This window comes from Vicia villosa, unplaced genomic scaffold (assembly GCF_029867415.1).
Source record: "Vicia villosa cultivar HV-30 ecotype Madison, WI unplaced genomic scaffold, Vvil1.0 ctg.001210F_1_1, whole genome shotgun sequence".
NCBI classification, from domain to species: Eukaryota; Viridiplantae; Streptophyta; class Magnoliopsida; order Fabales; family Fabaceae; genus Vicia; species Vicia villosa.
The window spans coordinates 75,429-219,607 of NW_026705536.1; the positions used below are offsets into that span (position 1 = coordinate 75,429).

The 144,179-nt window shown below is 36.8% G+C and overlaps 5 protein-coding genes, 1 long non-coding RNA gene and 2 other non-coding genes across 20 annotated transcripts; 4 read left to right on the forward strand and 4 right to left on the reverse strand.

Annotated features, from left to right (window-relative positions):
• The first annotated feature begins 2,641 nt into the window (after positions 1 to 2,641).
• Positions 2,642 to 3,086, forward strand: LOC131634022 (uncharacterized). The gene is made up of 3 exons (XR_009293458.1): positions 2,642 to 2,753; positions 2,844 to 2,925; positions 3,014 to 3,086. It is a non-coding gene; the product is annotated as an uncharacterized LOC131634022 (long non-coding RNA).
• Positions 3,087 to 18,769: 15,683 nt separating this feature from the next.
• On the reverse strand, positions 18,770 to 20,722 carry LOC131634029 (uncharacterized). Its single transcript, XM_058904713.1, has 2 exons — positions 19,316 to 20,722; positions 18,770 to 19,270 (listed from the first exon to the last, which is right to left on the reverse strand). Exons 1-2 carry the CDS (start codon positions 20,720 to 20,722, stop codon positions 18,770 to 18,772), a joined length of 1,908 nt encoding a protein of 635 aa, XP_058760696.1.
• Positions 20,723 to 63,555: 42,833 nt separating this feature from the next.
• LOC131634019 (uncharacterized) lies at positions 63,556 to 67,805 on the forward strand. 2 transcript variants are annotated; one of them, XM_058904686.1, is made up of 4 exons: positions 63,556 to 63,810; positions 64,340 to 64,595; positions 64,677 to 64,778; positions 66,086 to 67,804. In XM_058904686.1, the coding sequence occupies exons 2-4, from the start codon at positions 64,365 to 64,367 to the stop codon at positions 66,179 to 66,181; spliced, it is 429 nt and encodes a 142-aa protein (XP_058760669.1). In that variant the 5' UTR covers positions 63,556 to 63,810; positions 64,340 to 64,364; the 3' UTR covers positions 66,182 to 67,804. The 2 variants fall into 2 exon arrangements, with proteins under 2 accessions (XP_058760669.1, XP_058760670.1); XM_058904687.1 differs by lacking the exon at positions 63,556 to 63,810 and having other exon boundaries at positions 63,820 to 64,595; positions 66,086 to 67,805.
• A 1,093-nt stretch (positions 67,806 to 68,898) lies between these two features.
• Positions 68,899 to 97,429, forward strand: LOC131634025 (uncharacterized). 12 transcript variants are annotated; one of them, XM_058904703.1, is made up of 16 exons: positions 68,899 to 69,118; positions 69,271 to 69,707; positions 73,586 to 73,706; positions 73,794 to 73,851; positions 85,345 to 85,696; positions 94,274 to 94,582; positions 94,667 to 94,783; positions 94,884 to 95,192; positions 95,269 to 95,526; positions 95,613 to 95,687; positions 95,767 to 96,053; positions 96,157 to 96,348; positions 96,435 to 96,545; positions 96,641 to 96,722; positions 96,812 to 96,907; positions 96,993 to 97,429. In XM_058904703.1, exons 5-14 carry the CDS (start codon positions 85,637 to 85,639, stop codon positions 96,648 to 96,650), a joined length of 1,728 nt encoding a protein of 575 aa, XP_058760686.1. In that variant the 5' UTR covers positions 68,899 to 69,118; positions 69,271 to 69,707; positions 73,586 to 73,706; positions 73,794 to 73,851; positions 85,345 to 85,636; the 3' UTR covers positions 96,651 to 96,722; positions 96,812 to 96,907; positions 96,993 to 97,429. The 12 variants fall into 12 exon arrangements, with proteins under 12 accessions (XP_058760686.1, XP_058760681.1, XP_058760685.1 ...); XM_058904698.1 differs by having other exon boundaries at positions 69,271 to 69,375; positions 69,595 to 69,707; positions 73,586 to 73,851; XM_058904702.1 differs by having other exon boundaries at positions 69,271 to 73,721.
• On the reverse strand, positions 72,203 to 75,025 carry LOC131634027 (DAG protein, chloroplastic-like). The gene is made up of 3 exons (XM_058904711.1): positions 74,646 to 75,025; positions 74,407 to 74,475; positions 72,203 to 74,317 (listed from the first exon to the last, which is right to left on the reverse strand). Exons 1-3 carry the CDS (start codon positions 74,765 to 74,767, stop codon positions 74,281 to 74,283), a joined length of 228 nt encoding a protein of 75 aa, XP_058760694.1. The 5' UTR covers positions 74,768 to 75,025; the 3' UTR covers positions 72,203 to 74,280.
• A 2,331-nt stretch (positions 97,430 to 99,760) lies between the features above and the next one.
• Positions 99,761 to 99,867, reverse strand: LOC131634040 (small nucleolar RNA R71). Its single transcript, XR_009293464.1, has one exon. It is a non-coding gene; the product is annotated as a small nucleolar RNA R71 (small nucleolar RNA).
• Positions 99,868 to 128,042: 28,175 nt separating this feature from the next.
• On the forward strand, positions 128,043 to 128,149 carry LOC131634038 (small nucleolar RNA R71). The gene has a single exon (XR_009293462.1). It is a non-coding gene; the product is annotated as a small nucleolar RNA R71 (small nucleolar RNA).
• A 5,254-nt stretch (positions 128,150 to 133,403) lies between these two features.
• LOC131634030 (uncharacterized) lies at positions 133,404 to 134,507 on the reverse strand. Its single transcript, XM_058904714.1, has one exon. The coding sequence runs from the start codon at positions 134,505 to 134,507 to the stop codon at positions 133,404 to 133,406; it is 1,104 nt and encodes a 367-aa protein (XP_058760697.1).
• Between the last annotated feature and the right edge of the window lie 9,672 nt (positions 134,508 to 144,179).

Here is a 144,179-nt window from a genome sequence, read left to right on the forward strand (position 1 = left end):
AATAATATTCTAATGTGTGTTTAGGGCTATAAATAAGTGCTTCTACAATGGGAAGAGGCAAGTTGTAGAAAACAACCCTTTGTGTAAGTTTCTCTTTAGAAACATATGCTAATCCTTTAGGATTTAGCTTGGCACCTTTTGTGTGCAACGTTGTAACATAAACTTATATCAATAAAACCATGTTTCTACTTATTCAAGAATAATTCAATTAAATTACACAACATATATATCTATTAATTAACTATCTCACATAAACTTACGCAAGCAGCGGTGGACCAAAATTTCAGAAGAAATCATGATCAGGTATAATTTCTTTATTTACTTACTTTTATTAAGTGTTATAATTTTCTTACATGTCTAGCATAACGAAAATGGAAAAATAAATAGTAAATGATATAGAACATTTACATATTACTGAAGAAGATGGAAATTACGAAGGAAGTATTTTAGTAGATCCAACCTTATTTCAAAAAATACAAAAGGAAGACTTAGATTTAACTAAGGATGTAAATATGAAGGGAAAATATAGAATTGGAGGAATAATGAAAAGATTTAACCAAAAGGATAATATTATATATTATGGTAAAATAATTAATGAAACACCAACTGATATAGCATATGCCCAAGGACATACCTATATACAATTATTAAATAAAAAGAAACTCATGGAACTCAAGAAAAATATAAAGAAAGATGAACATAGAAATAAAATAGGATATATTCATATAGGAGCAGTGCAAGTATTAATCAAAGCAACTTTTTAAGAAGAAATAAATTCTCCAGTAGAACTAATATTAAAAGATGATAGAATTACAGACCCAGTAGATAAAATACTTGGATTAGTATAAGAAAATTTAGCTTATGGTAAACTAAAATTTGAAATAGATCATAATATTGGAATATCTTTAAATACTCAAAGACTAGACCAAACTTTAACTCTTGAACACAAATTCCTTAGAGGAAATTTAATGAGACCAGGAGATAAAATATTCACAATAACCTATTGTGTCAATTATGCACTAACTAATTCTCATCACAGTATTACCTTTATAAATAACCAAAGAATTGATATTCCAAGTCTTTTTGAAGATATAGGAAAAATTTACTATCCAAATAAAAATGAAATAACTGAGCTTGGAACTTTTATGAGTAAATCAAAATTCTTAGAACTGGAAAAAAAATCAAATACCAAATCCACTTAAATATTATGATACTGAAAAAATTAAAGAAAGTGATATTGATAAATTATCAAACCAAGTAAAGGACTTAACAACCTATTTAAAGAACCGGTTATAATTTTAAAATAAAATGAATATTGCTGAATTTAGTATAAAGGAAAAAGAAAAGGAAATAATTATTAAAATAAAAAATATGGTTATAATTTATTTTGATAATATTGACAATAAAGAAAGATATTTTTATGAAAAAATAAGAAGTATTTGAAAATTTAATTTACCAAATGACATAAAAACAAAAATATGTAAAGAATATGGAAAATTATGTGGACAAGCTATACTTTTGTAAAATGAAATAGATAATGCTATAGAGTGTGATTTAAGAGATATAGATTATATTTTATTAGCTGAAAGTATGTATGATAATGAATTTATAATAGATTTAGATTTAATAAAAAATGATGAAATTTGGGACTATTTAGATGATGATTAAATTAATAAAATTAAAATTATTTCACAAAATAATAAGGGTATCAACATTTTTGGTATCAGAGCACTAAGATTCAAATTATTTAATTTTTTTTATAAAAAACGTGAAAAACAAAAATTTATTTTAAAACTAGATAATGAGTATAGTTAATGAAAGATTGCGAATTATATAACTAAATAGTTTAATTAAAAGAACAACAGGTCACGTAAATATATTATATGATAGACTAGATTATTATTTAATAATAGGAGTTGATTTTGAAATTCAAAGAATTACAAAACACCTTTTTAGAATATGAAAATAAATTAGATTTTTACAAAGCAAGGTTAAAAGAATTAAATGAATATAAAAATATCCGTCACTGAGATTTGCGACTAAAGAATTAGAGACCAAAGTTAAAATTCGGTCAGTAAAAACAGTCACTATCATGACTTATTTTAGCTGTGTTAGTGGTGTTCTTGCACTCTTGGCTTTATTTCATGACCATTGTTGAGGCACAATAAATATGGCTGTTGCCTAGCTAAGTCAGTGGCCGAGTCTCTTGTTCCTGTAGTTGCTGTCCAACTGTGGTAGTGGTTATCCAACAATAATTATGAACTTCCTAAAGAACTTTAAACATAATTGGATCATAACTTTCATGTTTGAAGAAATTTGAATTGACATAGTTGTATGTGTTATTTGTACATGAGTGGTCCTTGAGTGAGTTGTTTAGAGTTATGAATACAAGTTTAATTAACGTAATGTATGAAAAATTGATGCACGAGAATCAATTGTCAAACAGATTCCATTTCGTGTTAAGGATCGAGATTCAGTAAGATATCACTTAGTGGGAGATTCATGGCCAACAATACAAAAAGCTTGTATCTTTTACCGTATAATACTATTCCTGTAGGGTTAGTACTTCACTCTAAGTTCATTCTAATCTTTGTATCTTTTGTGTTGAAAATTTCAATCTAAATTTTTGTTTTAATTTATAGATGTCACTGATTGTTGGTTGTTATTGATCCTTTCAAAGAAGTGGTGTATTATCTGAATTCGGTAGATGGTGATTGGACAAATTATCCAGATATGAAGTTAATGATTAATACGTAAGTGAGATTGTTCTAAATATTCGTGTGTATTTGTATATTTAATTATTTTTGTGAGATTGTTCTAAATATTTGTTTTTATTTTGTTAGATCAATACAAGTATTCGGCCCTCAAAGAGAAACTCGAGTATCACGGTTTAGATCAAGCAACATTATATGGATCAAAGTGGAGGTACATTAATTTTCACAATTTTGCTAATAATAGTGAAGCTACTTGATAAAACAAGACAACTATGCATTCTTATTTTTTTTCTATGCAGTGTGCTCGTCAGCGTAACAGTAAAGATTGCGGATACTTTGTTATGAGGTATATGAAAGAAATCCTTCATTTTAATCGAATAGAGATTCCAATCACAATATGAATTTATAACTTAGGATTTATTTTAATATTTATCGGATATTTCATATAATTTATTACTTTGAACTAAATCATGCATATTATGTTTTCTTATGTAGTACTTTGATGAATACAAGTGTGCTCATTACACGAAAAATTAATTGGAAGAAATCAAGGAGGAATTGTATGAATACTTTATTGAGAAAATAATCATATAAGGTATTGTAAGTTGTAAAGTGTTATGAAAAATTTGGTTTAATTGTGTAGGAGCCAAGTTAGTTTAATTGACCGTGTTGTTCTGTTCATACCTTGCAGGACCTTTAATTTTGTTGGAGCCAAGTTAGTTTAATTGACTGTGTTGTTCTGTTTATACCTTGCAAGACCAGGACCGTCCGCTCTTCGAATTTTGACAATTTCAGACTGATTTTGCTAGGGCTGATTTAGTTATTGTTAGGGTTGATTTAGTTATTGTTAGGGATGACTTTGTTATTGTTAGGGCTGATTTTGGTTCTGTTGCAAACATGTGAATTGATTTATAATGGTGTATATATTTTGGTATATAATGGTATATAATTCCTTTTTTGTATATAATGGCTTCTTTGTTGAAATAAAAGCTCGTTGAAATGTAAGGCTTAAATTACATAAAAACTGCTTAAAATGTCATTTTTTACGAGAAGCAAAGAAAATTTTTTTTTTAGGAAAAGCGCTGCCTATAGTACACAAAAGAAAGCGCTTTTTCCTGGAAAAGCGCTGCCTAAAGATGCCAACAGAAAGCATAAAAGGCTAGACAAAGCGTTGTTAAAGGCCTACTTTAGAAAGCACTTTTTCAGGAAAAAGCGCAGCTACAGACCTACTTTAGAAAGCGCTTTTCAAGGAAAAGCGTTGCCTAAACTATACATAAGGCAGCGCCTTTGCATTAAAAAAATGTTGTTTATACCTACAGTAGCGCCACCATAGGCAGCACTTTTAAGCGCTGTTAAAGGCCAAAAAAGCGCCTTCTTTTCCCTTTTTTGGCATAGTGGTTTATTTGAACTATGGCTGGTAGATTGATTATATATGCAAACTTATAGCATGAGATGTTTGTACTGATTATTATCTTGTGTTGTACAAGAAGATTATGTGAATCGTTTGACACAGTATGGAGTGTCTTACTTGATACAAGTGATTGTTTCAAACCCGAATAAAGAAGCAGATAATCAAGCCATTGAGGCGGCTAGAGTTGAGGCTTCTAGAGCACGTGAAGAGGTTGCATTTGCTAATGCACATGCACACAAAGCTATAGTTGAGACTATAGATTTGAAAATACAATTTGAAGAATTTCATAAACAGACGTGGGCTTTGCAGTCGGGTCCGGCAGGTCCTTCCATTACTCATTCTAGTGTCGATCCTAATACTTATGGCCATTATGATGATGACTCTAATAATGAGTTAGTGGATCTAGAGGAAACGAGTGATGAATGTTGAGTCATATGCATTGTCTTTTTCCTATTTTTAGAACTTGTTCAAATATGGTGGATTTTCACAAGTTTGATATTTTGTGTTGGTATTTTAATGTAACTTTGATATATTTATATAGCAATATTGTGGATGGACACAAGTTTGGTGTATTGTGTCAATATTTTGATGTAACTTTGGCGTCTAAATTAATGTAGCAATATTGTGGATTTACACAGGTTTGTTATCTTGTGTTGAAATTTTGATGCGATAATAATACATTAATGAATAGTTTGAAATTATAAACAGGTTTTGAAAATTTTCATGTACCAAATAAATTTGGGTTTAAACAGGTTTAAATAAAAAAAGTAATAAAAAAAGAAACTAGTGTCGGCTATTAGTGACGCTACAACATATAGTTATAGGTTATAACGATTATAAAAATTGACGCTAAAATGAAAAATAGAAAATTTATGAAATCATTAGCGTCGGTTATTTGCATCGCTACAATACACAGTTGTAGATATGTAGCATTTAACAAAGCTGACGCTACCTCAATAAAGCCAACATTAGTGTCTCTCATAACCGTTACTAACTGGCCATAGCTATACTAGACTGTTGCTCTTCACCGACGCTAACACATTGAAGAGAATGTCTAAATGTTGCTTTTAACGCAAGTATATAAATGTTATCGTCGATAACAGCCGATGCTACATTGAAAAAGTATAATATAACGTCAGTTTTGTATTTTAGCATTGCTCTAGCATTTACCAGACCGACACTAACTGTAACAACGACCCGTATTTATGCTTTGCTTCCACCTTTAGGGTGTCTGCCACTAAACTGATGCTAAGTTTCCGCTAACACTGTGTAGTGTCGGAATTTGGCCTTTTAGCGAAGGCTTTTGGCCGACCCTAAAACACAATTTTCTTGTAATGACTTCATTTGTTTACGTTATGACACTCTGAGATCCTCATTGGTTGAAAGTTCATACTATTTTTTTTGTTTTTCCCATGAAATTGCTAATCATTTAATGCATTACAACCTATATCCATTTCTTTTGCATTTTCCAAACGACTACCACCATTTTATAGTATTATTTCATCATATTTCCAACCAGACATGTCTACTCAAGTCATATATTGTGAGTTGTTAAGGACCAAAATTGTTCATTTGGGTTAGAGTCAACAAACACAACTTTTTCCATAGCACAACCGTCTTCCTTTTTTACTCCTTTAAACTCAAACTTCATCTGTCTTTTAAACCACAGGCTCGGTGGTTTAATCATGTTGTAGCTAGTGTCGGGCTTGGAGGGTTATGCATGATCGGATATAGTACCAACAGCCACGACATGCAAGGGGCAATTGCTGAAAGGTGGCACAAATTGACTTTGTCTTTCCACATTCCTGTTGGGGAGTTGACGATCACCCTACATGACGTGGTCTATCTTATCCACATGCCGATCAGAGGGAGGTTATCGGACCATTCTCAGATACAGAGGGTTAAGGCCATAAAGTGGATGGTGGACTATCTGGGTATGGACCCAAACATGGAAGATTATGAGTGAAGAGCAACGAGTTGGGCGCATATCTGGTTCTCCAGCTTGAAAGAGCTTTATGAGAACTAGTTGGTGGCGGCAGCGGAGTTCGAGGAGGAGGGTGACATGCTTTTTGTTGAGTATCATCATAGTTGTGCTCTGTGGTGTTTGTTCCTGTTCTTGGTAGGCATTGCACTCTTTGTGGACAAAAGTGCAACCTACGTCGACATGACTTATCTCCGGTACTTTATTAATCTGACTACAGTTCATGAGTGGAGCTGGGGGGCCGCCATTCTGGTATACCTATACCAGAAGCTGAATGAAGCCTCCAATTGGAAGACCAGACAGTTAACTGGCTCTTCCACACTCCTTACGGTACGTTTCTTTTTAATTATTTCACATTTAATTATGGTTCATATTTATTTTTAACATATTATCGTATTTGCGTTTTAGAGCTGGATCATCTCTTATTTCCATTGCATCCACGCCCATTGATGCCATGCCCAAGGCTGCGTGATATGTCCTCTAGAGGGGGAATCATAAAGTGGGGCCATATCATGTATACCATACTGCTCACGACGACATCTAGTGGACGCCCTTCACTAATTACGGTAATATTGTCCCATTTGAACGAATCACATTATATTCTGGATGATTGGCATATGGGACCAACACCATAGCCAGGTATCTATTAGAGTGATGCATGAGACAGTTTAGACGTGTGCAGATGATACTGAGGTCTCCATTTGAGGTTGCTTCTGACACTGTTACCCGCTGCGACCTCACTGCTATATTTGAGGATTGGGCGCATCATTTCACTACGCCAAATTTGGCTTTTAGCAGCACCCCTACGAAAGCGCTTTTAGGAAAAGCGCTGGCATAGGCTTCGCTAAAGACAAAATTAAAAAACACGCTAAAAAAGCGCTCTAATAGTGGGGGGGTATGAAAGCGCTTTTAAGAAGCGCTCTGGTAGGGGGGGGGGGGTTATGAGAGCGCTTTTCAAAAGCGCTCTGGTAGGGGGGGGGGGGGGTACGAAAGCGCTTTACGAAAGCGCTCTGGTAGGTGGGGGGAACGTGGGGGGAACGAAAGCGCTTTTCAAAAGCGCTCTGGTAGGGGTGTTTAATGAGAGCGCTTTTTGTCAAAAGCGCTGGTATAGCCCAGGCTATGAGAGCGCTTTCCAGAAGCGCTTTAGTAGCCTTATTACTAAAATTAAAACCAAAAACACGCTTCTACTGTTTCTCACTTTCTCTCTTTCTTTTTCTCTCTGCACGCGAACCAGAAACCCCAGTACCCCTCACCGTCGTCGGTCCTCCGTCAACCACCATCGCGCGAACTTCTTCTCCTCCGTCCACCACCATCGTTTCGTCTCCGTCTCTTCTCCTCTGGTAGCAACTTGCTTTGCGCCACCCAGGTATCACACTTCTCATAGCTTTTAACAAAACCCTAGATGTATCAATGTATCCTTGTGATTCTGAATTTGATGGAATGCTCTTTTCTTAAGGCCTTTGATAGGGTTTTGAGTTCTGTTGAACTGTGAAATGGTGGCTGTTGGATTGTTTGGGGTCTGCTTGTATGGTTTTCACAAAATATAAATTTAACCTCTTCTTATCTTTTGAGTTCTGTTCCATAGAGAGGCTCTTATTCTTAATTTGTGGTCTCCATTTATGTCCTTAGCCTCTTCTTATCTTAGTACAATTGAAATTGTGAGTCTCTTGTTATCTTAGTAGAATTGAAATTGTGAGTAAAGTTTCTTGACTGTTGTATAAGATAGTGGAGGAGGTGCAATATTTCTCTACCAATGATGATATATGTAGTGGATTTTGAGGCATGTCGGTATATACATACGTGTAAAGGTATATAACTAGCTAGTGGCATAACCGATGCCCATCATATATTTGGGCATAAAACTGAATATAAATTATATAATAACAACAACAATAACCCTAGCTAGTACATACATAGCTATATAGATTTTGGAATTTGATAAAATATATATTATATACTTTTATTTATATATAATAACTCTATGATATATATGTTGTGTGTGTATGAGATTGAGAGTGATGGTATATATATATTGTACAATAAATTGGCTTGTTCAAGGATGCCAAGTACTGTAAAGTATGAGAATGACAGCACATAGAGAAAATTAAATAATAAATAATATATAATAATAGTAATAATATATACCTTATGAGAGTTGAATTAATGAGGAAGAGAGAAGGTAAAGAATGAAACAAGAGTGAGTTAATGTATATAGACAAGGATGATTCATAAGGTTTGCTTTTGAGCAAAAAGTTTTATAGCTTCGTGTTAGTAGTGGTGTATTTAATTAACTGCATCGTGTGTCTTGTGTTAGTAGTGTTAGTAGTGGTGTATTTAATTAACTGCATCATGAGCTATTCACCCATTCTTATTATAATCATACATTGAATTGAATTTCTTGTATAGGTCTGACTGGATTGATAACTTTGGATCTCTTTGGAGCTCGTATCATTGACTCTGGTACTACATATTTAGGAGTATGTACACACATCAAACTATTGTTGATTTCCTTTGTTCAATCGATTTTGTCTTGGTGGTTACTAACTTTGTGAATTTGCTATAGGGGTAACTTGTGTATAGTGAAAGTTTGATCGTTTCCCAGCCTAGTTCGACGTTTGGCGTTTTCTTGAGTTCGGTAACATCCGAGGTAAATTTCTTTCTCAAATTACTGGTATTATGATGAATTTGTCTGAAATTGTGTGATTATATATGTTACGTTTTATTGCTTCGGATTCATTCCGTTTATACTTTGCGTTTTGACAGAAACACATTAGTTTTATGTGTTTAGAGAGTTAATATAGGAGGTACTTACTAACTTTGTGAATTGAATTCGCCATAGGGGTTACTTGTGAAGAGTGGAAGTTTGACCGTTGTTGTTTAGCTTAATTAAGACATGGATAAGACATGGATGAATTCAAACCGATTGTCGAAAGAGTACGAGAAAGGGGTATGGGAATTTGTTGAGTTTGCGGTTGCGAACTCCAAAGACCCGCTTCGAATGCCGTGTCCTTGCTTGGGTTGCTGTTATGCCGGGGGTAAGGTTGACGGGAATCAGTTGGGATCTCATTTACTACGGTTTGGAATTGATAGAAGTTATACATGTTGGACAATGCATGGTGAGAAAAGTACCGGGAATGCTGGGTCGAGGTGTAATAGGAAGTATGCTTCAAACGACGATTGCACAGACACATACGATTGTGATCGAGTCGAAGAGATTGCAGAAGCGCTGGAAGAAGATCTAGCGGATTGTCCCAAAATGTTTGAGAGGTTGGTAAGCGATGCAGAGAAACCGTTGTATGATGGTTGTTCAAAATTCACAAGATTGTCTGCGGTGTTAAAGTTGTACAACTTAAAGGCGGACAATGGATGGTCGGATAAAAGTTTCACAGAGTTATTAGCCCTTATGAAAGATATGCTACCAGAGGATAATGTTCTTCCCAATCGAACGTATGAAGCCAAAAAAATGTTGTCTTCTATTGGAATGAGCTATGATAAGATACACGCATGTCCAAACGATTGCGTTTTGTTTCGAAACGAGTATGCAGCGTTGAATGAGTGTCCTAAATGTGGTGCCCCTCGATATAAGAAAAAGTTGTCTCCTGCTAAAGTCTTATGGTATTTTCCTATAATTCCGAGATTTAGACGCATGTATCGTAGTGAGACCGATTCAAGACACTTGACTTGGCATGCAGATGAAAGAATTATTGATGGAAAGTTGCGACATCCGGCAGACTCACCACAATGGAGTAAAGTTGATACTGAATATCCTGAATTTGGAAAAGAAGCAAGAAACCTTCGGTTGTCATTGTCTACTGATGGAATGAACCCGCATGGTATTCAAAGTATCTCGCATAGCACATGGCCTGTGATTCTTATGATTTATAACTTACCTCCGTGGCTATGTATGAAGCGTAAGTACATGATGTTATCTATGCTAATTTCTGGGCCTAAACAACCAGGGAATGACATAGACGTATACTTGGCACCCTTAATCGAAGATTTAAAGTTTTTGTGGGAGAGAGGTGTGGAGGTTTACGATGGGTATAGGAAAGAAAGTTTCAACTTGAGGGCGATGTTGTTTGGAACAATTAATGATTTTCCAGCATACGGAAATCTATCCGGGTACAGCAACAAGGGTCAAAAGGCGTGTCCTGTTTGTGAAGATGAAACCGATACGACACGATTGGCGCTTTGTCAGAAGAATGTCTTTCTCGGCCATCGTAGATTCTTAAATTCTAATCATCACTACCGTGGGTGGAGAAAAGCATTCAATGGAGAGGCCGAACATCGTACAGCCCCGCCTTTTTTGTCAGGTGATCAAATTTTTGAAAAGGTGAAAGATGTGAGCACTCAGTTTGGCAAGCCTTTTGCATATTCAATTGTCAAGGGTGGGTGGAAGAAGAAGTCAATTTTCTTTGAACTTCCATATTGGAAGTCGTTGTACGTAAGACATTTCCTGGATGTTATGCATATTGAAAAAAATGTATTTGACAGCGTTATAGGTACGCTACTCAATATACAAGGAAAGTCTAAGGATGGCGTTAACATAAGGAATGACATGGTAAACATGGGGATGAGAACTGAATTGGGGCCCGTGACGAAAGGAAGACGAACATATCTGCCACCTGCTGTTTACACTCTATCTAGAAAGGAGAAGAAAATATTGTGTAAGTTCCTCAGTGAAGTAAAAGTTCCAGAAGGCTACTCTTCAGATATTAGAAGACTTGTGTCCATGAAAGACCTCAAGTTAAAGAGTTTGAAGACGCATGATTGCCATGTTATAATGGAACATTTTTTACCAATAGGTATACGTTCTATTCTGCCAGAAAAAGTAAGAAGCGCAATAACTAAGCTGTGTTTCTTCTTCAGGTCTATTTGCAGTAAGGTGGTCGATCCCGCGATCTTACCAACATTGCAAAATGAGATAGTTGTTACTTTATGTGATCTTGAAATGTATTTTCCTCCCTCGTTTTTTGACATAATGGTTCATCTAGTCGTTCATCTTGTGAAAGAGACACAACTGTGCGGACCAGCTTATATGAGATGGATGTACCCTGCTGAACGTTATATGAAAATATTAAAAGGGTACGTGAAAAACAGAAGTCGACCGGAGGGTTGTATTGCCGAGCGATACGTTGCTGAAGAAGCGGTTGAGTTTTGTACTGAATATCTGTCAAATGTTCAATCAATTGGACTCCCCAAATCTCATATTGTCGAAAAAAAAGAAGGAAAAAGGCTAATTGGAAATAAAGTTGTGACAGTATCAATGGTCGAACGGGATCAAGTGCACTTGTATGTTCTGCACAATGAGATTGAGGTTGAGCCGTTTGTTGAAATGCACAAAGTTGTTCTCCGAGATTTAAATCCAAATAGAAATGAGAACTGGATAGTACGAGAGCACAATCGAAGTTTCATACCGTGGTTTAGAGATCATATTTATTCAAAGTATCGTTCAGATCCTGCTTCAGTAACAGAAAGGTTGAGATGTTTAGCCTATGGTCCATCTGTAATTGTACTTTCTTATAGCGCATACGCAATTAATGGATACACATTTTATACCAAAGAACAGGATGATAAAAGTACTATGCAAAATAGTGGTGTTACCTTGGTAGCTGAAGCTATGCACATATCAAGTGCGAATGACTTAAATCCGAAATTTGCAAATTTGTCATATTTTGGGGTTATCGAGCGCATTTTGGTGTTTGATTACGCGAAGTTTCAGATTCCTGTATTTGGTTGCAAGTGGGTTGAAAATAATAGTGGCGTACGAATGGATAAGTCAGGATTTTTGCAAGTGGATCTCAATAGGGTAGGGTACAAAGATGAGCCTTTCATTCTAGCCTCTCAAGCTAAACAAGTGTTCTATGTCAATGATCCGACAAGTACGAAATGGTCTATAGTGCTTTTATCTAACAAAATAGTTGATGAAAAAATTGAAGATCAAGGTGATATTGGTGTTGGCATTGAATCTTGTACAAGAAACGATCAAAATGAGAATGAATCTTGTATTAGAAATGATCATAATGAGGGTATTTGGATCAATCCAACCGTCCGCATTGTTAAGAGACGCGTAGTACACAAACCTACCAAGAAAAGAAAGAGACGTTAGTGATAAAGGTAATAGTATACATAGTCCGACTAATTTGTTTTATTCAATTTGGTGCATATTCTCGTTTTGTACATAACTTTTGAACCATGTATCCGCTTGTTGACTTCTTTACATGTAACTATACTATTTTGACGATTCCGGAGCTGCTCATGCACTTATCTTTACATTTCGGGACTATTTTTTTATCAGTTTTGCTTCTGCCCGTAATAAAAAGTCGGGCTTAGGGTCTGAATTTCGGAAAACCGACTTTGTTTTTGAGTCCGTGGCGACGTTTTACCATAGCCATGTAAATTTCGTTCAATTCCGATAACTTTCTTTTTTACGCTTATTTTGATTTGTACCGATTTCGTTTCCGATTTACTTGTACATGCATGGTTTGACTTCCATTTGACTTGTATAGATTGTTAGCTTATTAATAGTGTACTAATGTGCTTTAGTTTGTTTGATACAGGTTCAATGGCTTCAGATAGAGATGCTCCACCTGAAAACCCACCTGAAAACTTACAAGAAAACTCACAAGAAAGAGTTGCTTCGGATACAAATGCTCCACCTGATACTGAAGCAAAAGAGGTTGCACGAGGCATCACTATTATGAGGAGTATCATACGACATAGAGACCAAGGATTAGTATACCGATTGGAATGGAATTCTGATAAACAACCAATTGGTCCTAATTCTGCAAAGTTGACAAGTTATATTGGTACACTTGTCCGTATGCATATTCCGGTCTCCATAGCTACCTGGAAATCGAAAACGAAAAATTTAGAATTGGAGGAGAAAAAACAAGCGATTTGGGAAGAGCTTCAGGTATATATCATATATGGTTAATTGTTGTTATTATCTTGACGATAAATTGTTTAAATTATTTATACTAACACACTATGCGTACGTTTTTTTGCAGAGGACTTTTGAGATACCAGATGAACGTAAAAGCTACATACTTAGTTTGGCCGGCAAGAGATATAGAGGGTGGAAAAGTTTTTTGACAAACACCTATCTTAAGGATAAAGATGGAAAATTTCTTGAAGATGCACCGGGACGGCCAACAAAGTATGCGACCTTCATTGATGAAGCAGATTGGGCTGAGTTTGTAAAGCAAAGAGATGAAGCTTTTCAGAAAAAGAGTGCCACGAATAGGGAGAGAGCATCCAAACCCGCGTATCCATACAAAAAAGGGCGTTTGGGATATGCACGCTTAGAGGATAAAATTGTAAGTAAATAGAAATTCGATTTAATTAATTGTCTACATGTGCATGTTTTAATTGACGATTTTATCGTTTGTGTCAATGCATAGTTGGAGGAGACTAAAAGTGAGGAAGCTTCACTTCCTGTACATGTGTTGTGGAAGGAAGCTCGTGTGGGCAAGAATCACGCTGTCGATCCCGATGTTCAGAGAGTTTATACTGAATGTGTAAGTATAATACTGTGTCTTTAATTAAATCAAATGTTTTTTAATATATAAATGACTTTTTATCTCCACTAATAATTATTTAAATGTAAATGAATTACAGGAGACCTTGTCGCAATCGGCATCCACCGGTGAGGAGAGCGTACTTAGTAGAGTACTAGATGCTCCCGAGTATCCCGGTCGGGTGAGGGGTAAGGGTCATGGTGTGACTCCAACCTCTTTTTACAAGAGTCCTAGGAGAAGAAATCCTTCAAATGAAGAAGTGTTGCAAAAGTTGGCGGAATTGCAAGCACAAGTCTCTGAATTGCAAAGAGATAAAGAAGTGTATATGAGAGAAAAGTGCAACACTTCATCGGTGAAAGAAACTAGTGATAAGGCTAGTATCAACTATCAAAGGAAATTTCCCGAGGTAATTATAATTTTTTTTCCTTTTAAATTGTTCTATTTTATTAATGATAATGACTTTATATTTACTTTTGGTTTAGGGCATTTCATCTTGCCAACTATACTTATCGGAACCGAATTATCGACTAGTTGGCAAGGGAAAAGTGCACAACACTTCGGGAGATTTACTTCACCACAGACCGCTCCCGGATGGACACCTGAAAGTATCGGTGGATGTTGTATTAGATCGTGATGCGATTCTACCGGTACCTGACATGGTCTCAGAGACGACATTGCTGCGAGATGCAATAGGATCGTTTGTTGCATGGCCCTCGGAGCTCATTACCATTAGTGATGAGGTAAATTGAAAACGATTATGAATCATTTAGTTTTCGAATGTCAATTCTAAACCGTTTATTAATTATGTTTTACATTTTATTTTTAGACTGCTCCTATAAAACCCGCAATTAAGGGTAAAGGGATTTTACAGGAGGAGGAGTCTGTTGCATCGCTAAAAGAGGTACATTTAAAGTGTTAATATATAATCTGAATCAAAATATGCATGATTTTATATTTTACCTAACTTATATGATTTTTAGGCATCCGCTCGGGAGTCACAACAAGTGACGCAGCAGGTTCGTAGTGTACCACCCAGTGGTCCTCCGAAGCAAGCGGCAAGAAAAGGCGGTGCTTTTGTGCCTCGATACCGGGCGACACTCGCAACAATGGTTGATATGTCCGATATGAAGGATGGTGCTTTACGGGAAATCGATATGGATGAAAGTGTCTTCGGTATTGAGTTCAAGTCACATATTACAATTGATGACTTGCAAGAGATTTTTAACCAAGATCAACTAGGCGTCAGTAATATGCATTCATACATCCGGTAATATTCACTCATCCGATATATTATTTAATTAGTCCCACAATATAATTTATTTACACTTTTCAATGAAAAGAATCTAATGTTTATTATGTTTTTATTTAAGGTTGTTGTATGACAGAGTGTTGCGCGGGACTGCATTGTCTAACAGATTCCGGTTCGTGTCTTCCGCCCATTGCAGCGGAATGGAAATTGTTTCGGATCCGGAATCTGTTAGACAGCGCTTAGTCGATAGATTCATGTCCACCGGCAATACAGAATGTCTGCATCTTTGGGCGTATAATACCCGGCCAGTAGGGTTAGTTTCTCATTCTTTATTCATCTAATCTCTGTTTCTTTAGTGTATAGCAATATTTTCATATAACCTATTGTTTTAATTTATAGAGCACACTGGTTGCTGCTTGCTATCAACCCGATAAGGGAAGTCGTGTATTATCTGAATTCGGTAAAGGGTGAATGGACCAATTATCCGGCCATGAAGGAAATCGTTGATTTGTAAGTGGGATCGTTCTAAATATATATTCGTGTATATTTATATATTTACTTATTTGTGGGATTGATCTAAACATATGCTTTTATATATTTGTTAATTAGATCAATACAAGTATTCCGTAGTCAACGGGACGCACAGGTATCCCGGACTAAATCAAACAACATCACCTGGATCGAAGTGCAGGTACATTACTTTTCACAAATTTGCTTATAATATTTATGCTACTTGGTAAAACAAGACAACTTATATAGAATCTTATTTGTTTTTCTATGTAGTGTCCGCTACAGCGTAACAGTTCAGACTGCGGATACTTTGTATTGAGGTTTATGAAAGAAATCATTCAGGCGAATCAATTAGAGATTCCTCCCACGGTATAAAGTTATAACTTAAGATAATTTCATATAATTTATTACATTTACCTAAATATATTATTCATATTATGTTTTTGTTTTATAGTACCTTGACGAATTCCGTGCTGCTGGGTACTCGAAGCTAAAGTTAGAAGAAATCAAAGAGGAATTGTGTCAATTTTATATTAAGCTATTTTTCATGCAGATTTGAACTATAATATTGTTGATTTTGTAATGATGTATATATATAATTTTGTAATGATGTATATATATAATTTTGGATATTATAATGGTATATATTAGTATATATATTGTCTTACTGATGGCTGAAATAATATAGTCGAAAATATATTACAGGTCGAAAATATATTACAGGTCGAAAATATTACAGGTCGAAAACATTACAGGTCGACTGGGAGGATTAAATTATAGGCTGCACATAAAAATACCTCATTTAGCAACTACAGCGCTTCTAAAAAGCGCTCTTAAAGGTCCACATACTAGAGCGCTTCTTAGTAAAAGCGCTGGCAAAGACCAGTAAAAAAGCAAAAAAAATTAAAAAATTACGCAGCATACAAAAGCGCTTTTGGAAAAGCGCTCTGGTAGGCCCCCCTATGAGAGCGCTTTTTCTGGAAAAAGCGCTCTCATAGGGGGGCCTACCAGAGCGCTTTTCCAAAAGCGCTTTTGTATGCTGCGTAATTTTTTAATTTTTTTTGCTTTTTTACTGGTCTTTGCCAGCGCTTTTACTAAGAAGCGCTCTTAAAGGGGGGTCTACCAGAGCGCTTTTTCCAGGAAAGCGCTCTTATAGGGGGTCCTACAAGAGCGCTTTTTCCAGGAAAGCGCTCTTAAAGGGGGGGTCTACCAGAGCGCTTTTAAAAGCGCTTTCGTAGCCTACGCCAGCGCTGGCTTTGGCAGCGCTTTAAAGCGCTGTTAAAGGCCAAAAAAAGCGCTGTGAAAGCCCTTGTACGGCGTAGTGTTTGGTGCTTGAGGATTATCGGCTTATGGTGGCCACCCAGAGCTGGCACTCTCTAGAGGTAGTTGCCATTGTGGAGAGGATGGTCAGTGACGCAGCCGGTGCAACGGCATATAGAAGGCAGAGGAGGTCCTAGAGAGTTAGGATTAGGCATACTCAGTAGTAGTTGCGTATTTATGTTTTATCCATGACATTTTGTTGGGTTTTAATATTTTTACATTTTTGACTTATCTGAACAACTACCATTGATTAATATAGCCGTGTTTATTCTAGTTCACGTGTTATTTGATTCTGTTTTGCAATTTTGTTGAATAATGTAAAATATGGAATTTATAATTCAGATATGCGTATCTGAAACTGGTCCTCGGGTGTTGTTGGATATGCATTTCTGAAATATTAAAAAATATTTTAAAAGGGATTATTTCGGAGATGCATCTCCAAGGGGCATTTTGGAGTTTTCGATAGGGTTTTCACCTTATATGGATGTACACAGAAATTTTCTTATTGTTTTTTTTGTGTAAGCAAGGATATATTAATATAGAGAACTAAGGTTCTCAAAACCTGTTTACACAAGAATGGGAAAGACCGGCAAAAAGAGAAATTACAAATCAATTTGACTTATGAAAGATATAACAAATGATCTTTGTTAAATTCATAAAAACTACAAATGGAATGAGTAATTTCTCCTCTAAAACTCCATTTCCAAATCAAAGCTTTTATACTCCAAACCGTATTATTCACATTCCAAACTTCATTTCTGAAAATTCTAGTAACTCACACGCGATATCGTACTGGATGTTATGACATCCACAATTACACAGAACAAAATGATAAAACAGAAGTGCATAAAAACAGTAAAGAACACATCAAATTGTTCACCCAGTTCGGTATACAACAATACCTATTCTGGGGGCTACCAAGCCAGGGAGGGAATCCAATATAAGCAGAATTATTTCGGAGTTAAACTCCCCCGTTTACAACTCCTCACTTAAGACCTACCCAATTAATTCCAATCTATTCCTAGACCTGAGTATCTCCACTCACTCCCCCTCAATCACAGGAGTGATTACAAACAAATATTAAACAAATTAGAGAGAAGACACACTTCAAAAACACACCTTGATCTGCTTAAAAGCTTCAATCAAGAGACACACACTCGTGCTTAAAAGCTTAGAGTGAGAAAGTACATAAACCTCAAATACACCCTACTCCAGAGCAATCATCTACGTGATAATTGGTTGGATCACAAGTAACAATAAAAACACACACGGTGGAAACACAAAGAGTATTGTGATCTTCACGCTTAAAAACTCTGCCTCTGAAAGTAGGATTTGCAGTCTTCTTATAGTCAGCAGGAAGGAGGACTTGGGCCATGGGCCTTCCACACATAAATTAGGTTTAACCAAGTTAACCTAATTTCCACATCATCAGGGTGTTCTCATAAGCTGTAATCCGAGATATTTTAGCAAAAATCATACAACACACAATATATAGTTTCCTAAATAGTAACCTGAGATAAATAAAGAAACATCATAACTAAAAGGTAACAGCTACTGCTGTCAGACAAAGATGTCATGACATCGAGCATGACATTCAACAAAAACATGTTAACTAGAGCACACATCATATAACTAGAGTGGTCTGGGGTGACATAACACTTCATACTTGCAGGACATCACACTTGCAGGAGTAGCTAATACAACTTACCATATTATACCATCACACATATCAACTACAAGCATAAACTCCCTCCAGAATAAAACCAAAACAAATTTTTGGCTAAAACAAAAACAAAAACAAATTAGGTGACCTGTCTGGGGTGACATAACACTTACTCCCCCTTTTTAACAGAAATGTTGCCAAAGCATCCTTGAAATAGAACAAAACAGAACAAAACAACAAACTAGAACAAATTACCATACACAGCTGCTTCAGCCTTCAGACTCAGAGCTGCTGAGTACAACATCGTCATCAGTGCCATCATCAGGACTGGCTTCTTTTTCAATCTCGCTATCTAATTCATCATCCTCTTCACCCTGTTCAGCCATATCACTTTCAGCAGTCTAAGCTCCTTCATCCGTCTCAAGGGAGCTGATCAATTTTTCAAGAGCCAGTTTTCTGGACTCTAGCTCCTTACATGTTTCTCTGAGTATTGCAATCATAGCAGCTTTACTTGTAGTTATGTTGTCTTTGGATGTTCCAGCTGATGTTGTGACAACGTCAGGAATATGTGTTCCTTGAAAGAGCTTATGATGAAAGAGTAAAGGACTTGCTCTTTTGCACACAGAATCTTTGTCATTCAGGATATTAGGAAATTGATTTAAGATGATTCCACAAATAAGGGAAGGGAAGGCAATGGGGCCTTTAACACTATAGCTACCAGCATGCTTTAAAGTTTGCTCAAAAATATAAGTTCCATAGTCAACTTTGGTCTTAGTACCAATAGCAAAGATGAATTTACCTAGGATATCAGAAATTGTAGACTTGTGTTGAGTTGGCACCCAGTTCGCAGCTCCAATCCCGTGAAGTATAGCATACTTCACACTTAGCTTGCTAGCATTCAGCTTACCTTTGACAGGCCATGTCTTTACTTGTCAAGCAGTAATTACTTTGCACATTTGATTATCAGACACTTCTAGCTCCGGTTGAGCTTCATTAGATCTTTCCAAAAATTTGTTGATCACAGAGGGGGAGAAATTAACACATTTTCCCCTGACAAACACTTTTAAGTAATCCTTAACTTTCTTATTGCCACAATCTTCATGTAAGTTCACAATGAACTCCTTCACAAGGACTTCATAACACTTAGAGAATTGAGTCACAGTTTTTATCAGTCCAGCTTCATGAATGAGATTCACAATCTCTTCACACTCAAGAGCATTTTGAGCAAGCTCCCTTTCTAAGGCCAATCTTTTCTGATAAACAAATTTCCATCTGAGTAAACTGGATGGATAGTGAAAAGAAATATTATCAATAGGTACTTCAGGTACACTAGTAGCAAGTTTAGTAGTATTGACCTTCTTCTTAGGATGGATGTCATTGACATTCACAGCACCATCAGAATCTGACTCATTCTCAGCAATGATTCTAGCCTTTCTCTTCTTAGGCACCACTTTGCTCCATGATTTTTTGGGTCCAACAGAAGTGGGCTTAACCACAGCCTTTTTCTTCAGAGAGTCCTCAGCCACGGCTTGCTTCCCTTTCCTCCTTATAAGCCTTTTGGCTATGCTTGGATTGATAGAAGCAACCAAGTCATCATCAGAGAGATCATCAAGGTTGATGACTTTATCAGCCTGGGTTTTCTCAGGTTCTTTTTCTTTAGTTTGACCATCTTCAGTGTGGATATCATCCTTATCACAAGACACATTACTAGGTACCTTTTCATTGTACACAGCATCAACAGGGACCTCAGTGTGATCATTATCATTAATAGCATCGTCCTTACCAACAGTCTCTTCCACGTCATCATTCTTATTATTTTCATCCACATGCACATCCATATTCACAACGTCATTTCTATTGACAGCATCATCAACATCTTTATCAACAATGTTTTCTTCATTAACATTCGTATTCCTATCATCATATGCTTGGACAGAGTTACCAGCATTGTTAATAACATGCGTATTGTCATGTGACTCAGGAAGCACATAATTTAACGGAACAGAGATCCCAGGTATAACATTATTCTCATTTAGGATATGGGTAACAATTTTAGCAATGGCGTTGTGACCATACCTAGAGCCTTCTTTAGATAATTCTTCCCTAGAGGGAGGAACAGACGATTGAGAAGTTTGATTAGAATTTGGCTTTTTAGGTCTCCTTGCTGTCTCTTTGGTTTTTCGTGCATGCGATGTCCTTGGCCTTTTTGCCACAAGATCGTATGGAATCACCATCTGTAAAGGGGTGACCTCAAGAATCACATTAGGGTTAATGGGGACATCCGTAGCGTCTTGAGCATGAGTAGAGGAAGCGGACACTTTCGACGGAGATTGAGGGTTTGGCTGTTGAGACATTGAGGAAGACTTTGGAGGCGATAGAGAGATCTTGTTGTTTTTGTTGTTGGAGGCGAGATGTGAGAAGTGCAAGAGACTAAACAAGTAATTATGTTAGTGAGTTGAGAAGTTTAAAGGAAATGATTGCACTAGGAGAGGGAAATTTAAATTTTTACCAATCCTAAAATCTGAACTATTTTTCTTGTTCAAAAAGTAATTCCCAACGAACTGTAATTGCTATAATTCCTCATAGAGGTAAATACCCAATCTGTTTTTCAAGATTTCAAATTGAGTAGCATTTAGTGCTTTAGTAAAGATATCAGCAATTTGTAGTTCAGTGGCCCCATGCTCCAGAGTAACTACTTTGTTATTCACAAGGTCTCTTAGGAGGTGGTGTATAGTGTCCATATGCTTGGTTCTGATGAGATGAGTAGGATTCTTTAACATATTAATACCACTTAGATTGTAATAGTGCAATGTCATGACATCCCGAGTGACATTGTACTCAGACAACATTTGTTTTTCTGACATCTCACTAAGAACTGTATCATCCACAAATATCCGAGTAATCATGAGTTTTTCACCTTCATTCTTCACAAAGAAGGTTTTGACTATCTCTCCTTCCTTGTAACCATTTCTAGCCATCCTTTCGTACCAAGTTCTAGATGCTTGATATGGTCTTCTTCTTTTAACACTTCTTATTTTGCCTCTAGAGATCTTTGTATTTGAGACAGAACTTGAATACTCAATCTTATCACTTAGTTCGAGGTGAGATGGCTCTGCTTTAGAAATATTTCTTTGTTGATAGATCATCCTTTTGGTAAGTGCATGGGCTTCAGGACATGTGGACTTCAAATGACCTATCCTGCCACATTGATAGCATCTCTTATATGAGAGACATGTGCTCCTTTCTTGATATTTTCTTTTATGTTGGATCTTTTGATTAGGCATCATCTGCTCCATCAAGTAAGTCTAGTTTCTTACTTCTAAATTTCTGTTATGTGATATATTCAGCAACTTTCGTTCCAAAGCCTCAATGTTTGAACGGAGACTTGCGTTTTCCTCTTGTAGGAGAGTATAGGTATTTCTATACTCCAACACTCTTGCACATAGTCTTTCATTCCTTAGATAGGTTTCAGAGAGAGTAGTAGCAAGTTCACTGGCATTGAGTTTGCTATCAAAATGTCTCTTTATCAGATTCATCCATATCTTCAACAACATTCTTTATCACTGTTTTGACTGATCTTTCTTGATTATTGTCCTCAATCTCTACTTTGGTCATAAAGGGGTCAGAGGAGTATTTAGAGATTCTAGGCTCCCATAAGTAATAGTTTCCTTTAGACCTAGAGCCCTTCATGACTTCCTTATGTTCTTCATTTGTGACGATACATTCCTTCTTGGTGAATTTGACATTGAAGCCTTGGTCACATAGTTGACTGATGCTGGTTAGATTTACAGTCAGTCCTTTTACAAGAAGAACATTGTCCAGATTAGGAGCTTCAGGATATTCCAGTGTTTCAATCCCTTGGATTTCTCCTTTTTCTCCATCACCAAACGTCACATAGTTAGAGGGATGAGGAATGACATCTACCAATAGATTCCTTGTACCAGTTATGTGCTTTGAGCAGCCACTATCAAAGTACCAGTCTTCTTTTGATGACACCCGCATGGGAGTGTGGGCTATTAAGGCAGTACCTTTTGCAACCCATTGTTGTTTCTTGACTAGGGTGTTCTTCTTAGGTCCTTTTTGAAGTGTCTGATTAGGATAACCATACAGTCTGAAGCAGAAATGTTTTATGTGACCAAATTTTCCACAGTAGTGGCATCTCCATTTATGAATTTTCCTCCTAGTATGGTTTATCCCCCTGATCTCATGATGTTGTGACATTGGTCTTGACATCCAAACTGACATGTGGACTTCAGGTTTTGGCCTCTTGAGTCCTAAGATGGATTCTGATCTGCCCACATATCCTATTCCAAACATGTCTCCTGATCTTTGTCCAGCTTACAAGATTTCTTCTAGGGAGTCAGTTCCAGAATTCAGCATTCTGATAGATTTTGACATTTGATCAAGCTTGGAGTTCAACATGTTAATTTCACCATTGAGTGAGTCTATGGTTACAAGATATTCTTTCTTTTCAGTTTCCAATTCCTTTATGAGCTTCTTTTACTTCTCCAATTGTTTACACACTTCAGCACTCTTGACATATAGCTCTTTGTATGAGGCCGCAAGCTCATCAAAGGTCAGTTCATCTTCACTGGAATCATCATTAGATGCACAAACACTCGTTAGTGCTATGATGTGTTGTGCTGTTTCTTCTTCTATCTCACTCTCAGAATCTCCATCAGACCAAGTGATAGTTAGCCCTTTTCTTTTGCTCTTTAAGATAGGTGGAACATTCGGCTCTAATGTGACCATAGCCTTCACATCCATGGCACTGAATCCCTTTGCCTTCATGAGTTATTTTGAGAATATCCCACACATCTTTGGCCAGATCACAGTGCTGCACAAGTCTGAGTATATTGTTGTCTATTCTATTGAACAACGCATTTATAGTCTTGGAGTTTCCCAAAGCCAGTTCTTCCTCATTCTTGTCCACAGTACCAGAATTTATTTTCCCTAGATCTCACCCAGATGTAAACAGGAAGGGTGCCTGCTCTGATGTCAATTGAAAATTCTAGTAACTCACACGCGATGTCGTACTGGATGTAATGACATCCATAACTTCACAGAACAAAATGATAAAACAAAAGTGCATAAAAACAGTAAAGAACACAACAAATTATTCACCCAGTTTGGTATACAACAATACCTACTCTGGGGGCTACCAAGCCAGAGAGGGAGTCCAATATAAGCAGAATAAATTTGAAGTTAAACACCCCCATTTACAACTCCTCACTTAAGACCTACCCAATGTAATTCCAATCTATTCCTAGACCTGAGTATCTCCACTCACTCCCCCTCAATCACAACAGTGATTACAAACAAACATTAAACAAATTAAAGAGAAGACACACTTTAAAAATACACCTTGACCTGCTTAAAAGCTTCAATGAAGAGACACAACTCGTGCTTAAAAGCTTAGAGTGAGAAAGTACATAAACCTCAAATATACCCTACTCCAGAGCAATCATCTACGTGATAATTGCTTAGATCACAAGTAACAATAAAAACACACACGGTGGAAACACACAGAGTATTATGATCTTCACGCTTAAAAACTCTGCCTCTGAAAGTAGGATTTGCAGTCTTCTTATAGTCAGCAGGCAGCAGGACTTGGGCCATGGGCCTTCCACACATAAATTAGGGTTAACCAAGTTAACCTAATTTCCACATCATCAGGGTGTTCTCATAAGCTGTAATCCGAGATATTTTAGCACAAATCATACAGCACACAATATATAGTTTCCTAAATAGTAGCCTGAGATAAATAAGGAAACATTATAACTAAAAAGTAACAACTACTGCTGTCAGATACAGATGTCATGACATCGAGCATGACATCCAACGAAAACCTGTACTAGCTCAACCATATGATCCTGCACAATTCCACACTCATACAAAAGGAATGTTTTACCATAAAATGCAGCCAATTTCAAAACATCTACAATTTCTAAAGTATATACTATTCCTAGTTAACTAAAGGAACCAAATAGTAGCTAACCAAATCACTCATATTATTCCTCCTTTCACCTTCTTTTTTTTACAAAATAGGGACCAACCCATGAAGCTTGAAAAACAATCTTCTTCCATCTCACACTCCTCCTTACCTATCCAAACCGCCACCTCCCTCCACACCAACTCCACCATATTACACTTGAAGAAAGAATGTTCCCTACTATCTGGATCAATACCGCAAAAAATACATTTGGTATTTTCCAAGGACAAAGCTATATTCCTATGTACTAATATATCCTTGGTTGGTAGCCTAATCACAAAAAGCCTCCAACCAAATGCTTTAATTTTGAAAGGGACTTCCATCTTTCAAATCAAGGCTAAAGCATTATCATTTTTATTTGGAGGGCCATACGGAATATTCCTATCCGCATAATGTCTATAACAAGAAGCAACCAAGAAAGACCCATCCTTCGTAAGGTCCCAAAAAATGCCATCCTTTACATCTAAAACCATCATGCACCCACCAACGAAATTACTAAAAGAATCAAAAGTCGATCTAAGTAATGGATCGGTTAGATGAAATAAATTTATACCGCAATTTCCCCACTTCCAAACACCATTCTCCCATCCTCCCATTCCCGCCACCGACACATTTTTCAAACAAGAAACCAAATATAAGTCCGGATATTTCTCTTTCAAAGAAACCTCGTCGCTCCATCTCGCTTCCCAAAACGGAGTCGTATAACCATTACCAACCTTAAAACGGCAATTTGAAACCAAACGGTCGCTATTCACATTCTTCCCAATCAACAAAAGATCCTTCCACCATATAGAAGAAGAAGAAGTAGATTAAGAGGATATAGAATTAATAGGAAACATACCTTCACAAAAGCTCTTTGTAACAACGTCACCATATCGAGCTTTCAACATATTGTACCAAACCGAATCACTACCTTCTAAGATCCTTCACCTCCACTTGTTAAGGAGGGCCGAATTAAAATTCAAGATATTCTTGATACCGAGTCCTCCTTTTTCAAGAGGAAGGCACACATCCTTCCAACTCACCCAATGAATCCTTCTCTTATTTTCCTCCACCCCACATCCGCAAAGGAAGTTACTTTGCATTCTTATTGTATTGAACTGCACATTTTCATCCACTTGAAGATATTATTGTTGGCCCGTGAAGACATGTATGTGGTATGCTATGCCAAATAAGAATATAAATATAACTATCACTTATATTTTTTCTTATCACTTCCGAATAGCAACCATTTCAATACCAATAACAAAACATTTTTCCTTATCTTCTTGCAACCACTCTCGCAATTAAAAAATTAAAGTGACTGAAATTCTTCTTCACACTCCCATGATTTATTCCTATAACAAAGACCAAGATCATCCACTTATAATTAGTGGATGGAAAGATGTTGAGGCGTTCTACAATTTACCAGCTAATGTTGTTGTGTAGTCGGATATTATGGTAACAACAATTTCAGAATCAATAGTTTTAAACAATTGTTCAATCTCGAACAATTATCCCGTTATCACATTAGATTTCTCTACCACAAAGACAATTTTTCATTTGAAATTGCTCTGACACCTATTAGTGTGGGACTACCAAAATTAGTTGAGTTTCTCTATCTTTTCTCCTTTAGATTAAATCTATTGTATATTTTTCTACCAAAATATATAAAGTTAATTATTTCTAATTTCTCATTGTAATACTAGTAATAATAAATTTCTTTAATGGATCTTCGTTATCATTATCATTTTTTCCGGCTAATCACTACAACATCGCAAGACGTAAAATATATCTCAACAAATTAAATTCCAATGTAATTTTATTATCGAATAACAACTTTACTATTGAAACCAATAATTTTTATATCATTATTATTTGATAATGTATTTAGCATTCTTTTATAAAATATCCTTTTAATTGTCAATTATTATTTTAAATGCATTTAATTATAACTAATTTTTGGTTTTCGTTATTTCTATTTTTTAAAACTTTATGTTTAGCACACTTCTTTTGTTTTTTTACCTCTATTAATTAATACGAGAATATAAATTTTTCCGTATTCATTTGTTTTCTTTACAAAAACTTTTAATTTAATTATTCATTTTATTTTTTTAATTTGCAAATAATTGATCACAATTCAACATACCACACCAGTACTCGTGAAAACGCATAAGTATCTCACTAGTTTCATTCATAACTATTTCGTGAAAACTGTTATATAATATGATTGAGGAGTTCTTTTCAATGCTAAAAAAACATTTTGCTAAAAGCAATAAAGTAATTTGCTAGTCAAAGGAGAGGAACATGCAAGTTTAAAAGTTTGAATGCTACAGTGACATTTCAACCAACTCATTACAAGCATTTGGTGATGCACATTTAATGTGAATGAAGTGGTTTAAGGGGTTATAGTTGTGACTATTAACCTATATAGTCCAAAAAAATTGTGACTATTAATTATGATGTTATTTCTATCAGTTCAAATTCATATAGGTTTTATATCTAACAAGCCAATGTATGAATTATAAAATTTTAGTTACTTATAACTCACTTGCTCATTTGCATGTGCAGAATAATTACAAACTATATGTAATGGAAGAATATTAAATGCAGAGGAATAAGGTACTGTTTTATTAATATCAAGATTCAACTTCCAGTGTATAACTTAGAAGGAATCAAATGATTACAAGCAATGGAATGATAAGGAGAGAAATCTCAGTGTGAGGAAGAAGAGAGAAGAATATTCTCAGACAAATCATTCACACCCTCAGTCTCAATCCCAATACTATAAATACTAGGGTTAATGGGTGAACCCTTGCAGCTTGCAAGAAGGACGACGCGTCCTCATTCCTCTCCCCACTTCCGGATTTTGTGGCTGCCTAGCAGCATTTGTCTTATTCTCATTCTTTTCCACCTGTCCTTTCTGCTGAGGTGGATTTCTCATTACAATACCTTCCCCTTTAAAATCAACCTTGTCCTCAAGGTTGAAGTTAGGATATTGTTCCGCCATCTCATGAACATCTTCCCATGTTGCCTCGTCCATGCTCAAACCATCCCATTTATCAGCACTTGCGAAACGGTTTGATCATGTCGCATGATGGTCCTCTGTTGAATTACTGCGGCAGGCTGTAAGATAGGTCCCAATTCATGTGTTGTCAAAGGCAAAGGAAGGTATGGCTCAGTATGCAATCCTTTGAACGGTTTCAATTGAGATACGTGGAACACCGGATGAATACGCGCCTCAGAAGGTAGCAACAGTTTGTAAGCCACTTGTCCTATTTTCTCACTAATAGTAAAAGGGCCAAAATAACGCATTCCCAATTTCTGATTTTTTCTCAAGGCCACAGAATTTTGCCGATAGGGTTGTAACTTCACCAATACTTGCTCCCCCGCTGCAAATTGCACATCTCGTCGGTGTTTATCAGCTTGAGTCTTCATAACTTGTTGGGCACGTTTCAGATTGAGTTTCAATTGTGCGAGCAATCGATCTCTGTCCATTAATTGTTGTTGAACACTCACAGCATCAGTTGGGGAATGACAGTAACGGCTTATAGTAGGAGGTGGTCTGCCATATAATGCTTGGAAGGGAGTCATGCCCAAGCTAGTGTGAAAAGCTGTATTGTACCAATATTCTGTCCAATCAAGCGCTCTAAACCAGGACTTAGGATTTTGAAATGTGAAACATCGCAAATACATCTCAACACATTTGTTGAGAGCCTCGGATTGGCCATCCGTTTGCGGGTGATATGCGGAAGACATTGCCAATGTAGTGCCTTGTAATTGAAACAGATCCTTCCAAAATTTGCTCATAAACACTTTATCCCTATCTGAAACAATTGATTTCGATATCCCATGTAACTTAACTACGATGCGCATAAAAGCTTCAGCTACCGTCTTGCTATTGTAATCAGTTTTCAGAGGGCTGAAATGACTGTACTTCGTCAGCCTGTCAATGACAACCATGATGACTGTGTATCCATGTGAAGGGGGTAACCCGGTGATAAAGTCCATTGCCACATCTTCCCACACTTGATTTGGTATGGGCAATGGTTGCAGCAAACCCGCGGGAGCTCTAGTATCGTGTTTGGCCTGCTGACAAATGAGGCAGTTTTGGACAAAATTTTTGATATCCTGTTGCATATTCTTCCAAAAGAATTGAGCTGAAATTCGAGCCATAGTGCGTGCAATTCCTGCATGTCCACCCACAGGAGAAGAGTGAAACTCAAGTAACAATTTGGAACGCAATTGAGGATCATCCGGAACCACGACTCTGTCTTGCCAATACATCAAACCATCTTTCATGTTGAATTTGTGTCCCTGTATAGTGTCAGAATTGTGAAGTTGAGCCTGCAATTTACTGTCATGTGTTGTACTGCTGCGTAATTCAGCCAAGAGTGCTACTTCAGGTTTGGACCATGCCATCAAGCAAACTCTGGACAGTGCATCCGCTGCTACATTTTCTTTGCCAGGCTTGTATTCAATTGTGAAATCATAGCCAATGAATTTGTGTAACCAAGCTTGTTGTTCAGGAGTTTGTAGTGATTGGTCCATCAAACTCTTCAAACTCTTTTGATTCGTACGTATGATGAATTTATGCCCCAATAAATAGTGTCGAAATTTGGCAATTGCCTCTGTGATAGCAAATAATTCCCTTGTATAAGCTGATTGTTTCTGCATCCGTGGTACCATCTTTTTCGAGAAAAACGCAATTGGATGCCCAAGCTGGCTTAACACAGCGCTGTTTACGGTGATTTCCGGAAAACAACCGCTAGTCTTCCAAACTATAATAAATATGATTTGGTTACTCGCAGGATCGACTAGATTGATCCTAGGACACATAGTCAAGAAGATTGTTATCAATGTTCATTCGAACCATATTCATGATTTGTCTTCTTCAATAAGCGTTGTTCGATTAAAGAACAAATAGTCTTGATAATCACTTTGTTATATATAAATGTGACTTCAACGAAAAAATAAGTAACATAACATATGAAATTAAAAGGACTATTAAAACATAAAGAATCTTAAACTGCAGAAACGTTAAAGACTTTGAAAGTAAATAACATGAATGTAATTCGAAAGTAAATGACATTAAAGTAAAGATACAGAAATGTAAATGGCAAGAAGTAAACGAAATGCAGTAATTCTGGAAGATATTTGAAAACAAAAGATAATACACATGTATTAAAGTGGTGGTGTCATACGTACATTTTCTCAGCGAACTCTTTCTCTTAACGCTTGATACTTGAGTAAATATGTGAGTGATTTGTACAAAATGAACACACAGAATCCTAACATTAAGACTCCTATTTATACTAGTTTCGACCTTAACGGTCCTACACTAATCTGCTGCCACGTTTCTCATAAGAACTTCTAGCGACGCCATCTGTTACTTGGACAGTTACGAAACCGTCTTCGAATTTCAAATCTTCCCGCCTGAGTCCGTCTTCGACGCGTGGCAGTGTATTAAAACACTACGAAAACACGCTAAGTAGTAATACTTGAATATATTTATAAATTTTGTCTAAGTCCCCGAAGATACATACTTTTCACTAGCTTTCAATATTCATTATCTTCATAGCGAACTTAGAAATCTTTATTCTCGAAGCATGACCATCAGTAGCCATTCTTTTATTTTTAAGGGATGGCTATCAGTAACCATCTTTCCTTCGATTTTCTACTTCTTCGAAGGACAAATACTACAAAACGAAATCTTCAGCTAACAAATTGCCCCCAATAAATGCCTGTTTCGAGAGTCAACAGAAATAGGTGTTTCTTGTCATTATAAGATTTCGTTCTTTATTGATCTTTGAGAGTTCCAAGACTGCTGACTAACGTCATAATCATTGATGACCCTGTTTCCGAAACGTCTTGTCATTTTCAAAGATGTCTTCTCATAACTTACATTCCCACGTTTTAACCTTACTTCTTGATCATTACTCCTACATACTAGGAGTGAAGCTAACTTATTCGACCGCCGTTGGATTAAATCACCAGCCGCCACGTGTTCTTTGGATTTTACCCAAAAGATTTAAAAAGGGTTTCCGTTAAACCTTTAAATACTTGGTCTTGTACTTCTACACAACCTTTCATTCCTATTTCTTCATCTTCTTCAACAACCAAACATCTTCAATCTCTTCAAAATCTCGCTCTCTTAATCAGAAATTTCTCTATGGCTTCATCTTCAAATGTTCTTCAGCCTGCTCTGAAGCTCCAATCAACAACACGGTCTGGGGAACAAGAGCACGTTCAAAACCCTAACACCGAAGAAATACGCGCTATTTACGCTTCCCAGGTAATCATTCCCTTTGAACTTTCTGGAAAATCTCTCGCTTTTATGGGTCCATTACCAGGTGAAAATATCCCATCTCTGAATAAATTCTTCCCTGCTTATTACAAGACTAGACCATTAGTTAGCAAAATTAGGATAGATGAAGATGGCTGTTCTCCCTCAGGAAAATCTGCTAACATGGAAGAAACTCCAACTGTAACTCCTTTAGTTTTAGCGAAAATTAGGTTAAACTATATGACCAACTCTGTAAAAGTGTTTAGGTCAATTCCTTTAGCCAAAGATCCTGATTTGTACTATGCCTGGTTAGAAAAAATAGAGAAACAGAAAGAATCCTTCTGGAAATCGTTAGGAATATACTATTTGATTCAACTGTCAAAGACAGGTTTAGAATACAACCAACCCATGTTAGTAGCAGCGGTTCACTTTTGGGATGCTTCTCACAACACTTTCCATCTCCCCTGTGGGATGGTTACGCCTACTCTTTTCGATGTGGCTGCGATTACAGGACTTCGACCAACTGGAGAAACCTTCGATCCCAACGAAATGGATAATGATACTATTGGTTTTAATGACTCGCAAGTCACTTATACTGCATTCATCCAGAAGCATCATATTACCACCGAAACGGCAGTATCCGATGAAGAGCATATTGCTTTCCTAGCGCTATGGCTTTCACGATGTGCCTTCTGCTCAAGATCTATTCAAGTTGCAAAGAGGTACCTTTGCATGGCTAATCAGTTGCATGCTGGAAAAAAGCTCAACCTCAGCCAACTGCTTTTAGGGTCTCTTTATGAAAACCTCAGCGAAGCTGCAACCCTTACCAAGAATTTCAAATCCGGTAGTTTACTTTATGCTGGCCCTTTCTGGCTATTACAACTGTGGCTTAATGCTACATTCGAAACTCATCTTCCCTTTCGAGGAAACGTCAATGAGGAGGATAGCAAAATCAAAAATCGAACTATAGAAGGGACCAGGTTAGCTTACCTAACTCCAAAAGAAGAAATTGGAAAGCTTCGTGAACACTTCCTGGCATATTCAATGATGTTTGCCCGGCGTAACCAGTTCGATTCTTCTATGGCCCCATTTGTACACAGAACAATAGGTCCCGAATGGTTTACTCGAAAATTCCCATCAACATCTCAGGATCAACAAACTGAGTCTATGGAAATTTGGGAAGCCTTTCTGACTCCAAGGTTATTTTCCCATCGCCTTCGACCATCAAAAGGTCAATGTATTCTCATGTGCTATCAACCAAATTTGGTCTCGAGACAGTTTGGGTTGGTTCAAATCAAACCCAAGTGTTTATATGAGAAAAGGAACCATATGTGCTTCCATACCTTGTACTTGACTGAAGAAGAATGTAAAACAAAAATCAACAAATACGTTGGCACCACCAATCTTTCTCCTGTCCCTTTCGAACCTGCTTTTTATTCTACACCAGACTTTCATCAATGGTGGACGGATTATTATAGCTCCCAAATCTTTGATGCTGATAGCCTTGCTCAAGAACTAACTGCAGCTTTTACTGATGTGCAGGAGAATTTTCAAAAAGGTACTTCAACTCATATTAAAGAAATCCAAGCTTTTCAAAAATTCTTTGAAACTATCTACAGGCCTGATGATCTTAGTCGGACCGTTCGTGAGGCTGCAGTCGTTTTGCGCGAAAAGTTTTCCGCCAAACTGGATAAGTTGAAATTGCCCTCGTATGTTCGACCAGAACTACGTTATGAAGTGGCTTTCAAACTTAATCCTCCAAAATTCCCTCCACTACCAAGTGTTGATTTTGGTGTGGCTCTAAGTCCTCCTTTCCCAGACTGGTTCGTGTGTGGGAATGCTCTCAAAATTCTTCGAGAGAGTACCAAAAAACGCGCTGAACGAGTGGTTCCGACTAAGCATACCTTGGATACTTTCAAAGGACATCTTCATATAGATCTTAAACATGTTCGTGTCCTGACCCCAATACCTGAAGGTTTGGATTAAGACAATCTTTTCGACTGACTTTTCTTTTCTTTGCTGATATACTGATTTCAGTTTCAACTACAGCTGTTGCACGAAGGAGGAAGATCAAGGAAGCTTCTGCCCAAAAAGATTCTGGGACATCTAAGAGCAACAAACCAAGTGAAAGTGATTCCATCGTCACTGGCAAGAAGCCCACGGTACATACTCATCTCATATTCTTGATTTTGTACAATCTGTGAGTAGTATCCATCTTACTTATCGTCTATTTGCCAGAGCTCGAAACCCCCAACAGGTTCGAAGCGGAAAGCTTCCTCGACAGCTGCCTCAGATGGTGAAGATAAATCCCCTCCCCAAACTAGACAAGGACACAAGAAGAGACAAAAAGCTGTTACCCCTTCAAGAAAAGGGAAAAGGATAAGTCCCTCTAAAGCTGCTTCTCCTGGCGATAAGGCATCCTCTGAAGAGTCTCCTTTGAAAACTGCTAGTAATGCTTTCGTTATGGAAAGTCATAATTCAAGTCCAGACAATATCCCAACCAAGGTATTTGGGTTCCACCCCACATATTATTTTGTGATTTTAACCAAATAATTGAACTGACATTTACCTTGTTATTGCAGGATGACGCTGGCACTGCCACTTCAGGTTTCAAGGACCATGGCTTTACCATTAATGTTGACAAACTTTACGGTAATTGTCAAACTTTAACTTTCGTCAACTAAACCCCTCAAAGGCTTATCTTTATGACTAACTTTGCTTCGTTTAATATAGGTACCTCTCAAAACCAAACTCATGTTCTCTCGCCAGTCTTCGAAGATGTTAGGCCAATTGCTACCATATTGCCTAATGAACCAGTCGAAGAAAGTCACTCCACTGACGAATCCCCACCTACTCATCAAGACAAAAATTTGGAAGAAGATCATCCATTCTCAGGCAGCGACAATGTGAACCCCCAAACACATGACAGCGAAGATACTGCGTCGGAGCAAGATGCTATGGAAGAGATTTCTCAACCAGAAAAACAAGATCCTCAAGGGACTTCGACCCTTGATACAAAAACCATTCCTGAGACAACTTCGACGCTTGCCCCTGCGAAGCCTACTCCTTCGGAGCTGGAACAACTTAAGCAAACTGATCCTCTTAGTTTCTTAAAGGCTATCATGAATGCAAATACTTCTTCGCCTTCGGAACTTGATGTCTCTCCAGCTGTAACTGTAGCATCTAGTGATAAAGAAGATATCCCTAGCCTCCTCCGACAAATAAAAGAGAGATTCTTTGGGGTCAATCTTGTGGATGTTCTCAACCGGGAACCTATTAAGAGTCACAACTTAAATCAACTTCTAAAGAAGGTAAATTTGCTTCAAGTTTCCACAGAAGTTTCAGAGGTAATTGTTCTGCTAGGCTCTCTACTTGAGCAACTCCAGGCCAACATTCTTCGAAAGCAAAATGTCGAAAAAGAGCTATCTGAGACAATGGCCTCTCATGACTCTTCATGGAATTCTGCTGTGGACGCAACGAAACAAGGTGAGGCCCTCAAGCTTAAACATTCAGAAAATCAGAAGGACTTTGATGATTATGAGAAGAACATCAACTCCTGGAAACAAGAGATAAAGGCACTCGAGGACAAGATAAAAGAAGCTGAACGTTGTCAGGCAGCCATACAAAAATCTAACCAACAAGATTAGCTCGAAGTGGTGCAGTCGGGAATTAAACATTTCGAGACTGCACAGAAATTAGTGCCAGAGATCGAAAGATTGAAGAAACAACGGGCACTAATTGAGCTTCGTATGTCTTCGTGGGAGACTCAATACTTGAAGATCAAAACGGATCTCCCTGAGGATTTTAACTAGATGTTTTCAGTCCTGTTACTTGTTGCACCTTTGTTTTGTAATCGAAACTATTGTAGACCCATAATATTTGTATGCTTGACTCCCATTTATATCTATAATGTTTGCCAGCATTACTTTAGCGAATCTAAACATTTCTGCCAAAATATATCTTTAGATTTTCTACAGTGCTTTTATTTAATGCAACGTGTAGAACCTGAACATCTTTCGCAGCATCCTTGCCTCTAGACTTGACGTTTCCCCTTCTCTAGCCATAATCATTATTAAACAGTGACGTCACTTTCTCCAAAACGTCGGTTTAAGACGTGCGTGCATCAGTTTCATGATTACTTCTCAACTTCCAAGGGCGGGAAACGGCGGAAGCCATAACTTCTTTCTTTGGAAAACCAACCGCAGTCCAATCACTCATTAACAATTTAAAACCACCCTTCAGTATTCCTAGTCTATATAAAGGGTCTAATATTGCCTTTATTTCTTCATTCATGCGCTTTCTCTCCAAACCAAACACAGAAAAAGAAAACACACAACTTCTTTCTCAAAACACCTTTCTTACCTTGCAATGGCTGAAACTCTCTCCTTTAACAACATCAAAGCCCTCATCAAAGGTGAGTTCAGACTCTCTGAGGATGAACTTACTCGTAACTTCATCAATATCGAAACCCTTTTTGTCAACCAAGAACTAAACTTCTATTTTGAAGAAGTCCTGGAGGGTGCTATCTGTTAGAACAAGATTTGTTCTGATCAATTATCTTAGTTTTGATGATAACAATAATATGAATTTTGCTTAAGATAATATGGTACTCTAATCCAATGCAATTTCCCTTTCAGGAAATATATAAAGAGTACGCATAATTCAGCGCTCAGAAGCTTTGTCTCAAAGGGTTCAGCATGCAACATCAGAACATGGTCTGGCAAGACATCAGAAGATGGTCGAAGCAGAATCAGAACATGGGTCTATGGAAGCATCAGAAGAACAAGAGATCAGAAGCACTGAAGCTCAGAAGATGGTATCACGCTCAGAAGCACTTCACGGTCAGAAGATCAGAAGATGCTATGCACCAAGCTGTTTGACTCTGATGATATTCAAACGTTGTATTCACAAACATCAGATCAGAAGAAAGTACAAGTGGCAAGCTACGCTGACTGACAAAAGGAACGTTAAAAGCTATTAAAGGCTACGTCAGTAGACACAGCGTGAACAAGGCTCGAGGTAGTTGACAAAAGCGTATAACATTAAATGCGATGCTGTACGGAACACGCAAAGCATTAAATGCATTCAACGGTCATCTTCTCCAACGCCTATAAATATGAAGTTCTGATGAGAAGCAAGGTTAACGATCCTGAACAAGATTATTCAAAAACACTTGCTGAAACGCTGTTCAAATCTAAACTCAGAATCTTCATCTTCATCAAAGCTCACTACATTGCTGTTGTAATATTTTAGTGAGATTAAGCTTAAACGATTAAGAGAAATATCACAGTTGTGATTATCGCTTTTAAGAAGCAATTGTAATACTCTTAGAATTACATTAAGTTGTAAGGAACTAGAGTGATCGGTTGATCAGAATACTCTAGGAAGTCTTAGGAGTGAACTAAGCAGTTGTTACTAGAGTGATCGTGTTGATCAGTAGACTCTAGAAAAGTCTTAGAGGGTATCTAAGCAGTGTTCCTGGAGTGATCAGTGTGTGATCAGAAGACTCTGGAAGACTTAGTTGCTGACTAAGTGGAAAACCATTGTAATCCGTGCGATTAGTGGATTAAATCCTCAGTTGAGGTAAATCATCTCTGCGGGGGTGGACTGGAGTAGTTTAGTTAACAACGAACCAGGATAAAAATAACTGTGCAATTTATTTTTATCTGTCAAGTTTTTTAAAGCTACACTTATTCAAACCCCCCCTTTCTAAGTGTTTTTCTATCCTTCAATTGGCATCAGAGCGCCGGTTCTAAGGTGCAAGCACTTAACCGTGTTTAGAAAAGATTCAGGAAGAGAAAAACGCTTCAGTAAAAGATGGTTGATGAAAGTGAAAAGACTACACCTACACCTGCATCTACATCTGGCTCTGCTGAGCAATACAACGGTAACAATGGTTATACTAGACCGCCGGTATTTGATGGTGAAAACTTTGAATACTGGAAAGATAAACTGGAAAGTTACTTTCTGGGTCTAGATGGTGATCTATGGGATCTTCTGATGGATGGTTACAAACATCCTGTAAATGCCAGAGGCGTAAAGCTAACAAGGCAAGAAATGGATGATGATCAGAAAAAGCTTTTCAGGAATCATCATAAATGCAGAACTGTTTTGCTGAATGCTATCTCTCATGCTGAGTATGAGAAGATATCTAACAGGGAAACGGCCTATGACATATATGAGTCCTTGAAAATGACTCATGAAGGAAATGCTCAAGTCAAGGAGACTAAAGCTCTAGCTTTAATCCAGAAGTATGAAGCCTTCAAGATGGAGGATGATGAAGACATTGAAAAGATGTTTTCAAGATTTCAAACTCTTACTGCTGGATTGAGAGTTCTTGACAAGGGATACACCAAGGCTGATCATGTAAAGAAGATCATCAGAAGCTTACCCAGAAGATGGGGTCCTATGGTGACTGCATTCAAGATTGCAAAGAATCTGAATGAAGTTTCTCTGGAAGAACTTATCAGTGCCTTGAGAAGTCATGAAATAGAGCTGGACGCAAATGAGCCTCAAAAGAAAGGTAAGTCTATTGCATTAAAATCCAATATCAAGAAATGCACTAACGCTTTTCAGGCCAGAGAAGAAGATCCTGAAGAATCAGAATCTGAAGAAGAAGATGAACTGTCCCTGATCTCCAGAAGGCTAAATCAACTCTGGAAGACCAAGCAAAGGAAGTTCAGAGGCTTCAGAAGTTCAAAGAAATTTGAACGTGGAGAATCTTCTGATGACAGAAGATTTGACAAGAAGAAGGTCATGTGCTATGAATGCAATGAGCCTGGACACTACAAGAATGAATGTCCAAATCTTCAGAAGGAAAATCCCAAGAAGAAGTTTCATAAGAAGAAAAGTCTTATGGCAACCTGGGATGAGTCAGAAGATGATTCAGACTCTGAAGATGAGCAGGCCAACTGTGCGCTGATGGCGACAGAAGATGACGGATCAGAATCTACATCAGAATCAGATTCTGAAGAGGTATTTTCTGAACTTACTAGAGATGAGTTAGTTTCCGGTCTAACTGAACTTCTGGAACTCAAGTCTCAGATTAGTCTCAAATACAAAAAGCTGAAAAAGCAATTTGAATTTGAAACAAAGAAGCTTGAGTTGGAGAATTCTGAATTAAAAGAAAAACTTTTAAATTTATCCAATAATGTTGGATCTCCTTCTGATTCAGAAAAATCCATTCCCAGTCTAAACCATATTCTGAAAGAATATGATTTAAGTTTCAGGAAGTTCTTATCTAGAAGTATTGGCAGAAGTCAGCTAGCTTCTATGATATATGCTGTGTCTGGAAACAAAAGAGTTGGCATTGGTTTTGAGGGTGAAACCCCATACAAACTTGAACCTGTTGATGAAATGAAAATCACATACAAGCCATTGTATGATCAGTTCAAGTATGGCCACTCCCATGATATTAGGCACACTTCACATGCTCAAAGTTTTCACATAACACACACCAAAAAGCATGTGACACAACCTAGGAAATATCATGAAACTCACATTAAGAATTATCATGCTGTTCCTCCTATTGCTTACAATGTTAAAACCAAGTTCAATCAGAACTTGAGAAAAACTAACAAGAAAGGACCCAAGAAAATGTGGGTACCAAAGAAAAAGGCTATTTCTTTTGCAGATTCTCTTGGTGACAAAGAAGATAAAAGTCAACATGACATGTCTCCTGGACTCAAGTTGATCTCAACACTTGAAGGGAAGAAAGATTATCTTCCAAGTTCTGGTTCTTAAATCTGTTGAAGAAACTATGTTTGTAGGAATTCAGAAAAGAAGCTTATTAGTCTTGGAACCATCTGTGTTGTTCGTCTCTAAAGCTTTGATATTTCATTCTTGATTATTCTGAATGCTCTAAATGCTACAGAATATACAACATTGAAACATTGATTGTGGACGAATCAATAAACATCTGTTTTGATGATAAACTTGTTTCTGATGAAACAAAGAGCTTAAGAATTTCTGCAGATACAGTTTTGTCTTATCAGAAGCTGCAGAACAAAGAAGTGAATCTCCAGAAGCTGTGTATATCAGAAGTAATGGATCAGAAGATTATTCAGATCTATATCAACACACTTCAGAAGGAGTGTTTCCAAAAGAGAAACTTGATCAGATCAGAAGCAGTAATCAGAATCTGAAGGCGTAAAGTCTATTCTGAAATGTACAGCTGTCATCTATTATCTGATGGTGAACACGTGTCTGTACGGTTAGTACAAAGCGTGCAGTTGAAAAGACGCCGACCTAGGTAACTGTTTCAAATCATTTCATTTACCACGTTCTCTCTCCTCACGTCACTCATCATTTAATAAAATTGATTTCCTTTGATTCTGAAACTGTTCAATTTATATTTCTCATTATTTTTTTTTAAATCCGTCTCTATATATTCTTTTCAAATCATATCGTACATCTTTTTCGCTCCTTTGTCTCTCTCTCTCTTCTTGCATTCTCTCGTTTGAAAAGTTCTTAGCCGTTTTCTAAAAACCCTAATCGAAAACCCAGTTCGCTTCTCTTGCTCGTTTTTTGGTCATTCTGCATCAATGGCTGCACTCTCATCCCAAAATGCTGAGTCATCTGTTCCTCATCATCTCCAAGAAGAAACGTTGCAACTTACTCCTGTTGTTGCATGCTCTATTCCCAAGAACAAATTAGAAGTTCTATGTGAACTTATTGTTGACTTTGACAACCTTGAAGAACATGGATTTAATCTTAAAGAAGACATCATCTTTCAAGGATGGACCTCGTTGTTTGCTGAGTTCGTTGGCCCAGTTTATCCAGATCTTGTCAAGGAGTTCTGGGCACATGCTGTGGTTGCTCCAAAATCAATACTTTCTTTCGTCCATGGAAAGTTTGTTGTTATTACTGAAAACATCCTTAGAGTGATGTTTGATTTGAAGAACGCGGAAGGAGCTTTTGAAATCGATAAAAGGGAAGATTGGGAAGAGGTTCTATCCACTCTCTATTCAAATGTCAAGAAAATAAAACACGTCAAGGAGTTGAGAGATATCTACAAAATCTGGACAAAGATCATTCTTGGGTGCTTCTATCATAGGAAAGGGACACATGCCGCTGACTTCATAAACAATGAGCAAAAATATATTCTTTATTGCATTGCCACTCAGAAGAAGGTTGATGTGGTTTACATTATCTTCAACCATATGTGGAAAGCAGTAAAGGATTCCAGAAACGCTTTCAGAAAAGAAAATGGTGGAACAATCATTCCTTTTGGTAGAATCATTACAAACCTTCTGGTGCATTCCAAGATTGTTGAGAATCTGGAATCTGAAGGTATTGTGAAAGACCTTGCTGTCACATCTGGGGCTTGTCTGAACGCATTCACTTTAAAGAGGATGAATGTGATTAAGGCTATCATTAAGACTCCTCAACCTCTTGCTGGAACAACAATCATAAGAGAGCCAGTTCTAGCTGAATTCAAAACCTTCTTCAATAGTGAGGTACCACAAGTCAGAACTAAGTATCTGAAATCACAAAAAGAGGATAAGAGTCTTAAAGATCAAGACAAAGGTGCTCCTATTAAAGTGAATCGTAAGAAGGAGGAAAGGACCAAAAGAAAGTTTGATCATCCTGCTGCTACCACCAATAAAGAAGTGATCTCAGAAGAAGTCATTGCAAAGGTTGCTAAGGCTGTCTCTGCTGATTTTGAGAAGAAAAAGAAGGAAGCTGAGAAAAAGAAGAAGAAGTCAAATAACGATGCTGAGATTGTTGAAGTTGTTGAGAAGAAGAAAATCAGAAAAAGGAAGATGATTATTCAAAGCTCAGATGAAGAAAATGCTGCTCAAGAGGCTGAGAATCAACCAGAAGTTCTGGCTTATGTTAGAAGGAAAGAAATCGCTAGCGGCAAAGCAAAGGTTATTGAAGAGCCGAAGAGTAAGAAGCAGAAAAAGACTGAGGATGTGGCCAAAGCCTTTCTGAGAAGTTCCAAAGGTATATGCATTTCTGAACCTAATTCTGTTCCTGCTGTTTGTTCAGAAGCTGCACCAATAGAGATTGTCCCTACACCTGAACCAGAAAAAGCCACATCAGAATCACCTGTTTTTGTCCATGTTCTTACACCTCCATCTTCTCCTTTAACTATTCCTCCCTCTCCACCTACCATAAATCCTGTTCTGGACATACCACCCCTTCAAACTCTCCTTCCATCTCAACCTTCTCTCAACGCCACTCTTGAACATACTCCCTCCACCTCTCAAAACAATCCTTGTGATTCTCCTTTTCCAACCTCTGCATCACATGAGCAGCTGCTCCGTGATTGCAACTACACTCCCAAGCCTCGCCCTGAAGCTGAAGTGGTAGTGTTAGATTCTGATACTGAAGCAGAATCCTCTTATAGGTTGGATAGAGAACCTCATCCGTACTTCACTTCCAAACCTGCCTTTTCAAAAACCCAAATAAAATCCCGCCCCGTATATCCTATTGGTGTAGTTTTTGAAAACATAAAGAGGAATCTCAGAAGTACCTTTGATACTCTCAGACTCGCTGAAAGTTCTGGATTGAATGATGTTGCTATGCGGAACTTCTGGAGGATCTTTCGCAGAGAATCAGATGCTCTGTTTTTAGAACTTCAGGAAGCCTGTGTAGCTGCTGCCCCACGGCCTCGTGGAATTCTGAGGAATTATGAAGACTTCTGGTTTGCTCGTCTCAAAGGAAGATATCTTTTGGAAGAGAAGCCCTTCTTGGATGAGATGAAACTATTAAGACTGGCTGCTGAAATGGAAGCAAATCCATGCAGGGATATGGTTATCTTTATTCCTGACCATCCTGTTCTGCTAGGAGACTTCAAGACTCTCTTTGACTATCTGAGGGAAAACCCGTCTGAGAAAGATCCAAACTTGGTCATTCCAGAAGTTGTTGACCCACCAGTAGTTGAAGGTCCTTCTGCTCCCAGGAATCTAGCTGCCATTCTTCAGGCACTTGAGAATGAAGACTTGGAAATTCCTGCTGCAGAATATGGAGATGCTTCTATGCAAGAAGCGGATGCTGAAGATCATGTTGTCAAAACTGTTCCTGTTGAGGAAATTCCTGCAAATGATCTATCTATGGAAGCTGCAGATCAACATGCCATTCCTGTGGTTGAAAGCGGTGAAGCTTCTTCTGGTGAATCTTCTCGTCTTGCAAGGACTCTAGAAGAAATTCAGAAGAGACAGGATGAGCAAAGCTCACTCAATGATCAGTATAGCGCTTTCATGGTGAGGCAAGAAGGACACAACAATATGGTTCAAGAGATGCTGACCAAGATCTTGTCAAGACTAGGGCCATCTTAGATTGAGTCTGTGTTGTTTCTTTCCTTTCGTTGCATCTGTCTTTGTGCATCTGATCTTTCTTATCTTCATGTACTTCTGTACCTGCTATTTGCACTTCAATGAAATCATCTTCTTCCTTCGTGTGTTTCGTTTTGTTTGTCTCTGAATCCTTTTTGCTTTTTGATGATATGACAAAAAGGGGGAGAAAGATAAATGATAAATGATTTGATTAATCTATCAGTTGCCGGGTAAAGCTCCCACACATTTACTAACAAGAACTGCAAGTTCTATATGGTTTAAGTGTTTTGCAGGTATAAAGAAGTGAAGAGAATCTTCAAAGCAAACACAAGAAGCAAAACCATGGAAACTGAAGCAAGCTGAGTGCTGTCAAGCTTCAGAGATCAGAAGCAAGAAAGAAGAATGAATCAGAAGCACTGATAATAGAATTTGATCCATATTTGTCTATTTGTTCTGACAAAATTCTATTTGCTCTGATACATATAATGTTATGGCTCTGATACATTATTTGCTCTGATATTTTATTTCAGCCTATATGGCTCTGATTCATATAATGTGTTCAAACATACATTTTATGTTCTAACTCGTTCATGCTGACTTTTGTCGTTTAGTTTTTGTTCTGTAACATTTCAGGATGTAGAGATGCTCAGATGATGCTCTGGTACATTCAACAATGTTCTGATACAAATCTAGCATGAAGTGATGTTGGCGGAAAGTCAAAGCTCTGAAGCTATCCGAGGGAAGCAGAAATCAGAAGCTGCGAATGTTCTAAAGATCCAGAAAACTCAAGTTCTGAGGCTGTCCTGAATGGAAGCAGAAATCAGAAGCTGTGAATGTTCAGAAGATCAAAGAAATTCAAGTTCTGAAGCTGTCCTGAATGGAAGCAGAAATCAGAAGCTGTGAATGTTCAGAAGATCAAAGAAATTCAAGTTCTGAAGCTGTCCTAGATGGAAGCAGGAATCAGAAGCTGTGAGTGTTCTAAGGATCTAAAGAAATTCTAGTTCTGAAGCTGTCCAATGGAAGCAGAAGTCAGAAGCTATGAATTCTCTGAAGACAAAAGCTTATATGATCGTCTCTACCGAAATAATCAGGGAAGTCTTTTATTAAAGTTCTTCGAGTATTTATTTCAGGGGGAGATTATTTATCTCAGGGGGAGATTGTTAATCTCAGGGGGAGACATATTCATATGCTTATGCTATAACTGTGTAATTTGTCTTTTGCCGTCTGTTCTTTCTGATCGCAAATTCATATCATTTATATATGTTTTTGTCATCATCAAAAAGGGGGAGATTGTTAGAACAAGATTTGTTCTGATCAATTATCTTAGTTTTGATGATAACAATAATATGAATTTTGCTTAAGATAATATGGTACTCTAATCCAATGCAATTTCCCTTTCAGGAAATATATAAAGAGTACGCATAATTCAGCGCTCAGAAGCTTTGTCTCAAAGGGTTCAGCATGCAACATCAGAACATGGTCTGGCAAGACATCAGAAGATGGTCGAAGCAGAATCAGAACATGGGTCTATGGAAGCATCAGAAGAACAAGAGATCAGAAGCACTGAAGCTCAGAAGATGGTATCACGCTCAGAAGCACTTCACGGTCAGAAGATCAGAAGATGCTATGCACCAAGCTGTTTGACTCTGATGATATTCAAACGTTGTATTCACAAACATCAGATCAGAAGAAAGTACAAGTGGCAAGCTACGCTGACTGACAAAAGGAACGTTAAAAGCTATTAAAGGCTACGTCAGTAGACACAGCGTGAACAAGGCTCGAGGTAGTTGACAAAAGCGTATAACATTAAATGCGATGCTGTACGGAACACGCAAAGCATTAAATGCATTCAACGGTCATCTTCTCCAACGCCTATAAATATGAAGTTCTGATGAGAAGCAAGGTTAACGATCCTGAACAAGATTATTCAAAAACACTTGCTGAAACGCTGTTCAAATCTAAACTCAGAATCTTCATCTTCATCAAAGCTCACTACATTGCTGTTGTAATATTTTAGTGAGATTAAGCTTAAACGATTAAGAGAAATATCACAGTTGTGATTATCGCTTTTAAGAAGCAATTGTAATACTCTTAGAATTACATTAAGTTGTAAGGAACTAGAGTGATCGGTTGATCAGAATACTCTAGGAAGTCTTAGGAGTGAACTAAGCAGTTGTTACTAGAGTGATCGTGTTGATCAGTAGACTCTAGAAAAGTCTTAGAGGGTATCTAAGCAGTGTTCCTGGAGTGATCAGTGTGTGATCAGAAGACTCTGGAAGACTTAGTTGCTGACTAAGTGGAAAACCATTGTAATCCGTGCGATTAGTGGATTAAATCCTCAGTTGAGGTAAATCATCTCTGCGGGGGTGGACTGGAGTAGTTTAGTTAACAACGAACCAGGATAAAAATAACTGTGCAATTTATTTTTATCTGTCAAGTTTTTTAAAGCTACACTTATTCAAACCCCCCCTTTCTAAGTGTTTTTCTATCCTTCACTATCTACCCCAACATGGTGGCAGAATTTTGGATGAATGCGTCTTTACGCATAGATCCTGAAGGTAGGGCCACCATTGATTCAGCAATTCGACATGCTCACCTTAGCATCACTCCCACCACCATTGCCAACCTAATAAGATGCAATAATTCTGGGGCAACTTTTGATGACAACAGTTTCAGCATGACTACTCATCTCATGTTGAGAACTCTTATGGACAACGATCGCTTCAGCGCTAAAGTCATCAGGATCTGGCACCAGATGCTCGTGGGGAACTTCCAACCTCGGCGGATCGATGAAAACAACATCATGGTTGAAGACTTGGAGTTTATCCTCTGTGGTCTTCGAGGGAGGAAAATTAACATTCCTTTAATGATCTTTAAAGGACTTGTTAAAGCTGTCTCTATCGGTGTTGACCGTCAAGAGAGTGTGACCTGTCTTCCATACGGGAGACTCCTCAGTTACATTTTCCTTAAGAAAGGTGTAGTGAGGAGGATGCGTGATTCTGGAGCCAGGGATATGTTCGAAGCTGAACCCTCGCCTGTGCTGTCCTTGGAAGGTTTAGACCAAAGGATCAACTAGCTAGTTTTTACCTTAGGTTTTTTATGCCTTCTTTTTTTTTTGTAATCTCAGATCCTGTTCTTTGGATCTTTTTGTAATGCATGTACTTCTATGCTTTAAATGAAAAATATTTTGGTGTCTCCTTAGACTCTTTCCCTTCCATTTAAAATTTATTCTGATCGCAAAGCCATTTTGATCAATGTGGCGTATATGTTTTGGCACATGCCTGACCATTTTGGCTTTTCGTAGTACCCTGCGTATCTACGTTTTTCCAATCTTTACTTCGTACATACTTGGTTTATATCTCTTCAAATAATTCCCGTTTACTCTTAAGATCCTACGATCTTCTGCTAATTCTTCAATTTCGTAAGCATTGTTCGAGAATACTTTCAAGATTCGAAAGGGTCCTTCCCAATGTGGGGACCATTTACCAAGTGCCTGATTCTTTCGATCTACAGGTAAAATAACTTTCCAGACTAAGTCATTATTAACAAAAGTTTTACCTTTCACCTTTTTATTATATGCTCTAGACACTCTTTCCTTTTGCCTTTTTATCATTTCCAGTGCTCGAAGTCTGTCTTCGTCCAAATCTACTAACTCATTCATCATTAACTCCCAGTATACGTTGGGAGGAATGTCTGCTTGTCTTTGTATTCTTACCGATTGCAAACATATCTCAATTGGGAGTACTGCATCATGTCCAAACGTCAACTGGAAAGGAGTTGTATTTGTAGCTTCTTTTGGAGATGTCCGACAAGCCCAGAGTGCTTGATCTAAAGTCTTATGCCAGCTCTTAGGTTTCTTTCCCACATGTTTCTTAATAAGGCCAATTATTATTTTGTTTGCTGCTTCAACCTGTCCATTTGCTTGAGCGTAGTAAGGTGTAGAAGTAAATAACTTGAAACCTATTTCTCTGGCAAAGTCTTGCATTTTTCGTCCAGTAAAGACTGATCCCTGATCAGTTGTTATACTTTCTGGGATTCCAAACCTATATATAATGTGTTTCTGAATAAACTCAATCACAGCCTCTTGATCCACATTTGCCAGTGGTATTGCTTCAACCCATTTTGTAAAATAGTCTATTCCTACCAAAATGTACCTTTGACCTTTAGATGACTTGGGGTGAATTTCTCCAATCAAATCTAATGCCCATCCCCTGAAAGGCCATGGTTTTACTATCGTACTTAATTCGTTTGCTGGAGCGTGTTGGATACCTGCATGTTCTTGGCACTCTTGGCACCCTTTCGCAAACTCTATGCAATCCTTTAACATCGAAGGCCAATACATCCCATAACGAAACAAGAGCCATTTCATTTTGTGCCCTGCTTGATGTGCACCACATGCCCCACTATGTACGTTCGACAGAGCCAAATATGCTTCTGCTTCACCCAAGCATTTCAACAATACCCCTTCAGGAGTTTTCTTGAACAATTCATTTCCCATCAGAAAATATGACAATGCTCTATACTTGATTTTCCTGTCTGTATCCGTCGAAGGGTTTTTTAGGTAGTTAATAATTGGACTCCTCCAATCTGTGTCTGCCAACGAGTCTATATTTAGTACTTCGAATTGTTCTTTGTTGGCATAACCCAATTGTGAGTTCTCTAGATCACTTGGCGAAAGTTTAGTAAACATTGCTCTTCCTCTTACTTCAATCAATTCTTCCAACTTTTCTTTTGATACTTTATATCCTGAAGCTAATTGTGCCAAGTCGTTTGCTTCCTGGTTATTCACCCTTGATATGTGTTTTAATTCCACATATTCGAATTTCTTGAGTAGCCTATTTGCGATGACAAAATACATGATCAAATTCTCTTTGATACACTTGTACTCCTTTGTCAATTGTTTGATGACCAATTCGGAGTCTCCTTTAATTTCGACTCTGGTTGCCTCCAATTCTAACAAAGCCTCAAGTCCAGCAATTAATGCTTCGTATTCAGCTTCATTGTTGGAGCATAATGGACCTTCGATTTTAAACTTGAGCTTTGTTGGAATTCCATCAGGAGAAATTATCAACATTCCAACCCCAGTACCCTCTCTATGCGTTGAACCATCGAAGTATAACTTCCAAGGTTTTAAGTCCACATAATGCTGATGATTCTCAACCACCGCATGGTCGACAATGAAGTCTGACACAATCTGACCTTTCATTGCCTTGAGAGGCTGAAATATTAATGAATATTCAGTAAGGGCTAAAGCCCACTTGCCAATTCGACTATGTAGTATTGGCTTAGATAACATATGTTTAATAACATCACAATGAGATGAAACGTAAACATCAACTGGCTTTATATAATACTTAAGTTTGATACAGGAGAAATACAAACAAAGGCAGAGTTTTTCTATATCAGTATATCTAGTCTCTGCATCATTGAGTACTCTACTTAAGTAATAAATGGCTCTTTCGATGCCATTCTCATCTTCCTGGGCCAGCATGCTGCCTATTGTTTTATCTGACGCTGAAATGTATAGGCGCATGTGCTTCTTCCCATTTGGGGGAGACAGAATTGGTGGACAAGTCAAGTATTGCTTTATCTGATCGAAAGCTTCTTGATGTTCAGCACGCCATTCGAATTTTTCTTGCTTAAGCCGAAGTAGAGGGGAGAAAGCCTGCGTGCGTCCACTCAAGTTAGAGATAAATCTCCTTAAGAAATTTATCTTACCCAATAATGATTGTAGTTCTTTCTTCGTGGATGGGGACTTGGTTTCCCTAATGGCTTTCGTCTTGTTCTGGTTAATTTCTATCCCTTTTTTGTGGACTACGAAACCCAAGAAATCACCTGCCTGCACAAAGAAAGCACATTTAAGAGGGTTCATCTTCAAGCCATATTTCCTCATTCTTTCGAATGATTGGCTCAGATGATCGAGATGACTCATACCCGAGGTAGATTTTACCACAATGTCATCTATATACACTTGCATGAATGTTTCTATAAAGTCATGAAATATAGAATTCATTGCTCTTTGATAAGTTGCCCCAGCGTTTTTCAAACCAAAAGGCATCACAACCCATTCGTAAGTGCCTATTGCCCCTGGGCAACGAAATGCTGTTTTGGATACATCATCTTCTGCTATAAAAATTTGATTGTATCCCGAATATCCATCCAACATGCTCAAATACTCAAAACCTGCGGCTGAGTCTACTAGCATTTCTGCTACAGGCATGGGATACTCGTCTTTAGGAGTAGCTGCATTAAGGTCACGAAAGTCTATGCATACTCTTAATGAGCCATTCTTTTTAATTACAGGTACTATATTAGCAATCCACTCAACATACCTTGTAGTTTGGATAAATTTGCAACGTAAGAGTCTTTCGACCTCTGCTTTAATCTTCGAGTGAATCTCTGGCGCGAATCTTCTGGGAGTTTGCTTTATGGGCTTCTTCCCTTCTTTTATTGGTAATTTTAGTTCGACTAAATCCCTTCCTAGACCAGGCATCTCATCATAGTCCCAAGCAAAACAATCTCTGTTTTCTTTCAGCATTTTGATGACCGTTGCTTTCAATTCTGGTTCTAGTTTCGCGCTGATATATGTTATCCTTTTTTGATCATTGTCTCCAAGATTTACTTCTTCAAGTGGATCTTGGGCCAACATCTTTATGTTCGACGCCATTGGGTCTTTTTCGAATCCCAAAGGTTCCTCGTCGTATATTGCATCCAACCTTTGGTTTGGTTCTTCTCTTATGATCTCTTCGTCTGGAGCCGTGTGTTCAGGGAGTTCGAAACTCGTACGTATATCCAATTCTGTTATTCCTTCTTTGGTTAGAACTGCATCTATCTTTGTATTTGATAGTTCGGCTTCGAGAGCCGCCTTCCTTTTGTTCTCGGCCACATAGGCCGAAATCTTTTCGAAGAACGAAGACTCAGACATGATTAATGTCATCGTCCCAGCCTGTTGGCCGTACTGTCGGATAATTCTCCAATGGTGCTGTATCTGGTGGACCATCCATGATCTCTCTATCCCATTGGAATCCATTTGGGTGTAAAGTTAAATAGTACAATGCATTTTTATTTGGGGTATACATCTCTTCTGCAGCATGACAAGGGCCTATGTTTGCCAGGTTCCTATCGAAGTTGGTTTTGTTCACTTGGTTGACTTCAGCCATGTAGTAACTCTGATCACCTTCGATATTCTCCACTATACCATCTTCTCTCCAAATTGTCACCCTCTGAGGCATTGTTGAGGGCACAGCTGCTACCCCATGAATCCATTCCCTACCAAGCAAAAGGTTGTAGTTTGCTTTTGCTGGTATAACCATGAACATAGTTGGCCTGGTAACTGAGCCTACTGTCAAATTGACCTGAACGACTCCCAGTGTTTGTCCTATTTTGCCTTCGTAGTTAGATAAAACCATGTTATGTGGCCTTATATCCGTATCGAACATACCAATTCTTTTTAGCATGTATTGAGGCATTAGGTTTACTGCTGCTCCCCCATCAACTAGGACTTTATTAATGCCAACGTTCTCAATCTTAGCCCTGATATAGAGTGGCTTCAAATGATTTCGCATACCCTCATCAGGCCTTTCGAAGAAAGCATTCTGTTCTTCTACTGCACCATTATTCAGCACATAGTAACACACAGGTCTGTGTTTTGTCATTTCTTCGATATCAGCCTCTTCACAGTCTTCCACTTCAGTTTCCTGATTAAACTCGTGAGGGAGTACGGAAACAACATTGCAATTCAAGTTTATAGATGACACTCCATCAGAATCAAAATCATTTGTCATTCTATCCTCTTCTTTCCAGGAATTTGAACGCATCTTTTCTTCTTCATCCAAGAGTTTTTCAGCTTCGAATAATCTGCGTTCCACCGGAGGTTTGTTTGACTTTGCCCCCTGGTATGGGACTTGGTTGCTACTAGATTCTCCAGCTTCTCTTGGCCTGTATTCCTTCTGAGCCTTTTTTATTCTCTGATGCCTTCTCCACTAGGACCGAGACATAGGATTTTTTCCTTTATAATTCTCCAATCGATACGCCTCTCGATTTGGTCTTTGAAATTGTTTCCTATATGCCATTGCAGTTCTACCACCTTGGTCCCAACTTCGCCATTTGTTGGTTCTTGCATCAGCTTGCACCCACCTATCCCTTGGCGCATCTGCAGGGATTTTGAAAGTTACCCTTCGAGCTCTGGGGTGTGGGCTATCAGGCCTCTTTGTTGGAGTCCATATGTCGAAACCGTACATGTTAGGACGCAACCCCTGAGTTTCTCGACTCATGTAGCAGTACACACGTTCGAATGATCGTGCTAGCATTTCATCATAGACTGCCCCACATCTTGGGCACAGAGCAACTTCAGTGTTTTCTTTATGGCATCTGACCAAAAATCCTACCAAGCTTTCCTCCATCTTTGGGTACAGTTGTAGTAGGGGATTTGGCTCTCTTCCTGGGTGTTCCCATCTTTCGCGTCGAACCCTTTCGAAGTTGGCTTCGACCCTTCGATTTAGCATGATCGAACACCTTGGACACATCCATTGCTTACCACCATTTCTCTCGTGGCAATTCCAGAGATATTCTTTGAGGCTTTCGGTTCTTGGAGGAACTTCGATGCCCCCATTTTGCCTCGTCAGCCATGTCTCTAGTTCGCCAAATTCAGACACTGGTCGTCTGGCGCTGACCATGTTAACCGCTGCTGGAGGAACTTCAGAGATCTGGATTTTCTGGAGTTTCATCCTGAGGTCTTCAGTGGCCTCACTGTTTTCTTCCTTCGATGCTTCAGTTATTTCTGTCTTGGAAGATCTTTCAACAACAGTGTTGGAGACTATGTCACCTTTTAGGCTTTCAATAGCCTGCTTTCCATTGAACATTGCTTTAGTTTCCACAACTTCAACTTCAGATGCCTCCACCATGTTGATATCTTCTACCTCACAGAGGCTAGCGTCAGCAATGTTCAGGGGATTGGTATCGACCCTCATATGACTCTTGGTCTTGTCAGCAAACTTCAACCTTCCATCATTGAGAGCATTTTGAATTAGATCCCTGAAAAGAAAACATTGAGAAGTTTTATGGCCTAAAAACCCATGATATTTACAAAAACCTCTTTTCTTCCATTGTTCCAACGGAGGAATTTTTGAATTTGGAGGTAGTATCATTTGGCCATCCTTTACCAATAAATCAAATATTTCATCACACTTGGTAATGTCAAATGTATAAGTTTTCTTAGGAAACCTATCATTCTTATCGTTTTCTACTGGGTTTTTTCCATTTGCAGGATTTAGCAATTTGCAAGCGTAAGGTGGCGCTTCTTTCAATTCAGCCAAGTCTATTTCGACTTCTTCAGGGCTATATGAGTCATTGAAAGACTCATCATCAGCGTCCTCGGCTTCGACGTACGCTACTCTTTCTTTCTTATAACTTTTATTCGCCCTAACTTTTTCTGCCTTCAGGCGTTCGACTTGTCGAACCCTGTCTGCTAATTGGGCCATGTCTCTAAGGTATTGGGTATCTAGTTTCTTTCTTATTGAATAATCTAGACCACCTGCAGCCATTTCGACAAGTTCATGCTCTGGGACTGTTGTAAAACACCTTGATTTCAACAGACGGAACCTATTCAAATAATCATCAATTGTTTCTGTGAATTTTCTTTTAACACTGGCCAATTCTTTCAAACTTATCTTAGTTTGACCCATGTAGAATTGCTCATGGAAAAGCCTTTCCAAGTATGCCCATGCATCTATCGAATTTGGTGGCAAAGTAGTAAACCAAATGAAGGCATTCTTTGTCAGCGAACTAGGGAAATATTTGATCCTTAAATCCTCGTTTCCCGCTAAGTCTCCTGCTTCTGTCAAATATCTAGCAATATGTTCCACCGTTGACTCATTAGTTTCGCCTGAAAATTTTGTAAATTTGGGTACCTTAGTGCCCCTAGGCAATTCTGTCTGCATGATATAATCTGATATAGGGGATGTATAATTTGGACGTCTAAGTCCAGTACTAAGGCCATTATTGGCCATAACCCTTTCTATCATGGCAGTTAAGTTATTTTCTGTAGCCAGATTTTCTCTTCTGACTCTTTGAACAACCTCATCTGGGTGTTCGTTCCTACCCACAATCCTTAATCTGGGTCGCTCCTCCTCCGTTTCCTGTCGAACGGGGACGGCTCTTTGATTTGAAGCTTCTAAGTTAATTACTGGAGTTCCTTCGAACATCTCTGTTCTTCGTGAGGGGCCTACATCCCTAGTGGCTGTCCTAGATGACGGAACTATATCTTGTACACGTTCCAAAATGGGCCTCTCTTCTTGATTCGAAGGCTGTTTGTCTTTCCTTTTAGGTGGTGTTACTCCCATGAATTCCGCAATTCGATTCATTTGAGATGATATCTTTTGGAAAGTCTCCATGTTTTCTCTATTTGTAGTAGTAACATTTGCCATTAGTGGGCTTAAAACTGAAGTCAATTCTCTGGCCAAAACCCCTACCATATCATGGTTGCTTGCATCCATTTCTTGTCGAAATGCTGCTTGGTTATTTGTGGTAAAGTGGGGCACCTGGGTAGAAAAACTAGTGTTATGTGCACTTCGACCCACTGAACTAACATTCGGTGAAAATATCGCATTGTTAGTTGGGGCATATATAGATCCTGCCCCTCGTATGCCTGTTCCATATGGGTATGGCATTCCATATGAACTATTTGGTCTCCATTCGAAAGCAGAATTCGTGCCTTGACCAGACAAATTATTTGCAGCATTTGTCGAGGAAAACAATACGTCCTCTGCGCTTGTGGATGAGGGTGCGGTTGTCGACACTGAAACTGGAATAGTCCCTGAAGGCCCTGTATTATTTTCAGGCAAAGCCTGGGAATTATCTGCAGGTCTCGATCCATTTGGACCCGTTGCATCTCGTGTTCCTTGAGTAGAAGTCGAATTTGCCGCTCCTGATCCTGAACCTTGTGGGGGATCTCGATCACCCCCTGCACTGGCCGTAACGAATCTTAAACATAAAGAATCTTAAACTGCAGAAACGTTAAAGACTTTGAAAGTAAATAACATGAAAGTAATTCGAAAGTAAATGACATTAAAGTAAAGATACAGAAATGTAAATGGCAAGAAGTAAACGAAATGCAGTAATTCTGGAAGATATTTGAAAACAAAAGATAATACACATGTATTAAAGTGGTGGTGTCATACGTACATTTTCTCAGCGAACTCTTTCTCTTAACGCTTGATACTTGAGTAAATATGTGAGTGATTTGTACAAAATGAACACACAGAATCCTAACATTAAGACTCCTATTTATACTAGTTTCGACCTTAACGGTCCTACACTAATCTGCTGCCACGTTTCTCATAAGAACTTCTAGCGACGCCATCTGTTACTTGGACAGTTACGAAACCGTCTTCGAATTTCAAATCTTCCCGCCTGAGTCCGTCTTCGACGCGTGGCAGTGTATTAAAACACTACGAAAACACGCTAAGTAGTAATACTTGAATATATTTATAAATTTTGTCTAAGTCCTCGAAGATACATACTTTTCACTAGCTTTTAATATTCATTATCTTCATAGCGAACTTAGAAATCTTTATTCTCGAAGCATGACCATCAGTAGCCATTCTTTTATTTTTAAGGGATGGCTATCAGTAACCATCTTTCCTTCGATTTTCTACTTCTTCGAAGGACAAATACTACAAAACGAAATCTTCAGCTAACAAGCGCCCACTCCCGTACCCGATGCATCGGTCTCAATGGTGAAAGGTATGGAAAATTGCGGTAGAGCCAGAACAGGCGCAGTAGTAATAGCAAGTTTTAATTTATCAAAAGCCTCAGTAGCCACTGTCGTCCACTTGAAACCCTCTTTCTTCAGCAAGTCCGTAAGAGGAGAAGCAATTATGGCATAACCCTTAATGAATCTGCGATAATATCCAGTCAATCCAAGGAACCCTCTGAGTTGTTTGACGTTACTAGGTTGTGGCCACTGTAAAACCGTGTGGATCTTGTCTTTGTCCATAGCCACGCCTATGCCAGAAACTGTGTGGCCTAAATAATCCACTTCCATCATGCCAAAGGAACATTTGGAGAGTTTAACAAACAAACAATTTTGTTGTAAAATCTGCAAAACTGTTTCTAAATGTTGGATGTGAGCAGCAAATGAAGGGCTATACACCAGTATATCATCAAAAAAAACCAATACCGACTTTCTCAAGAATGGCTGAAATATTTGATTCATGAGACATTGAAAGGAGGCAGGGGCATTAGTTCAGCCAAAAGGCATAACTAGCCATTCATAATGTCCCTGATGTGTTCTAAAAGCGGTTTTGTGTCGACCACTAGGCTCAACCAAGATTTGATGATAACCTGATCGCAAATCGAGTTTTGAAAACCACTTAGCGCCAAATAACTCATCCAAAAGTTCATCCACAGTGGGCATAGGAAAAGAGTCTTTCACAGTAATTGCATTGAGAGCTCTATAATCTGTACAAAACCTCCAAGTCCCTTCTTTCTTTTTAACCAAAACAATTGGTGAAGAAAATGGACTGCTACTTGGTTGGATAATACCTTCGGTGAGCATCTCTTGTATCATGGATTCAATCTGTTCTTTCTGGCTCTGTGGGTACCTGTAAGGTCGCACTTTGACTGGACCGTTGCCTGGCATCAATGGAATCGTATGGTTCTAAGCTCATGGAGGTGGTAACCCTGTAGGTTTCTGAATAACCTCTTTGAACCTGTTCAGGAAAATTACTAGATCTGGTTCCATGGTTTGGGGTAGCTCTAACCAACAGTCTGTTTCATTGAAATGATCCGTTTGCTGAATTGAAAAACAAGCTTCAATCGCATCAGTATGGTATAATCTCCTCATGTGATGTAACTGTGCTTGTTGTGGGCTCTGACTTTTTTCTCCTTGTAATGTCACAAACTCACCTTTATCAAAAAATTTAATGGATAATGACTGATAGTCTGCTACATGTGGCCCCAATGTAGCTAGCCAAGTGGCTCCTAATATCAAATTCGCTCCCACAATAGGCAATAAATACACAGGAATCTTGATGTCATGATTTTGGACAGCTACACACAGTTCAGGAATAGACCCCTCTGGACTTAGGGAATTACCATTACCTACCAAAACTTTAAAGAAAGGTGCAGGAGCTATCTCCATTTTCAAGAATTGGGCAATTCGAGGTTGGAGAAAATTGTCTGAGCTACCCCCATCCACTAAGATTTGAATAGGTAGATTACCAATATGTCCTGTAAACTTAATAGTTCCAATACCTGTTGCTCCTTTCAAGGCATTAAAAGACAAATGCAATTCTAATTGTTTATCCTCCACTGCAGTCAGTTGGGTGTCGCTGCCTTCTTCAGAGTCACTTGCAGCACTTCTACTTGTAATATCATCATAGTTTTATTAGGGCATTTATGGCTAAATGACCACTTCTCATCACAAGTATAGCATAACCCTTTCTCCCTTCTAATTTGCATCTCAGCAGAACTCATTCTTTTGACATTTTGGTTTTTAGGCTGGAAACTCGAGGGTTTGGCATTTGGAGTAGGTAAAAAGGGAGGTGTAGTGGTTCTGTTAGGGTTTGGGTTTTGAAATGTGTTAAGTTTGGTATTTGAGTTGTTGAGTTGGTGTTTGGGAACAGGTTTGCATTTTTCTTCAAAAAGTTTGGCCAAAGCAACGGCTCTTTGAATGCAAGTTGGTGTTTGAGCTAAAACTTCTCTTTGCAATTCCTGTTGTAAGCCACTAACAAAACAGTCAAGTAATGCTTCAGTACTAACACCATAAACGCGATTTGCCAAAGATGTAAATTCCAGGTAATACTCAGCAACCGTAGCTTTTTGTGTCAGCTTAAATAACGTAGCACGAGGACATTCATAGCAAGAAGGGCCAAAATCTACCTCCACAGCACGGGTAAAGATTTGCCATGATTGAAAGGGGTTTGTACGTTGCATCATTTGATACCAAGGCACCACTTTTTGATCCATATGAACAGCCGCAATCGTCAAGCGCTCCGTATCTGGAATGTTGTAATATTCAAAGAACTGCTCTGCTTTGAAGATCCATTCAATCGCATGGGAACCATCGAATCTGGGAAATTCGAGCTTAACGTTTCTGGTTTGAAAAGGAGGTCGAGGTCGTGAGTTCCTATCATCATGTTGTGAGTCCGCTGCATTCTTCAAAAGAGATTCGACTGCCGATTCGATTCTGGAAAGGCGTTGGTCATTGTCTGTTTCTAAGGAGTTGATTCTTTTTGCTTGTTCGCGGTCTCTGAGATCCATGGCGTCGAAAAACTTGAGAAGCTGTGACTGAACGTCGTTCTTGATTTCCTCTTGGATTTCCTTCAAGTGAGCGAAATCAGACATGATGTAATGAAAAGCACCAGTGTAATGGAAGAATATTAAATGCAGAGGAATAAGGTACTGTTTTATTAATATCAAGATTCAACTTCCAGTGTATAACTTAGAAGGAATCAAATGATTACAAGCAATGGAATGATAAGGAGAGAAATCTCAGTGTGAGGAAGAAGAGAGAAGAATATTCTCAGACAAATCATTCACACCCTCAGTCTCAATCCCAATACTATAAATACTAGGGTTAATGGGTGAACCCTTGCAGCTTGCAAGAAGGACGACGCGTCCTCATTCCTCTCCCCACTTCCGGATTTTGTGGCTGCCTAGCAGCATTTGTCTTATTCTCATTCTTTTCCACCTGTCCTTTCTGCTGAGGTGGATTTCTCATTACACTATATATCAGAACTCTCATTTGCATGTGCAAAATAATTACAAGCTGTATATCAGAACTCTCTGTTTGAAAATAAAGTATTGAGAAAGTCTTTCGAAGGAACATTCTGAATATGTTCGTTGTACGAAACTTGAAATACTACCATCTTAAATTAATAGGCTTATGGGATCGACATCTTCTTCTGAAACAAATGAAAGAATAAAAGAAATGCAAGAAGATATTGATGCACTTAAAGAACAAAATAAAAAAATTTGATAAATTGATGGAGCGAAATTGCATTATTAAATAAAAGAAATAGGCTACGAAAAAGGAAATTGCACTCTTAATGCAAATGCAAAATTAGTAAAAGACATGTATATTATTTTAATACATATTTTTTTCCGGGATCATACTTAGAATCATTCGAAGATGGTAGATCTTCATCTGAGTCTAGCTACCAAATTAAAAAAATCAAACATAACAAATGATTAATTAAACTTTGCTATAATCTAATTATAGTATGACTTTCCTATGTACTATGTAATAAGATAAAATTAGAATTTAATATGCTTTCGATTTATTGTATTATATGATATGTAACTTGTATGCTTATTATGATAGTATATATTTGTACTTTCATTTTATTAGAAAGTTATAGATATTTCTGAACATATTTATGTCAGTTTATCATTGTTTAAAAGTAAAATAAAAAGTTATAGAAAAAAGATAAAAAATACTATTACAAATAAATATAATAAGTTAAAGAAAAAAATTAAAATTATTACAAAAAATAAAAATTTAACAAAAAAAGATTAAAAAAGATTACCAAAAATAAAAAATGAGAATAATAAAAATTATTTATTTATAATAAACATTAATTAATAATAGTTTAAACTGTTGCTAAAACTATAAAAAAATAAATAATTAGTATCTCTATAAACTGTTACAGAATATATTATGTTAGGTATTTTGAAAAAATATGTGACGATTTGAACTATCACAATTTTACATTTGTGAATGTAAACCGCGTATAATATAAATCTAGAATAATAGCATACAAGTGTTAATTGGTATTGATATACCATTAGTGTTTAACTACATCATTTATATACATGTCTAAGATATTCAAAATACATCATATGGAAGATGGTATACATGAGTGCCTAACAAAACACTAAGATATATACATCAAAAACTATCTCGAAACATCGAAATCTTCAAAACATCTTCGTACGACTTTACCTCTGCCTTCATCACGTCTTGAGTTATTTGAAAATTCAACAATATAACAGGGTGAGTTAATAATCTCAATGGATTCTCCTATCTTATAGATCCACTCGACTCTAAAAGGACTATCAAATGATATCTTAATAAAATTATTACAAAGTGTCTTAGATGAACAAAATATATTTACTATTTATTTATTTACTATTTTTTCTAGTACATTCCAAAGATAGTATTTGACTATTGTTTCCATGAAAAGGATATAACTAGTATAGATGTGAAGAATAAGGAAGATTATGACATTTGTCACACTTGCAATATCATTTGTGTTTTAAATAATGGACACAAAACTTACATCTATCTTGAATCTACTTGGAATTAATTCAAGAGAGAATGCAATCTCCAACTTGGTTATAAACTTAGTTTCACTATAGAGAATCACATATTTTTGTCAAAATAGATCGCAAATAATTATCCCATGTTTCTAAATTTCCATTTACATTTTATCTTCTACTTGTATCTATTTTTAAATTGAATTTAACTATTTTTCTTAAGCTATTTATTTTTTTAATCTATATTTTATTGCATTTTGTGAACAAATGCGTGTACCAAATAAGTACTTGTGGTATGAACAAATGCATGTACCAAACAAGTGTCCATGTTCAACCCCTTGAGCTTTAATCTATCTCTAACATGATTTGTCATTTCCTTCCTTACTCTAGTTTCAATAATCATAACAATCATATGTTTAAAACTTAAGAAACGAGAGCTAACCTCTTTTGTCTTTGCCATTTATTGAGCCCCCTTACATTCCATGAAAGAATCATGGGAATTTTTTTTAAAACACTAGAAGATCATTCAGAATCCTTAGTAGTCTAAACCATTTTGACATTGAATTTGAGACGACATGTCTTCACTCACAACCTCTTTGCATTTGTCTCTCCTATTAGCACTTACCTTAGTGCACTCCTCAACCTCATCTTCCATATGTTTAGTCTTTATAAGATCAAGAGGTATGTCAACCACTAGTGTTTATTTTTGTTGCTCTTCCTAGGTATCCATTCTTTTGGTGTACTGTGTCAATATTTTGATGTAACTTTGACTTCTAAATTAATGTAGCAATATTGTGGATATACACAAGTTTGTTATTCTTTGCTGAAATTTTAATGTGATAAAAATGTATCAATGAATATTTTGAAATTATAAAGAGATTTTGGAAAATTTCATGTACCAAATAAATTTAGGTTTAAACAGGTTTAAATTAAAAAAAAACAAAACAAAATAAAAACAAAATAACTAGCGTCGTATATTAGCGATGCTACACCATACAGTTATAGGTTATAGCGTTTATCAAAACCGACGCTAAAATGTGTCGCTTTCGGAATACAACAGAGTCGCCATCGATCATTATTTATTCCAAAAGGAAAGGAAAGTATCGAATAAAACCCACAGGAGAAATAAATGGATTATATGATAATTGCAATCAAATTAGGGTTCGGGAGTCGGTTATGTAAGGGGAAGGTATTAGCACCCCTCACATCCATCGTACTCGATGGGACCCATTTAGTTAGCTTTGCGAATGAGTAAGGGGAAGGGTATGTAAGGGGAATGGTTTTTATTTTTTAATATTGTGCTCTCCAAGACTTCGCATGTTGTGCCTACGTATTCCCTCGCGCAATGGGAAAGTCAGAGTATTCGTAGTTCGGGGTGAAAACAATGAGTTTGTTGGTTAATTTTGTGGAGTATGAGTGTTGAATACTTGAGTACTAACAACTCATATATTCAACACTTAGGGAAAGATTAGAAATGAACTTCCATATTTCTTATTTAACTCCTTTTTTAAAAAAAAGAAATGAGGTGAGTTTTAAGATGATTTTATAGAGCATGAGTGGCGAATACTTGAGTCTTGACAACCCATATATTCAACACTTAGGGAGAGATTAGAACTGAACTTCCATATTTCCCATCTAACTCTTTTGTTAAAAAAGAGAAAAAAAGAAAAGAGGTGAGTTTTAAGTTCATTTTATAGAGCATGAGTGTCAAATATTTGAGTCCTGACAACCCATATATTCAACACTTAGGGAAAGATTAGAGCGGAAATTCCATTTTTCCTATCTAACTCTTGTGTTGAAAAGAAATGAGACGAGTTTAGTTTTGACGTGTTACAGACAGATGAGCATCAAATATTCATGAGAGAGCTAGGAACTGAACTTCCCGCTTTCTCATTTTTGTCATTTATTGAGTCAAGCTATCCTCGATTTATTTAAAATTAATTTAATCAAATTGTAACCATTTGAATAGTTAAGTCAAAAAGACTCTTGTTCAATTAGTTAAAGAGGAGATAGGAACTGAACTTCCCTATCCTCTATTTGACTAAGAAAAAATAGATTTTTGAAAAGAAACTCGGCATTGGATCGAGAAATCATTAGAAAAAAGATTTAATTAAGAATTGAATAGGTCGATGGTAACGCGCAAGGCGATCAACTTACAATATAGTGGGGCAAGGCTTGGTATATGAACCAAGTATGCTTTAGGGTGGTTGAATGAGATACACAAAGTAATCGACTTACATGGATTTGGTTTTGGGGCTCGGTATATATACCAAGAATGCGGGAGATGATTGATTTTATTAGCATGCAAATGACGAGATATAAACAAACAAGAAAATAAAGGAAAGGGATAAAATTAATTACAACACCTCGGGGATGGGGAGTACATTCTTTCAAATAGGGATGAAACAAAATAACGCGAGCATCCAGAGTCCTGGTACCATGACTGGTGTTTTAACTCTGCTGCATAAGATAACTGCAACATACACTATTTTATCATTTGGTACCCAATATTTTGGGTCATTTTAAACTAGTTATCCCAGAGTTTCTAATATACATGGGTTTTCGTTCAACATTAAACTTTTGTATCTGTGCTGGTGTGTAGTGATAAGATAATGGAGATATAGGTTGGTTTTCTTGAAGTGGAGTCTGATTATCATTATCAGTAACATAACCAATTCCTCTCTTTCCATTATGACTGACGCCATAGATCATAGAAGTCATTTATCTTATATCCATACTATTGTTTAAGAGTTTCTGAAATGCCTTATCGTATTTGTATAAGTTGGTTTCAGAAGATAGAGGAGCTTTAGAAAGAGTTTCTTCAAGTTTTAAGCATTTTTTGTTTAGAAAAGCATTCTCTTTTTGTAAAATAAAATTGTTTCCTTTTTGCTCAGAAATTTCTTTCTCTAGCTAACCATACTCTTTAATTTCATATTCAAGAACTTTCTATAGGTTCTTGAAATTTTGTTGAAGTTTCTGATAACTATTCTGAGATTTAGAAAGACATAACTCTAACTCAGCACGAGAAAGTTCAGAGAAAGTTCTGATACTTCAGAGTCAGAGTCATCCCATGTTGTTACAAGACCTTTATTCTTGCCATTGAAACCACTTTTTTCTGAAACTTTCTTTTTTGGTGCTTTCTTCTTAAGCATTGGACATTCATTTTTGTAGTGTCTAGGCTCCTTGCACTCGTAGTACGTTACTTCCTTACTTGCTATTCCTTTTACAAATGTTTTTGGACGATCTCCTATGTTTCTAGATCCTCGAAAGTTGTTGTCTTTTCTTCTAGAGTTGCTTGACTCTTTTGGACAGAATGGACAATTCATCTTCGTCATGAGAAACTTCATTGTCAGAATTTTCTACTTCTTTATCTTGGAAGGCTTTGTTCATTTATGACTTGGTTCTTTCTTATCTGGATCTTAGAGCAATAGATTTGGAAAGACTTCTGATGATCTTAGATAGCTTTCTTATCTGGATCCTTAGATAGCTTTCTTATCTGAATCCTTAGATAGTTTTAATGCAGTAACCAAAGGTCTCCATCTTTTGGAAAGACTTCTCATGATCTTTTCGAAAGACTTCAAAAAGGACTTAATCCACTAATCTTGAAAGATTACAAATATACGTCTAAGAGTTTGAAAAAATAGATTAGCCTTCTCAAGTATGCATACTAACACCGAGTCACTTGAGGAAAAACAAATCTCAAAATATTTACAATAGAAAGTGTTTCAAATAATGCTTCTTGATAAGCAAATGAAACAAAGTTTTAGAATAAATGTTTACGCACAAATAATGAGCAATAACTCTTTGTGTTTTTTAGTTTCTCTTGGATGAACTTTTCTACGTGAATTTTTTACACAGTAACTCTCAATTTGTTTCTTTATAGTTCTCTTGCAATTCTTCTTCAATCACTAGTTTTTCAATGAAACATTGATCCTTTATGTAGGCTCAAAAAGTAGACCTTTGAGAAGGACAAAATGTCACTATCATTGCCAGCTGACATAACGGCACCATGAGATCGTGGGAAATAGGAGGACACAAATTCTTTTTGGTCGTATATGTGTTTTCACCATAGTGGGATGGGTATTGTACGATTGTACTATTTTCTTCTTGTACAAGTTTCTGATCTTTATCTTCTAATGATATACTTTTGATCTAAAGTAATGATGGTGCAGAAGAGATCACATTAGATGACTGGTCCATTAGTATCAGAGTCAAAACCTTGTCTATCGAGCTAAAAGCAAAAGCTTATCTGAGAATCAATTCTTGATTTTTGAGCCGTAAGCAAAAGCTTATTTGATCTAGAAGTAACAACTTATTTGAGAAACACATGGAGATCATTTTCTAGCGAACATTAAACATTTTCAGAACTCCTGATGTTTCTTTAGAAGTAGATGCAATAGTTCTTCTGAGGCGTGACAATTTGATGCTAATGATTTTTCCAGATAACTTTCCAGAATCAAATAAAATATAAAATCTCCACACTCAAGAAACCACTAGAATACAAAATTGTTACATAAAAAATATATGTATTGTTATCATCAAAATTAGAGATTATATGGAGAATAAAGTTTTGTTCTAACATTTTTTACTCGGACAAAATGACGCCGTTTTGATATTTTTCCAAAAATAAAATAAAATGAAAATATAAGAAGACTTTATTCAAAACTTATTTAGAATTTTTTCCATGTTTTCAATTAGAACTTGTTCAAAGTTTATTTAAATTTGTATTTTATACTATTTTGTTGTTTGTGATGAATATGTTTAGAATTTGAATTTAAAGAGTGAACAGGTAAAATTATGATATTTTAAAATTTTGTAGGTGCCGTATTATTTTTTAGAGACTGAATGATTCTATTAGACCGATTTAATAAATACATATTTATTGTGCAAATGTGTGTATGCACTTCATCGGAAAAGAAGTGAAGCTTTTAATAAAGGGTCATGCTAACATGTGCCCTAAGGGCACATGTTAAGAGCTAAATGTAGAAATTTTTTCTAAGATATTGTGCATTGTTTTTATAAAAAGTTTATAATTAATGTGTTTATTACGTTTTTCAATACAAATTTTCTATATTTAGGTTTCTTAACATGTGCCCCAAAGGCACATGTTAGCTTTATCCTTTAATAAATGGCACTAGTAATGAGAATCACGTAACATATGGCTGTCTGCCATATCTCTCACTATTCCAAAAGATAATACACCCTCACCTACCACTTGTGTCAAAATAAATACAATACACTCACCAACCACATATAAATAATGTGAGTGCATGAGTGATCTAAGGAAGCCAAAGAATTGATTCTAGATCTAAGCTCTCCCACTTGCTTTTCTGCATAATTCACTCCTTCATATATATATATATATATATATATATATATATATATATATATATATATATATATATATATATATATATATATATATATATATATATATATATAAAGGTAAACTTTAATATATGCTCTTCTCTTTCACCTTCATATATAAAGACTGGTTTTCTTTTTCATTATCGACACATTCACTAACATGTGTTGAAGATTTCAGGCGGTAGAAACTTGTAAGAGGATGGCATGTGATTATTTTGACCACACTCAATCATTTCCAATTATACCAACTATGATTTCCTTGATTAAACATATAAGGTATGCTGTCTATAGTATAGCAAAGATTTTTAATTTTATTTTACCTTGTAATGTTATACTCTATATATCTATCATATAACAATATTTTATACTGTAGAAATTACTTCAACACTCTTTTGGCTTCTTAAGCTTACCCGTGAACAGTTTATGTTTAATTTACCGACACATCCTAGGGATTTATTTTTTTACAAGTTACTAAATCTTCTTGGTTGGTAAAATCTATCTTTAGGAGAAAAATGTAACACAAGCAGCATCTACATTTCATTTATATAATTGAAAATCACAAATTTGGTTTTATTTTAGAGTATCACTTATTGTACTTTTAGTGGTGTTTTTGCACTCTTGATTTTATTTCATGATCATTGCTAAGTTGGACTTAAACCACATTTTGAGGAAGGAGTTAAATTGTTTGTTACCAGGACATTTGATCAAGAATGTTGTCGGACAGAGGGAGAAGTGAGATGTTCGTATTCTTTAAGAAATTAATTTTTTAATTTCTAACCATCTTGTTTAAATTTCTATATTGTAGGAGAAGTGTGTATGGTACACACTAGATGATGAGCTGGTTGAGATTAATTTTAGGAAAAGAGCATCAGCACGACTTTCAGACATGCTTAGGCTTGCTAGACTTGGATATGAAGAAAGAGGGATCAAGCCTCCATGGATGGACGAAAATGTGTTTAAAGAAAAAATCTGAAAAAGCAAAGCAGCGTAGAGCATCAGAAAGGCAAGCCGCTAATCATAGAACCGAAAGCATTAGTATTGTTGATCATGCTGATCGATTGGTAATATACTTTCATGTCACTACTTTTTTAAATTATATTCTTAATTGTGTTATATTTTTATTGGAGTTTTATGTGTATTAGGTTGTGGCTAAGATAAGAACTCCACTAATGCAAGAGCTTCAGGAGAGGACTTATCGGGAAAGAGATGGAGAGTATTGCGACGACCGTGCTAGAGATACTCAAGTAAGATGATATTAGTATTTCTTCTCTTTGTTTTAATTTTGATCTCTGGTTAATTTTACTTCTCATTAGAAATAAAAACAATTATTCTTAGGGTTTCATTAAAAACTATATATACGCTGCCCAACTCCTCTTATTGTGATTTATACCATTATACAAGTCTTAAATTTTAACAGATGCACAAAGTCCTTATATTTTGTTAATAAAAATAAACATAGTTCATTTCTATGTATCAACTCTTATATATGCAAAGTACTTTAAATGAAAATGTGTAGCATATGTATTGTGTTAATAGTTGTTTTCTTTTTGTATGACTCTTTTAGTGTTCATAACAAGCTAAGGAGAACTCAGATAATTTAAGGTTTCCAAAAATTCTTATAACATAAATTCATTGTTGATCAAACTCTTATAACATTTAGTTAGAATAAATTAAAGTTAATACCATAAATTTTCAAATGATAGGTATTCAAAAATTCGAAATAGTTTGACAAAATATATATATCATAAATTCAATTTTAGAAATGAAGACATTTTAATTATTTGCTTTAGTGTTTGTCTATCCTAATGATGTAAATTTTTTGTTTTTCACATTTGAAGAATAATTAATAGTATTAATTAATAATTACTCTATTATAAATGAGATGAAAAAAACCACGCATTAACTTGCAACCGTTTTTATCTATAAACTTGATTTTTCGTTTTTACCGTCCGTTTATTGTCTGTACCCGAGTTCCTATTATCTGTCCGTTTTTATCGTCCGTTTTGTGCTGCTTTTTTCCCCTTTATCATTATATCTGGTTGTTATTCTGTTATAGTGGTTGGTGTAGGGGCTGCATGTGGAGTTTATGGCTAGTCTCTTTGTATCAGTGAATGCAGTTCTGTGTTTGCTTGTGTTGTATCTTTGGCTTGTTTTGTTATTACAATGTATTGTTATTATTCCAAATCATAAGTGTTTTTTTAAATATTAATTTAAGAGGTATTAAGTTGAATTAAATATGGCTAAATAAATTAGCAGTTGAATAAAATATGGATAAATAAATTATCACTATCAAATTAGGAGATAAAATTATGAATTATTTTTTATATAAGTTACTTTTTGTTTTTACTGACACCATAGACTCCCAACGTATATGTAGAGCACCCTTCCATTAATGACTTTTGATCCAATGTTTTTATAAAAATTTTGATTCAATGTTTTTATAAAAATTGCCTAAACTTTTTATTTCATTTAATTGCCTTCACCTATATTTTTTATTTAAATAAATTGTCTAAACTCTATTATTTCATTTAATTTATTTACGTATGTGTAGGCGGAGTACCAAAGGTTGAAGGTAGAGATTTTAGCTAAACATCCTGAGTTAGGTGGTCCACAAGGGCGACATCCTCTTGATCCAGCTATTGATTAATATTTGTGGTTGAAAGTAAGTAAGGGAAGGAATAAAAATGGAAAATTTTATGCTAGTGGACCTTTAGCTGGCAACTACAAAAAAGGGGATATGTTTTCTTTATTTAGGAGAATTGCATACGGGGAAGGGTCTTCACGTCCTCCGACATTAACCCCTGAAATAACTAAAACAAATAGACAACTAGCTCAGAGTGAAGCAGCACGCGAAAATGAAACATTGAGAAAAAACAAATGGAGTTGGAGGAAGCATTGAGACTTTCACAAGAGCAAATAATGCTTACACAACAACAAATTCGACAAGTAAATGCAACAACAAATGCAACAAATACAACAGTAAATGCAACAACAAATGCAACAATTATTTCAACAACAATATGGTGGTGGTGGATTTGGAGCAATTGGTAACCAAGGAGTGGTAGATCCCGAGTGAATATTATTTTGAATTTAAATATTTTTGATTAATTATGAATTTCGTTATATAAGTATGAATTTAAATATTTAGAATTAATTATAAATTTAGTATTTTTAATTTTTTTTGAATTTAAATTATTTATTATATTTATATTATTCTAAATATTAATTTTAATATTTAGAATAATATATTAATATATATTTCTTATTATATACGTTACTATTTGTGTTGTTTATTTAACATGGTATCTCAAAATATTTGTCAGGTGAATTTCACCTTACAAGTTTTTGAATATTCAAATATTGCTAGGTGAAACTCACCCCGTAAGCCACCTAACATACTGTTACTCCTGCTTTGAACCAACTGTGTCACCTGCGCTGAATCAACTGTGTCGCATGGAACGAAGTTGTCTGTAATTCTTGGAAAGCGTGTTTGCTGGGTGCTTCAAAGCTGGAAACGTTGCGGGGTGAAAAACACCTGGAAAAGTTGCAGGGTGCGAATCCCCTTGCAAAAAGTTGCGACTAATGTTTTTGCAAGGTGAGCGTATCACCTCGCAACAGTTGCGTTGCAAGGTGATATTTGCATTTGCGGGGTGGTTTTCACCTGACAAACTTGAGTTTTTTTGTAGTGGAAGAACTTTGAATTGGCATGGTTGTATGTGTTATTTGAATATGAGTGGTCCTCTAGTGAGTTGTTTAGAGTTATGAATGCAACTTTGGTTGATGTAATGTTTGAATTAGGAATTAGGAATTAGTTCATGTTATAGCAGCCTTAGGTAAATGGATGGTTTATTTGAACTATGGCTTGTGGATTGATTATATATGCAAACTTGTAGCATGACATGTTTGTATTGATTAGTAACTTGTGTTGTACAGGAAGATTATGTGAATCGTTTGATACAAGCCACACAAAATGATAATAATGTTGATGAGTCAGAAAAGCTACAATTATGAAAAGAAGTTGTCGGCGGTAAGTCACGAGGCCGGTGTTACGGAACTGCCCGAATGGTGGTTAACGTACAATATGAAGTGTCTTACTTGACATAAATGTCCGTTTCAAACCCGACTAGAGAAGCGGATAGCCAAACCATTGAGACGGCTAAAGCCGAGGCTTCTAAAGCATGAAGAGGCTACATAAGCTAATGCTCGTGTAGATAAAACTATAGTTGAGACAACAGATTTGAAAAGATAATTTGAAGAATTTATGTACAAGAAACCCAAAGGGTCCTGCAAAGAGCTACCACAAAAACCATGTATCTCATAAGTAAATGAGCAACATGCTCCTCAGGCCTTGCTATATTATTATAGAACTATTTTCTCCATGGCACTTGATTGAGGTTGTTGCTCCAAAAGACTTTTCAAAAATCTCCCAAGCTTCTTTTGCATATTCTACATAACAAAGCTTTTCAAAATTATCTCGACTCACACATTGATGAATTATAAAGAGAGTCCTATAATTCTTCTTCTTCAATTCTTTATGTGCAACTTTTTGTTCATCCATTGCTTTTCTGCAAGCGGTGCTACCACTTCTTTCACAATATCCTAAAAATCTTGATAACAGAAAACAAATTTTCAATTACTTGTACCAATTCTCATAGTTATTAACTTTCAGAATTGAAATACTCGCTGGAAAGTGCCCGTTTGTTAGATCAGTTTTCAATAATTAATTGACTATATATGTCAATTTATAATTAAATTTTAGCTATGAAACTTCAAAAGATATTGTTAATATTTCACCTCAAATAATAATTGTAAAATAGTCATTAGTTTTACTATTATTAAAATTAAAATTTTATTTTTCAAATTTATTTTTAGAATTTTGGAATTTTAGTTTGAAGATCAATTTATTTTGATTAAATCTCTCAAACTTATAATCTTTAATTAATTAAATTTTTGGGTCAATTCAAGTTTTAAATTTATTTTCAATTTGATTTAATTTTTTTAAAAAGATAAATAATAAATTTAAAGGTAATCATTCTAAAATACAATCTAATGAACAATATTAGCTTATTTTTAAATATAACAAATAGATTAATAATTTATTTTAATATATTTTGTATCCATTTAAAAATATCAAAATACTTTTTTAAAGTTTGTTATTAAATAGAAAAAACAGTGACATTTATGTATTAGTTTGGAAGCATGAAATGCATCGAAACAACATAAATAAAATAAAAAGCAAATTCTTATCTATCCTACTTAGTTTCAAGTATTGAATGGTCCATATGTACACTTTATTGTATTAATAGTATTGGCACTACTGTTATATAATTGCAACATTGTCCCAAAATATTAAATGTAGGTTTTTAATATTAAAGTGAATGAGTGAGATAAGCAAGGAAACACAATTAAACTCGACCATAGAAGCTAGTTGTACAACACTCCCACCAACCACATATTAAATCGTGTGAGTGAGTAACCGAAGGAAGCAACACAACCAAATAAACCCAAGAATAGATTCTAGATCTAAAAGCTCTCCCACTTACTTCTCTGCATAATTTACTCCTTCATTTATTTTCATGTAAAGGTAATCTTTCATCTATGCTCTATTCTTTCTCTTCCAATGTTTTATTTACATGAAATTGATCCACAATTTCCGGTGATCTTTAGTTTGTTCTTAAAGGCTGATTTTCTTTTTCATATTGACACATTCACTAACATGTGATCCACAATTTGAAGATTTCAGGCGGTAGAAACTTGTAAGAGGATGGCATGTGATTATTTTGACAAGATTCAAGAAATCACAATTATACCAACTATGATTTCCTTGATTAAACATATAAGGTATGTTGTCTAAAGTATAGAAAATATTTTTAAGGAGTTTGTTTTATTTGACCTCAAATGCATAACAAGAATCTTAATTCTCACTACTAGAAATACTCTGTTTTCCTGCGGATTTACCTGCGGATTTGAGCAACATTTCCGCAGGAAACTTATTTCCTGCGGAATTTCCTGCGGTTTTTGGTCCCCAGCTAAAACCTTCGTGGGTAATTGTTTCGGCAGGTAATTCCGCAGGAAAATCCGCAGTTAAATCCGCAGGTAAATCCGCTGTAAATTCCGCTGGTAGGTCCGCAGGTAAATCCACAGGAACGATAAATCCGCAGGTAAATCCGCAGGTAATGTAGTTCTAAATTTAAAAAAAAAATCTAATTTATTATTTGCTTCTCTATGAAAAGGTTTATACTAGAAATAATATCTAGTATTACGATGCATGAGATCTAGTATTAATATCTACCTACAATCACATACATAATCCCACTTGAATATCAACATCTAGCACAAACAACAAGTTCTCATCTAGCTAAAACATCCATATTTGTTAAAAGAACAACTACTTACACTTGCATACAGCACAACATTGTTATAATTCCTCCATCACATAGAAAATGAAACTTATAAACCTAACAATTCTCCAATCTAATAGACTAATAAATTAGAAGCAACTAACTAACTAACCCAACCGACGCAGACCTAATGGCTCTCTATCAAATATCAGTATGGAATCGTGTTATCAAGTATTGCCACCAAAGCGCTTCTCTTATGAGTTCCCGTCGGTGTTGCCGAAATCGTTGGAATCGATGTCGTCGTTCACCCAGACTGGGACTGCTTGGGAGTTTTGCTGGAGCCTACTCGCTCGGTGTAACTCAAAATTAGCACAAGTTAGAGCCTTGTTTATTGCCAGAATAAATGCATCAAATAGCCGACGATCAGCGCCTATACAATAACAAACCAATACAATCAAAATCATGATAAAATAAACAGAGTATTTCTAGTAGTTACCTTGTTGTCCTAAGAAGCAGCTGCGGCAGCAGGATCTACAAAAGAAACAAAATCAATAAGTTGAAAAAACCAAGAGCATCATAAAACTATAATTTGCTTTGAATCGCAGCTCTGAAACACATCTTCGAATTTCAAAGCAAGACTATTAATTATAACTCAAGCTATTCTTAATTTCAGTATATCATCAATCATAAAATACGATTTTGTTTTTCATGTTTGTTATCATGTCCAGACCAAATTCCTTGTCATAGCAGTAACAAGCAGTAAAGAATCTCGACTAATTTCATAGAGTATCAGAAAACATTAGCTCAAAATGTGAATCAAAAGACCGATTTTATGCAACGTGAACAGACTGAAGTATGACATATTGCTTAAACAAATAAGGCATAATGTTTCAGAAGTAAAGCATGCATTGGATTGGAGCAGCAACTCAATTGTTTGTCAAGATAATTAGCTACGATAAATCAAGGGATCAGCAAGGTCAGTTCCAAACCACCGGGCAAATTCTTACATTGGCCTACTATTTTAGTCATATAATAACATAGCAAAAAATAAATCTTACAAGCAACTATGATACCTGCCATGATCTAGATTCAACTAAAAAGTACTTTAAGAAAAGCCATTATCTTCAACTAAAACCAAGAGCGTCATAAAACTATAATTTGCTTTGAATCGCAGCTCTGAAACACAATTTCGAATTTCAAAGCAAGACTATTACCATCCAGGAGTATCGGCGGCATCAAGGTACTCACTTTATAGGGTAGCCAAAAAGGCTGCATTGACAACATATTGGAGGGCCTGAGGCCTACCATGATTTAATTGAATCAAGCCTCCTGTGTACATAAAAAAAACCCAACATTTGCATCAGAATCGAAATTGGAAAATCATGAACTCTGGTGTCGAGTTAAAAGCTTAGAAGTAAGAATTGGTTACCTTTGGTACTGTTAAAGCTTGTGAAAACAGGTAGGTAGGAGCACATGATTATACTGGTCTGATTGTGGAAGGTCCTTAGAATTTCTTCGTATGGATACCCAGGACTCAAGAACAACCTCAAACGACTAAGAAGAACCTGAATACAAAATGTCAAAATCGAATTAGTCAAGTTTGTTAAAATCAAATTATACGTGCATGCCTTAACGAAGAATCTCAACAAAATTACCTGTGCACCAGCAAGCTTGTTATCCCAGCTCAGTACTCCATAATCAGGCCTCCCCAGAAAGCACCGGCACCATGAACAAGTTTCTTGGAATAGGCTTTGTTGTCTTTGAAAACAATAGATGCAGCCGCCAAGGCAGCAGCCATCTCTGCAGCAAGCTCTGAACAACTGTGACATTCGGTGACTGGCCTGTCGTAATCAATGTCTTCTGGACGCATCCAGCAGTAGTGATCATTGGGTGTCGTACTTCCATCTGAGGTATCTCCATTCCCGACCTGTCGAAGAACACCGAACACATGAGATCCATAGTAACAAAGATTTCCAGAAATCAACTACGTATAAAATCGACTACGTATATCATAATAGACACTACAGACAGAAATATAAACCCACAGCGATAACCAAAATAGAATGAAATAAAATAAAACAAAAAATAATCAGCGGCCCATTTAATGATTTCCTTGACATGATCAAGCTCCCCGATAGCTTCATATTTACCACTATACTCAATAACACTCCAACTCAACATAGTGATGGAAAAAGCGGCCGGAAAATTGAACTTGATGGCATCTCCAGCATCATAGTATCCACCAACCAGATCCTTGGTTGCAGCAGAAACACCAGCACCCTTTCCATCTTGCATACCCGAAGTTCAAAAGATCAAACTTTACACTATTAGTCCTTATATAACACAGAATAAAAAAGAATCACAGATCAAATCAAGCAAACTTACTACCATAGAAAACCCATCTTCATCAAGATCCATGCTTTACACTATTAATCACATACCAAAATTGTTTCTATTGACAAAATTCACATAAAATTAAGCTAACATAAACAAAAAAAGAAACATTTTTCATCAAAAATTGGAACTTCAGTCTCATGTTTGACACAACAATAAAAACAAATTTTGAACTATTACTCAATCCCTATGAAACAAAATGAATATAGATTTAGTATGAAAAGAAAAAAGGGCACTCATAAAAAGGATAAAAATCTAACATTTTTGTGCATTGAAGAACATGAGAGCTTTATGAAGAGCAATGTCTAGACATTTTTGTAGCTTAAGAGATGTCATAATGTCACAAATAAATGTTGAGAAAAGAAAACTGTTTCAAGATGTACCAAAAATTAACAATGGATTATCTCAACTTAGCTTATTCGAATATGAAACATCAGCTTGATACTATTAGATTCTAGAAACACGGATAATTATAGTTTTCCATCTTCCACATAAACTAAAATTTAACACCTTTTCTTCTACATTCAAGGATCATTAAGAATACAAATTCGGGTTAAAAAAAGACCAAACATTCCAGTTACCTTCAGCTCAAAGATTATTAGAGTACAAGACTCAGCTCAACCGTTGAGATTATTAGAGTAATCTCTCATAATATATTCCAGGAATTTGTTAAATTATATAGAACAGATATGATATAAATAACATAAAAAAAAACAAAATAATGTTCTAATATATGAAATTAATGATTAGTATGATATATCTAATTAGAACAAGTAAAACAATAGTTCTTTGACTGCAAAAACTGATGGATTTAAGAAACTACATGCATAATGACCTAGCTAGTACAAGAATCAGCTCAACATTAAGACTAATAGAGTCATCTAATATTATATCCCAGGAATGAATTTCTTAAACTACATGGAACAAATATTATAAAAACTAGGCAATGAGTATTTAAATAGCAAAAAATAGTCCCCTAAACTGGTATAGCACATGAGTATTTAAATTTACGGTGTGAAAGCAATGTAATGGAAATAGGTTCTATTGGTGGTATCTGGGACAGTCTGTACCATACGAATTATGAACAGGGTAAATGTCCTTGGACAGAGATAAGAACAATTAGAATTCTAATACTAAAGTTAAAAGGAACACAAAGATACTTTCTGAATATATTTCACTAGTTTCGGAATTCTAAATGCTGTTGAAACTGCATGTAGAGTGGCGCTAAGCAAGTTTGGACTTGATATACAAATAAAACTACTTGTCTTAAAGAGGCATAGTTTATTACTTTTGAGTAGCTTTTTGTTCTTTAATAGGATAACACCACAGGAAAAGTTGTGAGACTAATAGCTTGGGCTGATAGAGGTGGTTCTGCAAAGGCAAAACTCCCCCCGTAAAATGGCAACTACAGGTTTGGGTGGATTGACAGTTCTGCTGGTAAAGTTTGCCTAGGTTACAATCCAATCCATTACCTGTCATAAAGTGGCTTAATTATTACTTGAGTAACTTTCGGTGGATTAACAGGATATCACCATAGGCAAAGCTGTGAGACTAATCGCTTGGACAGCAAGTGAGGGTTCAGGTTAGGCAAAATGATGCATTTAATAGTGAATTTGAAATAAAGTGAATAATGTCAGGATGCATTGAATTGCAAATCAATATAAGGATGAACAAATTAGATTAACATTTTGCTATTTTATGGAATTATTTCAAATATTGATAATGTAGATTACATAACACCGGATGACTCCTCCAATTTCAACGACCAAATTGGACATTTACTATTAATCCACAGTTGATTACAGCGGCGAATCAGCGAACTACAGTGATAATGCGGGTAACATTACAGGACAATAGAGTAAATTCAACAAAACAAGAAAACACCATACCATTAACAATGTCGGAAATTTCAATCTGAGAAGGAACAGTAGGACCAAGTCCTTTATCATCATCCACAGTACTCATACAATAAACATTCCTCAATTTCGTTGAGCCGTTAACATCAACTAAATCAAATTCCTCTCTCACCGCTAACTTCGCCACAAAAGCTGAAACAAGAGAAACAATATTTCAATTTTCAACAAATAAAAAAAAATCCAAGAAATGAAAATGTTGAGAGCGGAAGAAGAAGACTGACGAATTCGGTTGGGACATTTCATCGAACACCTTGCGAGCGAGGACAAATTCTGCATTTTTCTTCCAAAAGCTAAATTAAACATTCAGATTTAAAACATAATCAATAGAAAAACTTGCAACTATTCTCAATTTCAAAACATCATGTATCAGTATATTTCAACTACAACCAACTCCATTCAACAGAAAATCCCAAACGTTATTCGAAATTACGAAAAAGAGAAGCAGCGGTAGAAAACTAACCTTCCCAAGACAGTAGCAAGAGTTTGAAGGTAAGTATCAATCATCTGTTCCCGAGAGGGTTTAGGGTCTTTAGGAAACTCCATCACAATGAGCCAATGGTTGTAGTCACAACCGGGAAGCATAATCGTTTCCTTCTGCTCATTGCTTCCGCTTTTGTTGGAAGAGAAATCTTCCTTGACCGCCGCGTGAATTTGGATAGGATTACGGGTACCGATTTTTGTACGGATGGAGAGGTTGTTGAAATTGAGAGATGAGGTTTTGGGGTGGTTAGGTGGGGTTAGGGTTTGGGGTTTCAATTTTGTTTGAAGTGCTATCACTACTACGTTGTAGGATAAGAACAATTGGGGTTTTATTCTCAAAACTGGTCTATAATTCTCATAAAAAACTTTCAACTTTTTCTAATTTTAACGATTCTCAATACTGGTTTATATTTCTCATCAAAAAAATTTCAACTCTTAAACTTTTTTTTTTTTTTAATTTTAATCTTTATCAGATTTTTTTTCCAATTTTTTATAATTTTTAATTCTATTTTTCAAAACTTTCATACCTATTATTAAAATATAAGTCAAAGAATTGAATTGAAATACACTAACAACGTAAAGAAGTTAACGTTTATTTATTAAAATTATTTAACTTTTATTGAGATATAAAAATAATATTATTAAAATATAAATCGAAGAATTGAATTGAAATATACTAACAATGTAAAAATAATTGACAGTGTCAACCATGTTTGGGTTATTGAGATAATATTTTTGAAATATGAGTTACTTATGTAATCTTTTTTAAAAATTGATTATTACAAAAAAATCTTTGATACCCATTCTAAAAAATTTTAATACCTTTTATTAATTTTATTTTTCAAATTTTTTATACCTTTTATTTCATCAAAAATTAAGATAAAAAAGTTAAAATAACACAATTCACATTAAAACATTAATTAAATATAATGATTCATTTTTAAAAATAATTAGACAAAAATTACTATTATTTTAAGAAAATAGTTAATTTTGCAGCAAAATCCGCAGGAAAGTTTCCTGCGGAATTACCTGCGGATTTTGTATAATAGTTTGGTTTTTCTAAAATAGATATGCGCAGCAAAATCCGCAGGAAACATTCCTGCGGATTTACCTGCGGATTTTGCATTATGGTAATTGAGTTATATGAACCGCAGAAAAATCCGCAGGTATTCCTGCGGAATTTTCTGCCAATTCTAGATCCACAGAAAAATTTAGTTTATTTAAGAAAGTCCCAGGAAATTCCGCAGGTAAACCTGCAGAATATTTTCCGCAGGAAATTCCGCAGGTAATACGTGTATTTCTAGTAGTGTCTCTAATATTAGCTTAGCAATTCTATATCTATCATATTTAACAACATTTTATATTCTGGAAATTACTTCAACACTCTTTTGGCTTCTTAAAGGTAGTCTGTCTATAGATTGTACTTGACAATAGTGTATCTAAGATAATTTTAGTGTTGACAATCTAAAGGTTCTCATGTACCAGGAGAAAAATGTAACACAACCAACATCTACATTTCAGTTATATGATTGCAAATCACAAATTTGGTTTTATTTTAGAGTATCACTTCTTGTACTTTTAGTAGTGTTCTTGCACTCTTGGTTTTATTTTTTGACCATTGCTGAGGCACAGTAAATACGGTTGCTGCCTAGCTAAGTCAGTGGTTGAGTCTCTGTGTAGTTGTTGTCCAAGTGTGATAGTGGTTGTCCTATTGTGATAGATGTTGTCCAACAATTAACACTACGCCAAATTTAAGCTGTAGCAGCGCAGCTACTAAAGTGCTTTTAGCAAAAGCGCTCTCGTAGGGTTCGCTAAAAACAAAATTAATAAACAAAGGGAAAATGATGCAAAAAAAGCGCTCTGGTAGGGGGGGTGTATGAGAGCGCTTTTAAAAAGCGCTCTGGTAAGGGGGGGGGGGGTATGAGAGCGCTTTTCAAAAGCGCTCTGGTAGGGTTGTCTATTAAAGCGCTTTTCAAAGCGCTGCTATAGGGGGGTTTAATGAGAGCGCTTTTTAGTCAAAAGCGCTGGTATAGACCAGGCTATGAGAGCGCTTTTCAGAAGCGCTTTAGTAGCCTTTATTACTAAAAAACCAAAAACACGCTTCTCACCTATTACTGTTTCTCACTTTCTCTATTTCGTTTTCTGTTCTCTGCACGCGAAAAACCCTCACTGTATCTTCATCATCCTCCATTGCCCTTCCGTCCACCACCATCGGTGCCATCCACCACCGTCGGCGTCCCTCCGTCTACACTCGTTTTCTCCTCCGTCTTCATCCAGAACCTCACTGCCGGTGAGTTTTAGGCTTCATTTTCTTTTGTTATTTTTCTATCACTTATTTTTTCAGTGAAAATTTTGGTATCAAAGATTGGACTTCTGCCTGCAACTTGTTTGATGAAATGCCTGAAAGAAATTTGGTAGCATTTCTATAGTAAAACAAATGGATTCATATTAAGTTTATTTTCATATGTAGTTTATATTCCAAGTTGAAATTTGATATAATCCATCAGTTTAGTTTAGTTTAGTTCAGAGATTGGGAATGATTTATGGGTTTAGTTTTAAGGGTTTCAACTAAGGGATGTTGTTTTTCTTTACCTTGCACAGTTGCACTGCAATTTGAGAATGAAGCATTTTACATGTTTGATTAAATGTCTTTAGAGTGTATTGTTGAGTTTGAATGATATTGTGCTTCTCTTTGAGTTTTGGTTTTGGTTCATGTTCATGGCTGCCCGAGTTCGTTGTGTAAGACATGTTTGAAGTGAACTTAAGTATGTGTTAATAGGTTGGTGTAGTGGCTTCCCGGTTTCTAAGTTAATTGATTCAAAGGTGGTTGGAATTGATCTCATGTTTTGAAGTGGAATTAAGTCATATTTTGTATTGATATTATTTGATTTTGATTCTAAAGACATCGTTGAGCTTTGGCTATGGTTGAGTTTACTTTCTTTCATCTTGAACTTGTTTGAAGTGAATTTTGAGAGCCAATTTATACGTATATCATGGCTGTCCGGGATGTTGGTTTAGGGATTTAGAACTTGTTTTGAACCCAATTTCTCATGTTTAGGGAATATATTTGCTAGATAGGGGTTACTTGTGAAGAGTGAAAGTTTGATCTCATTCAAGAATCTTACATTGCGTTTTATTGCTTCTGATTCATTCCGTGTATCCTTTGTGTTTTGACAGAAACGCATTATACCGTTCTGTTTCTTAATAATTAGTTGTTTTTGTTTAGCTTAATTAATTAAGACATGAGTGTAATACTCATTATTCCGACATGTGGAATATTCTCTGATTTTTAAGTGATGAACTTACTAACTTTGTAACTTTTAGATTATATTTAGTAATACTCATTATTCCGACATGTGGAATATTCTTGATGTCAATAATATTAAGTGATGAACTTACTAACTTTGTGAATTGAATTCGCCATAGGGGTTACTTGTGAAGAGTGAAAGTTTGACCGTTTTTGTTTAGCTTAATTAAGACATGGATAAGACATGGATGAATTCAAACTGATTGTCGAAAGAGTACGAGAAAGGGGTATGGGAATTCGTTGAGTTTGCGGTTGCGCACTCCGAAGACCCGCTTCGAATGCCGTGTCCTTGCTTGGGTTGCTGTTATGGGGGTAAGGTTGACGGGAATAAGTTGGCATCCCATTTACTACGGTTTGGAATTGATAGAAGTTATACATGTTGGACAATGCATGGTGAGAAAAGTAACGAGAATGCTGAGTCGAGTTGTAATAGGAAGTATGCTTCAAACGACGATTGCACAGACACATACGAGTGCGATCGAGTCGAAGAGATTGCAGAAGCGCTTGAAGAAGATCTTGCGGATTTTCCCAAAATGTTTGAGAGGTTGGTAAGCGATGCAGAGAAACCGTTGTATGATGGTTGTTCAAAATTCACAAGATTGTCTGCGGTGTTAAAGTTGTACAACTTAAAGGCGGACAATGGATGGTCGGATAAAAGTTTCACAGAGTTATTAGCCCTTATGAAAGATATGCTACCAAAGGATAATGTTCTTCCCAATCGAACGTATGAAGCCAAAAAGATGTTGTCCTCTATTGGCATGAGCTATGATAAGATACATGCATGTCCAAACGATTGCGTTTTGTTTCGAAACGAGTATGCAGCGTTGAATGAGTGTCCTAAATGTGGTGCCCCTCGATATAAGAAAAAGTTGTCTCCTGCTAAAGTCTTATGGTATTTTCCTGTAATTCCGAGATTTAGACGCATGTATCGTAGTGAGACCGATTCAAGACACTTGACTTGGCATGCAGTTGAAAGAATTATTGATGGAAAGTTGCGACATCCGGCAGACTCACCACAATGGATGAAAGTTGATACTGATTATCCTGAATTTGGAAAAGAAGCAAGAAACCTTCGGTTGTCATTGTCTACTGATGGAATGAACCCGCATGGTATTCAAAGTATCTCGCATAACACATGGCCTGTGATTCTTATGATTTATAACCTACCTCCGTGGCTATGCATGAAGCGTAAGTACATGATGTTATCTATGCTAATTTCTGGGCCTAAACAACCAGGGAATGACATAGACGTATACTTGGCACCGTTAATCGAAGATTTAAAGTTTTTGTGGGAGAACGGTGTGGAGGTTTACGATGGGTATAGGAAGGAAAGTTTCAACTTGAGGGCGATGTTGTTTGGAACAATTAATGATTTTCCAGCATACGGAAATCTATCCGGGTACAGCAATAAAGGTCAAAAGGCGTGTCCTGTTTGTGAAGATGAAACCGATACGACACGATTGGAGCTTTGTCAGAAGAATGTCTTTCTCGGCCATTGTAGATTCTTAAATTCTAATCATCACTACCGTGGGTGGAGAAAAGCATTCAATGGAAAGGCCGAACATCGTACAGCCCCGCCTTTTTGTCAGGTGATCAAATTTTTGAAAAGGTGAAAGATGTGAGCACTCAGTTTGGCAAGCCTTTTGCACATTCACTTGTTAAGGGTGGGTGGAAGAAGAAGTCAATTTTTTTTGAACTTCCATATTGGAAGTCGTTGTACATAAGACATTTCCTGGATGTTATGCATATTGAAAAAAATGTATTTGACAGCGTCATAGGTGCGTTACTCAGTATGCAAGGAAAGTCTAAGGATGTGTAAACTCGGTTTTTTGAGGCGAACTGACTCCTTGCTCTTTCTTTTGTCTTTTATTTTTTTTATTTTTTATTTTTTGCAAGAGTCACCACCGACTTTTATTTTGTCCAACATTTAGGAAAGGGATAAAAGAACAGGAAAGACCTTTTGACAGATTTTGGGTTCGGGGGGTTGGTTATACAAAGGGAGGGTTTTAAGCACCCTTTGTATCCATGGTTATCCATGGGCTCTTAATTGCTTAGCTCACTTTTGATTTAAAAATAGAAGAAGTGAAGATGACGGAAACATAAACAATGCGTCCAAATGGATAAAGAAAAAATAGCGGAAGCATAAATAATATGTCCAAATGGACAAAGAGAAAATAGCAGAAATATAAATAATATGTCCAAGTGGACAAAGAAAAATAGCAGAAATATAAATAATATGTCCAAATGGACAAAGAAAAAATAGCAGAAATATAAATAATATGTCCAAATGGACAAAGAAAAAATAGCAGAAACATAAATAATATGTCCAAATGGACAAAGAAAAAATGACAGAAACATAAATAATATGTCCAAATGGACAAAGAAAAAATAACAGAAACATAAATAATATGTCCAAATGGACAAAGAAAAAATAACAGAAATATAAATAATATGTCCAAGTGGACAAAGAAAAAATAACAGAAACATAAATAATATGTCCAAATGGACAAAGAAAAAATAACATAAATATAAATAATATGTCCAAATGGACAAAGAAAAAATAACAGAAACATAAATAATATGTCCAAGTGGACAAAGAAAAATAGCAGAAATATAAATAATATGTCCAAATGGACAAAGAAAAAATAGCAGAAATATAAATAATATGTCCAAATGGATAAAGAAAAAATAGCAGAAATATAAATAATATGTCCAAATGGACAAAGAAAAAATGACAGAAACATAAATAATATGTCCAAATGGACAAAGAAAAAATAACAGAAACATAAATAATATGTCCAAATGGACAAAGAAAAAATAACAGAAATATAAATAATATGTCCAAGTGGACAAAGAAAAAATAACAGAAACATAAATAATATGTCCAAATGGACAAAGAGAAAATAACATAAACATAAATATGATGAATGATAAAATAAAGTATAAAGCAAGAAATATAAAGAACAATATAATAAAATGCGGAATTTAAAGTTAATTGTTAGTATGTTAGCACGAGAATCATCTTGAAGCTAGTCAAGTATATCCACGATGTTAGTGAAATCGATGGTGAGTGAATGATGATCTCGGATTTAAAGTTAATGAAAATTTATCAGAAGCTTGATAGAATCATAGCGACTACACGATAAATTTCCAAAAAGTCTTAAATCAACTGCATACAATCTCTGCCATATTTGATCTTTTATTCTGATTCGGGACAAAGGAAAAAGATAAGAAATAATATCAAATAATATACAAAAATAAATATAAAACAAATTAAACTTAATTCATTCTTTTTGTGATTTTTTGGAATTGATTTTAAGTTAATTAACAAGCTAATTAAACAAATAATTATACAAATAATTAAACTTAACAAGAAAAATATTATTTTATATGTCAAAAATTAGATTATAAAAAATATAAACCTAAATCTAAAAGGAGAATATTTTTGGAGTTTTTTGATTGGTTGAAAATAATTAAAAAAAAAAGCAATATTTACATAATTACTTAATTAATTAAGCAAAATAAATTAATTATGAAAAGAAATAAAATATTTTTATGTTAAAAATTAAATAAACATTTTATCAACTTAAAACTAAAATTAAAACATTTTTTGAGAAATTGAAAATATGCATAAATATGGAGTTTTTAATTCATGAACTCCTAACACTACTACATATTAAAAATTACATTGTACTTACTCTATGATGTCCCAAGAGTGGAATAGAGTGATTGAAATTGATTGAAAGTGGCTATTTGAATGAGCCTTGATTTTTACAAGTTTCTTGATTTGCAAAAAATATAAACTTAAGCTATGACTTTGTGGTGATTGTTGTTGTTCTTTGTGTTCCTCCCCCTTTTTTTCCTCCCCTTGAATGAAGAAAATGAAGTTCTATTTATAGGCAAATGATTTGATATGGAAGCCTTGCAAGTTGGAATTGTCATGATTAATTTTGTGGAAAAAGAATGGAATATTCTTTCAATGAGTGCATTTCTTTAACCATGGTTAAAACACTCAAGTGTTATTCTCTTCAATCTTGCAATAATATCTTTAAGCATCTTGAATTGGTCTTGATTGGCAACCATAAGCATCTTTGATAATATCTTTGAATTATCTCACTTTAATTAAACTTTAAATGAATAAAATTTAATTAAAATGAAATAAAAATGTCATGAATCATGGATATGTTGTGAATATCTTTAAACATATGAGAATCAAGATTGAATCACAAAAGAATTGGCCTTTTTGAAAAAAAATCAAATTTTGGTCATTACTTGTTTCATGCATTTTTCCAAAAAAGGTCAACTTCATCAAGGCATATCTCCCTCAATTTTGATCCTATGAAAGTGTTCTTTTACTTTTTGGAAAGCCCAAGATGTCCTCTACAAGCCACTTTGGAAGCGTTTTTGCATTTGGAGAAGTTATTTTGATGATATGGGCTTTGACAAAAAACCTGCTTTTTGTTGACTTTGAAAATGACCTGTAATGTTTTGGCTTATATCTCTTAGGCGGAAGCATTTCTTGACCTTGGTCCCAACATCAAAGTTGTAGAGAATTGAATTTCATTGAGAATGAGCTTTGGTTGGAATTTTTCTGATAAATTATGAGAGAGTTATGGTCGGTCAAAGTTCAGTTGACTTTTAGGTAAAAAACTCTAATTTTGCAATTTTGAGTTTTGTCGATTTCTGAACTTTTCTTGATGAATTATGATCAACCATTGATCACATGATGAATCTTTTGACAAAATATGGATGTTGACAAAAAATTGCATTTTTGACTGTCTGTTGACTTTTTGGTCAAACTGGTCGTCTGCTGACTGTTTGAGCTGTTGACTGTGCGTCCGAGCGAATCGCAGTTTGAAAATTTCTCTGGTGGTACTTTGAGACATATGGAGATCCATGAAATCCATTTGAGGTCTCAAAAACTCGTTCTCCAGTATAATCTGAAATCCGGACTCCGCGCCTGCAAATTTTAATTCTGTACCAACTGCGTAAGCATTATTTATCTGAAAATAAATCTGAAATAAACAGTGTATGAAGTGATAAACAGTATTTGGCGTTTATGTAATAATAAATTTAGCAGCGAACCAAAATACTGTATAAAAAATTCTAAAAATTGAGTATTCATAAAATCAGGATATTTATGAAATAAAAATCCAAGATTGTATAAAACTCCAAATTTTTAGACAGAAGTTTGTTGACTTCTCTTTTTTTTTTTAGAAAAAAACGCAGGCAAATTTTAGGGTATAACAATAATGATCATAACACTTAGAAAATGATGGGATCTCAGAGGTCCAAAATTGGGGTGCAACAGGATGGCCTCAACATAAGGACGGACATGGGAATGAGAACTGAATTGGGACCCGTGACGAAAGGAAAACGAACATATCTGCCACCTGCTGTTTACACTCTATCTAGAAAGGAGAAGAAAACATTGTGTAAGTTCCTCAGTGAAGTTAAAGTTCCAGAAGGCTACTCTTCAGATATTAGAAGACTTGTGTCCATGAAAGACCTCAAGTTAAAGAGTTTGAAGACACATGATTGCCATGTTATAATGGAACACTTTTTACCAATAGGTATACGTTCTATTCTGCCAGAAAAAGTAAGAAGCGCAATAACTAAGCTGTGTTTCTTCTTCAGGTCAATTTGCAGTAAGGTGGTCGATCCCGCGATCTTACCAACATTGCAAAAAGAGATAGTTGTTACTTTATGTGATCTTGAAATGTATTTTCCTCCCTCGTTTTTTGACATAATGGTTCATCTAGTCGTTCATCTTGTGAAAGAGACACAATTGTGCGGACCAGCTTATATGAGATGGATGTACCCTGCTGAACGTTATATGAAAATATTAAAAGGGTACGTGAAAAACAGAAGTCGACCGGAGGGTTGTATTGCCGAACGATACGTTGTTGAAGAAGCGGTTGAGTTTTGTACTGAATATCTGTCAAATGTTCAATCAATTGGACTCCCCAAATCTCATATTGTCGAAAAAAAAGAAGGAAAAAGGCTAATTGGAAATAAAGTTGTGACAGTATCAATGGTCGAACGGGATCAAGCGCACTTGTATGTTCTGCACAATGAGATTGAGGTTGAGCCGTATGTTGAAATGCACAAGGTTGTTCTCCGAGATTTAAATCCAAATAGAAATGAGAACTGGATAGTACGAGAGCACAATCGAAGTTTCATACCGTGGTTTAGGGATCATATTTATTCAAAGTATCGTTTAGATCCTGCTTCAGTAACAGAAAGGTTGAGATGTTTAGCCTATGGTCCAAGTGTAATTGTGCTTTCTTATAGCGCATACGCAATTAATGGATACACATTTTATACCAAAGAACAGGATGATAAAAGTACTATGCAAAATAGTGGTGTTACCTTGGTAGCTGAAGCAATGCACATATCAAGTGCGAATGACTTAAATCCGAAATTTGCAAATTTGTCATATTTTGGGGTTATCGAGCGCATTTTGGTGTTTGATTACGCGAAGTTTCAGATTCCTGTATTTGGTTGCAAGTGGGTTGAAAATAATAGTGGCATACGAATGGATAAGTCAGGATTTTTGCAAGTGGATCTCAATAGGGTAGGGTACAAAGATGAGCCTTTCATTCTAGCCTCTCAAGCTAAACAAGTGTTCTATGTCAATGATCCGACAAGTACGAAATGGTCTATAGTGCTTTTATCTAACAAAATAGTTGATGAAAACATTGAAGATCAAGGTGATATTGGTGTTGGCATTGAATCTTGTACAAGAAACGATCAAAATGAGAATGAATCGTGTACTAGAAATGATCATAATGAGGGTATTTGGATCAATCCAACCGTCCGCGTTGTTAAGAGACGCGTAGAACACAATCCTACCAAGAAAAGAAAGAGACGTTAGTGATAAAGGTAATAGTATACATATTCCGACTAATTTGCTTTATTCAATTTGTACCGATTGTTTTATTCAATAGTATAGTACTTATTCAATTTTGGTGCATATTCTCGTTTTGTACATAACTTTTGAACCATGTATCCGTTTGTTGACTTCTTTGCATGTAACTATACTATTTTGGCGATTCCGGAGCTGCTCATGCACTTATCTTTACATTTTGGGACTGTTTTTTTATCGGTTTTGCTTCTGCCCGTAATCAAAAGTAGGACTTAGGGTTTGAATTTCGGAAAACCGACTTTATTTTTGAGTCCGTGGGGACGTTTTACCATAGCCATGTAAATTTCGTTCAATTTCGACAACTTTCTTTTTTGACGCTTATTTTGATTTGTACCGATTTCGTTTCCGATTTACTTGTACATGCATGGTTTGACTTCCATTTGACTTGTATAGATTGTTAGCTTATTAATAGTGTACTAATGTGCTTTAGTTTGTTTGATACAGGTTCAATGGCTCCGGATAGAGATGCTCCACCTGAAAACTCACAAGAAAACTCACAAGAAAGAGATGCTCAAGAAAGAGATGCCACGGATACAAATACTCCACCTGATACTGAAGCAAAAGAAGTTGCACGAGGCATCACCATTATGAAGGGAATCATTCGACATAGAGACCAAGGATTAGTATACCATTTGGATTGGAATTCTGATAAACAAGCAATTGGTCCTAATTCTGCAAAGTTGACAAGCTATATTGGTACACTTGTTCGTATGCATATTCCGGTCTCCATAGCTAAATGAAATCTGAAAAGCGAAGAGTTGGATGCGAAAAAAAAGCGATTTGGGACGAGCTTCAGGTATATATCATATATGGTTAATTGTTGTTATTAACTTTGTTAGACGCTGGCCTATAGATCTAGAGGGGGGGGGGGTGAATAGATCTCACTAAGTTTTTACAGATTTTTCTACAGACTCGAGCGAAAGCGGTTCTGAATCGACTTGCGTCTATTCTGGACCGCTATTGCAAAGGTCGTATGTGTTTCAAAACCAAAGAGTAAGTGGAATTGATGGTGAAGTAATATGATAGCTAACCAATACGTTTAACAACTGAAATCCAATTAACTTCTAGATTGACAACTTTGATTTGCAATGCAGTAAGATTGGATTAAGCAAAAACACAAACACTTGGTGATAGGTTCAAATTGATAGTGATTCAAGTTGTGGTGAATTGTGATGTTTGTGCAGAACTTTAATTCACAATTTTAACACTTGAATCGTTGATCAATTTTGCACTTATAACCAATTATGAACAGAAAGTAAAAGAGAAAGTAAAAGCGACAAGAACACGATATTTGTTTAGGCAGTTCGTCGATCGTCCTCGCTACGACTACGTCTGCCCCCAATTCCAAATTGAAATTGGGTAATCTTTCATTAATGTTGAAAGTAGTATATACAAAGAAGATAACAAAGCGATAAACGATAAACCAATTATGTCGATCCTTTGAATCTTCTTCCCCCTTAATCTTGAGCCAGATCAAGGTTATCCAAGAGCTTCACTTTGATTCCCTTCTGCAGTGTCTTGATTCCTTGAACTCCCCGTTCCTCAATCGTTACACTCAGCTGAATCCTCAATGAACGCCTCTTGATAAAAACCCCCAAGAACCACCCGTCGTGGAGGACAAAACCCGCAGATTTTATTCACCAACAAACCCCACAAACCTTCACCCACTAGGAATCTTCAATTCCGTTCCATGGACGTTATCGAACTCATCACTAACCCGCAACGCAAGAATGATTATGTGTAATTGTGTTGGAGATGATGAAGAACGAAGATGAGAAGCGTTTGTGTATCTTTCAGTCGTTGGTGTTACTTGAATAATTACCCTTGTACAATATATATGATTGCATAACAGATAGAACCAAGAAAAACTGATTTTTAAACTTTCTTGATCAGTTAGGTCGACCACTTGTAGTGCTTAGGTCGACCTAACAGAGCTTGCAGAATTTTGCTCCCAGTTAGGTCGACCTGTTGAAGGAGTAGGTCGACCAGAATCCTCTTCTGATGCATTCTGGGGACATTTTCACAGATTAGGTCGACCTAGTTGATGTGTAGGTCGACCTAACAGGCTGGTATGTAGAATTCATCAATTTAGGTCGACCTAAATGATGTGTGAGTCGACCTAGCAGGGACATATGAGTTTTTCTCCATTTTAGGTCGACCTGGGTTGATGGTAGGTCGACCTAACTGCTGTTTTTCTGCATTCTTCTTGTTTTGCTTGTGTTGAGGCAACCTATAAACATATACACATAATGGGTTGACTTATGAGTGATCAATGCTTGCTTTTCTTTAAGTTTTCTGCTTCAGTCTTGTTGTTTGAATGCTTATTTGAGTTTGCCATGAATCAAAAACATCTTTGAGTGTAATCTTGTATTCACATACTCCCCCTTTTTGATGATGGCAAACCATTCGACTAAGCTCTGGTAGTAAATGATAAAGACTCAGCAGAGCTCCCCCGTACATCCAGCATCTATCTCTCAACAGGGCAATCTCTCAACAAAGCTCCCCCGTACATCCAGCATCTATCTCCCCCTTTGTCAACATCAAAAAGAGAAAACAGGAGAATAGAAGAGTAACAAGAGAACCATAGATAATAAGGCTAGCATGTATAGTATAGTAGGTAAAAGGTAGTTAATGGTAGAATGAGACACATATGTGAGCAGGAGCAGTTTTTATGCATGAGGTCACTATAAGCATGTTAATAGATAGCATATTATAGTATCAATAATATTTTTGGAAGTGAACAACAATTACGTTACCGCTTTTTCAATATGACGCCTGGCTTGATGATGAACTACCTTTATGCTAAAAAATGTTAGCAAGACAAATAGATATATACATAAAGTAAAGAAATAATATTAAGAGAAAACAAACGTAATTAGCCCAAATTAGAGATATCGAGTATCCCTAATTCCCTACGAATGTTGAAATATTGCTCCGTTGCTAGCGGTTTGGTGAAGATGTCAGCTAGTTGCTTCTTGCTTTCTACATGTTCAAAAGTAACGTCTCCTTTCTCTACATGATCTCGTAGAAAGTGATGCCTTATTTCAATGTGTTTGGTACGTGAGTGTAAGACAGGATTTTTACTCAAGTTTATGGCGCTTGTGTTGTCGCACATGATAGGTATGTGATCAAGCTTAATACCAAAGTCAAGAAGTTGTTGCTTGAGCCATAATATTTGTGCACAGCAGCTTCCAGCAGCTACATATTCTGCCTCAGCAGTGGATAATGCAACCGATACTTGTTTCTTACTATGCCAACTTATTAATGAGTTTGAGAATAGATGACACGTTCCACTAGTGCTTTTTCTATCGGATTTGCAGCCAGCAAAATCTGAATCGGAGAATCCTACCAAATGACACTCATTTCCTTTTGGATACCATAGGCCATATGTAGTAGTTCCACGTAAGTATCGCAGAATTCTTTTGATATCTTGCACACATACACACACTAAACATAATGTCTGGTCTTGAGGCAGTAAGATACAATAGTGAACCTATCATACCTCGGTATAATTTCACGTCAACCTCTTTACCTTTCTCATCTTTGTCTAGATTTGTATTTGTTGCCATAGGTGTGTCAATTTCCTTTGCTTCACTCATTCCAAATCTTTTGAGCAGCTCCGTACAATATTTAGTTTGATTCACAAACGTTCCATGACTGAGTTGCTTGATTTGTAGGCCAAGGAAGAAATTTAGCTCACCCATGAGACTCATCTCAAATTCACTCTGCATAAGCTTAGAAAAGTCTTTGACAAGTTTTGCATTAGTGGACCCAAATATAATATCATCTACATAAATTTGGACTAAGAGAATATCCTTATCTTTTCTTTTAATAAAGAGAGTAGTATCAACTTTACCCCTAGAGTACCCTTGACTAAGGAGAAATTTGCTCAAACGTTCGTACCAAGCCCGAGGGGCTTGTTTAAGACCATATAGAGCACGTTTCAACTTATAAACATGAGTTGGATACATGTAATTCTCAAAGCCGGGTGGCTGAGCAACATAGACTTCTTCATTTATATAGCCATTTAGAAAGGCACTCTTAACATCCATTTGGAATAGTTTGAAGTCTTTAGAACAAGCATAAGCAAGTAAAAGGCGAATAGCTTCGAGACGTGCTACAGGAGCGTATGTCTCTTCATAATCAATACCTTCCTCTTGATTGTAACCTTGGGCAACTAATCTAGCTTTGTTTCTAGTAATAACACCGTTTTCATCAAGTTTGTTACGAAAAACCCATCTAGTGCCTATTACTTGATGATCTCCCGGATGAGGGACTAAGTCCCAAACATCATTCCGTTTAAATTGGTTTAATTCTTCTTGCCTGGCCATTAGCCAATGCTCATCAAGTAATGCGTCCTTAGCGTTTTTCGGCTCAACTTGTGAAACAAAAGCAAAATGATGGCAGAAGTTACTTATCTTTGAGCGTGTTGTAACGCCCCTTGAGATGTCTCCTATTATATTGTCAATTGGATGGTCTTTCACGTTTGTCCAGGCCTTGGGAAGTTCTTCATTGTTTGAGATGCTTTCTTTTTCATTTTCATTGTGAGACTCATCTTTCTCTCTCTCAGCATCTTTCTTTACAATACTTTCATCCTCATCTTCCTTATCCTTTACAATGTCTTCAGTGGATGGGCCTGCACCATTAAATGAAAGACCTTTCTCGACATATTTTGCATAAGATTCATCAAAAGAAACGTGTACTGACTCTTCTATTATAAGTAATCTCTTATTATATATTCGATATGCTTTGCTAGATTGTGAGTAACCAAGGAATATGCCCTCATCAGCTTTAGCATCGAATTTGCCAAGATTATCCTTACCATTGTTCAAAACAAAACACTTGCAACCGAATACATGGAGATGAGATACATTTGGTTTTCTACCCTTTAGTAATTCATAGGGAGTTTTGTTCAGTATAGGACGTATTGTTATCCTATTCAAAACATAACATGCTGTACTAATCGCGTCAGCCCAGAAATACTTTGGTAGATTACCCTCATTCAGCATTGTTCTTGCCAGCTCCTCTAGAACTCGATTTTTACGTTCAACTACTCCGTTTTGTTGAGGTGTTCTAGGAGCTGAAAAGTTATGCTCAATTCCATGTTTATCACAGTATTTTTCAAAAAGAATGTTTTCAAATTCTCCACCGTGATCACTTCGAATTGCAACTATTTTGTTGTTCATTTTGTTTTGACATAATCTTGCAAATTGAGTAAAGGCTGAAAAAGTTTGATCCTTACTAGGTAAAAAGATTGTCCAACAAAATCTCGAGTAATCATCGACAATGACAAAACCATAGGTGTTTCCACCTATGCTTTTAGTCCTTGAAGGGCCAAAGAGATCCATGTGAAGTAGTTCAAGAGGGCGTGATGTTGAAACCACGTTCTTTGATTTAAAAGAGATTTTTGTTTGCTTTCCCTTTTGACAAGCATCACATAGATGATCTTTTGAAAACTTCATTTTGGGTAAGCCGATTACTAAATCTTTTGAGACAACTTTATTTAGTAAGTCAAAATTTATATGGGCGAGACGTCTATGCCAAAGCCATGAGTCATCGCCTAGAGCAACTAGACATTTGGTACTAGACTTAGATACCTCATCCAAGTTTAGCATGTAGATGTTGTTTACTCTTAAGCCCTTAAACATAATGTCTCTTTTCTTAGTATGTTCTATTGTGCATCCAGAATTTGTAAACATTACTTTAAAATCTTTGTCGCACAATTGACTTATACTTAAAAGATTATGTTTAAGACCTTCTACTAGCAGCACATCAGTTATAGTAGTGGTAGCAGGGTTACCAACACTTCCTTTACCAAGTATGGCTCCACGATTGTTATCTCCATAGGTGACATACCCCTTTTTCTTTGCTTGAAACTCAACGAAAAGAGATAGGTCTCCAGTCATGTGTCTTGAACATCCGCTATCAAGGAACCACAACCTTTCGGCAATGTCAAGACACTTTTCCTGCAAGATTAATTTAAAGAGGGAGGTCCCCAATTTTCATTGGGTCCTTGGTAGTGAGTACACAATTTGTTGCACTTAGGCAACCATTGAAATACTCCTTTAGGAACTAAAATTCTCCTAAATTTGCATTTTTCAATGGTATGTCCCTTTTTGCAACAATAATGACAGGTAATATGATGAGAATATGGAGTTTTGCTAGTTGATACTTTTGGTACAAAAGTGTATTTACTATATAAAGGAGTATACGATCTTTTGAACTTGTTTGGATCAACCGCAAAAGTCACTTTTGGTTGTAGAGCCTTGTCTAACTTAGCTTTTAGATCTCTCACTTCTTTTTGCCAAATGTGACATGTCTCACAACCAAACCATGATGTAGGATCTAATTCAACTTTGTCCTTTTGAATGTCTAGCATAGATTGTTTTAAAGCTTCCATATCCCTTTCGGTTTTCTCAACTTTTGATTCAAGATATGAAAATATTTTCTTATTTGAGGCCAAAAGTTTGAAAGCTTTAATTGCATCTCTATGTAATTCTTCAAAAGCAAGTTTTAGTTGAGAATGAGATACCTTATCTAAGAGTTCAGGTTTAAGATGACTTACAGCTTTCTTTTTCTTGTTTTGATGAGCCATGAAACATAGGTTTGCTGATTCTTCTTCATCGCTTGACGAGCTTTCACTAGATGAATCACTTTCCCATGCTATGTAAGCTCTTTTAGATTTGTTATGACCTTTGCTTTGGTTCTTCTCCTTTTCTTTCTTAAGGTATGGACAATCCGGTTTGTAGTGACCGGCTTTCCCACAATTGAAGCAAAGACCTTTGATCTTTCCTTTGTTGTCGTCATCTTGTTTGAACATGTTTGATTGCTTTCTATAGTTGATCAATCCTTTGTCGGAATGTTTTGCTCCATTTTTCTTTAGATATTTGTTGTATCTTCGCACAAACAGTCCCATTTCCTCATCATCGGAGTCTTCGTCATCACTTGTGTCACTATCCTTTGGCTCTCGTTTTGAGGTCTTGGAGCTCGAAGCTTTTAGAGCTATTGACTTCTTCTCTACCTCTTTCTCCATGTTCTTTTCTTTCTTTGTCCTCTTCTCATGCATGTCAAGGCATTTAAGATGCTGTTCATGTTCCTCTAGTTTACCAAAGAGAGTGGTAATGTCTAAAGTGTTGAGATCATTTGCTTCCTTAATTGCTGTAACTTTGGGCTGCCATTCCCTGTTCAAACACCTTAAGATTTTGTTAGTAGCAACTGCATTGGAAACAGGTCTATCAAGAGAATTTAATCGATTTTTCAGGTGAACGAATCTTTTCTGCATGCTTTCGATGGTTTCACCATCTTCCATGTGGAAAAGTTCGAACTCTTGAGTTAACGTATTGATCCTAGCTAGTTTGGCATCATCCGTTCCCTCGTGGGCAACTTGCAATGTGTCCCACATAGCTTTGGCTGATCTACAATGGGAAACGCGATAGTATTCATCAACTCCTAGAGCTGAGATTAGAATGTTTCTCGCTTTCCAATCGTATGCATATTTCTTTTCATCTTCAGCATTCCAAGTATCTTCTGGTTTTGGAACAACTGCACCAGCTGCATTTGTCATAGTGATCTGAAATGGACCATTGACAATAGCTGTCCAGATGTTCCTATCAATTGCATTGATATGGACACACATACAATCCTTCCAATAGCCGTAGTTTTCTCCGTTGAAAACTGGAGCTCTATTATGAGCCCCTTTAGGTCCAGAAGCCATCTTTCCAATAAGTGTTTCACGTAGCACGGAATAAACCAGAGCTCTTGATGCCACTTGTTAGACGCTGGCCTATAGATCTAGAGGGGGGGGGGTGAATAGATCTCACTAAGTTTTTACAGATTTTTCTACAGACTCGAGCGAAAGCGGTTCTGAATCGACTTGCGTCTATTCTGGACCGCTATTGCAAAGGTCGTATGTGTTTCAAAACCAAAGAGTAAGTGGAATTGATGGTGAAGTAATATGATAGCTAACCAATACGTTTAACAACTGAAATCCAATTAACTTCTAGATTGACAACTTTGATTTGCAATGCAGTAAGATTGGATTAAGCAAAAACACAAACACTTGGTGATAGGTTCAAATTGATAGTGATTCAAGTTGTGGTGAATTGTGATGTTTGTGCAGAACTTTAATTCACAATTTTAACACTTGAATCGTTGATCAATTTTGCACTTATAACCAATTATGAACAGAAAGTAAAAGAGAAAGTAAAAGCGACAAGAACACGATATTTGTTTAGGCAGTTCGTCGATCGTCCTCGCTACGACTACGTCTGCCCCCAATTCCAAATTGAAATTGGGTAATCTTTCATTAATGTTGAAAGTAGTATATACAAAGAAGATAACAAAGCGATAAACGATAAACCAATTATGTCGATCCTTTGAATCTTCTTCCCCTTTAATCTTGAGCCAGATCAAGGTTATCCAAGAGCTTCACTTTGATTCCCTTCTGCAGTGTCTTGATTCCTTGAACTCCCCGTTCCTCAATCGTTACACTCAGCCGAATCCTCAATGAACGCCTCTTGATAAAAACCCCCAAGAACCACCCGTCGTGGAGGACAAAACCCGCAGATTTTATTCACCAACAAACCCCACAAACCTTCACCCACTAGGAATCTTCAATTCCGTTCCATGGACGTTATCGAACTCATCACTAACCCGCAACGCAAGAATGATTATGTGTAATTGTGTTGGAGATGATGAAGAACGAAGATGAGAAGCGTTTGTGTATCTTTCAGTCGTTGGTGTTACTTGAATAATTACCCTTGTACAATATATATGATTGCATAACAGATAGAACCAAGAAAAACTGATTTTTGAACTTTCTTGATCAGTTAGGTCGACCACTTGTAGTGCTTAGGTCGACCTAACAGAGCTTGCAGAATTTTGCTCCCAGTTAGGTCGACCTGTTGAAGGAGTAGGTCGACCAGAATCCTCTTCTGATGCATTCTGGGGACATTTTCACAGATTAGGTCGACCTAGTTGATGTGTAGGTCGACCTAACAGGCTGGTATGTAGAATTCATCAATTTAGGTCGACCTAAATGATGTGTGAGTCGACCTAGCAGGGACATATGAGTTTTTCTCCATTTTAGGTCGACCTGGGTTGATGGTAGGTCGACCTAACTGCTGTTTTTCTGCATTCTTCTTGTTTTGCTTGTGTTGAGGCAACCTATAAACATATACACATAATGGGTTGACTTATGAGTGATCAATGCTTGCTTTTCTTTAAGTTTTCTGCTTCAGTCTTGTTGTTTGAATGCTTATTTGAGTTTGCCATGAATCAAAAACATCTTTGAGTGTAATCTTGTATTCACAAACTTGACGATAAATTGTTTAAATTACTTATACTAACACACTATGCGTATGTTTTTTTGCAGAGGACTTTTGAGATACCAGATGATCGTAGACGCTACATACTTAGTTTGGCCGGCAAAAGATATAGAGGGTGGAAATCTTTTTTGACAAACACCTATCTTAAGGATAAAGATGGAAACTTTCTTGAAGAGGCACCGGGACGGCCAAAAAAGTATGAGATCTTCATTGATGAAAAAGATTGGGCTGAGTTTGTAAAGCAAAGAGATGAAGAATTTCGGAAAAGGAGTGCCACGAATAGTGCGAGAGCATCCAAACCCGCGTATCCATACAAAAAAGGGCGTTTGGGATATGCACGCTTAGAGGATAAAATTGTAAGTAAATAGAAATACGTTTTAATTAATTGTCTAAATGTGCATGTTTTATTTGACGATTTTATCATTTGTGTCAATGCATAGTTAGAGGAGACTAAAAGTGAGGAAACTTCACTTCCTGTACATGTGTTGTGGAAGGAAGCTCGTGTGGGCAAGAATCAAGCTGTCGATCCCGATGTTCATAGAGTTTATACTGAATGTGTAAGTATAATGCTGTGTCTTTAATTAAATCAAATGTTTTTTAATATATAAATGATTTTTTATCTCCACTAATAATTATTGAAATGTAAATGAATTACAGGAGACCTTGTCGCAATCGGTATCCACCGGTGAGGGGAGCGTACTTAGTAGAGCACTAGATTCTCCTGAGTATCCTGGTCGGGTGAGGGGTAAGGGTCATGGTGTGACTCAAACCTCTTTTTACAAGAGTCCTAGGAGAAGATCAAATCTTACCAATGAAGAAGTGTTGCAAAAGTTGCAGGAATTGCAAGCACAAGTCTCTGAATTGCAAAGAGATAAAGATATGTATATGAGAGAAAAGTGCAACACTTCATCGGTGAAAGAAACTAGTGATAAGGCTAGTATCAACTGTCAAAGGAAATTTCCCGAGGTAATTATAAATTTTTTTCCTTACAAATTGTTCTATTTTATTAATGATAATGACTTTATATTTACTATTGGTTTAGGGCATTTCATCTTGCCAACTATACTTATCGTCACCGAATTATCGACTAGTTGGCAAGGGAAAAGTGCACAACACTTTAGGAGATTTACTTCACCATAGACCGCTCCCGGATGGACACCTGAAAGTATCGGTGGATGTTGTATTAGATCATGATGCGATGCTACCGGTACCTGACATGGTCTCAGAGACGACATTGCTGCGAGATGCAATAGGATCATTTGTTGCATGGCCCTCGGAGCTCATTACCATTAGTGATGAGGTATATTGAAAACGATTATGAATCATTTAGTTTTCGAATGTCAATTCTAAACCGTTTATTAATTATGTTTTACATTTTAATTTTAGACTGCTCCTATAAAACCCGCAATTAAGGGTAAAGGGATTTTACAGGAGGAGGAGTCTGTTGCATCACTAAAAGAGGTACATTTAAAGTGTTAATATATAATCTGAATCTAAATCTGCATGATTTTTTATTTTACCTAACTTATATGATTTTTAGGCATCCGCTCGGGAGTCACAACAAGTGACGCAGCAAGTTCGTAGCGTACCACCCACTGGTCCTCCGAAGATAGCGGCAAAAAAAGGCGGTGCTTTTGTGGCTCGGTACCGGACGACGCTCGCAACAATGGTTGATATGTCCGATTTGAAGGATGGTGCTTTACGTGAAATCAATATGGATGAAAGTGTCTTCGGTATTGAATTCAAGTCACATATTGCAATTGATGACTTGGAAGAGATTTTTACGCATGAACAACTAGGCGTCGGTAATATGCACTCATACATCCGGTAATATTCACTCATCCGATATATTATTTAATTAGTCCCACAATATAATTTATTTACACATTTAAATGAAAATAGTCTAATGTTTATTATGTTTTTATTTAAGGTTGTTGTATGACAGAGTGTTGCGCGGGACTGTATTGTCTAACAGATTCCGTTTCGTGTCTTCCGCCCATTGCAGCGGAATGGCAATTGCTTCGGAACCGGAATCAGTTAGACAGCTCTTAGTCGATAGATTCATGTCCACCAGCAATTCAGAAAGTCTGCATCTTTGGGCGTATAATACCCGACCAGTAGGGTTAGTTTCTCATTCTTGGTTCATCTAATCTCTGTTTCTTTTGTGTATAGCAAAATTTTCATATAACCTATTTTTTTAATTTATAGAGCACACTGGTTGTTGCTTGCTATCAACCCTATAAGAGAAGTCGTGTATTATCTGAATTCGGTAAATGGTGACTGGACCAATTATCCGGCTATGAAGGAAATCGTTGATTTGTAAGTGGGATCGTTCTAAATATTCGTGTATATTTATATATTTACTTATTTGTGGGATTGATCTAAACATATGCTTTTATATATTTGTTAATTAGATCAATATAAGTGTTCCGAAGTCAACGGGACGCACAGGTATCCCAGACTAAATCAAACAACATTACTTGGATCAAAGTGCAGGTACATTATTTTTCACAATTTTGCTTATAATATTTATGCTACTTGATAAAACAAGACAACTATAAAATCTTATTTGTTTTTCTATGTAGTGTCCGCAACAGCGAAACAGTTCAGATTGCGGATACTTTGTTTTGAGGTTTATGAAAGAAATCCTTCAGGCGAATCAATTAGAGATTCCGCTCACGGTATGAATTTATAACTTAAGATAATTTCATATAATTTATTACATTTAACTAAATATATCATTCATATTATGTTTTTGTTTTGTAGTACCTTGACGATTTCCGTGCTGCTGGGTACCCGAGACTTAAGTTGGAAGAAATCAAGGAGGATTTGTGTCACTTTTATATTAAGCAATTTTTCATGTAGGATTTGTGTCGATTTGAACTATATATTATTGATGTTGTAATGATGTATATATATAATTTTGGATATTATAATGGTATTATATTAGTATATATATATATTGTCTTACTGATGGCTGAAATTATATCGTCGAAAATATATTACAGGTCGAAAATATTACAGGTTGAAAACATATTATAGGTCGAAAATATTACAGGTCGACTGGGAGGATTAAATTACAGGCTGCACATTAAAATACATCATTTAGCAACGACAGCGCTTTTGAAAAGCGCTCTTAAAGGTCCACCTACAAAAGCGCTTCTTAGTAAAAGCGCTGCCAAAGAATAATAAAAAAGCATAAAAAATAAAAAAAAACGCAACATACGAAAGCGCTTTTGGAAAAGCGCTCTTATAGAGGGGGGATACCAGAGCGCTTTTTCCAGGAAAGCGCTCTTATAGGGGGGCCTACCAGAGCACTTTTTCCAGAAAAGCGCTCTTATAGGGGGGGGCCTACCAGAGCGCTTTTTCCAGAAAAGCGCTCTTATAGGGGGGGTCTACCAGAGCGCTTTCTGAAGCGCTTTTGTTACCTACGCCAGCGCTGGCTTTCACAGCGCTTTTAAGCGCTTTTATAGCCCATAAAAAGCGCTTTTAAAGGGCTTCCGCGTTGTAGTGTAATATGAACTTCCTAAAGAACCTTACATATAACTAGTGGGAAACCCGTGCTCCCGCACGGGTACTGGCGTGGGTTGGTCTAGTTGTAGCACATATGGTGTATTTTTTGGCAAAATGGAAAAGCATAAAATATTTGTAGGTGTAAGTAGTATTCAAAAACATAATTTTTTAGTTGATTCCAGTATAATTAGAAACTACATTTGAATATTATAAGAAGGTTGATAAAAAAAAGTCCGTATTTCAAAATAATTTGTTAGCAAACTTAAATAGTCTTATAACAATAAATGACATGGAAAAAAAATGTACATAAAGATAACCCTAAAAGGAGTATATAAAATTGTTTGAAAATATTATTATAAAACAGTGTAGAAAACTGAAAGGTTTATTGAATTAAAAGCTGTACATTGGTAACCCAAAAAGGTAGTAACAATATTGGAAGGTCATAAAAAATTCAAGGTGCACGAAATATAGTGTGTTCATCCTTTACACTCACAAATCACCGTCATCGCAAACAGTAGGCGACGAAGCATTCATCAACCATGGCGAATGAGAAGGTGCACGAAGAATAGAAACTACCGGCCATGGACGATAAACAATCGCAGTGAGATATTTTCCGTCTTCAACTGTGTTTCTGTGTAACGCATCTTTTCGGTGTCTATTCATCCGTGTAAGATTCAGATGCACCATAGTTTATTCATGGATGAATGTCATCGTTTATGAACATTTTTTCCAAAGTCGACCGCGATTATTGCAAGTTGGTCGCAGATTCGTCCTTTTCGTTTGAAATGGTTGTTAGGGTGTAGCTTAGATTTGAAGTAGATTTCCATTTTGATACATTACTCAGGCTTACCGGATGCCGACTGTTTGGTTAATTAGGGATTTTTGACGTATTTTTAGAAAACAATTTTGAAACTATTTTCGGACGCGTTTATGGGTTGGAAATCTGATTCTTGGCCAAAAGTCAAGATTCTCTTTAAGTTAAATTTTCCAAGTTAAAATCACTTTTCTACTAAGACAAGTAATTAATTTCTTAAAAATAGGTTCACTACTTTAACGCAATGCGCACTATTCATATGTGACAAATGAATGGGTAGACTTAAAGAGTAAACTAGGTTCTTAGTACGCGAAAGCGACAAGTTCCCGTTAAATTGTTCCTTTCTATAAGTAGAAAATATTGCCCCATAAGTAATTCTATCCATGTGTAACTGGAACACTGTCTGATATACGTGAATTACATTCGAACTTGTTGCTTTTATCTGCTATTTACTTTAATATCCATTTACTTTCTTGCACTCATATCAAATATTCTCAATCGCCTTAGATAAACACCTTAACAATAGAGTTGATAGATTGACGACTTGGTGTCTGTGGTTCGATAATCTTGTATATTACTTCGATAGGCTGTGCACTTGCAGTTTTGTTTTAGACTCTGTTTACAGACCCATAAAGTTTTTGGCGCCGTTGCCGAGGAACAATCTTCGTCAAATTTCGTTCCCCTGTTGTTATCACGTTTAGACTAAGGTTTTATTTGCCGATAGATGCGTAAGAATCGTAGCACCAGAAACTTATTAGATCCTTTAGTGGAACTTGAACGTTACACCCGAGCACACCTTTTTATCCGAAGGTTAAGAAGAGCAATGGCCGAAGACCATAACCAAAGACCTCTTAAGGAATTTGCCCAACCATCTAATGAGGAGCCTAGTTCTAGTATAGTAAGCCCTGCTATAACAACTAATAATTTCAAACTAAAGCCCTCACTATTACAATTAGTACAACAAAACCAATTTGCTGGTCTCGCTACTGAGAACCCGAATCAACACCTAAAAGTGTTTATCCAGTTGGCTGACACCCTTAAGGAAAATGGTGCTTCACGCGAAGCAATTCGGTTGAGACTATTCCCTTTTTCCCTTAGAGGTAAGGCACACGATTGGTTAGACTCTCTTCCCGCCAAATCAATAACAACTTGGGAAGACCTTAGGAGAGTACTCCTTGCTAGGTATTTTCCCCCAAGCAAGACCGCTGTCCTTAGAAACCTGATCACTAGGTTCACTCAAAACCAAGGTGAATCACTTTTTGAAGTCTGGAAGAGATATAAAGACCTTTTGAGAGCTTGACCACACCATGGCCTAGAGCAATGGTTGATCATAAACCCCTTCTATAATGGACTCCATTATAATACCAAAATGTCTATCGATGCTGCCGCTGGTACATGGTGCATTGATGAACAAACCTTACCCTAAGCTTGTGCCCTAATCGAATATATGGCCCAAAACCATTACCAATGGGGAGCAGAACGAGCAATAGTAAAGAAGAAGGAGACCCAAGGAGGAATACATGAGATAAGTTGCATAGAAAAAATGTAAACCAAAATGGACGCCCTAGCCTTAAGAGTAGAAAATATGTCTCAAAACCCTGCCACAGTAGTTGCAGTCCAATCGGAATGCGAACTGTGTGGAACCCAAGGACATCAAACCTCTGATTGTAACCTATTGTTTAAGCCTAGCTCATAACAAGTTAACTACACCCAAAAGAACCCTTTCTCTAATACTTATAATCCTGGATGGAGGAACCACCCGAATTTTTCCTTTAAAAACAATAACCCAATCCAAAATCCTGGATTTTTGAGACCGCAAGGTTTCCAAACTCAAAGACAAAACCAACCTATGCAGGTTATACCACCGAAACCCAATCTTAGGGAGACGGAAGAAAATTTCATTCTGGACCAAACTCAGCAAAATAAAGAGTTCCACAACCAAAACATTCATACGAATGACCTAATAGCAAAACTAGGAACCAAGTTTGACCAAATGATAACCCATAATAAGATGCTTGAGACTCAGATCTCGCAAGTAGCTCAAACACAAGCCACACAAACTACATTTGGAGGATAATTCCCTGGACAAACTCAACCCAATCCTAAAGGGAAAGCAAACGCCATTACCTTAAGAAGCGGAACCACTTACGATGGACCTAAAAACTCAACCTTGAGCGCACCCGAAAAACATGAGGAAAATGTCGTACCCATGGACCAAGTAGAGAAACCAGAGGAATATGTAAAACAACCAAACCAAGGAGTAGAAACAAAAGATAAATATTATTCACCACCTCCACCATATAAGCCACTAGTTTCATATTCGCAGAAACTTAAGCAAACCAAAATAGAAAGTCAATACCAAAAATTCATCAAGGTGCTAGAAAAACTTCACGTAGAAATCCCTTTTACATAAGAAATCACCTAAATACCATCATATGCTAAATTCTTAAAATACATTATGTCCAACAAACGCAGACTCGACGATCCTAAACCTTTAGAATGCAATTTCATTTCTGAAAATAAACTTGCAAAGAAAGAAAAGGACCCTGGGAGCTTTTCCTTTCCTTGCATCCTAGGAAATTATATGATCGATAAAGCTTTCTTAGACCTAGGAGCGAGCGTAAGTTTAATGCCTTTGGTAGTTTGCAAGAGGTTAAACTTAGGAGAACTTCAGCCGACTAAAATGTCCTTACAATTAGCTGATAGATATGTCAAATACCCTATGGAAATATTGGAAGACATACCAGTCAAGATAGGTCAGTTGTATATCCCAACCGATTTCGTAGTAATGGATATTAAGGAAGATGAAGAAATTCTGATTCTCCTAGGAAGACCATTCTTGCCGACAACCGGATCCATAATAGATGTTAAAAAAGGAAAACTAACTTTTGATGTAGGAGATGAAAAGATAGAATTCATTCTTTCCAAGTTCTTTATGGCACCGATGATTGGAGATGCATGTTATGCAATCGATATCATTAACGAGTGCATAAATGAACTTGAGCGAGACGAATCTATAATTATATTACTTTCGACACCCATTTTGGAGGATGACAGATTTAAGAGAATGGAACCATTCATTGATGACAACCTCTATGAATGTTTAGCCCTTACCCCCAATCCTATGTCGTGTCCTAAAAAGCCATCTGTAGAACTTAAAGAACTACCCAAAAATCTAAGATATGAGTTTTTGGATGAAGAGATGAATTGACCTGTTATAATCAATGACACTCTAAACCAAAATGAAACAAATCAGCTCTTAGATATCTTTCGAAAATATCCCTCAGCCTTAGGGTACAAAATCTCTGATTTGAAAGGAATAAGCCCATCCGTATGCATGCATCAGATTACGTTAGAAGCAGATTCAAAACCCTCAAGAGAACACTAAAGAAGGATAAACCCTATAATGAGCGATGTAGTCAAGAAAGAAGTTCTAAAGTTACTAGAAGCTGGTATTATATATCAGATCTTGGATAGTGAGTGGGTAACACCATATCTCCCACAAACCAGTGGCCAAGTAGAGGTATCAAATAGGGAAATCAAGCAAATCCTAGAGAAAACCGTTTCAATATCCAGAAAAGACTGGTCTGAAAAGCTAAAGGATGCACTATGGGCTTATAGAACAACCTATAAAACCCCTATTGGAACTACCCCCTACCAATTGGTCGATGGAAAGTCCTGCCACCTACCTTTTGAATTAGAACACAGACTATTGGGCTATAAAAACCTTAAACTTAGACTACCTGAAAGCTGGAGAAAAACGTATTTTGGACATACATAAGTTAGAGGAACTCTACCTGAATGCATATGAGAATGCCAACATATATAAAGAAAGAACAAAGATGTGGCATGATAAGAAAATCACTAAGATTTCAACATAGGAGACCCTGTTCTTCTGTTTAATTCCAGATTACCCCCTTTTCCTGATAAGCTACGTTCAAGATGGACAGGCCCATTCGAAGTATCAAAAGTTTTGAGGACTGGAGCAGTGGAAATCAAGAATAATTCATGCGCTCCTTTCGTAGTGAATGGACAGAGATTGAAGTTATATAAAGGATGTGACTTGTCGATTGACTACTCTAGTCAAACCTTGATAGACCCGCCAATACCAACGTAGAAAAGTGAGATCTTATCGTCAAGCTAACGACGTTAAACAAGCGCTGCATAGGAAGCAACCTATGATTTATTTCTTTTCTTTTTCTTTTATTATTTAATTTTTAGTTTTTAATTTATATAATATAGTTTGTTATTTGGACTAATCTTCGTATTTATGTTTTTCATGACCATATACCTTTTGTTACCTTTTTCAGGATGGATTTCATCGATGGATTGAATGTGACTTTCAGAGATGATACTAAAAGAGCTCGTTTTGCTGCACTGTCTGCTCAACCCATGCTACCGACCAGATATCCAGATCAGGCCTGCATGGAGGCAATAGGAATTAAGGCGAGTGTCTGATATCTATGCCATCAGATCGGCTGGGACGAGTACGCTGAGGACATTCATGTGACCTAGAGGAACCTTACCTTGGAGTTCCTCAGTTCACTAGATTATGAGCCCTATGTAGGTAGAGGGGTGACCGTGGACGCATCAGTTTCCGCATGTTCGGCATGGAGTACACCCTCACCTTGAAGGAGTTCGGGGATCTGCTAGGATTCTAGACTACACCTAACGCCATCCATGAGCTCCCACTGGGTTATTTCATGAGCAGTAACATTGACAGGTTCTGGAAAGCTATCATTGACGGAGGTAGTCTTGACTCGTCTGAGCAGTTATCCAGGAGGATCCACAATCCCGCCTTTAGATATTTTAAGATGATTCTATGCCACACCTTTTTCGGGAGGAGCTACTGTGATCACCTCGTGACTGCTGAGGAGATTTTATTTTTGTATTGCACTAGTCAGTCACGTCCCATCGCAAGTGGGGTTTTCCTGATAGAGAGCCTCGACATGGCTCCGAGATCCACTGAGGGATATTTGCATGCATGTGGGAATGTGACACAGATCGCATCCGCTTTGCGTCTAGACAATAAGTTATTTCAGTTGACCCCATACTGTGGTAGTACTCGAAGATATAGATTTTTACTTGGACCGTGGACTTATGAGACGAGCTTCATTCCATCCCTATCAGTACAAACTTCTCATCGACGATCAGGCTGTCTATTATTTTACTCTACCTGATCCACAGATGACCTGCGTCTCCAACCGAGCAAATTGGAATTATTCTTTGGAGGGTTGGGGTGAGACTTTTGTGGTGCCGATCGATCCGTCAGTACCTGAGTATACCCCTGAGGCAGAGGATCCAGTTACAAAGGACCCAGTTCCCGAGTACACCCCTGGACCAGAGGCTAAGCATACTACCGTTTATACTAATAACTTTGCTTTACAGGAACCGGATATTTGATCACAAATGGCATCTATACGAGCAGGGATGGATACACTCTGTCAGGAGGGTAACCGACCTCACTTTACAGGTTGAGTTAGATGGTGCCACTTATGCCAGTGAGATTGATGATTTGACTCACGAGATTGTTGACCTTTGACGTCAGCTTGCTGATATACGAGGTTCCGAGCATCCACCCGGTTAGTGATTTAGACTCCCATCGATCGAGAGACCTTCTCCATTACTACTACTATTATGCTGTTGATTTTTATTTTCCATACTCATTTCTATTTTTCCTGCCTATTTTATATTTTCTTCGCATTTATTATTAACTCTTAACAATATATATATATATATATATATATATATATATATATATATATATATATATATATATATATATATATTATGTGTTCATTATTTTTTTTTTATAATTTTTTTCTTATTTCGATAAATATAAATATATACTCAAAGAAAAAGAAAAGAAGAAAATAAAAAGTTAGAAAGTAAAAAGAAAGACATAATGAACACATATATATATATATATATATATATATATATATATATATATATATATATATATATATATATATATATATATATATATATATATATATATATATATATATATATATATATATATATATATATATATATATATATATATATATAACAAAAACAAAATTCTACATCAAAATACTAGGTACACACCCCAAGTAGTAAAATGGTGGCAAAAAGCATTGAGGCCCATCTAAAGAAGCAAAATCGGCCCAGCTGAAATTTCCAAAGACCGTGCCCGCGGACCTCCAACGGTCAGCAACGGCTAGTTGCGAAAAACAACTCCTTTTTCCATTTTCCCTTTCAAAACCATTTTCTCCCATCATTAACCGGCCACCATTAACACCCATTTTCTGTGACTCCATTGTCAACCTTCAATGCTATTTCACTGTGTAATACACTAAAATTGTTCTTCATTTTGCATTCATTATTACAATGTTAGGATTGATTATAAGTCTCAGAATTCTAAAAGCTTCTTTGACATCAACTTCTGCTTTGACAAAAGGTCTCAACAATGTTTTTAATTTGCGGATGCTATCGTAAACACAATTGTGAATGCAATGTTTTGATTGTGTTAGTTGCTTTTGAATGTGTTAGTTGCTTTTGCGGTTGTTGGTCGCGTTGTAGCTATTATGGAGGAAAGTCATTTGAAATTTTCACAAAATCACTATGTTGTCATACTATTTACCCATCTTAGTAGTCTTATTTAGAGAAAGATTTAAAGTAGCTTAAATTTTGAGGTTACTGCGTTTTAATTTTTGCTAAAGTTTTGGACAAGCATAGCTAAAGTTAAATGTATTGCACAGTTTGATGCATTAAAAAGTTTCTTTTCAAGAAGGTTGAAAAACTGAGAAGTTTGTCTAAGTCTACTCTCTTTAGTGTCAATTTGTAGAGGATTGTGATTTTGATTTTAGAACAAATCAAAGAATGCATTAAGATTCTGGTCTCATCCTCGCACAACCAAAAGACTATTGCAATTTTATGTCTATACAAAATACAACAAGTTTTCATCATTGTTTAATATGTCACATTTCCACTGTTACATACATACACTCAACTCAACTTAACAGTCAGGTTCTCAAATTATATAGTTCTTTTTTTTTTTTGATAAAAAATGTATAGTTTAAATATATAGTTCTTTTAAACTATACACATAATTGTATTTCCAATATTACTTTATCGTTGAAACACTTTATATGCCATTCTCACAATAAAATTTATATTTTTTTGTGTAATTAAGGGTATGTGTGCAATTATATAGTTGATTAGAGTTACTTATACATGCTGACATTGGCAATACTAATACTTTAAAGTTTGAAACGCGTGAAATTTCATTGTCACATTTCATATTTCTATATTATACAATCTCATTTCAAGTCTGCTGCAACTTCTATTATACGGTTTATTCATAATTGTCTTTTTTTTTTTTTTTTAAATAAGCAATGATTATAAGATATCGCACTAGGGGTGCAACCCTTACAACAAGAACACACTAGAAAGTGTTGGTACAAATTAATGGTAATTTATACCAATCATAAAAATTAATAATACGCGATGATTCTCTATTACAAACCCATCTCCAAGAATAATACAATATATTAGATATCACCTCATCAAAGCTAAAAAGGGCGTTATCAAAAATGATGGTATTTCTCATAGTCCAAATGCACCATATTGAAGCCATCCAAATTGTATTTAGTTTAGCTTTAATGTTGGTATTTTTCACCTTGTCTTGGATACACCCAAAGCTCTTGAACTCTTCAAGAGAAAGATCAACTTCATTACCCAACCAAATAAAAATTCTATTCCATACCGCATTTGAAACGTGGCATTGATAGAAAAGGTGCTCCAAAGATTCCGGATGATTAGAGAAAACAGAACCATCAATGGAAGTAAAATTAGACACACCTCTATTGGCTAGGAGAACTTTTAGCGGTAGTCTATTGATGAAAAATCTCCAAGAAAAGATCTTGATCTTTGCCGGGATGATTGTCTCACAAATAACATCCAACAACTTGATGGTGGGAATTGGCCAAGCTAGATTCTTTTCATTAGACACCAAATGCGATACACTAGACACCGAGAAAGTTCCGGTAGAGGTTAGTTTCCATTGGAATTCATCCGTTGTCGAATTGTCCGACACGACTCCATCTAGAAGCGCCTTTAAATCCCTCAATTTATTATCAATAACCGAGCCCATACCAAGAATGTTAAAGGTAGAATTGTTCGGAATCGGAGGAATCAAAAGATCAATACCAAAAATAGCTTCCAAGTTCCAAGAAATGTCACCGTTGTTCCAATTGATAAGGTCACCCACCGCACATAATTTATTGGTTGACCGATCAAACAAATACGGAAAAGAAGCTCGAAGTGTTTGGTCACCTAACCAACAACTATGCTAAAAAAGAATGTTGTTACCTATCTTGAACTCACATTTTACCCAATCGTTAAAACCATCAACCGATTCATCCTCTTTGAAATCGTTAAGAATTATATCTCTCCACCATCTAGAGTCATCCCGATTTAAAGAGTCCTTGCAAGAAGCTAACACTTTAAGTTTTGGGTTATGGTATCTCGAAAGTAAAAATCTACTCCATATTGCCTTGTCTTCCTTCAAAATTCTCCACTTCAATTTAAGAAGAAGAGATTTGTTCATTTCTCCCACATCTCTTATACCTAACCCTCCTTTCCCTTTTGTCTTGCAAACATTCTCCCACTTTACCCAATGAATGCATCTTGTTTTCACATTCCCACACCATAAAAAGTTGCTAAGAAGGCCTCTTATTTCATGCATAATTTTACTCAGAGCTTTATAGAAAGATAGAGTAAATATAGGAATAGCATTAAGAACGGATCCAATAAGAGTCACCCTTCCACCAATGGATATGTTTCTACCCTTCCACTTTGATAATCTTGATTTTATGTTGTCAACCACATCCTTCCACACCCTTTTCTTATTAGCTCCTTCACCCACCCAAATACTAAGAAATTTAAACGGAAAGGATCCTTTTTTGCAAGCGAGGAAAGTTGTGGCCGATTTGAAAAACCACTCTCCTATGTGAGTTCCAAAAAGATTGCATTTATAGAAGTTGATTTTTAATCCGGAGACAAACTCAAAACCTCTCAACAACAATTTCAAGCTCCAAAGATTATCATAAGTGGGTTCTCCTATAATGATGGTATCATCCGCAAATTGAAGAATGTCAACAAAGTCGTTTTCTCCATACTTGAACGGTTTAAAGTCTCCCACCTCCACCGATTTCTTAGGTAAAGCGGTTAATCCTTCCATAGCAAGAACGAATAAGAATGGAGATATGGGGTCACCTTGGCGTACTCCTCTTTGAACCTTGAAATCTTTCGTTGCGCTACCGTTGACCAACACGGACATGTAACTAGTAAAAATGCAAGACTCCATCCATTTCATCCATCTTTTGCCAAATCACATTTTCACCAAAATCCACCTAAGGTAATTCCATGAAATCGAGTCATACGCTTTTTCGAAATCTACTTTGAGTAATAAGCACCCCTTCTTCTTCCTTTTTGCCCAATCAAGAATCTCGTTAACCATTAAGACCCCATCCATCATGCTTCTACCCGGAACAAAAGTGGTTTGATTGGAAGAGACCAACTTATCCACTACTCCTCTCATTCTTGCCGCTAACATCTTTGCAATAATCTTATAAATAATCCCCACTAAACAAATGGGATGATATTCTAACAAGTCTTGCGTATTCTTCTTTCTAGGGATAAGAGCGAGAAAAGAAGAAGTAATGGATTTTACAAGAGTACCTTTATAATAGAAGTCATTGCAACACTTCATCAAATCTTCTTTAAGGAGGAGCCAATACCTTTTGTAAAACTCCAAAGAGAATCCGTCCGGCCTCGGGCTTTTGTTACCAGCACACGACCATATGGCTTCCTTCAATTCATCTTCGGAGAAAGGTTTCTCAAGGTCCAATGATTCTTCAATTGATAGAGAGTTCATTTTGATCCCGATAGGCTCCGGCCTGTTAGAACAAGAAATGTTCTAATCAATATTCTTAGTTTTGATGATAACATTATATATGAATTTTGTATAAGACAATGTGGTACTCTAATTATTCACGTTTTCCATTTCAGGAAAAGTCTAAAAGAGTATGCACAAAATCAGCGTTCAGAAGCTCTGACCTAGAAGATCTAGATGGCTTCATCAAAACATGGTCTGACAGACATCAGAAGATGGTCTTGAAGAAATCAGAACATGATTTGGAAAGCATCAGAAGATGGCAGTCAGAAGCAAGGCTCTGAAGATCTGATGGTATCACGCTCCAAAGCACTTCCATAGTCTGTTGATTGAAGTTGCATCTGCACCAAAAGCTGAAGACTCTGATATTCAAACGTTATTCTAATAATCCGAGTCCATAAGCAAGTACAAGATGAAAAGGCTACAATTTCAAATCTGTCTAACTAACAAAAGGAATGTTAGAAGCTACAAAAGGCAAAGTCAGCAAAAGAAGTTGAAGCATGGCTCGAGGTAGTTGACAACAGAGTGAAACATTAAATGCAGCAATGTACTATTCATGCAAAGCATTAAATGCTCCCTATGGTCACATTTTTCTCAATGCCTATATATAGAAGTTCTGATTCTGAAGCAGGAAGAACTATCTAACGCTAAGTACCAAAACGCTGCCAAAAAGCTATCACACAAAAACAAAGAAGAACTTCATCTTGAACCTCACAATATTGTAATATTTTTAGTGAGTGTTAGAACTTAAACTTAAGAGAAAAATCACTTGGTGATTATAGCTTATTAAGAAGCAATTTAATCTCTTGTAATATTTATTTTACATTGATTGTAAAAGGAAGTTCCTAGAGTGATCAAGTTGTGATTTGTATACTCTAGAAGATTTAGAAGTTGTCTAAGTGGAGAACCATTGTAATCAAGTTTGGTAAGTGGATTAAATCCTCAGTTGAGGTAAATCACCTTGTCAGGGGTGGACTGGAGTAGTTTAGTTAACAACGAACCAAGATAAAAATAACTATGTGACTTATTTTTATCTACCATTTTTAGAAACAACCCTTATTCAATCCCCCCTTTCTGAGTGTTTATCACTCCTTCAATTGGCATCAGAGCGCCGGTTCTAGGTGCAAACACTTAACCGTGTTAGAGAAAAGATTCAGGGAGAAAAACACAAAATGGTTGATCCAGCTACTCCAACTCCTCCTGAGCAAAACAACAATGGTAACAATGGAAGTAATAGCTTCAATGGTTACAATAAACCACCAGTCTTTGATGGTGAAAACTTTGAATACTGGAAAGATAGACTTGAAAGTTATTTTCTATGTCAAGATGGTGATCTATGGGATTTAGTGTTGGATGGTTACACACATCCTGTGAATGCTCGTGGAGTCAAGATTTCTAGACAAGCTATGAGTGATGATCAAAAGAAAGATTTCAAAAATCATCACAAATCAAGAACTATATTGTTAAATGCCATCTCACATGCTGAGTACGAGAAGATCACAAACAGAGAAACTGCTCATGACATCTTTGAATCTCTAAAAATGACTCATGAAGGAAATGCACAAGTCAAGGGGACAAAAGCTCTGGTTCTAATCTAGAAGTATGAAGCTTTCAGAATGGAAGATGATGAAAACATTGAAGCAATGTTCTCCAGATTCCAGTCTCTAACTGCTGGATTAAGAGTTCTTGACAAGGGATACACAAAAGTTGATCATGTTTAGAAGATAATCAAAAGTCTTCCCAGAAGATGGGGGCCAATGGTTACAGCATTCAAGACAGCAAAGAACTCGAATGAAGTTTCTCTTGAGGAGCTTATAAGTGCACTAAGGAGTCATGAGATTGAGCTAGATGCAAATGAGCCTCAAAAGAAAGGTAAGTCTATTGCTTTAAAATTTTAAAATAAACACTGTGCTAACGCTTTTCAGGCAGAAGAAGAAGAATCTGACCAGTCAGAGTTAGAAGAAGAAGAAGATGAATTGTCTCTCTTATCCAGAAGAGTAAATCAACTCTGGAAGAGAAAGTAGAGAAGATTCAAGAACTTCAAGAGACCTAAAAAGGGAGAATCTTCTGAACACAAAAGATCTGGCAAAAATAAGGTTGTGTGTTATGAATGCAAAGAACCTGGACACTACAAGAATGAATGCCCTAAGCTTTAGAGGGAAAAGCCCAGAAAGAAGTTTGAAAAGAAGAAAGGCGTGATGGCTACATGGGATGACTCTGATTCATCTGATCAAGAGTCAGATTCTGAAGATAAGCAAGCCAGCATAGCACTTATGCCAACAGTTGATGCTGGTGAAGAATCTACTTCTGATTCAGACTCTGATGAGGTATTTTCTGAACTCACTAGAGAAGATTTAGTTTCCATCTTATCAGAACTTCTGGAAGTCAAGAGTCAACTTAGTATCAAATACAAAAAGCTCAAAAAGTTTTTTGAATCTTAAACTAAGAGACTTGAAATAGAAAACTCTGAAATAAAAGAAAAGGTTTTAAAATTAACTAAAGATGTTGAAACATCTTCAAGTTCAGAAAAGTCTATTCCAAGCACTAACAATATTCTGAAAGAATATGACTTGAGCTTCATAAAGTTCTTATCTAGAGGTATAGGCAGAAGTCAGCTAGCCTCTATGATTTATGGTGTTAGTGGAGACAAAAAGATAGGTATAGGCTTTGAGGGAGAAACCCCATATAAACTTGAACCTGTTGATAAAATGATCATTGAATACAAACCTTTATATGAACAGTTCAAGTATGGTCACTCTCATGATATCAAACACACATTTCACTCTAAGAGTTTCCATATGACACACACAAAGAAATATGTTGTTGTACATTCTGGAAAATCTTATGTAAAATCTCAGTTCAATCAGAACTTGAGAAAGAATAACCCCAAAGGACCCAAAAGAATGTGGGTACCTAAGGAAAATATAATTCATTTTACAGATCTCCTTCTTAGTGCAAAAGACAAACATGTCATGGTACCTGGACTCTGGGTGCTCACGTCACATGACGGGAAGAAGGTCTATGTTCCAAAGTCTGGAACTTAAATCTGCTGGAGAAGTAAAGTTTGGAGGGAATCAGAAGGGCAAAATCATTGGCTCAGGAACCATATGTATTGGTAATTCTCCCTCTATAACTAATGTTCTTTTAGTAGATGGATTAGCTCATAACTTATTGTCTATAAGTCAATTAAGTGACAATGGTTATGACATAATCTTTAATCAAAAGTATTGTAAAGCTATTAGTCAGAAGGATGGCTCAATCCTATATACAGGCAAGAGAAAGAACAACATTTATAAGATTGATCTTTCAGATCATAAGAACCAACAGGTTACTTGCCTTCTATCTGTTAACGAAAAGCAGTGGGTCTGGCACAGAAGATTGGGTCATGCTAGTTTGAGAAAGATTTCTCAAATTAACAAACTTAATCTGGTCAGAGGACTCCCTAATCTGAAATTCAAATTAGATGCTCTTTATGAAGCTTGTCAGAAAGGGAAGTTTTCAAAACCTGCGTTTAAATCTAAAAATGTTGTCTCTTCCTCTAGGCCTTTAGAACTTTCTGCACATTGATCTTTTTGGCCCAGTCAAAACAGCATTAATCAGAGGCAAGAAATATGGATTGGTCATTGTAGAAGACTATAGCAGATGGACTTGGGTAAAGTTCTTAAAACACAAGGATGAGTCACATTCTGTGTTCTTTGACTTCTGTAATCAGATTCAATCTGAAAAGGAATGTACAATCATAAAAGTCAGAAGTGATCATGATGGTGAATTTGAGAACAGATTCTTTGAAATTTATTTCAAAAAAATGGTATTGCCCATGATTTCTCTTGTCCTAGAACTCCACAAAAAAATGGAGTTGTAGAACGAAAGAATAGGACTCTACAAGAAATGGCCAGAACCATGATCAATGAGACTAATATGGCTAAGTATTTCTGGACATAATCAATTACACAGCTTGTTATATTCAGAATAGAATCTCCATAAGACCTATTCTAAATAAGACTCCTTATGAATTGTGGAAGAACAGAAAGCCCAACATTTCATATTTCCATCCTTTTGGATGTGTTTGTTATATTCTGAATACTAAGGATTATCTGAACAAGTTTGATTCCAAAGCTCAGAAGTGTTTCCTTCTTGGATATTCTGAACACTCTAAAGGCTACAAAGTATACAATAATGAAACTCTGACAATTGAGGAATCCATCAATATCAGATTTGATGATAAGCTTGGCTTTGAAAAGGCAAAGCAGTTTGAGAATTTTGCAAATATAGATATCTCTAACTCAGATCATGAAGAACCCAAGGGAAAGGATGATTCAGAAGATCAAGTTGCAGCGTCTCAGAATATCTGAAGAGCCAACACTCAAAAGATCCTCTAGAATCAACTCTGCTCATCCAGAAGATGTTATTATTGGAAAGAAAGATGATCCCATCAGAACAAGAGCATTCCTAGAGAACAATGCAGAATGTCAATTTGGTTTAGTGTCTTTGATTGAGCCAACTTCTGTTGATCAAGCTCTGGAAGATGCTGACTGGATAATTGCTATGCAAGAAGAGTTAAATCAGTTTACAAGGAATGATGTTTGGGATTTGGTTCCAAGACCTAAAGGATTCAATATCATTGGAACAAAATGGGTTTTCAGAAACAAGCTGAGTGAGAAAGGTGAAGTCATCAGAAACAAAGCCAGACTGGTTGCTCAGGGCTATAGTCAGCAAGAAGGCATTGACTATACTAAAACCTTTGCACCAGTGGCCAGGTTAGAATCTATTAGATTGTTAATTTCTTTTGCCACTAAGAATAACATCACTCTGTATCAGATGGATGTTAAGAGTGCCTTTTTAAATGGTTATATAGATGAAGAAGTTTATGTCCACCAACCTCCTGGTTTTGAAGACTCTAAGTCTCTAGAACATGTTTTTAAATTAAAGAAATCATTATACGGTTTGAAGCAAGCTCCCAGAGCTTGGTATGAAAGATTAAGTTCTTTCCTTCTAGATAATGGTTTCACAAGAGGAAAAGTAGACACAACTCTATTCTGTAAAAATTATAAAAAGGATATGCTTATTTGTCAAATTTATGTAGAGATATTATTTTTAGAACATCTAATGCTACACTTGGAAAGGAGTTTTCTAAGTCTATGCAGGCAGAATTTGAGATGAGCAGGATGGGAGAACTCAAGTATTTCTTAGGCATTCAGATCAATCAAACTTCTGAAGGAACCTATGTTCATCAGACTAAGTATGTCAAAGAGATTATGAAGAAGTTCAAGCTATCTGAAAGCAAAGAATCAAAAACTCCAATGCATCCAACTTGCGTATTAGGTAAGGATGAGAAGATCTGAAGAATACAACTTAGTAGGATATTGTGATGCTGATTACGCTGGAGATAGAGTTGAAAGGAAAAGTACTTCTAGAAGCTGTCAGTTTCTGGGAAGTAACCTGATCTCCCGGTACATCAAGAAGCAAGTAACAATTGCACTCTCTACTACAGAAGCAGAATATGTAGCTGCTGCTGGGTGTAGTACACAAATGCTCTGGATGAAAAGTCAGCTAGAAGACTATCAGATATATGAGAGTAATATTCCTATATTCTGTGATAATACTTCTGCTATTTGTTTATCTAAGAATCCTATTTTACATTCTAAAGCAAAACATATAGAGATTAAACATCACTTTATTAGGGACTATGTTCAGAAGGGTGTTCTTTCTTTAAACTTTGTTGATACAGACCATCAATGGGTTGATATCTTTACAAAACCCCTTGCTGAAGATAGGTTTAAGTTCATTATGAAGAACATCAGTATGGATTTATGCCCAGAATGAAGGTGTTGAGATGATCTGATATGTAGATTAGTTTATGTTGATGTATTTATTTTCTTATCAGATGTTCTGTTTATGTATGTTCATTTAGATACTCTGAATCTGTTATTACTAACGTTTCACGTGTCTAAGTATGATACAAAACTTCTGTTAAAGAAAAACAGTTGTCACCCGCTATTCCAGATGATGACCACGTGTTCATTCTGAAGGGACAAGCATGCGTGCAGTTGATGAGACACCGCCCTAGGTAACTGTGCAAATCTTTTCAAATCTCACGCTATCTCCACTAACGTCTTTCAACATTAAATGTGAATGATTCATTTTCTGTAACGGCTTGCATTAAGAATCTCATTGCATTCTTTTTCACGTCCGGGTATATAGAAACATATATCATATTCATTTTCTCTCTTTTCACTCCTTCATCATCGTTCAGTTTATGCATTTCTATCTCCTCTCTTGTCTTCATAAAAACCGTAAATCTAAGAAAACCAAAAATCTCAAGTGTTCTTCAATGGCTTATTCATCTACTCAACGTAATGCTTCGTATTCTCAACAACAAGATCAACAACAACAACAATAAACTGTTCTTTCTCCACATAAGACTTGTCTGATTCCTATGGACGAATTAGAAGTTCTTTGTGAAAGGATGGTTGATTTTGATAATCTACAGGAACACAACATTCATTTGAAGAAAAACATGTTATTTCAGGGTTAGGAATCATTATTCTACCGTTTGTGTGGACCAGTTTACCCAGAATTGGTTAAAGAGTTTTGGGTTCATGCTACGTTAATGCCAAAAGCAATTCTGTCTTTTGTTTATGTTGAAGAGATCTCCATTACAGAAAATCTGATCAAGAAGATTGATAGGTCTAGAAGGTTGTGAAGGTGCTTCTGAAGCCATAGTAGGAAGAACAGATTGGGACGCTGTTTATGCAGAAATCTTCAAGTCTGGAAAAGAGTCTACCAGTATCAAGGAATTGAAGGATCCCTACAGAATTTGGGCTAAGATCCTTCTGGGCTGCAACTACCACAGAAAGGCAACTGTATCTCCTAACTACGTCAATAAGGACCAACAGTACATTTTGTATTGTATTGGAAATCGTGAGAAAGTGGATCTCCCTTTTATTGTGTTTAACCACATGTGGAATCATGTGAGGGACTCTAGAGAGCAAGACAGATTGAAGACTCCAAAGATCAGAAGGAACATCATTCCCTTTGGAAGGTTGATTTCTGATATTCTAGTTGAGACTGGATTGGTTGGTGATCTAGTAAAAGCTGGAATTGTTAAGGATCTGTATGCAACATGTGGAAGTACCATGAATGACCACACTCTTAAGAAGATGTATTTAATAGAGACCATTGTCGCTACTCCCATAGTGGACAATGATATCTTGACCAGAAGGACTCCTGCTCTGGCTGATTTTGAGATGTTCTTCAAGAATGAGCATCCTAGCATCATTCTCACCTATCTGGAAATGTGTCAAAAGGAAGGCTCTAAGTATGATCCTGTGTGGATAAGCAACCAAGTGCTTCCCACTTTAGCTGATCAAGTACCAGAGAAAGAGAAAGAGAAAGAGAAGAAGAAAAAGTAGAAGAAGGAGAAGAAAGACAAGAAGGAAAAGAAAGAAGAGCAGAATGAAGAAAATCAAGAACAGAAAGAAGAGAAGAAGGAGAAGGAAGAAAAGAAGGAGAAAAAGAGAAAGTCTGTTGGAGATGGACCTTCACAGCCTCAGAAGAAGAAGAAAAAATCTTCAGGTATTTCTATCTCTTAGCCTATTTCTCTTCCTGTTTTAAATTCTAAACATATATCAACAGAATCTCCACCAGAAAAATCACCAGAAAAAGCCCCAGAAAATCATCCTCAAATCACCAAAACTTTTAAATCTCCATCTTCTGCTTCCTCCAAGTCTAAAGGAAAATAGCCTATTCTTAATTCTGAACCCATTCTTGATCCAAAACCCCTAAACACCATCTTTCCAGATGAAAACCTTTTCACTTCTGCTCAACCTCAACCCTTACCTTCTGAATCTCAACCTCAACCTTCTGACCCCCAACCAGTTGTTGCCACTCATGTGTTCTGCAACTTTGATCGTCACTTTACGTGTCTATTAATCTGATGACTGCAAGTGCACAGTCGTGTCGTGTAGTTTTAAAAGATATCGAATCCACAGGGACTATGAATCGATCTACCCTTATCTAAGGGTACTATGTAAAGCTAAGGCTACTAATATTTTGATTGTTTCTAAGGGGAAGTGATTGTGAATTCTAAGAAATATAATAATAGGCGGATATCAGTATGTATTTCGTTTAACTTTAGGCGATCCGAAGGTCCATTGGCTAATGTATTAATTCGATTAAAAATCTTTATTAATTCAATTGATTAAAAGTCCTCCTCTCAAACTCTCGCTTTGTTGATTTAAACTACTGTCCTAACTCGTAATGTACGCTTTCGCCATCCCATTAGATTTAGAAAAGCTTTTTGGGAACAACGTAATTAATAAAATGCTTGTTTTATGAAGTTGTTATCTATTTAAATCTCCTAATCTCAAACTTTCGCTCTGTTGACTCGGAACATGCTAATATCCCTAACGTACGCTTTCGCGATCCCGCTCGGGTGTAAAAACATTTTTTGAAAATAAATAAGTTCTAATTAGTTTTAATACGCTTTCGCCATCCTTAAAACTAATGTCCTATGTCTACTATCCGGTTAAAGATCTCAAACTTTCGCTCTATTGATTTTAACCTTTGACCGTCTTAACCCCTCAAACTTTCGCTCTATTGGTTTTAAGACTCACTAATTAAATTAGACATATAAACCAAAAACAAGTGATATTTAATAAAACATAATTAAGCCAATTTATTTCGGATCCCACGGTTAACTTACTTTACATACCGATATCTTAGTTAATTAGCCAGACATATTGATACGGTTAAACATGCATAAATTAATTTGATTTATAATAAAAGGCATGTTAAATGGAATATAATATATCATGCAATAATAATATAAATAAAGGCGGTAAATAATAAACCTGAAATAAAATAAATCGGAATTGAATTGAATCTTGAAGTACTCGAACTTCCACCACAGGTTGGCTGGATCGTTCTTCGGAAATTATCGGGCAGAAATTTAAAACAAGGAATATAAAAGATAAATCTAACGTAAGGCTAGACTTATAAAAGGTTCACAACAATCTCCGGTGTGGAAATTGTTGTGAGAAAATTAAAGCAGTTGAATTGAAAGCAGGAAAGTAAATGATGGTCGCAGAATAATTTCGGCAGCACTTCGTTAGCAGAAAATTGGACACTTTGAACTGAAGTAACAGCCTCTATTTATAGGTGAGGGACTGCAGTTGGAACGCGTGAAAAGAGGAGTTTCTCTTGACTGGGGCTGGGAGACGTGCGTCTCCACTTTTTTTGGGAGACCCTTTGAACGACTTGAGACGTGCGTCTCAAGTGGAGAAGATCCAGGAGCAGTTGGAGACGGGCGTCTCCTCTTGGTGACGTGGCAGAGAGACGTTGGAGACGTGCGTCTCCACGTGCTGGAATGATTTGGGCCATGCACAATTGGCTTCTTCGTGGGCTGGACTTGTAGTATGCACATTTGGGCCTTCTTTCCACCCCTTTCTCGCTTCAGCACCCCTTTTCCATGTTTTAGGCACAAATAGCAGTGATTTTAGCTCCATTTCTTTCCTTTTCACAAATAGTCTCAATAAGAGCGTAAAACCTGAAACAAAGCAAATACTCGCATAATATCATAATAAAACAATATAATTAACGGAAAATGCTATAAATATTTATGGATTTCAGGCTAAATATATGATATAAAATCGTGTTATCAAATTCCCCCAGACTTGAACCTTTGCTTGTCCTCAAGCAAATAATAAGATAGAAAAAAACAGAGGACAGTGAAATGAAAAACATTTCCACCACATCGTTCGGGTCGTACTCAGATATAGAGTGTTTTCGTTTGAAACTTATGCGGTAGACCCTAGCAATAAACTTACAGTAGCGACACTAGACAACTCCCAGCGTGCATACCAATCCGAATCATGCCATTATAGCTTGACCTTGACTCATCATCTTGTTTTACCCTTTTCATTCGCGCGCAATCACATTAAGCCCATTATCTTGACATGGACATAGCAGAGTAGCCGGTTAGTGACTATGATCCTTCTTATGGAGTTCTGGCACATTTATGTGGTATACTCCTTAGCGCTCATTTGTAGATTGTGGGGAATCGGACAATAGTCCTTCCTACCAAGTTCAGTACCAGGTAACTTCTGAACCAATCAACAATGAGTTTTTTAATTTCTTTGTATTCGAGATCTGTGACCGTTAGGTTAAATGATCTTGTGAGGATCACCTTACTTAGTAGGCACATTTCCATCGGCAGTTAAGCATATATTTATAATTATAAGGATCATACACTTATATTCATCGACTCTCTGCGTAGTTGGTGTGTAAGACGGTGCCGACTGCTAGAATAAACTAATAAGGGTTACTTCAAAAATTAAAGTCAATGGTTTTCGGTATAAAGGGTATTCAAATCGGTTACGCACACTCGAGGGTTTTAGAGTGTCGGGACGATAAGGGTATTGTCTTGAATCTTTATTGTGATTTCTAAGTGTTAAGTATTTGAGTAGCTTCGTACTTCTCGAACGTGTGGGGTTATGCGTTTATCGTTTTGGAGTAAAATTTTTTGTTATGGCTCAAGAAAATGGAAAAAATAATAGCCACGGAAATACACATATAAGACTTAAAATTTCATAAATATGCTTTATTGAATTTGAAAAGAAAAATTACAAGGAAAGGAAATAAAATAAAAGGAAATGATACTAAAGCGAGTAATACGACTCCCCCAGACTTAAATGATGCAGTGTCCTCATTGCATAGCTACTACTCCTCATTGTTGCGGTTGCGGGAACTGCTTGCGCCTCTTGTACGAACACGTCGACGTCTATCAGTAGGAGAGCCATTGACACGAATGTTAAGATCATTCAATTGTGTAGCAATTTTGGTGTATTGGCCTTCGTTCCTAATAGCGTAGTCGCGGTGCTCTTGTTGCATTTCTCGAATAAGCCTTAGTGTTTCGTTTTGATTTGTCTGCATAGCTTGAAAGAGATGGTCTTGGCGTTGAATTGCAGCATACATGGCATCGAGAGTAATAGGCGGAGGATTGTTTTGAGGAGGTTGGTTGAAATCAGCTTGTGCTTGGTTGAACTCTTGTTCCATTGCATCCACTGGTTCATTATGATGTTCAGGTTGGTTTTCTTGAGGATTTTCATTAACAAGCCTCCAACGCTGAATATAACGGATGTTGATTTGCTCTGGGCATGGCAGGATGACATTTGGAATTAGAACTTTGTTGACGACCAGAGTGTAGCGGCCATCATGACGGGGTGAAACCAAGTGAGAGTCACGACAGTAAGTGAGATCGAGGGATTGAGCAGGAATCATGAGATGGGAAAGTGAGCTGAGGTCATCAGCAAGACCTAAGGCACAGGCCAAGGTGGTAATAATGCCGCCAAGCAGTAAGGGGTTTGTAGCGGGGGCGTTGATGCAGCCTTGGATGTGTTGGAGCATAAATGGTGCGGCATTGAAACGGATATTATTTAGCGCACAGTATAAGAAAAATAATTCATTTTGGTTTACCTTGTGGTTGTTGGATCTTGCAAAAATAGTGTGACCCAAAACACGTTGAAAATAACGTATAGCGGGATTTTGAATATGAGAAGCATGAAGGGTCCTCCAACCGGTAGGAATTTCGCCAGTGAGATTAAACCAAAATTCAAAAGCTAGTTGTTGCCAAGGGCGACCATTGAGTTCTTGAAAAATTGTGCAGTGAGCATTTGGTGCATTGTTAAAATGCAAATACGTAGCAACTTCTTCTTGATCCAAATTAAAGTCACGGTTAAACATCCGAAATTGGATGCTACCGGTTAAGAGTGGTTGATCTAAAGGAGTGTCGTAGTGGAAAGAGCTTAAGAACTCTAAGACGAGCGGCTCATAAGTGGGTACGGGTTCGGTACATAGATGGTGTAGGCTAGATTTTGTGAGCAAACGGGTGACACCATCTATTAGACCCAGAGTTTCTAGACATTCGATGTTCACGAATTTTGTGGGGACAACCGAATGTTCATAGAAAGCGAGGTATTTGGTTCTTTGAGCATTGTCGTTTTCCTCTCGAAAGATAATGTGTTCAAGGTTGGGAGGAGGTCTCTCAGGACGTACACTTCGGATGATTGAACGTGGAGGCATCGTGTGTTTGGAAGGAGATAGTGTGGAGAAATAGAAGAATAGAAAAATGGTATGGAGGTTGTGGAGAAAAAGAGTGGTGGTGGTGAGTTTTTATAGTGAGGTTTGAGAATGGTGGAGTAAATATAGAATTGATGGAGATTTATGGTGGTGTTTGAATTTTGAATGGAATGGAGAAATGGGAAATGATGTAGAGTTAAAGAGGTGGTGATGGAGGATGAATGTGGTTTATAGTGTTTAAATGGAAGGAATTATGGGGAGAAGGAAGAATATTGAATGATGAATTTTGAAATTCAAAATTCAAAATTCTTAGAGGGAGAAGTGATGCCTCTGCATGGTCAACGAAGCAGAGCAGCTGCTGCCCTTGGGAGACGCGCGTTTCAGGCAGGCAGTCTGCTGGGGGACAGGATATGGAGACGTGCGTCTCCTGTCCGTAACATGCAGATGGGTGGTCCCACAGAGGTGGAGACGGCGTCTCCTAGCCTAGGGGAGTGGTTTTCACGCATGTACTGGTTTGGACAGGTTCTGACAGGTACAATAGAGTGTGATAAATAGTTCAGAACAGTGTCATATTTTAGTACTATAAACAGCAAAAATAATGGTAAACAAGCTGAATATATTATATGCGCTCAGGAATATATAGCAGTTAATAGCATCGCAGTATAACACAGTAGCAGTAAATGAATAAAAATAATGCATTTCAGATTAAAACTGGTACTGAGTGTTGATAGAAACAGAATGTAAAATTGCAGAAAATTAATTTCTAAACTAGGAATTGGAAATTGCTAAAACTAGAAATAAAATCTAATATCCTAAAAGTTAACATCTAGCCACGTCTGTTGTTGTGCACATTTGAATAAATGTGTTTGAAGACTTCGTCGAATTGAGCATTGACGGTGTCGATGAAATTGAAGAAATGCATTTGCAGAGTGTGTAACACGTTGCGCATATGTTAGACTTCGTATTGCAGTGCATCGATGGCTTGCCCATGCGTGTTCTGATTAGGAGCGGGCTCGATCCTCGGAGGAGCATTTCTTGGGGCCACTAATTTAGCGGATGCAACAGGTTTTTGTTGTTCAAACTCGACGTCAGATTGAATTTCTTGTGAACCAGTAGGAGTCTCAGGCTCATACTCAGGAATGGGTTCATCTTCAGGTAGAGGCTCATATACAGGCACATGATCATCTTCAGGCATAGGTTCGTATTTAGGTTCAAGATCATCTACGGGTATATGTCCATTTTCATAGTATCCAAGAGGAGTGTCAGGTTCAGAATCTTGTTCTGCTACATACATGTCATCATCTAAATGTTCATATGCTTGTGGTGTTTCTTGAGATGACTCTCTTTCAGGGATTTGATCATAGTAAAGCCAGTTAGCAGGGTTGTGCACACTCGTTCTTGGATTCGGTAAGGTGAACTGATCTAGTACTTTATTACCAATGAGTAAATCAAATTGATCAGGTCCAAGGTTACCAATGATACCTCGATTAAAGCAAAAGCGAATGTTCATAGAGTTGTAGGAACCAAAAGGTGTCAATCTAAGCAGTGGTTGTCTCAGACCTATAGCAATTGCAATCATAGTGACGAATCTGCCGATCAGAATAGGTGAAACTTCGTCTTGCGTGATGCGCTCGAAGTTTGCTAGCATAAATGCGATAGCATTGACAGGACGATTCTGAGTGGTGCAGAACATGATGAATAACTCTTCTCTAGAAACTTCAGTGACATTTTCGGGTTTACCGAAGATGTAGTGAGCGATAATCTTATGCAGGTATCTGAAGGCAGGGTAATGAATGTTCTCAGATTGAAACTCATGTTCTTCAGGGTTATCGTTACTAGTGATCTTACCCCAAAATCTTTCCAGCTCCCAGTAGGCAAGACTTTCTTCAGGGACTGTGGTGTATGCATCCGATCCATGAGGGATTTCTAACATTTCAGCAAAATCTCATATGCAAAACATATATTCTAATCCAAAGAGTCGAAAGAGGATAACTCCTTTCCTCAATCCTTGTCCACAGTTAGGCAGGTAAGTCAAAGAGCTCAAGAATTCCAGAGTGAGCTTTCGGTAGGTACTAAACTTGCGGAACAGGTGAGAACCGGTCCAACCGATTTGGTTCAGCAAGTGCATGACGCTTTCTGCGATACCTAACCTTTCCATAGTCGGGTGGTGAGGATAGCGAGTCAAATCCATTTGTCTCTCAGCTATCTTAGCATATCTCGCTTCTTGTCCTCTACCACGGAATACAACTTCCATATTGTCAACTTCTTGCATCTTGATGAGTGAGTAGTTAAGTAAGCTTATAAGTTGAAAAATATGAAAATTAAGTTAGAACTAGGCTAGTGTTGTTTAAAAGGAAACATAAAGAGAAAATTAAAATTAAAGGTGTAACAAATTATAATAATAATTATAATTATAAAAAGGAGAGATTTTAACGATTTAAAAATAGCGGTTATAATTATAGTAATTATTATAAGATATAGAAAAAAAACATAAAAACAAAAATAGGAAATTAAAGTAATTCAAAAATAGAATAGAATATTTTAAATAAAAACAAAAATAAAAACTTGTGGGTTGTCTCCCACCAAACGCTTTGTTTTATGTCGTAAGCTCGACGATTTAAATAAAGATCATTTTTCTGAATGAGCGGGCAGCTCGTTGAGTTTAAAAATTTGAATGTTTTCATCGTGTTCGAGATGATGGTAATACTTAAGACTTTGCCCATTCACGACAAAAGGTTTGACGGTTTCTCCTTTGATTTCTATCGCTCCGCTCGGAAAAATGTTAGTAATTTCGAAAGGACCAGACCATCTAGATCGTAACTTTCCAGGAAATAATTTCAGTCTAGAATTAAATAATAGTACTTTATCGCCTATGCTAAAATTTTTCCTAGATATACGCTTGTCGTGCCATTTTTTTGTTCTTTCTTTATAGATTTTGGCGTTTTCGTAAGCGTCTTGTCTAAGTTCGTCTAATTCGTTTATATCTAGAAGTCGTTTTTCACCAGCAGTAGTGTAATTTAAATTTAAATTCTTGATGGCCCATTAGGCTTTATGTTCTAATTCTACGGGAAGGTGGCATGATTTTCCATAAACGAGTTTGAATGGGGTGGTTCCAATTGGAGTTTTGAAAGCTGTTCTATAAGCCCATAAAGCTTCATTTAACTTGGATGACCAATCCTTTCTAGATATAGCAACAATTTTCTCCAATATTTGCTTTATTTCTCGGTTAGACGCTTCTACTTGTCCGCTTGTTTGTGGATGGTATGGTGTAGCTATTCGATGATTTACTCCATATTTTCGAAAGAGTTTTTCAAGGATTCTTGAAATGAAATGAGATCCACCATCGCTAATTACCAATCTTGGTACACCAAACCTAGGAAAGATAACGCTTTTGAAGAGTTTGATCACTACTCGTGTGTCGTTTGTAGGAGAAGCGATAGCTTCTATCCACTTTGAAACGTAATCGACAGCTACGAGTATATATTTATTTCCGAATGATGATGGAAACGGACCCATAAAGTCTATTCCCCAGACGTCAAATATTTCTACTTCTAGGATGCCTTTTTGAGGCATTTCGTCACGTCTCAAGATATTTCCGGTTTGTTGGCATCTATCACAATTTAATACGGCAAAGTAAACACCTTTCCATAGGTTGGGCCAAAAGAGTCCAGATTGGAGGATTTTGGCGCAGGTTCTAGATGTGTTATGGTGTCCTCCACATGGTGCTGAATGACAATGTGTTATTATACTTCCTATTTCTTCCTCGGGTACACAACGTCTAAAGATTCCATCGGGGCCTCTTTTGAAAAGGAGGGGGTCGTCCCAATAGTAATGTTTGAGGTCATGGAAGAATTTCTTCTTCTGTTGGTAGCTTAGATCAGGGGGAAGTACACCAGCAGCAAGGTAATTTACGAAGTCCGCATACCAAGGTGTGGCAGAGCGGGCTAAAGCTACTTCTACGAAGTTGTTGGACTCAATGGTTGGATGGTATGGTTCTATTTCGTTAGCTTCCAACTGAGCGATGAGTCTTTCATAAGGGAAATCATCATCGATTGGTACTTGTTCGGGTTTCAGATTTTTGAGTCGAGAGAGGTGATCTGCTACGACATTTTCGGTTCCCTTTTTATCTTTAATTTCTAAGTCGAATTCTTGTAATAAAAGGATCCATCTTAACAATCTAGGCTTGGCGTCTTTCTTAGTTAAAAGGTACCTAATAGCGGCGTGGTCAGTGTATATGATTATTTTGGCTCCTACCAAGTAGGAACGGAATTTGTCTAATGCGAATACGACAGCTAATAGTTCCTTTTCTGTCGTGGCGTAGTTCATTTGAGCTTCGTCTAGGGTTCTACTCGCATAGTATATGACATGTAGTTTCTTATCTTTTCTTTGCCCTAGAACAGCTCCTACAGCATAGTCACTTGCGTCGCACATTATTTCGAAAGGTTCACTCCAGTCGGGAGGTTGCATAATCGGCGCGGAGATTAATGCTTGTTTAAGTGTTCGGAATGCTTCAGTGCATTTGTCGTCAAAGATGAATTCGGCATCTTTCATCAGTAATTCAGTTAAGGGCTTGGTTATTTTAGAGAAATCCTTAATAAAACGTCGGTAAAAACCAGCGTGTCCTAGAAAACTTTTTATTTCTCTAACTGTTTTGGGAGGTTAAAGGTTTTCGATGATTTCGATTTTTGCTTTATCTACTTCGATTCCTCTATCGGATACGATGTGTCCAAGTACGATTCCTTGTCGAACCATGAAATGGCATTTTTCCCAATTAAGTACTAGGTTAACGCTTACACATCGTTTGAGTACCAATTCAAGGTTTTCTAAGCATGTTTCAAAACTTCCTCCACAGACAGAGAAGTCGTCCATAAAGACCTCCATTATTCCATCCAGGAAATCGGCAAATATTGCCATCATGCATCTCTGGAAGGTTGCGGGTGCATTGCAAAGTCCGAAAGGCATTCGTCTATAAGCGAACGTACCATAAGGACATGTAAACATGGTCTTTTCTTGGTCGTCAGGATGAATAGGAATTTGGAAGAATCCGGAGTATCCATCCAGATAACAGAAATGTGAGTGTTTAGCTAGGCGTTCGAGCATTTGATCTATGAATGGTAAAGGGAAGTGATCCTTACGAGTGGCTTTGTTTAACTTCCTATAGTCAATGCACATTCTCCATCCAGTTTGGGTACGTTGTGCTACAGATTCGCCTTTTGCGTTAGTGATTACAGTAACTCCTCCTTTCTTCGGTACGACATGAACAGGACTAACCCATTTACTATCAGATATTGGATATATGATTCTGGCTTCTAACAGTTTTTGGATTTCCTTTTTAACCACATCGCTCATAATGGGGTTTATTCGTCTTTGATGCTCCCTAGAGGTTTTGCAATCTTCTTCGAGCATAATGCGGTGCATACAGAGGGAAGGACTTATTCCTTTCAGATCTAATATGTTATATCCTAGAGCAGTCGGGTATTTTCTTAGGACAGTGAGTAGTTTTTCAGTCTCGGTATGTCCTAAATCAGCGTTAACTATGACTGGTCGGTTAAGTTCTTCGTCTAGGAATTCGTACCTAAGGTCGGTAGGTAGTGTTTTAAGTTCTATAGCAGGTTTCTTAGGTCCAGGTATAGGATCAGGAGTTAATGCTAAACATTCACTCAGGTGGTTATCTTGATATTCCCCACGCCAGTTGTCATCTTCAAAAATAGGCGGTATAGGAATTCTTAGGATCTCGGTTTCCTTATGTGGTTCGGATTTTATTTCATTCACACACTCGTCGATTATGTCGGCAGAGCAGCATGTGTCAATTATAGAAGGTGCTTTTAGGAATTGAGAAAGAATGAATTCAATTTTCTCTTCTCCTACTTCGAAGGTAAGCTTTCCTCATTTGACGTCTATAATTGCACCAGCGGTTGCCAAGAATGGTCTTCCTAATATGATCGGGATGTTAGAATCTTCTTGGATATCCATTATAATGAAATCAGTTGGGATGTAGAATTGACCTACACGCACATGGATATTTTCTAACATTCCTACAGGGTATTTAACTGAACGGTCAGCTAGTTGAAGAGACATTCTCGTTGCCTTAAGCTCACCCAGATTTAGTTTCTTATAGGTTGAAAGAGGCATCAAACTAACACTAGCTCCTAATTCGCATAAGGCTTTTTCTATAATAGTCTTTCCTATTATGCAGGGTATGGAAAAGCTACCAGGATCTTTTAGTTTGGGAGGCATGTTATTTTGGATGATAGCGCTACATTCAGTGGTAAGTGTTACAGTTTCGTTATCCTCGAGTTTCTTTTTGTTTGATAGAATTTCTTTTAAGAATTTAGCATACGAAGGCATCTGAGTTATAGCTTATGTGAAAGGTATGGTTATGTTTAATTGTTTCAGAAGTTCTACAAATTTTTTAAATTGCGCTTCGGTTTTGGATTTAGCTAATCTCTGAGGGTAAGGAATTGGTGGCTTATAAGGTGGTGGTGGAACGTAAGGCTTTTCTTTTTCAGGTTCCACTTCGGTGTTGTTCTCATTGGGCTTAGCAGTCTGGTCATCAGTTGATGTCTTTTTGGTTTCCCTTGGCTCTTGTTGTGACATGGGTGCGTTTTGAGTTCTAGGATCAATAGGTCCATCGTAGTTCGTTCCACTTCGTAGTGTTATCGCGTTCGCATGTCCTTTAGGATTAGGTTGTGGTTGAGCAAGAAACGTGCCAGCAGGGGCAGCAGTAGGTGCATGTTGTTGAGCTACTTGTGAGATTTGTGTTTCCAACATTTTGTTATGTGTAGCTAAAGCATCTACTTTGTTCGATAATTGTTTTAGTTGCTCACTATTGTGGATGTTTTGATTTAGGAAGTCTTTATTGGTTTGTTGTTGGGAAGCTATAAAGTTTTCCATCATGATTTCTAGAATCGACTTCCTAGGGGCGTTTTGAGCAGCTACAGGCGCTTTTTGGTAGCCAGGTGGGACAGCAGGTGCTTGTCCAGGCGCGTACAACGCATTGTTGTTCTTATACGAAAAGTTTTGGTGATTCTTCCATCCAGGGTTGTACGTGTTAGAATAAGGGTTTCCTTGAGCGTAGTTTACTTGATCAGATGGGATACCACTCAAGAGTTGACATTCGGCAACTGCGTGTCCAGTTAATCCACAAATTTCGCAGTTAGGTGCTACAGCAGCCGCGGTGGCTGAAGGAGTGATGGTTAAGTTTTCGATCTTTTGAGTTAAAGCGTCTACTTTAGCGTTAACGCGGTCTATACCACTTACACCGTACATTCCTCCTTAGGTTTGGGTTTTCTCTAGAGCGGCTCGTTCTCCACCCCATTGATAATGGTTTTGTGCCATGTTCTCTATTAGGTTGTATGCTTCATCATGGGGTTTGTCCATTAATGCTCCACCAGCAGCGGCATCTATAGTCATTTTAGTGTTATAAAGTAGACCACCATAGAAAGTATGGATGATCAGCCATGGTTCGAGTCCATGATGAGGGCATAGTCTAAGCATGTCCTTGTATCGTTCCCAAGCTTCGAAGAGTGATTCGTTATCTTTTTGGGTAAATCCGTTGATTTGACCTCTTAGCATAGCGGTTTTGCTAGGCGGAAAATATCTAGCTAAGAATACTCTCTTCAATTCATCCCACGTAGTTATGGAATTAGAGGGCAGGGATTGAAGCCACGCTCTAGCTCTGTCTCTCAAGGAGAAAGGGAAGAGACGTAATCGAATAGCTTCAGAACTAACGTTGTTAGCTTTGACAGTGTCTACATATTGCACGAACACGGATAAATGGAGGTTGGGATCGTCTGCAGGGCTTCCAGAGAATTGGTTCTGTTGAACAGCTTGTACCAATGAAGGTTTCAGTTCAAAATTATTCGCCTCAATCGCAGGTGGTGCGATACTTGAGTGCGGTTCAGCGCGTGATGGAGCGGCATAGTTTCTAAGAGGACGAATAGCAGCCATCTCTAACTTCGGGGTAATTTGATTGATTTGATCAGTAAAGATCAATTCCTGATTAATCGGAATTGGTGCTACATCGGGAAGATTACGAGCTCGACGTTTGACGTTAATAAAACGTTCGATCTCGTTAATTCGTTGTATTAAATCTCCTCCTTGTGAACGAGTATTTCGAATACAATCGTTCAAAAAGAAAGGAAAGAATTGCCCTAGTCTCTACGGTGTAACAGTGAGTTACGATATCGACTTAAATAGTCCCCGGCAATGGCGCCAAAAACTTGATCGTCACTTTACGTGTCTATTATTCTGATGACTGCAAGTGCACAGTCGTGTCGTGTAGTTTTAAAAGATATTGAATCCACAAGGACTATGAATCGATCTACCGTTATCTAAGGTTACTATGTAAAGCTAAGGCTACTAGTATTTTGATTGTTTCTAAGGGGAAGTGATTGTGAATTCTAAGAAATATAATAATAGGCGAATATCAGTGTGTATTTCGTTTTACTTTAGGCGATCTGAAGGTCCATTGGCCAATGTATTAATTCGATTATAAATCTTTATTAATTCAATTGATTAAAAGTCCTCCTCTCAAACTCTCGCTCTGTTGATTTAGACAACTGTCCTAACTCGTAATGTACGCTTTCTCCATCCCATTAGATTTAGAAAAGCTTTTTGGAAACAACGTAATTAATAAAATGCTTGTTTTATGAAGTTGTTATCTATTTAAATCTCCTAATCTCAAACTTTCGCTCTGTTGACTCGGAACATGCTAATATCCCTAACGTACGCTTTCGCCATCCCGCTCGGGTGTAAAAACATTTTTTGAAAATAAATAAGTTATAATTAGTTTTAATACGCTTTCGCCATCCTTAAAACTAATGTCCTATGTCTACTATCCAGTTAAAGATCTCAAACTTTCGCTCTATTGATTTTAACCTTTGACCGTCTTAACCCCTCAAACTTTCGCTCTATTGGTTTTAAGACTTACTAATTAAATTAGACATATAAACCAAAAACAAGTGATATTTAATAAAACATAATTAAGCCAATTTATTTCGGATCCCACGGTTAACTTACTTTACATACCGATATCTTAGTTAATTAGCCAGACATATTAATACGGTTAAACATGCATAAATTAATTTGATTTATAATAAAAGGCATGTTAAATGGCATATAATATATCATGCAATAATAATATAAATAAAGGCGGTAAATAATAAACCTGAAATAAAATAAATCTGAATTGAATTGAATCTTGAAGTACTCGAACTTCCACCACAGGTTGGCTGGATCGTTCTTCGGAAATTATCGGGAAGAAATTTAAAACAAGGAATATAAAAGATAAATCTAACGTAAGGCTAGATTTATAAAAGGTTCACAACAATCTCCGGTGTGGAAATTGTTGTGAGAAAATTAAAGCAGTTGAATTGAAAGCAGGAAAGTAAATGATGGTCGCAGAATAATTTCGGCAGCACTTCGTTAGCAGAAAATCGGACACTTTGAACTAAAGTAGCAGCCTCTATTTATAGGTGAGAGACTGCAGTTGGAACGCGTGAAAAGAGGAGTTTCTCTTGACTGGGGCTGGGAGACGTGCGTCTCCACTTTTTTTGGGAGACCCTTTGAACGACTTGAGACGTGCGTCTCAAGTGGAGAAGATCCAGGAGCAGTTGGAGACGGGCGTCTCCTCTTGGTGACGTGGCAGAGAGACGTTGGAGACGTGCGTCTCCACGTGCTGGAATGATTTGGGCCATGCACAATTGGCTTCTTCGTGGGCTGGACTTGTAGTATGCACATTTGGGCCTTCTTTGCACCCCTTTCTTGCTTCAGCACCCCTTTTCCATCTTTTAGGCACAAATAGCAGTGATTTTAGCTCCATTTCTTTCCTTTTCACAAATAGTCTCAATAAGAGCGTAAAACCTGAAACAAAGCAAATACTCGCATAATATCATAATAAAAGAATATAATTAACGGAAAATGCTATAAATATTTATGGATTTCAGGCTAAATATATGATATAAAATCGTGTTATCAAACTTCAACATCCCTTCTTCAGAATCATCACTTTCTTCTGATTCATTCTTTCGCAACCATCGCCCTTTTAAACCTACCCCCCAGAATCCTTCATCTCCACCTGTTGTCGTAGTCTTAGACTCTGACAATGAAGTTGAATCCTCCCTTAAACCATCCTCTTCAAACACCTCTTTATTGTTTGATAGAGTTTTTGAACCATATTCCCTTTCCAACCAAGAATTTCCAATAACCCGTCTCAGAACTAACCCTCCTAAACCTTCTATTGATATTCGTTTTGAAATATTAAAGTACAAGGTCAGAACAGGGTTAGAGTATCTGAAGGTTGCCCATGACACCAAGCTGGATCATGTGGCTGCTGGAAAGCTTTGGAAAGCTTTTTCTGAAGATGTGCAAGCAGAGTTTCTGGACCTCCAGAAGGACTGTCTTGCTGCTGCTCCTAGTCTTGTTGGACTGGCTCTAGAGTATGGCAGTGTCAGGTACTATTATCCTATTTCTAACTGGAAGCCTCTGGAAGAAGCTCCCTTTGTTGATGAAATGGAAATGGATAATCCTTTGCCTCTGGTTGTCTGGACTTCTTATCCGTTTTCAGTTCTGACTGGAGACTTTAAGACTCTGTGTGACTGGTTCCGGGAGAACCTTCTTGAAGAGAATCCTGATATGGTGTATCCTGTTATTGAGTATCATGCTGAAGAGCAACCTACTGAAGATATTACTACTGAAGAGGAACCTATTGCTGATAATCAAATGATTCCAGCTTCTGCTGTTCCTGCTTCTTCTGTTGGCCATTCAACATCTGTTCTGATGGAAACTCTGAAGGAACTCCAACAGAATCAAGCTTCAGTGTTCAATCGTATGGACAAGCAGGATGAAACCAATATTGAATTCAGAACTTGGATGCAGAGAACTGAAGAATCTTCCAAGAAGCAAGCAAAAGACACCGCTGAGTTAAAGAACCTTCTGGCAGTCTTAGCCTCTAAGCTTAACCAGTCTTAGTCTGAGTCTTGTGTCTTAGTTGTTTTCTTGTTTCTTGCATATGTTTTTTTTTGCATCTGCTTTGTACTCTTCCTTCTGATTATCAATGATTTTTTTTCTTTCTTCACTATGTGTGTCTTTCATCTGAATCTTTTATGCTTTTTGATGTTATGACAAAAAGGGGGAGAAACGTGCTATTTGAATTGATTTATAATATCAGTTGTTGGGCTTAAGTCTCAACATTCCTAACAAAAATTGTAAGTTTTATGTCTCTGATAGTTTAGCAGGAATGTGATTCTTTGAACAAGCTCAAAAAGGGGAGAAAAGCATTTGAAGAAAATCTCTTAAAGAGTTGAAGCAAACAAGCTTAATGTTCTGATACAAGAAGTTTCAAGATAAAAAGCAAGCTATGTTCTGATACAAGAAGTTTCAAGCTCTGATACAACCAAGTCTTTTTGATGCTCTGATAAAGCCAAGTGCTCTCAAAGAGAAATTCAAAGCTCTGAAGCTGTCCAATGGAAGCTCTGAAGTAAAGCTCTGAATCATCTGAAGTTTAAAGTTCAATGTGAAAGTCTCATCTGAAATGGAAAATACTCAGGGACGTCTTTTATTTATAAATTCTTCTAGTATTAATTTCAGGGGGAGATTGTTAATCTCAGGGGAAGACATATTCACACACTCTGATTAATATGTTTTTATGATATATCTGTGTATTGTCTTTTTCATCTGATATTCTGGATACAAATTCATATAAATTCTGTATGTTTTGTCATCATCAAAAAGGGGGAGATTGTTAGAACAAGAAATGTTCTGATCAATATTCTTAGTTTTGATGATAACATTATATATGAATTTTGTATAAGACAATGTGGTACTCTAATTATTCACGTTTTCCATTTAAGGAAAAGTCTAAAAGAGTATGCACAAAATCAGCGTTCAAAAGCTCTGACACAAAAGATCTGGATGGATTCATCAGAACATGGTCTGGCAGACATCAGAAGATGGTCTTGAAGGAATCAGAACATGATCTGGAAAGCATCAAAAGATGGCAGTCAGAAGCAAGGCTCTGAAGATATGATGGTATCACGCTCCAAAGCACTTCTATAGTCTGTTGACTGAAGTTGCATCTGTACCAAAAGCTGAAGACTCTGATATTCAAACGTTATTCTAATAATCTGAGTCCATAAGAAAGTACAAGATGAAAAGATTACAACGTCAAATCTGTCTGACTGACAAAAGGAATGTTAGAAGCTACAAAAGGCAAAGTCAGCAAAAGCAGTTGAAGCATGGCTCGAGGTAGTTGACAAAAGAGTGAAACATTAAATGGAGCACTATATTATTCACGCAAAGCATTAAATGCTCCCAACGGTCACATTTTTCTCAATTCCTATATATAGAAGTTCTGATTCTGAAGCAGCAAGAACTATCTAACGCTAAGTACCAAAACAATACCAAAAAGCTATCACACAAAAACAATGAAGAACTTTATCTTCAACCTCACAACATTGTAATATTTTTAGTGAGTGTTAGAACTTAAACTTAAGAGAAAAAACACTTGGTGATTACAACTTATTAAGAAGCAATTTAATCTCTTGTAATATTTATTTTACATTGATTATAAAAGGAAGTTTTTAGAGTGGTCAAGTTATGATCTGTATACTCTAGAAGACTTAGAAGTTGTCTAAGTGGAGAACCATTGTAATCAAGTTTAATTAGTGGATTAAATCCTCAGTTGAGGTAAATCACCTTGTCAGGGGTGAATTGGAGTAGTTTAGTTAACAACGAACCAGGATAAAAATAACTGTGTGATTTATTTTTATCTACCATTTTTAGAAACAACCCTTATTCAATCCCCCCTTTCTAAGTGTTTTTCAATCCTTCACGGCCTAAAGTGGACTTCTTCTTTAAAGAAGTTTTCGAAATGCTTGAAAGTGAACTCTTTGATTTCGTCAACCCCTTCCATTCTTCCCGCCGATGTGTCATTGGAGCAAATAGAATTCCTTCTTCTTCTTTCTTTTAGAGAATTGTGAAAGTAGCGAGTGTTGTCATCGCCTTTGGAAAGCCAAAGTTGTCCCGACTTTAATCTTAGAAGACCTTCTCTCTTGTTAATGTTATCCCAAAAATCCTCCACCACTTTTATTCTTTCCAAGACCACTTCTTCCGGAATGTTACTTGCAAAATGAGCAAACACATTATCTAAAGAGTGCATCTCTTTTCCATCTTTGTCAATTTTGAGATCTATCCATCCATAGACCGTTTTGTTCCACCAAGAGATCTGGTTTTTGAGAATTTTCAACTTTTCAACCAAGCAATAGTCACCTCTCCCTTTGAATTCAATCTTTTTCCACTCCTCCTTCATAAAATTATCAAATTCTTCATGCTTGAACCACATATTGTTGAACTTAAAGGGTTTAGGGCCCCAATCCTTTCTATTGTCTTTCAACCAAATTGGAGCATGGTCGAACACATCCGTCTCACCAATATGTTGACCATCCACCTTCCAATCTTCAAAAAAACTTTCTGATAGAAGAAATCTATCTAGCCTACTCATAGCCTTGCCATTACTTTTTATCCAAGTAAACTTGCCTCCTATAGTAGGTAGATCCACCAACTCCATTTCCTCTATGAACTCATTGAAAATCATTATCTCCCTCCTATAGATTCGAGTTGATGTCCCAATTATTTCTTCAAAAGAGGAGATAGAATTGAAATTTCCTCCATTACACCAAGATCCTTTAAAGTTGTTATTTTTGAACTCACGTATCCTATCCCAAGTTCTTTTTCGCGTGACTAAGTCACAAGAAGCGTAGAAATTCACAAAGTAAATAAGTTTGCCTTCCTTCTCCATACAAAGACCCAAGAAACCCTCACCTCTAAAACTGAAGTTTAGAGTGAAGAAGTCCTTTTTCCACATCGTAAGAATGCCTCCCGACGCCCCGTTGGCATCCACATGCGACCACTCAACTTGAACATCTCCCCACATATCCTTGTCTACATTTAAATTTATGCCACTTAACTTTGTTTCTTGAATAAAGCAAATATCAACATCCGCTTTTTGAATGTGGTAATAGACTCTCTTCCTCTTGGCCCGGTGATCGGTAAAATAGCAAGTGTACTATTTCGTCTTTTGTAATAATAAGGGCAATGCCCCGAATATCGAATCTCAAGGACTGCTTGACGACTAAGAGTTTTATCAATATTTCAATTAAACAAAAGATAAATTGGGTTTTGATTTGTTTTGAATAAAACGCAATTACAGTAAATAATTAAAGTACAGATGAATTAGACAGATATGAGTAGGATGCTATAGATGGTGAGTGATTTGATCATGCAACGAATAGAACTATATCGTGCAACAATGGTTTGCCTAATTGACTATCAATTCTTAAGGTTTATTATTCCCAAGTCCTCAAGTAATAATTCTTTAATCCCTCAACCTAATCACTATGTCCATAGAAAATTACGGTTGACATTAAGCTTTCCAATACCAAGAATATTTTGATTATTGAAGGGTATTCCTATTCCTAGGTAATATCTACTAAAATATGTTCTCAGACAGATCATGAACAACAGCTTGTCCAGCTTAATTGTATCACACAAAATCAATTTCTATTCGTCCGACAGAAAAAGCAATAAATCAGTAAGAGAACAAATCAATGTAGAACAAACCAAATTATCATTGCAAAATATAAATTTATTCATTACAGATCAAAATCAGGGTCACCCCCCTAGAAATGGGGGGTTTAGCTACTCATAACAATAACAGAAAACATAGTTTTTATTGTAGACATTACAAATAAATGAAGGAATCATATCTTCAATGGCAAAAGCTCATGGAATTCTTCACTCCTTGCATCAACCTTTAATTCTCCAGCCTCTCTAATGTATGTTCGCACCTAAAATTGTCCAACCCTTGATCAAACACATTCTCCTTCTTTTATTTCTGCCTGACTGGGCTTTTCAGCAAGAAAGCCCAAAATAACACGCACACACCCGTGTGGGGATGCGTTTGGTGGAGTCACACGCGTCCTGGGACGCGTCTGGGTAGAAGGACCATTTCCTTTGCTTTTCTGGCTTCTGGGACGCGTGTGCGCACGCGTTTGATGGTCAAGAACGTGTCTGGGCACGCGTCTGGGCAGAGGTGTGTTTTTCTGGCTCCTTGTAGATCATGGGACGCGTCTGGGCACGCGTTTGCTCAGCAGACTGCATTTTTCCACTCCCACACGCGTGTGAGGACGCGTATCAGCAGCAGAGGTGTTTTTCCATAAGTCACACACGTCTTGGGACGCATTTGGTCAGCATTATGATTTTTCTCCAGTTTTGCACTTTTTCACACTGTTTTTTCCCATTTCATTCATCCGAGCCTACAAACACTTAAACACAAACCCAAAGCTTAAAATGACGAATAATGAAATAAAACATAAAATAAAATACTTTAAAAGCAACTAAAAACAACTGTAAATATATGTGTGAAAACCACTGATCAAACTCCCCCAAACTTAAACCGTTGCTTGACCTCAAGCGACAATTACAATAGTTAATGACTTAAAAGGACACTTGTGTTCATACGTGAGATATCTGTTTGTATTAATCAAGAAACAGTTGGTCCGCCATTCACATGACGCGACGAGTTTCTGCTACAACATTAAACCTTAAGCTCCCCTTTCGGATACCTCTCCAACTATGCTTTGCACTTAAGTCTCTTTCCGATTTTCCTCCTCTTTCATTCGGACAATCACATCAAGGCATTGCATTTCTTATGATAGTCATCACATGCATGAGACGAATCAAGGCTTTTTATTTTCTTTTTCTGGCACCAAACAAGCAGCATTTACTACTTTTTAATTACCGATGAAATTTTCAAACTTTGCAGTTATAAATTGTCCTTTTGGACGACGTTTGGGGATCAATCTCCTTTGGGCTGAATAACCGGGTGAGGGTTACCCAACTTAGCGAGCCGATTTCCTTTTACCGCCTTTTCATCATTTGGTGCCAACTTTATATTTTTTTCTCAACCAGTCATCATGCACATGATTCTGAATTATGCCAGACTGTATCAATAAACTACCCAAGGAGTATTTCTCAGGAGACAAGTACTATGGTGCAAATCTACACGTTAGACTCGTATTTCTTTTAGGGAACCAAGGGTGTTTAAACAAACCTCTTCTTGTCACATTATTCCGAACTTCCCGTCCTCAAACAATCCTCCTTTCATCTCTATATACTATTCCCGATCGCTCTTTAAGATCAAAACTCTTCAAAAATTAAAAATTTTGGTCAAAATTTAGGACAAATATGTTATGTAGGTCTTGCACATATTATAGCAGCAATATAAATAAAAATGCAAAGAGCAAAACCTCCCCCAAACTTGAACGAAACATTGGCCTCAATGTTTTAGAACAAGCCTGGGAGAGGTGACTCATAGAGGGTAATGCACTCCAATGATCACTTCAGAGCTTTCACTAGAGACGTCCTCTTTTATTTCCTGAAAATAAAACAAACAGAGAATTTAATTATTAAAACTGTGGGTTGCCTCCCACGAAGCGCTTCGTTTAACGTCGCATGGCTCGACGGTTCATTACCCTTTATTATGGAGGGTATTTCCTTTTCAAAACCTGGTTGTTTTTCACCTCTGCAACCAAAAACTCATGAAGATGAAAAACATGGACAACTTTTCTCTTCAGCTCACTTCCCACATTCTTCCTCTCACCTTGCTCTTTCTCTTCCAATTTCTTCTTGACTTCCTTAGCCTTCTCAGGACTTTTGCTAGCTACATAAGTTAGTTCTACCCGAGAGGCTATGCTTGAAACTTTTTCTTGGATCTGTTTAGGCTGTTTGTCGTTTTCCTCAATTTCTGTTGTACCAACATAAATTTGATCATTTACACCCGCCCTATGTTTCTTAACTCCTAACATCTTCAAGGTTACTTCTTCATCAAATGATTTCAGCGTTAGTGTCCCTTTTTCAATGTCAAAGTTTCAGCGGCCTGTCAACAGAAATGGTCTCCCAAGAAGGATAGGAGTTTGTTCATCTTCCGGAATATCCATGATGTGGAAGTCAACAGGGAATGCAAACTTATCAACCTCCACTAGTACATCTTCAGCTACCCCATACGCTTTCTTAGTGGAGTGATCATCGAACCGTAACTTTTTCTTACTTTCACTAATCCTTCCCAATTCAAGCTTTTTAAAAATAGATAGTGGCATTAAACTCACACTAGAACCAGAGTAGATGAGTACTTTTTTAAATATTATATTCTTGATAGTGCACGGTATCGCTACCGCTCCAGGGTCTTTCCTCTTGATTGGGATTTTTCTTGCTGACGAGACTATACCACACTTCTCAGTTGCAATTTTTTGTTCTCCTCCCAGTGATCTCTTTTTCGCCATCACCTCCTTCATAAATTTCTTATACAAGGGCATATGCTCAAGTGCTTCAAAGAAGGGTAGATTTACCTCTAACTTTTTGAACAAGGCATTAAACTTCTCAAAGTCTTTCTCTTTTGAATCCTTCTTTGTCAGTCTGGAAGGGTAGGGTAGTTTGATCACCTGTTCAGCATCTTTATTATTTTTTTCTTCAAATGGTTTAGCCGGTGGTACTAGAACTTCTGGCTCTTTCGGATTCTCTCTTATTTCCAAATCCACCTCTATTACCATGGGGTCATCTATTTCCTCTTTCTCTTTTTTCGATTCTGAGGCTTTTTTACTCCTTGTTGTAACAGCATTATTCTTCTCTTGTTCTTTCGGATTTTTCACAGTTGAGCTCGGGAAAGCTCCTTGTGCCTGTAGAGTGAGGTGCTGTGCTATTTGACCAACTTGAACTTCCATATTTTTGATTGAAGATGTGGTGTTCCTGTGGTTGTTTCTTGTTTCTTCTTGAAACTGAGAGCATTGTCCAGCCAATCTCTCGATAGCTACTTCCCACTCCGCCTTCTGAGGGCCTTGTTGTTGTTGATCTTTCCACGAGAAATTTGGGTGATTCTTCCACCCAGGATTATAGGTGTTAGAATATGGATTGTTTTGCCTCAAGAATTTTATTTCTTCAATCTGTTTTGGAGTAGCAACACAACATACAGTTTGGTGAGGACCATGGCAAATTTCATAACTTACAGGTTGAGCTTGTTGAACTTGAGCCACCTGTTGTGTACCTATGTTCATAGCTTTCAGTTTCTTTTCAACTTCTGCAGCTATAGCATCTTCAACCCGAATTTTTGAAGTTTCCAGCTTAAGATCAATGATTCCTTCCGGTTTGCTAGCACACCTGTCATACAACTCCAAATGCTCATTTGCAGCTATTGCTTCAATGATTTTTATAATGCCGGAGGCTGTTGTGAAATTTGTTGAGCCTCCAGCTGTTGTATCAATCAATTGCTTTGTTTTCATTCTGAGCCCATTGACAAATACTTGCATCTGTTCAGTCTTGTCCATATTATGAGTGGGACATGCTACTAGAATTCTTTTGAATATTTTGTAGGCATCTCCTAAGGGCTCACCCTCCTTCTACTTGAAGTTCGGGATGTCATACCTCTTCCTTATAAATATAGATGCTGGAAAATACTCATTCAAGAAAGCTTTTTCCATCTCTCCCCATGATGTAATGCTGCCCGCTGGAAGAGAATAGAACCACTCTTCTGCTTCTTCGGCCAAGGTGAATGGGAACATTCTCAGCTTATTTGCCTCTTCTGTATGACCTTCAATTTTTAAAGTTGTACTCATGGTTAGAAACCTCTGTAGGTGCTTGTTTACATCTTCATTAACCTTTCCGGTGAAAGGTTTTCTTTCAAGCTGATTTATCGTGCTCGGCTGCAATTGAAAGTTGGCAGCATTCACCGGTTGGTTGACAATAGTTAGTCTACCCCCTGGCGTGTTTGTAGCATCATAGTCTCCGAGAAGTCTCTCCGGTTGTGGTACCTCACCCATGATCTCTTCTTCACTTTTGTAATAATAAGGGCAATGCCCCGAATATCGAATCTCAAGGACTGCTTGACGAATAAGAGTTTTATCAATATTTCAATTAAACAAAAGATAAATTGGGTTTTGATTTGTTTTGAATAAAAATCAATTACAGTAAATAATTAAAGTACGAATGAATTAGACAGATATGAGTAGAATGCTAGGGATGGTGAATGATTTGATCATGCAACAAATAGAACTATATCGTGCAACAATGGTTTTCCTAATTGACTATCAGTTCTTAAGGTTTATTATTCCCAAGTCCTCAGGTAATAATTCTTTAATCCCTCAACCTAATCACTATGTCCATAGAAAATTATGGTTGACATTAAGCTTTCCAATACCAAGAATATTCTGATTATTGAAGGGTATTCCTAGTCCTAGGTAATATCTACTAAAATATGTTCTCAGACAGATCATGAACAACAGCTTGTCCGGCTTGATTGTATCACACAAAATCAATTTCTATTTGTCCGACAGAAAAAGCAATAAAGCAGTAATAGAACAAATCAATGTAGAACAAACCAAATTATCATTTCAAAAATATAAATTTATTCATTACAGATCAAAATCAGGGTCACCCCCCTAGCAATGGGGGGTTTAGCTACTCATAACAATAACAGAAAACATAGTTTTTATTGTAGACATTATAGATAAATGAATGAATCAGATCTTCAATGGCAAAAGCTCATGGAATTCTTCACACCTTGCATCAACCTTGAATTTTCCAGCATCTCTAATGTATTTTCGCACCCAAAACTATCCAACCCTTGTTCAAACGTATTCTCCTTCTTTTATTTCTGCCTGACTGGGCTTTTCAGCAAGAAAGCCCAAAATAACACGCACACACGCGTGTGGAGACGCGTTTGGTGGAATCACACGCGTCCTGGGACGCGTCTGGGCAGAAGGACCATTTCCTTTGCTTTTCTGGCTTCTAGGACGCGTGTGCGCACGCGTTTGATGGTCAGGAACACTTCTGAGCAGAGGTGTGTTTTTCTGGCTCCTTGCAGGTCATGGGATGCGTTTGGGCACGCGTTTGCTCAGCAGACTGCATTTTTCCACTCCCACACGCGTGTGAGGACGCGTATCAGCAACATAGGTGTTTTTCCACAAGTCACACGCGTCTTGGGACGCATTTGGCCAGCATTATGATTTTTCTCCAGTTTTGCACTTTTTCACACTGATTTTTCCCATTTCATTCATCCGAGCCTACAAACACTTAAACACAAACCCAAAGCATAAAATGACAAATAATGAAATAAAACATAAAATTAAATACTTCAAAAGCAACTAAAAACAACTGTAAATATATGTGTGAAAACCACTGATCACCCGGCTACCTCCTCCTCTCAAGTTTAAGGAAAAAATAATCATGGGGGTGCATGATTATTGATCCCTGTCGTCACCAACTTCCCTTTGTGTTCCCTAGATTCCATTTCCTTCAGTTTTGATATAGGATCAAATTTGTCAGAAATGTTCTTGATGCCCAACTTTACCATTGAATTCCACAGCCCCTCCGCCGCCTTGTTCAGCACTCCATTAGTTAGTCTCTTATTACAGTTTTTGATATCAGCACTAGATATTGAGGAATGAGGAGAAGCTTGTTCTGTTTGGAATGTAGAGAAGCTCCCTTCAGATTGATTCCTTCCCATCTTGGAGTCGAATCTCTACAGGGTAAATGAAATCTTCTGCGTGGTCCCCTAGGTCCAACACCTCTCTTATCTTTTTCCTAGCTTTTTTTTTGAATTTTTCACCCTTTGACAATGATCATCAAAACATAAATTCTATTTTCCTTTGATACTCACTTCCTTCTTATTTTTATTTTTGACCACTTTCTTAATTGGCACTGCAAAATGTTTTGTGATTTTTGTGCTGTTTTTGGATATTTGGCTCTGCCTGAAAATGCATGCAGAACCTTCCTCCTTAGAAATTATTAACGTCCCTCTCTCCTTGGCCCATGTGGGTGACATTGTGGCCCACCTCCTCTAATCTTGTGTAAAAGATTGGGACTTCTAAAAGGTTATCTAAGTTTGTCGTTTTCGTGTCAACTATGGGATCCACGTCCACTATTTTGACTTTCTCTAATGTATTACCACATTCTCTCTCCTTGACCTCTTCATGATGCTTCACCACCGCCGGATCATCATGTTTAGAAGGAGAATTAATAAAAGAATTATTCAGAATGAATAGTCTAGCAGGCCCCACCATCTCTACTTTCTTGTTTGTATTACTCTTCACGCAAACCGGTTGTTGCTCTTCCTCTGCTCTACTTAATGTGTTCATAGAAATAGCATCTGAATAGATGTGTAGATCTGAAAAGGTGTTTGATTTATCCCCTAAATACTCTTTGAAATTAATGTTTGTTTCATTTCCAAACCCCTTCCGTGTACCATCGTTCTCAGCTTTCTAGGTAACCGCTCCCTTGTCAACAATTTATGTTGCTTTGTTTTTCTTAACTAAAATGGTCTGTTTTACCATCAAAGGGGTGGAGAAAAGTATTAATGGCGGCCAGTAAACTCTAGCTGCGCCGAGCAAGCTCTAGCGACACCTACGTGATGGGTCCTGACTAGTGTGGGTGTGGGATAAGAAAGAGAAGCTTGTTTTTCTTTAATTATGTTTCTTTAATTGTACATGTGTCATTGTTTGGCCCATTTGATTGATCCCACGGCCAGAATTGTGGGAAAGGCACCGTACCTTTTCCACCTTAAAAATAGTCAATATTGACCCATAACGGTACATGTGTACATAATCAATACTTCGCATCGTTTGTTTATCGTCTGTACCTGAGACTCCCTTATCTGTCTGATTTTATCATCTGCATTGTGTTGCTTTTTTACGCCTGTATCATTATATCTGGTTGTTATTCTGCTATAGTTGTTGGTGAAGGGGTTGCATGTGGAGTTTATGGTTAGTCTGTTTGTATCAGTGGGTGCAGTTCTGTGTTTGTTTGTGTTGCATCTTTGGCTTATTCTGTTATTACAATGTATTATTATTATTCCAAATCCAGAGTGTTTTTTCAAGTATTTATTTAGAAGGTATTAAGTTGAATTAAATTTGGCTAAATAAATTAGCACCATCAAAATGGTCATACTCGTTGATATTCATTAATTAGGAGATAAAATTATGAACTATTTTTTTATAAAAGTTACTTTTTGTTTTTACTGACACCATAGACTCCCAACGTATATGTAGAGCACCCTTCCATTAGTGGCATTCAATCAATGTTTTTATAAAAAATGCCTATATTTTTATTTCATTTAATTGCCTTCACCAATATTTTTTTATTTAAATAAATTGCCTAAACTCTATTATTTCATTTAATTTATTTACATATGTGTAGGCGGGGTACCAAAGGTTGAAGGTGGAGTTTTTAGCTAAACATCTTGAGTTAAGTGGTTCACGGGAGCGGCATCCTCTTGATCTAGCTATTGATCAATATTTATGGTTGAAAGCAAGTAAGGGAAAGAATAGAAATGAAAAAATTTATGCTACTAGACCTTTAGCTGTCAACTACACAAAAGGGGATAACTGTTCTTTATTTAGGAGAATTGCAGACGGGGAAGGGTCTTCACGTCCTCCGACAGTAACTCCTGAAATAACTGAAACAATTAGACAACTAGCTCAGAGTGAAGCAGTGTGTGAAAATGAAACATTGAGAAAAAATAAATGGAGTTGGAGGAAGCATTGAGACTTTCACAAGAGCAAATAATGCTTACACCAACAACAAATTCAACAACAAGTGCAACAACAAATACAACAACAAATGCAACAACAATTGCAACAATAAATGCAACAAATGCAACAATTATTTCAACAACAATATGGTGGTGGTGGATTTGGAGTAGTTGGTAACCAAGGAGTGGTAGACGAGAATGATGAAGAAAACGAAAAATAACGCGAACGTCTCAGATCCAGAGTGAATATTATTTTGAATTTAAATATTTTGGATTAATTATGAATTTCTTTATATTAAGTATGAATTTCTTTATATTAATGAGTATGAATTTAAATATTCAGAATTAATTATAAATTTAGTATTTTAATTTTTTTTTGAATTTAAATGATTTATTATATTTATATTATTCTAAATATTAATTTTAATATTTAGAATAATATAAATATATATTTTTTATTATATATGTTACTAATTGCGTTGTGCATTTAACATGGTATCTCAAAATATTTGTCAGCTGAATTTCACCATGCAAGTTTTTGAATATTCAAATATTGCTAGGTGAATGTCACTTGGAATGTAGTTGTATGTAACCATTGGAAAGCGTGTTTACAGAGTGCTTTAAACTTGGCAAAGTTTCGGGGTGCGAATCCACTTGAAAAAAGTTGCGACTAACGTTTATGCTGGGTGAGCGTATCACCTCGCATTGCAGGGTGATATTTGCATTTGCATGGTGGTTTTCACCTGGCAAACTTGAGTTTTTTTTAGTGGAAAAACTTTGAAATGGCATGGTTTAATGTGTTATTTAAACATGAGTAGTCCGTGAGTGAGTTGTTTAGAGTTATGAATGCAACGTTGGTTGATGTAATGTTTGAATTAGGAACTAGTTCATGTTATAGCAGCCTTAGGTAAATGGATGGTTTATTTGAACTATGGCTGGTGGATTGATTATACATGCAAACTTGTAGCATGACATGTTTGTACTGATTATTATCTTGTGTTGTACAGGAAAATTATGTGAATTGTTTGA

Coding starts and splice junctions, on each gene's coding strand:
- LOC131634029 (XM_058904713.1), bottom strand. CDS start 20,722: ATGTCTCAACAGCCAAACCCTCAATCTCCGTCGAAAGTGTCCGCTTCC. Junction 19,271..19,315: donor CTGATAATCAAATGTGCAAA/GTAATTACTGCT, acceptor GTCAAAGGTAAG/CTGAATGCTAGCAAGCTAAG.
- LOC131634019 (XM_058904686.1), top strand. CDS start 64,365: ATGATGAGCTGGTTGAGATTAATTTTAGGAAAAGAGCATCAGCACGAC. Junction 64,596..64,676: donor TTGATCATGCTGATCGATTG/GTAATATACTTT, acceptor TATGTGTATTAG/GTTGTGGCTAAGATAAGAAC. Junction 64,779..66,085: donor ACCGTGCTAGAGATACTCAA/GTAAGATGATAT, acceptor ACGTATGTGTAG/GCGGAGTACCAAAGGTTGAA.
- LOC131634027 (XM_058904711.1), bottom strand. CDS start 74,767: ATGCTTCCCGGTTGTGACTACAACCATTGGCTCATTGTGATGGAGTTT. Junction 74,476..74,645: donor CTTGCTACTGTCTTGGGAAG/GTTAGTTTTCTA, acceptor TGTTTAATTTAG/CTTTTGGAAGAAAAATGCAG. Junction 74,318..74,406: donor GAAATGTCCCAACCGAATTC/GTCAGTCTTCTT, acceptor CTCTTGTTTCAG/CTTTTGTGGCGAAGTTAGCG.
- LOC131634025 (XM_058904702.1), top strand. CDS start 85,637: ATGAAATCTGAAAAGCGAAGAGTTGGATGCGAAAAAAAAGCGATTTGG. Junction 95,193..95,268: donor GTCAAAGGAAATTTCCCGAG/GTAATTATAAAT, acceptor CTATTGGTTTAG/GGCATTTCATCTTGCCAACT. Junction 95,527..95,612: donor TCATTACCATTAGTGATGAG/GTATATTGAAAA, acceptor TTTTAATTTTAG/ACTGCTCCTATAAAACCCGC.
- LOC131634030 (XM_058904714.1), bottom strand. CDS start 134,507: ATGTGGGGAGATGTTCAAGTTGAGTGGTCGCATGTGGATGCCAACGGG.